Source organism: Rutidosis leptorrhynchoides, chromosome 8, assembly GCF_046630445.1.
Source record: "Rutidosis leptorrhynchoides isolate AG116_Rl617_1_P2 chromosome 8, CSIRO_AGI_Rlap_v1, whole genome shotgun sequence".
NCBI classification, from domain to species: Eukaryota; Viridiplantae; Streptophyta; class Magnoliopsida; order Asterales; family Asteraceae; genus Rutidosis; species Rutidosis leptorrhynchoides.
In genome coordinates this window covers 122,519,785-122,663,963 of record NC_092340.1, presented here as the reverse complement: position 1 = coordinate 122,663,963, position 144,179 = coordinate 122,519,785, and positions in this window count along the sequence as shown.

Genomic DNA, 144,179 nt, shown 5'->3' with positions numbered 1-144,179 from the left:
ATAACAAATTTTCGGGTTATCAATACTGCAATCAAGGCCTTTCTTGTACCGTATCTGGGCTACGTGGTTATTCCTTCCCTACCTTTAACAGACTATAATGCGTATGCTCAAGTGATCCCTGCAAAGTTTCCCCTGGATCACCACATATTCCTCATGTAGTAACATTGGAACTTCTACATGATTTACTTCAATATAATCACGCTGGCCTGGCGTCATTATATTGTACTAAATCGTACGTTCATTCCAATATCATGCCATATGGTCTATGTAATGTGATCACTTCCAATTATACACAATTTCATCTAACGGTGCTTTATCTATGCCATCTCGAAACAGAATCTACATAACTAATCTCACAGTTTCTCGATGTGGGTGCGTAGGTTCCGTAGATCATGCATTAATGCCTAAATGTCCCGAAGTTTCTTCAAAGGTTCGGATTCAGGTAACGTTGTTAGGTTCCTTCTAAATATTCAATCCGGGTCTCGCGTCGGGTTGTACGTGTAGCAAGTAGTAATACGATGTGTTTGAGCATCAGTAGAAGATACTATGACCTTGTGAAAGGAGATGTCCCCCCGATTTATCCAATGTCTAGGAGTGTTAGGGACTTAAGTCCAAAAGTGTCGTTAGATCGTCGAACAGTGGTAAAGAATGAAAGAGTTAAGTGACGGTCATGAAAGCGTACAGGATATGTGTCAACTGAACAATCTTCTAGATTGCGTGAAGTAATGGTTCGATCTCTGGAACGGTGGAGCAGTAGTAACAGGTGGATTACACTACTAGTTCTTAGGGTTAGACGAGCAGGAAAGTAGTTCAGGAAAACATCTGAACCGGGGAGGATAGGTTCTCCAAATCGGTATAGCGAATAGTAGACATGTAGTGTGACGATCGCTCCAAATCCATATGGACGAACACGTCATTCATTGATTTCATTGCGAGGTATTTGACCTCTATGTGATACATTTTGTAACATTGTATTCGTTTGAAAAGGTATTTCATAAATGAATATATAAATTCCAGGTTTTTAACATCTGATGATTCCTACGTATAGACAATCACCATTTAAATGGTTTACAATAATACATCTGTTGAAAATACAGTCAAAATAAGATACATGGTAATGGTTTGGTGAATGCAAGTTTCTTGTATATAGCATGTATGACTCCAAGCACATATCTTGTATCACGTATAAGCAAACAGCGGAAGACTTCTAGAAACCTGAGAATAAACATGCTTCAAGTGTCAACACAAAGGTTGGTGAGTTCATAGTTTTAATATTACACATAATCCGTATATCAATGTGGATTACAAAAGTTCAGTTGTTTTATTCAAAACGTTTATCAATAGGTTTTACATAAAAGGTGGATCACAAGATTTCAGTTGTTTCATTCGAAACGTTTATCAATAGGTTTTACATAAAAGGTGGATCACAAGATTTCAGTTGTTTCATTCGAAACGTTTATCAATAGGTTTTACATAAAAGGTGGATCACAAGATTTCAGTTGTTTCATTCGAAACGTTTATCAATCGGTTCTACAAAATTGAGCACCCTGGTAACTAAACTTTAATGTTTATATAATTTGTACCCTTTGTATAATCATCTTAATAATACACGCAAACCAACGTGTACGCTTCTCAAATAGCATACGTCCGTTAAAAGGCTAGCGCTCTAGCTCGGACGGGGATATCAAGCCCTATGGATCCATATACTACTACTCGCGCCCACCAGTTCTTATAACTGGCAGTTAACAGTTACCAAAGCTAAGGGATTTTCGGTTCAAACTCAGTGTAGAATTTAGTATGTACTTGTATCCATTGCGTTTAAAATAAAGTGCATGTATTCTCAGCCCAAAAATATAGATTGCAAAAGCAATTAAAAAGGGAGCAAATGAAACTCACGCATATAAATATTGTATATCGGTTAATAAAGCATTTACATGTATTCTCAGCCCATAATATGTAGAGAGTAAAAGGGATCTTATGAAACTCACACAAAATCAGTTTTAGTATTTGTATCCATTTAGTAAAACAGTTTATAAAACTGCGCATGTATTCTCAGCCCAAAAATGTAAAGAGAAAAAGGGATCATATGAAACTCACAGTTTAATATTGATATACAATATTGCAGGAAAGCACGTAGACGCATCGGAGATGATAAACACGAGGTTTGATTCACAAAAATACCCCCGAACATTACCCATAATTTCCTTGGCAATAACTCATATTTTCCTTAGCTCTTTCCCGCTCGAAAACATATTTTGAAAATTACTTGGACAGCACTCCGTCGTAATATTTTTTTGTACATTATTATTTTTGTATCGCAAAAATAATAACACTAATAATAATAAAAAAAATAATAAGATTAATAATAATCTTATTAATAATAATAATAATAATAATAATAATAATAATAATAAATAATAAATAATATTACGGAGTATATATATATTTGTGTATGTGTGTGATTTAAATCGAGCGAAAACACTGAAATTTATAGATGTGGCCTGAAATCTGGAGTCATGCGACTCGCATGGAAATGGCCTTCTGGCCATGCGACTCGCATGAGGACCAGGGACAGCTCACATAGTTTTGGCTCCTAGCTTGTCGACATAATTAAATATTAATATAATATATATAATTTAAATAATTAATTATATATTATATTAAATTCACGTGCATAGTTGACTTGTAATTTTTGTTCCGATAAGTCGTACGTCATCACTCGACTTATGTCCCGGTTCTGGTTTTTCGAATGTCCTTTCGTACGCTGAGAAAACTTGCATTTTACGTTTCGTGACACGTACCTTTGTCAAGATATAGCCTTAAGTTATCCATAAACTATACCACTCATAGTATATCTTAAACTTTCGAGTATTTTGGTCATTTACTTCTATAAATCATCGTCTCGTTATTTGTTAAAAATACATTTTAAAATAGTGTTTTACTGTAGCAAAGTTACTGTAGCAAGTCAAATTTACTGTAGCAATTCACTGTAGCAAAGTCAATTTCACTGTAGCAAATAGTGATTTTCGAAAACACTGTAGCATTTTGAGTAATGTGGCAATTTGAAAACACTGTAGCAAATTAGTGTTTAACTGGTTCATCTTAAACGCTTTAGTTAACTTATCTAAATATCAATTGAATCAATAAACGAATGTTACTATCGTTTATTATATATATGTATATATCTTTTTAATATACATAAATCAGTTTTTAAATACACATTGGACGTTATTTATAAATAAATTTTAATAATAAATATTTCAACTTATCATATACATTCAAATAGACATTTAAACCAATAAGTTTAATGTACGGTATCAAACAATTAATACATTGTTACCTTTTCATGTTATAGTATATATGTATCTTTTTACATATAATTGTTCGCGAATCGTTGAAAACAACCGAAGGTATTTAAATATATAAAAGTAATTCAAAAATTTTGAGATTCAGTTTTACAGACTTTGCTTATCGTGTCGGAAATGTTAATCATACAAAGATTAAGTTTAAATTTAGTCGAAATTTCTGGGTCATCACATGTAGCAAGAGTGTAATCAGGCATATCAACTACAGCAGCCTAGATCGTTTACAGCAGCACGTAGTATGGCAATAGTAACAGTATCATACCGAAGTAACATGCTAAAAGCAGATAGTAGCATGCAGTAGCGAGAGTAAGCAAAAGCATACAGCGAGTTTACATAGTAGTAAAAGGAAGCGGTAGCATGCAGTAAGTTCATACAGCAGTAGAAGTAAGCAGGGGCATGCAGTAGTATAACATAGTAGCATGCAGCAGGTTCCGCAGAAGCAAGTAAACTAGCAAGTTGTAGATTAGTCCTATTAGTGAATCCTACTTGGGTCGGTCCAGACTCACTAATGCATCCTAATTCCCTACAACCAATGCTCTGATACCAAATGTGACGCCCCATACTAAATCAACATGTACGGACCATCAACAACAGGATCATTACAAGGTCAAACACTATATGCATTTTCAAAATAAGTTTGCATTCATGATAAAAGGTGACGTCATAACTAACGTTAAATGTTTTACATCAAAAGTATGCTTCACTGAACAGAAGCAAGTGGTAATAGTACGTGACCCTTAGGTCGTTACAAGTTATAGTTCAAAAGTAATTAAGTTTGAATGCAAGATAAAGTAGTTCATGCGGAGATAACTCTAGAACAGCGGGTGTCTACAGCAAGACTAGTACACAGCGAAAGCAAGCAAACCTTAAGCACCTGAGAAAAACATGCTTAAAAACATCAACACGAATATTGGTGAGCTATAGTTTAAGTGTGACAGTAATGTAAGGTAGGCAACGAGATTTCAGTGCTACAAAGAGCGTTTCAAAACAGTAATCCAAATCCGTATGTTTAAGTATATGTTTAACCGTGGGCACTTGGTAACTAACTTAACGTTTATACCCCCTGAAAGTACACTTGGCAAGTGCGTATGTTTACGAAGTATTAAACACTCGTTAAATGCTAGCACGACTAGCTCAAGTGGGGATGTCAAACCCTATGGATCCATATCTAAGATTCGCGTTCACGGTTCAAAAACCAATGATTAAACGTTACCGAGCTAAAGGGAATGTTTATGCCATTGTATAACCCACACATATATAAAGTTTAAGTACTCGTGCCTAGTATGTAAAACATAAATTGCGCATGTATTCTCAGTTCCCAAAATAGTTAAAGTAAAAAGGGAATGCTATAACTCACAATGATCAAGTAGCGGTAAAGTATGACTCGGGAAATAAGCAAGTATGTAGGTTGTCCGAATGGGTCCTCAACCTAAGTCAAATATCACTAAGTCAGTAAATCGTCCCAATAGGTTTAAATGTACGTAAATAAGGTCTTAAAGGTCATCATCATTCATCATCAAATGAAAGGTATAAAGTAAGTTTTGTTCAAGGAAAGAGTTTAAAACAAGGGCTGACTTCGGTCAGTCACCACGGCCTCAATACCTACTGAAATAAGGTGAGACCAGTGGCCATGGATCCATATATGAGTCCTTTAAGTGTGGTAAAAATTACAGAAGCAAACTCGTCTTCGTTTGACCGTGGCGATGGTCTAAGTGCGAGTAGGTCAGAATTTTCAGCACAACGTTAAATGGACATAGTGACGATCGGAGGGCCATAAATCCTAAACCGTAACTCGGATTAAGATGAGTCCTATATGAAAGGTTATCTACTCGAACAGAGCTATCTGAAAATCATAGTTACAGCAGCCCAGGTCTTACTGATCAGACCCAGAAACAGTGCAACATTAGGTTCTGGTGGGTTTTGGTGCTTGATGTTCATCACGGTTCTCATCCTTGATGCATATAGCTTCAAGTGTATAATGCGTTGATGGGCTTACATCATCTTTACCAAGTTTTGACCATCATAACCCAAGTGCAAGTCTAAGATGTGTAGCACAACATAATCAAGTGTTGCAAGTGTTTTGATGAACCAAAGTTACATCAAAGTCTTAGATTTAACACATACATGAATATAAAAGAAATGTAGAACTTCAAACTTGAAAATAAACTAACTAATCAAGATCTTAAGATGTAGAACATAGTTCTTAGTTTGATCTTGAAGATCCAAGACTCAAAAGTCTAGATCTAACATAAGTGTACAAAGTTATAATTAAAGAAAGCTTACTTACATGTTCTTGAACTTTTAAAGTTAACTTTAGTTCAAGAAAAGTATGAGATCAAGACTAACTTGTAATACTTGACCATTTAGACCAACAAACATGAAATCAAAGTGCATAATATAAAGAAGTAAACTAAATAAACAAGTAACAAGTCATAGTTGTTCATACTTTAAAGATTCAAACCAAAGTTTGATCGTTAAGAATGTAAACTTTTAAGTTTACAAACATGATTCACAAGTATGATTTTACAACGATGAACTTACAATCTTTTAACATTAAATGTAGAGCATAATTAGGAAGTTTAAGCTCTTGTATGTTCTTGTAAATACAAGATAAATGAAGAACAAACTAGTAAGTTTAATCCTTGATAACATGTAAGTAAATAACAACAACTAACAACTACAAGTAATTAACAACAAAGAACAAAAGATGATGATGATTAAGGTGTTTGGTTGCTACAGTTATGACAAAGAGAAAAGGGAGAAAAAGAAGTTCTTGTTACTTAAAAGTATGGAGAGAAAAGAGAGAAAGTTTGAGAGAAAGTTGAGAGGTATTTTGTGTGTGTGAAAATGAGAGGAATTCAAGTGAGTAAGTAATCAAGTTTTGAAAACAAAAACACTCCCCAAGGAGCTCTAAACCGTCGGCCATCACAAGGAAAAGGGAGGAGGAAATGGTCCATTAGTCACTAGTATGTAAGGCTTAAAAGGTTGGTTAATAAGGGTGCATGCATGGGGATTATCTTGTAACAAGATTCCTTATGTAAATAACTAACTAGTTACATCTTTAAGTAATACTTACACATGAAAGACATGGGCTAATAAATCCATTTAAGATGTAGGGTGGGCTCTTTAAGTCCATGTACAAATATAAAGCCCAAGTTCAAAGTTTGTAGCAATTAAACAAATAAAGCCCATGTAATTAACCATTAATACTAATAAAGGCCCAAGTAATCAACTAATAACCTTAGTTAATTAAAATGATTAATAAACTTAATCATGAATGTAAATAATATTCTAAAAATATTATTCGTGAAAGTTTCGTGTGTCACAAAGACGTTTCGGGCAATTAAAGTCAAGTACGGGCAATCATGGCAACATGTAAATGTAATAACATACATTTGTTTAATCCCAAGTATTAATAATAATAATTATTAATAATTAACATTGGAAAATCCAGGGTCGTTACAGGTTGTCCCTAGGAGCAGATTTCATCCTTTGTTTGTCAATTGACTTGGGTTTAGCTGATGGTTCTTGTGTTGATACTGGTTCTTGTGGTGGTAGATAGGGAACAATAGCAAGATGCTCCCCCTGAACATCAACATCTGCTAGCTGTTGTTGTGTAGCTGACTGAGTAGACGATACTGTGATGACCCGGGAATTTCCGACCAAATTTAAAACTTAATCTTACTATGATTTCGACACGATAAACAAGGTTTGAAAAGTTGAGTCTTAAGAATTTTTGAAATGTTTACATAGATTCATTTGACTTCGACCAATTTCAACTATTAACGAACCATTGTGTGTAAATAAATATAGAAATATATAGATATAAATATAAATATAAGTGTATATATAATATTTTGAATTAATAAAATACACTTTAACCAATTGAAATTAAAAACGTAAAATAAGATACAAAATAAGTAAACTTTTATGAAACTATATAAAATATATATATATGACTAATGTACATAATTAATGATATATGAATATTGTAATATATATAAAATGATATTAAATATTCTGTATATGTTATATTATATATATAAACATCATTTAAATAATAATAGGTGAAATTAAATTATTAAATTTAATTACAAAGTAAAACAAAGTTGTTATTATTACTTTACTATTAATATTAATATTATTAATTGTATTATTATTATTAAGAAGTTCATTATTAACATTTTTATTAATAGTATTTAAATTTTTATTTTTATAGGTATTACTATAAAAACTAACATTAATTAGTAATATTGTTATTTCTATTATTGTTAATATTATAATTATGATGTTAGTTATTAATATAATTATTATTACTATATTAGTATTAGTATAATCATAATTATAAGAATTACTACTATTAATACCAACAAGTATTATTACTAATATATTTAGTAATTAATTATATAAGATAATAGATATAAAAACAGATTATATATACATACATATGTGTTTTCAGATTTATAGATATATGGATATATAATCGAAGATATAAGCAGATATATTTATAAATACATATAAATATATATAATACAGATTTATAAAATTGGATATAGATATTTATATAAATATAAATATATTTACGGTTATACATAACATAATAACTGGATACGTTTTCTATTTTCTGTGGCCTATCTCGATCAATACTCTATTTGATTCTTATTCATGCCACTAATTGAGATTATAGAATGAATTTAATTACAGTGCAAAAACAAAAGTGGTTGTGTGTCACCATCACCAATCAAGTGTACATGAATTATTCAATCTTTATATCGTCAATTATTAATTATTTCAGTGTTCTCTTAGTCGATTTTTATTAAAAAGAAAAGGATACTGAAAACCGTATCCTCTGTCATCAACCAAAAACATAAAAACTCGATTTTGAATCGTTTTAAAAAATCTAAAAGTGCATAAGTGTTAGGAATGTTGTATTCAAACTATCTGCAAATTTATAGATTTCAGTTCATCATATCCATCACGAATTTGTCGAGTCAAAGTTAAGATTGAAAAGTTAAAGAAATTGTTCATGGGAAAATTCGAATTCCGTGTTTTGATTCAAGATAAATTAAAGATTTCAGAAGTTTATAGAAGTGATTTAGAACGTATTTCCATTAGGAATTTTTGGCTGAAATGAGCTCAATATTGAAATCAAATTTTGTTCTTCGGTTGTTATACAGCGACGGTATGTATTTATTTATATATATATATATATTTTTTTACCAAACCAAACAATCATGGATAGATAACTGATTCTGTTTTGGTTATTAAAGTCTAAAACCAATTTAATATTTGTTATTGAGATTGAATGGTGGATCGAAGGGATTTTGTGAAGAAGGAGAAGAAAAAGAAACACAACTAGTTTTAAGTTAAATATAATAAGGATCTGATATATTTAAGAAATACAAAGGCAGACGAGTGGTCAAGGGTGTTAGCGGGTTAGAGTGTGGTCACGGGTTCGAGTCCAGGGGCTGTCATTCTTTTTGGAACTCATTTCAATTGAGGTAGTTTTCTAATTTTATTATTATTATTATTATTATTATTATTATTATTATTATTATTATTATTATTATTATTATTATTATTATTATTATTATTATTATTATTATTATTATTATTATTATCATCATTATTATTATTATTTACTAATTACTAATTATTATTATTAGGATTATTATTAGTATTGTTATCATGATTATTGTTATTGTTATTGCTATTATTATTTGTATCATTATTAAGTATTAGTGTTATTATTGATATTATTATTGTATCACTAATGTTATTGTTAATTATTATGATTATGTTTATGAGTATATTAATTATTGTTAATGTTAACATTAATATTATGAATATTATTATTATTAAAATGAGCAAAATTATTATTATCCTTATTATTAAGACTAGTATTAACGATAAGCATTACTTGTATTATTATACTTTCTTTATGAATATAGGAATTAGTATTAAAGCCATTATTATTATTATATCATTATTAATTATTAATAATATAACTATCATTATTACTATCAATAATATTATCAGTATCATTATTGTTAAAAGCATTATTATCATTATTAGCAACATAAGTTTTAATATAAATATTATCATTATTATTCTTATTACTATCACTACTATTATTATTGGTATTACCATTATTATTATTAGCGTTAACATCAAAATGATTAATGAAAATCAATGTTATTATAACTAACATTAGAATATGATTATTAGAATAATTAGTATTATTATTTTTATTATTATTATTATTATTATTATTATTATTGTTATCACTAAGTATTAACATTAAGTATTACTAGCTTTATTATTACTACCAAAATACAATTTATTATCTGTATCACCAAAATTAATATCATTATCATATTTATAATTATTGAAATCATTGATATTATTAATATAAATATTATTATTAACATTAACAGTATTATAATTATCGTATTTAGTGTTATTATAATAACTATCTTTCCAAACAACTAATATATAAAAATATATTAACACATATAACATAACAAAAGTTAATATTTTTATATACAAAATGATCATTTAAAATATATATATATTATTAACATAAAAATAATATAACTAATACATATATATATATATGTTCAATTACAGCTATGAATATTAATGAATACAAATGATATAGGTTCGTGAATCCAAGGCCAATCCTGCATTTGATTAGTTGTTTAATGTCGTTATATGTATTTTTACTACAAAATACATAAGGTGAGTTTCATTACTCCCTTTTTAAATGCTTTTGCAATATATATTTTTGGGACTGAGAATACATGCGCTGCTTTTATAACTGTTTTACGAAATAGACACAAGTACTTGAAACTACATTCTATGGTTGAATTATTAAACCGAATATGCCCCTTTTTATTAAGTCTGGTAATCTAAGAATTAGGGAACAGACACCCTAATTGACGCGAACTCTAAAGATAGATCTATCGGGCCCAACAAGCCCCATCCAAAGTACCGGATGCTTTAGTACTTCGAAATTTATATCATGTCCGAAGGTGGATCCCGGAATGATGGGGATATTCTTATATGTATATTGTGAATGTCGGTTACCAGGTGTTCAATCCATATGAATGATATTTTTGTCTCTATGCATGGGACGTATGTTTATGAGAAATGGAAATATGAAATCTTGTGGTCTATTAAAATTATGAAATGATTATTTATGTTAAACTAATGAACTCACCAACCTTTTGGTTGACACTTTAAAGCATGTTTATTCTCAGGTACGAAAGAAATCTTCCGCTGTGCATTTGCTCATTATAAGGACATTACTTGGAGTCATTCATGGCATATTTCAAAAAACGTTGCATTCGAGTCGTCGAGTTCATCAAGATTATTATTAAATCAATTATAGTTGAATATATTATGAAATGGTATGCATGTCATCAACTTTCATTGTAATGAAAGATTGTCTTTTCAAAAACGAATGCAATGTTTGTAAAATGTATCATATAGAGGTCAAGTACCTCGCGATGTAATCAACTGTTGTGAATCATTTATAATCGATATGGACTTCGTCCGGATGGATTAGGACGGGTCTTCACAGTTGGTATCAGAGCGGTGGTCATAGCGAACCAGGTCTTGCATTAGTGTGTCTAACTAGGAGTTGTTAGGATGCATTAATGAGTCTGGACTTCGAATTAATAGTTGGAAGGTTACTTTAAGGAGTCTGGACTTGAACCTGGTCTGCATGTCAAAAGTTTTGCTTATTATTTCGTGTCAAAAATTACCTGCTTATCATTCTTAGAGAATCACTTGCTTATCATTCTTATTCTAGACACGTTTTACTGCATTGACTGCATGAATAGTGTATAGACAAAAATCATATCTTAGCGTATCTGCTACTTCATATCTTAGCGTATCTGTTACTATAACTTTGTCTGACAGATTCCGTAGATTCCTCCGTAACTTATGGGATTTTAGTATTATATATGCATATGTAAATTATGTATTGCAAGGTACTAATTTACATCCTATAATCTATTCGTATCGAAAATTCTTCATCTGATTGTACAAAATAAATCCATAAACTAGTTCGAGTCCCTCAGATTCGATAGCTATTCCGATAGTTATTCCGACAGCTATTCCGACATGGATATTCACCTAAGCTCTGAAAGCGATGTCACCAGAATGAATCAATCAATCAGCCATTCCCAATTCATCTTATGCATTCGTAGTCGACTTAATCAATGGAGACGCGAAGAAGGCGATCCTTTTCACTAACCGAATTTATCTCTTGGCAATGAACCTGAGGCACTTATCAGCGAACCAGTTCGAAACACCATATTTACCCTCAATTCCTAGATACCTCGTAATGATTATATGATATCCCAAAATCCCCAACCTTATTCATCCGCTTGTTCCAACCGACAATCATCCCGGAGTAATAAAAGAAGCCAAGGAGCTTCGCGCTTGAGTAATCAATCTAGAAAATATGGTGCAAAATGTATCAGCTTCAGCAACATCACCGACACCCATAGTACCACCAACATCAATACCAGTACCATCAATGATCCATGCCTTAACATCTCATTCTGTACTTTGAGTATGATCTTCGTTCTACGTATCGTTCTACCTCATTTATCTTCGTTCGACATGGCGAATATGTAATCTCTAAAGTTTTAGAGATTATTTATTCTAGTTCCAACCGAAAAGCAAATGAGTTTAATATCATATTAACTCATTAAATCCATGAATACATCTGAATAAAATATATATGTATATATGTTTTCATAAAGTTTGTAATTAAAAATTCTCTTGTACAAACTGTTAATGGTGAAAATATTTTAACGGGTAGGTAATACCCGGAGAATATTTAGATGTCGCATTAATAAGTTACACTGTATATTCTTCGAATCTGATTCAACAGTCATTTACTATCCTACTTGCAACGACAGCTATACGAATCCGTTCATCACATAATAACCATTTTCATTCAATTTCATATTTGGATTTTGACCTATCCGAATCCGACAAGTGGCATAATGAAGAAAAGATTGGACAAAATAAAATTTGTTAGAAACAAACAAATTAACTATGAGAAATTTTGTTAAGAATCCACGCTAACTGTTCCTAGCTAATTGTTCCCAGCTAAATGATTACACTTTATATATCGCAATTTAATTATCGCAATTTACATTCTCGCAATTTTTTTTATCGTCATTTAATTTCTGTTATTTACTTTACGCATTTTATTTATCGTTATTTAATTTCTGTTATTTATTTTACGCACTTTAACTATCGGCACACGTATACAAGGTTTTGACATATCATATCGACGCATCTATATATATTATTTGGAATCACCATAGACACTCTATATGCAGTAATGATCGAGTTCTCTATACAGGGTTGAGGTTGATTCTACAATAATATATATAGTTTGAGTTGTGATCGAGTCTGAGACGTATACGGGTCACGACACGTATTAATTAATTCGAATATTATATATTAAACTATACGTAAATTATTAAATTTCTAATTGTGGACTATCAACTGTGGACTACCAACATTGGACAATTAAGATGAATTAAAATATTGACTATAACATATGAAACTAAACAATTCTTCAAGTTTGTCACTTGATTTCATTGTAAACTTCATTTGTATCTTGACAATTCTAATCTGCATTCAAAACTTTCATGATTCATGAAAACACCTCAATTGAGAAGATGAATCAATCGCACTTCATTTACGGAAGAAAAGATTGATGCGTATAATTATGCACCTGAAAACTCTCGGAAACTGAGTAAACGTGTAACATGTAGCTGTGAAAATTCCTTTAACGTTATTATTACCAAAAATAACTTTGCATCTGCTGTTCGAGATAGCCAGTTTTGTCACAGCTCTAGCAAGACAACTTCGACTTTTCGTACGAAACAACCTTATTATAATATTGATATATACGCGTGCTCTTTTATTGTTACCGGGGAATCTTTTATATTCTACCATATTACCAGCAGACGTAACAGCAACCTCGTTGCTTCTTGGCTTAAATCTCTCTGATAAATCATTATATTTATTCATAGGAACCCTATCATATGCTCATCCGCATCTTGTAACGAGAACTGCCATACCAATTACCGGGAATCAGCAATCAGTACTTTGAAAACTCACAGCATATCTACATCAACAGTTATATGTAAAACATTTATTCCCTTAGAATTATGATCTTTCATTCTGAAATTCTGAAAAGCACTCAGTCTACGAATCAATATTCTAAATATTGAAAAGTTGAGTGAAGTAACAGAAACTATAAACAACCGTAAAATGACCATAACAGTAAGAAGTTTGATGGTAAAGAAGGATACGTTGGAAAAGCTCAGAAAAGTTGGAACGGGAAAATGGATAGAGCTAACTATGAAGGAGATCAAGGACAAATACAAGGACCGTACCCTATATTCAAAGAATCCAGATAATTCTAGATCCGATGAAACCTTCAACGAATATCTTGCTCCGTACTCATGTTAAAATCTTGCGGAAAAATCTTCCTCATCAACCATCGAACTTAGAAATTCCAAAATATCGTCATCAATATCTTCGATATTTCTGAGGATATTTTCAAAAATATTCTCGTCCGAAATTATATACTTCTTCGTGCTTCTTGTGTATCATTATATTGGAAACATTCAAGAGAAAATTTAGTACCGAAAAGCGGATTATGCGAAACTATGAAAAAAGCCGTGGATAAATCACAAAGAATAAGTTTGACTTCAAAGAATCTAAATGATTCAATGTCTGTTGAAGTCTTTAGTGAATATCTTGCTCCTTACACTAAACCCTTGCAGACAATAGTTTCTATCATTCTCTGATCTTAGATATTTCGAGATATTATCGTATCTTTCATTATAAATATCCTCGATATTTCTGAATATATTTTTATAACTAATCTTATTTGAAATCATTAATCTTTTCGTGCTATCAGTGTTACATCATATAGAAACTGTTAGTTTATATATTCTGTAAACTTTCGAGCTTAATGATGTTTAAAGATAAGGGGTATAAAATACTATTAAATTTTACAAGAAAATACTATTAAATACGATACAATTTTACACAAGATATTTATTTATTTATAGAATGGATATACTTAAACCTTGCTACAACACTTATAGGCAGTGTACCTAATCGTATAGTAGTGTAGATTTTAGTAAGTCCGGTTCGTTCCACAGGGAAAATCTTTAAACAAATCTTAACGCTATATTAGTTTACTTTTATAAAAATACAAATGTATATATAAGTAATATTATTATTATAAAGGGGGGTTTTTACCGTTTAATGACCGGTTTGTCGATTTTAAAACTTTAGTCACAGTTAAAACCAAATGTAAAATAATAAATAAATACAAGACTTAATTTAAAGCGTAAAGTAAATAACGATAATGAAATTGCGAATAATAAAAGTGCGATAAAATAAACTTGCGATAATTAAAAAGTACGATAATTAAAAGTGCAATTAAATATAATAACAATAAAAATGCGATAATTAGAAGTGCAATTAAATATAAAATAAAAGAAATTAAATATGAAATAAAAGAATTATGCTTATTTAAACTTCCGTAATCATGATGTTTGACGTGTTGATTTTAGTTTTATGCCCATGGGTTAATTGTCCTTTGTCATGGATTATTTAATATGTCCGTCTGGTTTTTGTCCATAACAGTCCATCAGTCATAAATATAAAGTGCGAGTGTCCTCGTCAAATTATCCTTATACCCGAAGTTAAATATTCCAACTAATTGGGGACTTAAACTGTAACAAGATTTTAATACTTTGTTTAATAATTACACCAGGATGTCGACTGAGTGTAACCCAAGGTTTTAATATTTTGTTATCAATTATACCAAGTGTCCTTGTACATAATTTCACCCCTGTTTTAATTATTCTAGTGGCTATTAATCCATTCCCGTGTCCGGTTAAATAAACAATTATTCGTACATATAAATACCCCGCCCATCGTATCCGATCGAGTGTATATGGTAATTTATAGGGACGCCCAATTGTAAATCTTTATATTAACATTAACAAACTATCATTTAGTTAAACAAATATAAATCCCATTAATAGCCCAAAGTCTAATTTCCACAAGTGTCGTTCTTTTGTCCAAACCCCAATTATGGTACAAAGCCCAATTAACCAATTTTAGTAATTAGCCCAACATCATGATTACTTCGGATTAAATAAGCATAATAATAACTTAGCTACGAGACATTAAATTAAAAAGGTTGAACATAACTTACAATGATTAAAAATAGCGTAGCGTTACACGGACAGAATTTCGACTTACACCCTTACAACATTTGCTAACATACCCTTATTATTAGGATTTAAAATTAAAATTAAAATTAAAATATAAATTATATATATTTTTACGTATATATTGAGAGAGAGATAGATTATGGATTGTGAAAATGATCAGAATTCGATTGGCTTTATAGGGAATTGAGTTCAGGGATACTCCGTGACTCGCGGCAATTTTTGCCTTCAAACTCAGCGAGTCGCGGAGTTTGAAAATACAGCTCACCAACTTTGGAGTCTTTCTTGCGGACGGATTTTTATTATTTATATAATATATAAATAATTATAAGAATTATTTAAATATTATATTATATTTATGTGCATAGTTGACTTGTAATTTTTAGTCCGTTACGTCGAGCATTGAGAGTTGACTCTGGTCCCGGTTCCGGATTTTCGAACGTCCTTGCGTACAATTTAATATCTTGTACTTTGCGTTTTGAATCTAGTACTCTTGTAATTTCGAGACGTTTCTTATCAATAATTTGAACCTCTTTGATTGTATTTTGTACTTTTGAGCTTTTTGGTCGTTTGCGTCTTCAATTCATCGAATCTGTCTTTTGTCTTCACCTTTTATTATTTAAACGAATATCACTTGTAAATAGAACAATTGCAACTAAAAGCTTGTCTTTCTTACGGAATAATGCTATGAAATATATGTTCGTTTTTAGCATTATCAAATATTCCCACACTTGAGCGTTGCTTGTCCTCAAGCAATATCGTCTTGAAATACTAGAATCACTTCTTTATTCTTCACACTTTGTACATCAGTAATTTCTATACGGCGGTATAAACAATGGTAGTAACGATATGGTTTACAGTCCCACATGACTATAAAAATTTAGATCCATTAAGGAAATTGGATCTTTATGAAAACATTTGATCTTTTGAAAATTAAATCTAGTTTTTACCCTAGATAAGTTTTCCGGAATAACCCTTCACCGGTGTTTGCAAAATATTTTTGTGGGTTTGGTGGGTTTCAGATTTGAAAATTTTAGCTCAAACTTATGGTTTTGTGTCACCCACTTGCTAACCTTGTATTTGGAAAGCAACACGTCCAGTTTACTTGTCCCGTATATTACCTTTCGGTAAACTACCGTCCGGTTGTAAAGGAAAGCGTTGAACAAGCAACTGTTAAGGTAATGTCCCCTGACATGCTTTTAATTATGGTCTATAACGTGTCGGACGCAATTACTATCCTTTGTAGGAGTAATAGTGTAACATCCCAGGTAAAACGTTCCCCGTAGCATGATATTGTCCGCTTTGCAGAGATAGGGGCGTACCCTTGTCTCCCCCGTAGGTTGCTCACGGATTTTTCTTGGCGATCACACACGACGAACACTTTCCCAGGAGGTCACCCATCCTGGTAGTGCCCTCGCCTGAGCACGCTTAACTGCAGAGTTCTCATGAGATCTGCTGCGCTTGTGGTCCCAAAACGCGTTATGCTAGGAAAGGTCTCCACACCCTTATAAGGCATGTTTCGTTCCCCTCTCCAACCGATTTGGGACGGATGTAACACGAAATCCTTCCCCCTAATGGGACACAGCGTCCTCGCTGTGCACGTTTGGTCCGGGGACTGGCTCTGATACCATTTGTAACATCCCAGGTAAAACGTTCCCCGTAGCATGATATTGTCCGCTTTGCAGAGATAGGGGCGTACCCTTGTCTCCCTCGTAGGTTGCTCACGGATTTTTCTTGGCGATCACACACGACGAACACTTTCCCAGGAGGTCACCCATCCTGGTAGTGCCCTCGCCTGAGCACGCTTAACTGCAGAGTTCTCATGAGATCTGCTGCGCTTGTGGTCCCAAAACGCGTCATGCTAGGAAAGGTCTCTACACCCTTATAAGGCATGCTTCGTTCCCCTCTCCAACCGATGTGAGACGGATGTAACACGGATGTTACAAATAGTAAAGCTCACCCTTATAATTTGTCGGTCTGGCACAAGGTCTTGTCTTTAACCATGCTATGCAACCACCGTTCTTACGGTTGACACCCGAATTTGTTCAGATGACCTAATGAATTCTAGGTGAATTGATAGGATTTTACGTTCAATGGTAATGAACGCATTGAAAATGGGTTTTTAAAAAACAAATCGGTTTGTAATTTTGATCAAAATATTTTCTCGTTCAGGCTCGAGTTTAGATATCATTGAATTCCATGAGTTTGTAATTCTCAATCTTTAAGGTCAATCTCAAGGATTGAGTAATATCAGGCTTAAAAGCTGATTTTTGATCTTTTAAGGAGATTATCCTTTCTGGGGATCTGATTCATTAGTCTTATCCAGCTAATTTGCATGGTGCCCCCCCCATTGTACGAGATAAATCCTTCTCATGGTTAGGATAAATCTGACCACTTGGTGACCCTGTTTAATGCTGAGGTCCGTAGATTTCCTGCTGATTTTAGTGATGACTTTTCTAGGTTTTTCGTCAACCTACAGCTGGTCTGGACGACAACTTCCTGACCTAAATCAAGAAGCGCGTTTCTTTTTCGGAAGACTTTACTTCCTTTTAATGATGGAATTGATTCATCGTGTAGATCCATCTTTCTTACAGTAAATCAGGTAAAAAAAATTTTTTTTTTTTTTTAGTTTAGTTCAAAGCAAAAGTATTTTCAGTTATTTGTACAAAAATATGTGACATATGTTTTGAATAACTTGGAGAATTTTCCCACACTTGGCTTTTATTTTCCTTTTTATTGTCCTCTATTCCATTTTAAATGAATTTTAACATTTTGGTTTGTTTCTCAATTTATGTCCTTTTCGAGGTAACAATAATTTCGGTGTTAACACCTAGTTTTATCGTTCATAAATATGTATAAACATGATTTTGAGTTCGTTTACTTGAAAATTTTGAAAAATTTTACTAGAATTGGGTAGTCAGTATATAAGACTAGGGCTGTTCTTTATTATTAGAGAGCACTAGATTCTAATACAACTACTACTTTACTAGTATTTTTAATGGTAACCAAGTGTTTATGATAAAAATTTTTAAAAATCCGAAAGAATTTAACCCCTTCCCACACTTAAGATCTTGCAATGCCCTCATTTGCAAGAAATCAGTAACAATTTAAATTATTGAGGGTGATTTGTGTGAAAATGATTAAATTTTACCAAAGTTTCCAAACATATTTGTGTTTGCTTGCTGAATGATAAATGGTGCATATCATTTGTTCATTCCGTCTTGTTGTTATTTCACATATATTTTGCATGTTGTCGTCAAAATTAGTTGCTTTTGCTGAACTTAATGCCAGTCTTTGAAAATGCGTTGTTTTACCCTGTTGTGTACATAAGATAAACTGCAAACATATATACATATTTTTGAAGTTTGGTATATTACCCCACATTCAAAAATTATTAAAATCTAAGAATAAAAGTTAGAAAATTATAAAAACTATTACAATATTAACATAAGTATTAAACGTATCAACATTACAAATTACAAAATAAATAAAACTAAGTAGACTAGGGATGATACTGATACCAGTAGGGGTTCCATGCATAACCATAGGTGCTATAAAATGCTTCGGCAGGGTTATACGTAGGATACGGTGGTTGCATCTCTATAGACCAGGGAGGGAATATGGGCTTTGGAGTAGGAATATAGTTTCTACCTATATGTTGGCAATAAGCTATGATTTTGTTTTGATGAACTTGCCAATCTTCAAATGCTCTTTGTCTAGCATTTTCGTACTCCTGTGAAGCTATAAACCTTTGCATTTCTTGCATTTCATTTCCCCCTCCTACATTACCTTGCTGTTGGTTTCTCTCAACCTGTGGATGTCTACCATGGTATTGTACTGCGGCGTTATTTCGCCTCTTCAAAACTTTCGCACCATGGTATACATTTAAACCTATTGTATCGCGGGGTTCTGGTTCTTCGACTAATAATCCCCCTCGACTTATATCCACACCGAGATATTCAGCAATCAAAGTAATAAATATACCACCTCCTATTATGCTATGCGGTCTCATCCCCCTAACCATAGCTGATAATTAATAACCCACACAATAAGGTATACTTACAGCGCTTTGTGGGTCTCGAATACACATATGGTAAAACAAATCCTGTTCATTTACCTTTTCCTTGTTCTTACCTCTTTGTGTAATCGAATTAGCTAAAAACCTATGAATTACTCTTAATTCAGCTCTATCTATATCCAAATAAGAGTAATTTCCCCCTTTGAATCGGTGATGGCTTGTCATTTGACTCCATACACCATGTGTATCAAAATTTTCATCTATCTTTCTACCATTTAGTATCAACCCTCTACAATCGGCAGATGCTAACTCCTCAGGCGTATATATACGTAAAGCCTGAGCCATGTCTAGTAAAGACATGTGGCGCATCGAACCTCCTAACAAAAATCTAATAAAAGATCGATCGGTTAAACTAGCTACCCGATCATTTAATTTTATACTACACAACAATTCTTCACACCATACTTTATATACAGGTCTACGCATGGTGAATAAACGTACCCAGTCGTTAAAAGTAGAATTACCATACCTCTGTGCAAGTAATTCCCTAATTGGCCCGGCCAATTCTACAGCTTTTAATGGTCCCCATTCTATGACCCTAGGTACCTCAACAACTTTAGAATGAAGAGTATGCAAACCCCTTTGGTATTTTGGATAATCTATCCAAAGTCTGTCAAATCTCAGGTTCGCGTGCAAATCTTCCAAGTGCATATCTGAAAATGTCATGACTGGATGAGGTATATCTTGTTTGTAGTAGTTATCCACATCCTGTTGTTCCGCATTCTCAGCAGGAGCATTGCGAGCTTGGGATGAAGATTCACCCCTTTTAGTCTGCAAAACACATCAAACACAATTTTTGTGCATCCAAATATGCATTAGTGTCAGCAAAATCATCAATCAAAATAATTACAATGACATGATCAATTTATATCAAACTTAAGCTCATTTTCATATTTTCATCAAATCTACACTTTTTCAAATAAGCATATACGAAAATGTTCGCCAAGTTCATAAGCATTTAACTCAAATAACATGTCAAAATAATCATTACTAGCAATTAAACAAGTTTCAAATGGCATTATCTCTCAAAAATCAAGTTCATGAATTTTAGACTTGAAAAAGTCCACTTTAATTCTCAAAATCATGTTTAGGCTCAAAGTTTGGATCATTTAACTACCTAAACATGTTACACTACTTAATTTAGCAACAATTCATGACAAAAATCGGCCATAACCTGTTTATATCAAAAAGCCCCAAATTGCTCAAGAACACAAACCCTAGATTACTCAAAATTTGAAGTTTAAGGCTTCTAATCATGTTAAATAGCATCAATCTAGGTTATACAAGCATAATACATAAACAATTTAAGCATAATTACACTAAAAAGCATCAAAATCAAATTGGGGAAAAAATTGCTCAAGAACACTAATTTTCGGATTAAATGGTGTTTAGGTGTAGAAATTTACCGTTTTTCTTGAGTAATTCCTTGATAGCATCCTTCTCAACATGATTTTAGTAAAAGATTTGATGATTAACGGTTAAAAATTGTGATTTTGGGGGTGTTTTTCGGGTTTTTTCGGGTATTATTTTCGCAGTATTTTCTGTGTTGTGGGTTGGGGACTGATCAGTTCTGCGTTTTTATTTTTTTCTGATTTTTGGTCCTCCCGCGAGTCGCGGTGTTTGGACCTTCAAACTCCGCGACTCACGGAGTTTGTTTTTTTTTTTTTTTACAATCTTTAACTTATAAAACAATTAAGTAATTAATTTTTAAAATTTTGTTTCCCTTGTTATTTAGGACGAGGTCATTTTGGATTGATGTCCTAGTCCGTCCCTCGACAAAATTTTAAAATTTGTCTTTTTGTAGCGATTGTTTTAAAAGCTAAGATTTTTGGGTTTTTTTTAATGTTTTTGGCATACTTTAATTCAGTAAGATTAAAAATAATGATAATAAAAGTTCTCGTCCCTCCCTCGGGTAAAGCAATTTCGGTTCAACGACCTAGTCTTCAACTTACGACGAATTTTAAAAATCATATTTTTAACTTAATGAGATAAAGTAAATTTTTGTTTTTAAATTCACACAACTTAAATATAAAATTCAAAATTAATATTAAAAATTCACACCAAACTTAAAATTTGAAATGCATAAAATTAAAAATTCATATTTTAAAATTTAAAAATTCACACCAAACTTAATTTAAAAATTCATATTATAAATTCACACCAAACTTATATTAATTTTTCAAATATTTACAATTTTAAATATATTGTTTTTACAAAGTTTACAATATTAATTTAAGATTTATATATTAATTTTAAAAACATGGTAAAAATAAAATTAAAAATCTTTTTGGCTTTTTATCCCACTTTAATCAATCAAATATTATCAAAAATATGCGCCCCACTTTTCGGTAAAGTAATTTCGGTTCTAAGACCTAATTTAACTCATGACGAATTTTTAAATATTTTGGGTTGATTGATTAAAGATATTTATACCTTAAGAATAAACGTTAAATTTCGCAGTGATGTAATAAATTTTTGAATGATATCAATAATTTCGGCCGCCAAACCTAATTTTATTCAATACCAATTTAATACTTTATAGCGAATAAATTAGCGTTTATTATCAAAAGGTTAAAAATAAAAATAAAAACTGCACAAACATACCTGTGAAATAGATTTCTTAGTTATATGATCTATCTCATTCATAAGATAGTCGGTTTAATTGGTTTTCCATGGCTACATAGGCGTAACCTCGAGCATTCAGTGTCTTTTCTTCTAAACATATGAACGGTCCGTCTCTGCATAAAGTAACAAATTCGGTGTTTGAATAGGTTTGATTATTTGAACATTTACCTCCATGTGACCATTTTCCGCATTTGTGACATCTTTCTAGGTGTCGTGCTCTTCTTTTTGCTGCGAATTTTGATTTTTCTTTACCAAATTGTAACTTATTATCTTCGCATCTGGATTCTTTTCTAACTCCGTCCAATCTTTCTCTGATTACTGATACTATTTCACTCGGAAGTGTGTCATTATTACGTTTAGTGATCAAAGCGTGTAGCATTAGACCATGGTTTAGTTCACAGGCAGTCTTCATTTTGTAAAAACCTAAAAAAAATAAAAATTCTGAATGGGGGGAGAAGACTAGTTCTTTAGGGTCTGCTAGGGAAAGACCATTCGGGTTCCATTTTCGAGAACTACACGAAAATAGACAATCTAGCTCTAACAGAAATACATAAACCCCTTTAAAGACTTGATTCTCCCCACACTTAGTTAGCTGTGGTATCGAAATTGTGATTAACTTCGTTGTCAACTTCCATCGGACCATCTATGTAGTGTTTAACTCTGTGACCATTAACTTTAAATTCAATCCCATTTGAATTTATTAATTCTATCGTTCCGTATGGGAAAACTCTTTTGACTATGAATGGTCCAGACCATCTTGATTTCAATTTTCCAGGAAATAGCTTGAATCGTGAATTGAAAAGAAGAACTCTGTCTCCTTCTTTAAATTCTTTTAAACTTCTGATTCTTTTATCATGCCATTTCTTCGTTCTTTCCTTATAGATTAACGAATTATCGTATGCTTCATGTCTTAATTCTTCTAATTCGTTTAGTTGACTTAACTGTAGACGTCCGGCTTCATGCAAATCAAGATTACATGTCTTCAAAGCCCAAAATGCTTTGTGTTCAATTTCTACTGGAAGATGACATGCTTTTCCATAAACAAGTCTAAAAGGTGTGGTTCCAATTGGAGTTTTGTAGGCTGTTCTAAAAGCCCAGAGTGCATCCTCCAATTTAATGGACCATTCCTTCGGATTTGATCCTACGGTTTTCTCTAGAATACGTTTTAAAGCTCGGTTGGTATTTTCAACTTGTCCACTTGTTTGTGGATGATATGCGGTGGAGATTTTATGAGGTACTCCATATCTTTTAAGAACTTTCTCAAGTTGATTATTACAGAAATGAGTACCCCGATCACTTATTAAAGCTTTCGGTGTTCCAAACCTTGCAAAAAGACGTTTTAAAAAGTTGACTACAACTCGTGCATCGTTAGTTGGGAGAGCTTGTGCTTCCGCCCATTTAGATACATAATCAATGGCTACGAGTATATATAGATTATTATGAGATTTTGGAAATGGACCCATAAAGTCAATATCCCAAATGTCAAATACTTCACATACTTGGATGACATTTTGTGGCATTTCATCACGTTGACTTATTTTTCCGGCCCTTTGACAAGCATCACAGGATTTGCAAAGAAGGTGTGCATCTTTGTAAATTGTAGGCCAATATAATCCAGCATCATAAACTTTTCTTGCTGTTAGTTGTGGCCCATAATGCCCTCCTGTTGGTCCTGTTTGACAATGGTTTAATATTTTACTGGCTTCATCTCCTAATACACATCGGCGTATTATTCCATCGGGACAACTTTTAAACAAATGTGGATCTTCCCAAAAATAGTGTTTTATATCACTGAAGAATTTCTTTCGTCTTTGGTACGATAATCCTTTTTCAAGGAATCCACAAACTAAGTAGTTTGCATAGTCTGCAAACCATGGAATTTCTTTATAATCTATCTTCAATAGATATTCATCAGGAAAGTTGTCTTGTATGGCCGATTCATTTAGAACTTCTAATTCGGGATTTTCAAGACGAGAAAGATGATCAGCGGCGAGATTTTCTGCTCCTCTTTTATCTCGGATTTCAATATCAAACTCTTGTAAGAGTAAGATCCAACGGATTAATCTTGGTTTAGCATCTTGTTTTGAAAATAGGTATCTAAGAGCAGAATGGTCGGTATAGACCACCGTTTTTGCTAGAACGAGATATGATCGAAATTTGTCAAAAGCAAAGACAATAGCAAGGAGTTCTTTTTCAGTAGTTGTATAGTTCTTTTGTGCTCCTTGTAACGTCTTACTAGCATAATATATAGGTTGAAATCGTTTTTCAATCCTTTGTCCTAAAACGGCTCCCATTGCAAAATCACTTGCATCGCACATTAGTTCAAATGGTAGATTCCAATTTGGTGTTATCATGATCGGCGCATTAGTTAGTTTCTCTTTAAGAATATTAAAAGATTTGATACACTCATCTGAAAAGATGAATGGAGCATCCTTTTCTAGGAGTTTATTCATAGGAGTGGCAATTTTAGAAAAATCTTTTATGAAACGTCGGTAAAAACCGGCATGCCCTAGAAAACTCCTAACTCCTCTAACATTGGTGGGATGTGGAAGTTTAGCAATTACATCTACTTTAGCTCTATCCACTTCAATTCCTTCTTTTGAAATTTTATGTCCAAGAACGATGCCTTCTTTAACCATGAAATAGCATTTCTCCCAATTAAGTACTAGATTTGATTGTTCGCATCTAATAAGCATTCGTTCAAGATTAGCTAGTCATGATTCAAATGTATCACCGAAGACTGAAAAGTCATCCATGAAAACTTCCATGCATTCTTCTATCATGTCATGAAAAATCGCCATCATACACCTTTGAAAGGTTGCAGGGGCGTTGCAAAGTCCAAATGGCATGCGTTTGTAAGCAAAAGTACCATAAGGGCACGTGAATGTGGTTTTCTCTTGGTCCTCGGGTGCTATTGGAATTTGAAAATATCCGGAAAATCCATCTAGAAAACAATAGTAACTATTTCCGGCTAATCTTTCCAACATTTGATCAATGAAAGGTAAGGGAAAGTGATCTTTTCTGGTGGCGTCATTTAATTTTCTATAATCAATACATACACGCCATCCTGTTACAGTCCTAGTAGGAATAAGCTCATTTTTCTCATTTGTAATAACAGTCATGCCACCCTTCTTAGGCACGCATTGAACTGGGCTTACCCATGGACTATCAGAGATTGGATAAATTAGACCTGCATCTAGCAGTTTAATAATCTCTTTCTTAACTACATCTTGCATATTAGGATTTAGTCTTCATTGGCGTTGCACATACGTTTTATGACCTTCTTCCATAAGGATTTTATGTGTGCAATACGAAGGACTTATTCCTTTAATATCATGAATCTTCCATGCCATGGCTGGTTTATGAGCTTTCAACACAGAAATGAGTTGTGATTTCTCATTTTCAGTAAGAGAAGACGATATTATTACAGGTAATTCAGATTCACCATGTAAATAAGCGTATTCCAAATGGTTTGGAAGTGGTTTTAACTCTAATTTCGGAGGTTCTTCTATCGATGATTTATATCGATATCTGTCTTCTTCTTTTAGCATTTGAATTTCTTCTGTTGTTGGTTCATATCCATTAGCTATAAGTGTAGCTAACATTTCAGCTTCATCAATTTGTTCTGTTCCTTCTCCTAAAGAACATTCTCCTGTTCCTTGTAATTCTAGAAATTCTTCTAATAATTCTGCATGTGCATCTATAGTTTGAATATAATAACATGTATCATCTGCAGATTGTGGTTGTTGCATTGCTCTATCAACTGAAAAGGTAACACTCTCATCCTCTATACTTAGGGTCAATTTCTTACCGAACACGTCTATCATTGCTTTAGCTGTGTTTAAGAATGGTCTTCCTAATATGAGAGGAACTTGAGAATCTTCTTCCATGTCCAGAACAACAAAATCTACTGGAAATACTAAAGTACCAACTTTAACTAGCATATTCTCCATTATCCCTCTAGGATATTTTATTGATCTATCGGCTAGTTGTATGCTTATTCTGGTTGGTTTCAATTCTCCAAGGTCTAGTTTAGCGTATAGTGAATACGGCATTAGATTTATACTAGCACCTAAGTCTGCCAATGCTTCTATTGAACTAAGACTTCCCAGAAAACATGGAATTGTGAAACTTCCTGGATCAGATAGTTTTTCTGGTATCTTATTCAACAGCACTGCTGAACAATTAGCATTCATAGTAACAGCCGAGAGTTCTTCCATTTTCTTTCTATTTGAGATTAGATCTTTCAAGAATTTAGCATATCTAGGCATTCCTGAAATCACATCAATGAAAGGAAGATTTACATTTATCTGTTTAAACATATCTAAGAATTTGGATTGCTCGGCTTCAAGTTTCTCTTTCTTCATTTTACTCGGGTAAGGAAGTGGTGGTTGGTATGGTTTAACATAAGGTTTAGCCTTAACTGTGTCATCTTCATTAACCTTTTCAACTACCGGTTCTTTTTCCTTATCTTGATTAGGTTGGGGTTCTTGTGGAGTAGAAATAGCTTCATCAGAAGTTACAGGTATTTCAGGTGGTTTAAGTGTTGTACCACTTCTTGTGGTAATGGCTTTAGCTGTTTCATTCCGGGGGTTAGTATTTGTATCACTAGGTAGACTTTCCGGTTTTCTTTCACCTATTAACCTTGCTAGGTTACTTACTTCTTGTTCCAGGTTTTGAATAGAAGCTTGTTGATTTCTAAATGCTTGAGCATTTTGTTCATTAGTTTGTTTCTGAGATGTGAAAAACTGCGTTTGAGTTTCAACTAGCTTCGTCATCATATCCTCTAAATTCGGCTTTTTATCATCGGTTTGTTGTGGTGGTTTGTTTTGAAAATTAGGTCTTTGATGGTTGTAAGTATTATTGGATACTTGTTGATTGCTAGGACCTTGTTGGTTGTTGTATGGAATATTTCGGTTATAATTCTGGTTTTGATTGTAAATCAGTCTTGGCGGTTGATAATTATTCTGATAATTATTTCCAGGCCTTTGGTTTATGTATGAAATATTCTCTCTTTGTTCCATTGTAAATTCAATACTGAGACAATCTTTTGTCAAATGTGGTCCTCCACACTGCTCACAACTAATTCGTATTGAGTGAATATCCTTAGTCATCTTTTCCATTCGTCTCTCGACAGCATCTATCTTTGCGGAAATGGAATCTAAGTCATGGCTAGAATCGGCTCTAGCTGCTTTAGATGATCTAACGATATCTTTTTCTTGGTGCCACTCATGTGAGTGGGAAGTAGTGTTATCAATAATTTTGTAAGCATCAGTTTCAGTTTTCTTCATAATAGAACCACCAGCTGCTATATCTATGTCTTTTCTTGTAGTGATGTCGCATCATTGGTAGAATATTTGTACTATTTGACAAGTATCTAAACCATGTTGCGGACATCCTCTTAACAACTTTCCAAATCTTGTCCACGCCTCATATAGAGTTTCATTCGGCTTCTGTGTGAATGTAACAATTTCTCCTTGAAGTCTTACGGCTTTAGATGCAGGAAAGAATTGTTTAAGAAATTTTTCAACTAATACATCCCATGTATCAATCGCCCCTTCAGGTAACGATTCCAACCAATCTTTGGCTTCTCCCTTTAAAGTCCAGGAAAATAACATGAGATATATCTGTTCATCCTCCACTTCTCAGATTTTAAATAGTGTGCAGATCCTATTAAAGGTACGAAGATGTTCATTTGGATCTTCTTTCGGCGCACCACTAAATTGGCATTGATTAGTCACCATGTGTAGAATTTGTCCTTTGATTTCATAATCTGGCGCATTAATGTCTGGATGAGTAATTGCGTGACCTTGGCCAGTGCGTTTAGCTCTCATTCGGTCTTCCGTACTTAAAGGTTCCAGATTCTCCATAATTGAATTTGTTGAATCGGAATCACTAGAGGATTCTGATTTAATGGTTCGTTCCTCAACAATCTCTGTTTGAATGATTGGTGGTTCCGGAGGAAAATTTAGTGGTTCAGGATCTACGAATTGTCCCTGAATATTCTCCGGATTCTCAATTGTGAGTTCGGGTTCAAAAAATGGATTATCGAAAATTTGAACTGGAGTACTTGGTCGACTGGATGACGATTCTAAAGAAAAATCAACGGCAGTAATATTTGCTAAATGTCTTGATCTAGTTACAGGTGGTGAACGTACAAAAGGTGATGAACGTCTTGCTCGGTGCATTCACTGAATATCCTATTAGTTTTTAAAAGGAAAGAAAAATTATAATAAGTTATCCAATCAATAGACTTTTCTGATTTTGCCCACGTTTCGAATAGCCAAAAGATGCAGCAGAGGGGCAGGATTCGTTTGGTCTCAATATAATTGAGGACTGTTTGGCTCCAATAACCCGGTCCACGTACAAATCCAACTATTACTACGAACCAGAAAATTGTGATGTCTATCAATTTAACCACTTAAAATAAATTTTCGTAATTTTAAGAAATTTAGATAAGAAGTAGAATAAAAATCTATGTCCAAAAACTAGATTAGCGAGAAATAAGAAAGAAAAAGAGTTCGTCGAAAAAGGTCGAAAAAGAAAAATGGTTGAAAAATAAAAGGTGACGGAAAAATAAAAGAAACTTATAAAACTTAAAAACACTTGACTAACCTAACCTTATTACTACAACTAACTTAAAATTATAATCGCAAATTGAGATTACTAATTGGAATGATAATTGATACATAGGTAAAAGTCGTCTAAAAATATTAAAGCTTACAGGAAAACTATATCCCAAATGGAAATAACTTAAAAAGAAACTAAAACTTAAAAAGGCGTCGTAAAGTACCTAAATCTTAATCTAAAGAAAAAGCACTTAAGGAATTCTACGGCAAAGCCTAAAAATCTAGAAGTAAAAATAACTATGGCAAAAACTAAGTTTAAAACGCAATATAAGCGAAAAATACAAATATTACGCTAAAACAATTAAAAAGGGACAAAATATAAAAATATACAAAAAGTTGTAAAAAGTTACAATTTTTATAAAAATATTATTTTTATATTATTTTATAAAAGCATTAATTTTTATATATATTAAAACTAATTATAATTAATTATACTAATTAAATTAAAACTTAAACTAATTAATATTAATTAAAAACTTAAACTAAATTATAATAATAATTAAACTAATTAGGGTTAATAATAATAATAATTAATAATTACCCGTAATAAATGCTAAATTAGGGTTCTGTCGGTGTCAGGGTAGCTTCGCGAGTTGCGGTATTCCAAGCAGCAAACTCCGCGAGTCGCGGGGTTCCAAAATTCAACTCTGGTACAGTTTTGAAATTCGACCTTTTTTTTTAATTTTTTATTTTATATTTTCTGTTTTATATTTTCTGTTTTAAAATCTAAAATTTTTATATAATAAAAACTTATATTTTTGTTTTTATTTTTATATTTTCGAATAATTAAAAACGTATTTTTACAAAAGTGAATTTTAATAAAAGTAAACTAAAAAAAATCTCTTTTTTTTATGTAGCGTTGCGCTTCCGGCTTTTAAGCTAGAATGTTATTTCCCCGGCAGCGGCGCCAAAAATACTTGATGTTTAAAGCTAAGGGGTATAAAATACTATTAAATTTTACAAGAAAATACTATTAAATACGATACAATTTTACACAAGATATTTATTTATTTATAGAATGAATATACTTAAACCTTGCTACAACACTTATAGGCAGTGTACCTAATCGTACAGTAGTGTAGTTTTTAGTAATTCCGGTTCGTTCCACAGGGAAAATCTTTAAACAAAGCTTAACGCTATATTAGTTTACTTTTATAAAAATACAAATGTGTATATAAGTAATATTATTATTATAAAGGGGGGTTTTTATCGTTAAATGACCGGTTTGTCGATTTTAAAACTTTAGTCGCAGTTAAAACCAAATGTAAAATAATAAATAAATACAAGACTTAATTTAAAGCGTAAAGTAAATAACGATAATGAAATTGCGAATAATAAAAGTGCGATAAAATAAACTTGCGATAATTAAAAAGTACGATAATTAAAAGTGCAATTAAATATAATAACAATAAAAATGCGATAATTAGAAGTGCAATTAAATATAAAATAAAAGAAATTAAATATGAAATAAAAGAATTATGCTTATTTAAACTTCCGTAATCATGATGTTTGATGTGTTGATTTTAGTTTTATGCCCATGGGTTAATTGTCCTTTGTCATGGATTATTTAATATGTCCGTCTGGTTTTTGTCCATAACAGTCCATCAGTCATAAATATAAAGTGCGAGTGTCCTCGTCAAATTATCCTTATACCCGAAGTTAAATATTCCAACTAATTGGGGACTTAAACTGTAACAAGGTTTAATACTTTGTTTAATAATTACACCAGGATGTCGACTGAGTGTAACCCAAGGTTTTAATATTTTGTTATCAATTATACCAAGTGTCCTTGTACATAATTTCACCCCTGTTTTAATTATTCTAGTGGCTATTAATCCATTCCCGTGTCCGGTTAAATGAACGATTATTCGTACATATAAATACCCCGCCCATCGTGTCCGATCGAGTGTATATGGTAATTTATAGGGACGCCCAATTGTAAATCTTTATATTAACATTAACAAACTATCATTTAGTTAAACAAATATAAAGCCCATTAATAGCCCATAGTCTAATTTCCACAAGTGTCGTTCTTTTGTCCAAACCCCAATTATGGTACAAAGCCCAATTACCCAATTTTAGTAATAAGCCCAACATCATGATTACTTCGGATTAAATAAGCATAATAATAACTTAGCTACGAGACATTAAATTAAAAAGTTTGAACATAACTTACAATGATTAAAAATAGCGTAGCGTTACACGGACAGAATTTCGACTTACACCCTTACAACATTTGCTAACATACCCTTATTATTAGGATTTAAAATTAAAATTAAAATTAAAATATAAATTATATATATATTTTTACGTATATATTGAGAGAGAGATAGATTATGGATTGTGAAAATGATCAGAATTCGGTTGGCTTTATAGGGAATTGAGTTCAGGGGTACTCCGCGACTCGTGGCAATTTTTGCCTTCAAACTCCGCGAGTCGCGGAGTTTGAAAATACAGCTCACCAACTTTGGAGTCTTTCTTGACGACGGATTTTTATTATTTATATAATATATAAATAATTATAAGAATTATTTAAATATTATATTATATTTATGTGCATAGTTGACTTGTAATTTTTAGTCCGTTGCGTCGAGCGTTGAGAGTTGACTCTGGTCCCGGTTCCGGATTTTCGAACGTCCTTGCGTACAATTTAATATCTTGTACTTTGCGTTTTGAATCTAGTACTCTTGTAATTTCGAGACGTTTCTTATCAATAATTGGAACCTCTTTGATTGTATTTTGTACTTTTGAGCTTTTTGGTCGTTTGCGTCTTCAATTCGTCGAATCTGTCTTTTGTCTTCACCTTTTATTATTTAAACGAATATCACTTGTAAATAGAACAATTGCAACTAAAAGCTTGTCTTTCTTGAGGAATAATGCTATGAAATATATGTTCGTTTTTAGCATTATCACTTAACATATGAAAGCTATTGAAATAATGTTAGGAACTGATGCATGAGTTAGTATAATATGATGACACTTGATCATTGTGATTATATTACAGTAAGTCATGCTGAGTTCTAATAGGACATGATGGTTCACAGTAGATCATACCACCATCATGTGTCATGTTACATAACTCTTTCATTCTAATTAACCTCTGAACATATCAAGAAAGTATATTCTTGATATCTCTATTCTCAATGATTCTGGTAATTTGACGAATCAAATCGTGCTATTACGTCCTTTCTTGATTATAACATTAAATTCATTCAAAACTCCATACTTACAAATTCTAGACCATTATTCGCTTGACTTGAGGACGGGAAGAGGGAACGAAAGAATGAAGCTCTGAAATAGAAATTGGAGTATAAATCGCAACAAATAGGAGAGAGCATTAACTATGGATGACAATGATTATAGAAGACGGAAGCAGGGACATCAAAGTATAAGGGAAGATATAAAACTCGACAACAATACTGTAATTACAATAATTAAAAATTAAAACATCACGTCAAAAAAAAAATTTAAAAGATTTCAATCAAACTACTCTTCGTCGTTAATTGTCCTCTGCAAACTAGTGTTCACCAGTCATTTCACCATCCGTGAGGTACTCTGGAGACATCGGTATTTCTCTTGATGCTTCAACTGCTGTTTCAGCTAATTCATCGAGGTAACGATAACCCAACGTCTCTTCATCTTCAAGAACCGCATACAAAGAAATGCGTTTACCGCGATCTTCAATGGTATCTTTTATAAAGTACCATTGATCATCGGTACATAGAAAACTTGCCCTACAATCCGCATCATAATCGTCTTTATAAAAGAACACAGACGAGAATTCACACGAAACTTTTTCCTTCAGAAAGGATAGCAAGTCTTGTAAACCAACATCACGAATGTCGATATCTTCAAACGAAATACTGTCGCCCCACTTATATTCCTTCATTTGATTACGGAAATCACCTCCGTAATGAACATCGAATGAAACAATCATTGGGGGAAGTGTTAATATTTTGCAGTTTGGGAGTGTGTGATTTTGATTTTGAGAAAGGTGGAAATATAAAAGAAATATATGTTTGAGTGTATAAAATGAAGTATATGGTTGGTGTTTTTATAGTGTAAAAGTGACCGTTGAGTTAGCCGTTGAAATTTTTTTTTATTTTACTAATGGCTAAAAATTTGGGCAAGTTTTTGGGCGAAGGTGGACGATGCCCGTTGGGACCTCTCTCATGATAGTTTCATTCGTGCTCTTCGAATAATCGAATTATTTTATCTGTATTATTCTGTAATGATGAAAACTCTATTTATCAGCTCATATTTTTCAAGAAAAACATTCTTATCATTAACCATGACGACCTCACTCAAATTTCGGGACGAAATTTCTTTAACGGGTAGGTACTGTGATGACCCGGGAATTTCCGACCAAATTTAAAACTTAATCTTACTATGATTTCGACACGATAAATAAGGTTTGAAAAGTTGAGTCTTAAGAATTTTTGAAATGTTTACATAGATTCATTTGACTTCGACCAATTTCAACTATTCACGAACCATTGTGTGTAAATAAATATAGAAATATATAGATATAAATATAAATATAAGTGTATATATAATATTTTGAATTAATAAAATACACTTTAACCAATTGAAATTAAAAACGTAAAATAAGATACAAAATAAGTAAACTTTTATGAAACTATATAAAATATATATATATGACTAATGTACATAATTAATGATATATGAATATTGTAATATATATAAAATGATATTAAATATTCTTTATATGTTATATTATATATATAAACATCATTTAAATAATAATAATAGGTGATATTAAATTATTAAATTTAATTACAAAGTAAAACAAAGTTGTTATTATTACTTTACTATTAATATTAATATTATTAATTGTATTATTATTATTAAGAAGTTCATTATTAACATTTTTATTAATAGTATTTAAATATTTATTTTCATAGGTATTACTATAAAAACTAACATTAATTAGTAATATTGTTATTTCTATTATTGTTAATATTATAATTATGATGTTAGTTATTAATATAATTATTATTACTATATTAGTATTAGTATAATTATAATTATAAGAATTACTACTATTAATACCAACAAGTATTATTACTAATATATTTAGTAATTAATTATATAAGATAATAGATATAAAAATAGATTATATATATATACATATGCGTTTTCAGATTTATAGATATATGGATATATAATCGAAGATATAAGCAGATATATTTATAAATACATATAAATATATATAATACAGATTTATAAAATTGGATATAGATATTTATATAAATATAAATATATTTACGGTTATACATAATATAATAATTGGATACGTTTTCTATTTTCTGTGGCCTATCTCGATCAATACTCTATTTGATTCTTATTCATGCCACTAATTGAGATTATAGAATGAATTTAATTACAGTGCAAAAACAAAAGTGGTTGTGTGTCACCATCTCCTTTTTAATTTCTTATCTTCTTGCTTCTGTCTGTTAATTCTGATCGAATATGTACGGGTTCCCACCTCATTTTTAATTAAATCGATCCAATCAAGTGTACATGAATTATTCAATCTTTATATCGTCAATTATTAATTATTTCAGTGTTCTCTTAGTCGATTTTTATTAAAAAGAAAAGGATACTGAAAACCGTATCCTCTGCTATCAACCAAAAACATAAAAACTCGATTTTGAATCGTTTTAAAAAATCTAAAAGTGCATAAGTGTTAGGAATGTTGTATTCAAACTATCTGCAAATTTATGGATTTCAGTTCATCATATCCATCGCGAATTTGTCGAGTCAAAGTTAAGATTGAAAAGTCAAAGAAATTGTTCATGGGAAAATTCGAATTCCGTGTTTTGATTCAAGATAAATTAAAGATTTCAGAAGTTTATAGAAGTGATTTAGAACGTATTTCCATTAGGAATTTTTGGCTGAAATGAGCTCAATATTGAAATCAAAATTTTGTTCTTCGGTTGTTATACAGCGACAGTATGTATTTATTTATATATATTTTTTTTACCAAACCAAACAATCATGGATAGATAACTGATTCTGTTTTGGTTATTAAAGTCTAAAACCAATTTAATATTTGTTATTGAGATTGAATGGTGGATCGAAGGGATTCTGTGAAGAAGGAGAAGAAAAAGAAACACAACTAGTTTTAAGTTAAATATAATAAGGATCTGATATATTTGAGAAATACAAAGGCAGACGAGTGGTCAAGGGTGTTAGCGGGTTAGAGTGTGGTCACGGGTTCGAGTCTAGGGGCTGTCATTCTTTTTGGAACTCATTTCAATTGAGGTAGTTTTCTAATTTTATTATTATTATTATAATAATTATTATTATTATTATTATTATTATTATTATTATTATTATTATTATTATCATTATTATTATTATTTACTAATTACTAATTATTATTATTAGGATTATTATTAGTATTGTTATCATGATTATTGTTATTGTTATTGCTATTATTATTTGTATCATTATTATGTATTAGTGTTATTATTGATATTATTATTGTATCACCAATGTTATTGTTAATTATTATGATTATGTTTATGAGTATATTAATTATTGTTAATGTTAACATTAATATTATGAATATTATTATTATTAAAATGAGCAAAATTATTATTATCCTTATTATTAAGACTATTATTAACGATAAGCATTACTTGTATTATTATACTTTCTTTATGAATATAGGAATTAGTATTAAAGCCATTATTATTATTATATCATTATTAATTATTAATAATATAACTATCATTATTACTATCAATAATATTATCAGTATCATTATTGTTAAAAGCATTATTAGCAACATAAGTTTTAATATAAATATTATCATTATTATTCTTATTACTATCACTACTATTATGATTGGTATTACCATTATTATTATTAGCGTTAACATCAAAATGATTAATGAAAATCAACGTTATTATAACTAACATTAGAATATGATTATTAGAATAATTAGTATTATTATTATTATTATTGTTATCACTAAGTATTAACATTAAGTATTACTAGCTTTATTATTACTACCAAAATACAATTTATTATCTGTATCACCAAAATTAATATTATTATCATTTTTATAATTATTGAAATCATTGATATTATTAATATAAATATTATTATTAACATTAACAGTATTATAATTATCGTATTTTGTGTTATTATAATAACTATCTTTCCAAACAACTAATATATAAAAATATATTAACACATATAACATAACAAAAGTTAATATTTTTATATACAAAATGAACATTTAAAATATATATATATATTATTAACATAAAAATAATATAACTAATACATATATATATATATATATATATATATATATATATATATATATATATATATATATATATATATATATATATATATATATATATATATATATATATATATATGTTCAATTACAACTATGAATATTAATGAATATAAATGATATAGGTTCGTGAATCCAAGGCCAATCCTGCATTGATCAGTTGTTTAATGTCGTTATATGTATTTTTACTACAAAATACATAAGGTGAGTTTCATTACTCCCTTTTTAAATGCTTTTGCAATATATATTTTTGGGACTGAGAATACATGCGCTGCTTTTATAACTGTTTTACGAAATAGACACAAGTACTTGAAACTACATTCTATGGTTGAATTATTAAATCGAATATGCCCCTTTTTATTAAGTATGGTAATCTAAGAATTAGGGAACAGACACCCTAATTGACGCGAACTCTAAATATAGATCTATCGGGCCCAACAAGCCCCATCCAAAGTACTGGATGCTTTAGTAATTCAAAATTTATATCATGTCCGAAGGAGGATCCCGGAATGATGGGGATATTCTTATATGTATATTGTGAATGTCGGTTACCAGGTGTTCAATCCATATGAATGATATTTTTGTCTCTATGCATGGGACGTATGTTTATGAAAAATGGAAATATGAAATCTTGTTGTCTATTAAAATTATGAAATGATTATTTATGTTAAACTAATGAACTCACCAACCTTTTGGTTGACACTTTAAAGCATGTTTATTCTCAGGTACGAAAGAAATCTTCCGCTGTTCATTTGCTCATTATAAGGACATTACTTGGAGTCATTCATGGCATATTTCAAAAAACGTTGCATTCGAGTCGTCGAGTTTATCAAGATTATTATTAAGTCAATTATAGTTGAATATATTATGAAATGGTATGCATGTCGTCAACTTTCTTTGTAATGAAAGATTGTCCTTTCAAAAACGAATGCAATGTTTGTAAAATGTATCATATAGAGGTCAAGTACCTCGCGATGTAATCAATTGTTGTGAATCGTTTATAATCGATATGGACTTCGTCCGGATAGATTAGGACGGGTCTTCACAGATACTGGTCGAGAAGATGAGATGGTTTCTAACATTACATCTAGCCATTTCATAAATACATCAGCTCTAACTCCTCCTGACTCAGTAGAAGCTAAATAGTCTTTCATCTCTTCAGGAGTCATCTTCTTTATTCTATCTGCTCACTCAGCATACAGCTTGGCTTTCTTTTTATCATACTTGATCATGAACTTAGCATTTCTTTTCATGGTAGCCCTTTTATATTCTTCAATGCTGATCAGATCATCATCAATTTCACGCTTATCAGGAGTGAGGGTTCGTCTACGCTCCATTTTAAGTCTTTTTAGAGCAGCATAGGCCCCAAACATAGCGTTGAAAGCAGCATCTAATTCCTGATGTCTCTTCTGATGTCTCTCCATTTTTCTTTTTAATTTACGTTCAATGGTTTGAGAGACAACAAAAGATTCAGCAACAGCCAAATCAGAAACGTCACTGGGCTTACTACCAGAACCAATATCATCCACTGATGTGGCAGACACACTGGGTTGAGATTCACCAGCTGCCTGTACACCAGCTTCAGTATGAGTGTCATTGGGCTTAGTGCCGGTACCATCACCACCTCTCCTTTGCTGTTTAGGAGCCTTTTCATGCTCATGCTCCCCCTCAGATTGTTTTCTCTTTTTGAACTTCTTTCTAGACTTCTTCTCCCCCTTTTTGTCATCAGCAGGGGCAGAAGGGTGAGCAGAGGAGACCTGTGCATCAAGGTCACTATCTGACTGAGGAACAGAGAAAGCAAAATTATTTCAGTCAGCATCAGCAGGAGAAAGATGGGCACCAGGATCTATGCCATATTATCTTAGGCAGAGGTTGGAAGTTCGGACTTCATTTCTAGCAACACCCATGGCCATTTGTTGGACATCAGCCCTAACATCAGCTTGAAGAGCAGCCATTCGTTGCATTACCTCCACCATTTGAACATAAGCTGAGGCAGGAATCATAGTAGCCATTTGCTATTCCTGCGAATCCAATCTCTCTGACAATACCCTATTCTCCTCAATAAGAAAGAGAATTCTGCGATTAGCATCATCCAAATCAGCTTGAAGACGGGCAATATCCTCAGTATACTCATTGTAAGAGATGATTCGCTTCTTTAAATCCTCCTCCTCTTCATGTTATTTGACAATGGCTTCCACCGCAAGATCCGCAAAGGCACATACTTGTTTGAGCTGGGCTTCAATGGATGAAGTTGTAACTTGCCCAGCTTGTTGTATGGCTTCAGTCATTCTATCAACAATGGCAAAGTGGATGGTGTTTTGTAGATCTGGTGTAACTTCAGCTAATGTCTTATAGACAGCCAAAGTGGAGATGGCAGCCACCTCATCAGCATTAAACTTAGTATAGCTGGTGGAGGGGCGATCACTAGCAGCTAACACAGGAGTACCTCCGTGGGGTGATGGAGGTGGAAGGTCAGAGTCTAACTCGTCACCATGATCACCATCATTTTTACCTTCACCCGAAGGTTTAGAACCACTGGTATCCTTGTCAGCATCATTATCAGCATCATCAGTGAGATCCACTGGTTTATCTTTGGAGCCAGTCACATTATCATGAATGACTGGCTCTTCCTTACCAGTACCTTTATCAGCATCACCATCAGATGAAGAAGATGATGAGGAAGAAGCTGATGACTCAGAAGGTACTGGCAAATCAGGAAGTTTTTGCATGATAAATTTACCAGTAGTGGGATCTCTGATGAACTTGAGAGGCCTCCATGTACCAGGCCATGGAGAAGTAGCTGGAGCTATACCAAAATAGTGATAGTATGGCTGCTCATTGATCTATTCTAAAGTGGCCAGCCTCTCATATACCTCTTCTCTTGCTGGTCAATCAAGCTGAGACAGCATTTCAGTCAGCTCTTCTCTAGGTAGTTTACTGGCTGACACCAGAGCACCTTGGGTATCAATAGTCAGCTGATCCACCAGCAAGGCCACTCTGGGAGTGATGGATGCTCCCCTATAGATGAAGTTAGGTACAACTTCATCAGGATCTGGTACCTGGCACACATATGGCTTCTGCTCAGCAGAAGCAGTAGCCTGAGGCGAATCAGTAGTGGCAGTAGCAGAGGTACCAGCATCCATAATGAGTTTCGTAGAACCAGTAGCAGCAGTAGGTGACTGTGCAGTAGGTGAAGAAGCAGCATCTGCAGCACCTCTAAAGAAAGTATCCGGTGTTGATTCAGAAACCTGTAGATTACCAGCAGGATCCACAGTAATAAATTGTCTCGATGGAAGATCAGAAACATCCAGAATACTAATAGAACCAGTGACAGGTGTAGAATAGGCAGCATTTACTGCAATAAGCTCATCAGTAAACACCACGTCATCCTAATCACCACCTGTAGTAATTTCCTCAGAAACAGCAGTTGGAGGAGTAACATTGGTAGTGCCAGGAATATCAATATCAAGAACCTCCTTAACAATATTGCCAATGACCTTTTCAAGTGCAGGAGGAGGTTCCATTATCATCTCCTCAACCACTACAGAATCAGTGGTTGAAGCAGCAATACCAGAGATAGTAGGAGGAGTAGCAGAAATATCAGCAGTAGCTAACTCCTCATTATCAGTAAGAACAGTAGAACCAGCAACCACATTGTCTCCAGTAGAGCCAGCAGCAGTAGAGTCAACAGTACTAGTATCAGCACCACCAGTAGGCAAATCAGTAGCACCAACACCAGTAGCAGAAGCAGAGAACTCATCAGTAGAAACATTAACATCCTTTTCTTGATCCCCCTCCGCCTGTTCATCTACCCTGATAAGAACTGAAACAAAAGAAAATTTTATGTTAACAACTGTAGAACCAAATAAATTTGACTCAACAATTGCATCTGTTGTTGGTCTCTGGGGACCGACTGGTGGTTTAGTCAGCCCTTTGATTGAGACAGAGTTAGGTATCTGTAAGTGCAGCTGTGACTCTACTGACTCATTGGCAACACATGTTGACCCAGATAGTGTAAGAGTTCTGGCTGGTAATGATGTAGAAGTGAGACTCTTATCATGATCCAAGTAACATATTGGCTGTGCATTATCCTGAGCTGGTTCAACACGATGAGGACCCAACTCAAGTCTGCTTTGGGGGTCAGTTATCTGCTCAGCTGGTTGTACTGTCAGCAGAGGATATAGCATTAAGTTCAATTTAGAAAAATGTGGAAGTGTCTGGTTAGAAGAGTATGAGTTGCTACTCTTCTTAACACTAGTTTTAAAACCAGTCAGCTTGGGAGCCAAGGTTATAGCTTTAACTCCACTTTCATTTTTCAAGTCAGCAGTTAAAATGTTTTTAATTAAGTTAGAATTTTCTGCTGTTTGGTCTAGAAACGCACCAGGTTCCATAGCCACATCCTTTGCATGAGCAGTAGTTGAGACTGGTGCAATCTCCCCTATGGTTTGCTTGGAGCCAGCCTTTGCACGTTTGGATTTGCCTGTTACCAAGAAATAGATGAGCAACGGATTCCAACTAGAATTTGGTAGTCAGTATATAAGACTAGGGCTGTTCTTTATTATCAGAGAGCACTAGATTCTAATACAACTACTGCTTTACCAGTATGTGAGACGGTGGCTGTTCTAGTTGAGGTAGCTGGCTGCTTCCTACGCGTAGATGGATTACGCTGAGGACCCTCCCCCTCAGCTGGTGCAACACTATAGGCAGTCGATTGGTGAGCTCCACCCCGAGTAGCAAGATACTCGAGCATGCCTGGTGTTAAACTAGTATATGGAGCAGCAGGCGCATCTTTTGGCAGACCCCCTTGTTTTACAGACAGGTCGTATGATTGATCAGCAATCTGCAGGTAAGCTTCACCCAACTCATTTTCAAAAACCAGGCTTAAGAATCTTGGAAAGGGGATTAAATATGTTCGTTTAGGTGCTTGCACCATCTCCCTTAGCCTCAAATAAATTTTCCCGGCATAATCAATGTTTCTGTTGAACAACACACCATGACCAATTTTAAGCTCAAAATCTGAGCACTGGTCAAAACTTCCTGATTTCTGGCTGATGCACTGGGTCAGCAGCCCAAAGAAGTAGTATGACCAATTTTAAGCTCAAAAGAGGTGGCATATGCTTCCTCAAAGGTGTATGAGCTATTGGTTGAGAAAACCCAATGATTTCTAGCACTTCCCGTCTGAATACATCGCTGGTTGGTGAATCGACAAACGGTCCATCTGGTAATTGAAGGGCACGGCGGATGGCCTCAACGGTGATGGAGCAAGTTAGGGTTTCGGTTACCATGCCACGAATACATGGAACATTTTGGGGAGTGGTGGCAGCATACCAAAATCGTGCCAAGCAGGCAGCATATAAGTGTGAAGGTATACCGATGATAGCACTAGCAAGAGGGGATTGCCGGATGTAGTCGATTAGCATTTCATAACCCATATTGGCTTTTGATTTGGGAATGGAGAGCGAATGAGCAGCATTGCCTCTCGATAGGCGAATAGTCGTGTGTTTAGGTGCATTAGCAGCCCTAACCAGAGTTGGGTGGAGATTGAACAGTGGTCCTTGAACAACCTGTTCCTCCGGTGCCGGTTGTGGTTATTGATCAGGTTGTTGTACTGGTTGTTGTTGCTGTTGTTCCTATGGCTGGTTTTCAACATGTGGTATACAATTTATTTTAATTAACTTAACAGTTAAACACAATTAGTATTCAAGTATGTAAATTAAATAGAGTCACAGGTAATTTTCAACGGTTATTCTTTATTGATTGAATCATAAAGAATCACAACTATCCTTGGCGGAATGATAGTTGGTTGATACAAATTACCTAGAATATAGCTAAGAGGTAAACTAAAAGATATTACACGTTTTTGACTCTAAATAAATAAACTCACACCACTAGTTGTTACAATAGTGGATACAACAATTTATAGTAGTCCTATTAACCGTGTAATGGTTCTATTATCCACTGGTACATAGGATGTCTGTACTTGTGGGGACAACTGCATCAGAGAGCATGATCTCCTCTTTACTCTTTGGTAGCTATTTACAGGAACACCCCAAATTCGGTTTGGCACCACTATTTGATTAAACAAATAGAATGTTGTGTTCCTTAGGTGTTGACAAAGTATAACCCATGTCTGCACATGCGTTAAACTTCTGCATTCCCACATGGTCTTGTAAGGTCACTTGTCAGCCGCCGACGCGTGTCCTTTTCCGTTCAACTTTGTCTTTAACATCTGTTGAATAGTACAATTGATGTAGACCACTCGAGAAACTACTATGCTTATAATGGAGCATAGCTGTCTTGTGTAGTAAGCTGCATTCCAGCTGTGCTGGTTCTTCATTGCTGAGACACTTGATATTCTTGAACTGCTGAGTACACATCCTGTGCTGATTGAAGAACACTGTCTACCCTGTGCTGGTAGACTGAGCAGCAAACTACACTCGACACAGCAATATCTGCTGTCTATACATAAACAAACTTGTGCTGGCAGCACATAACATTTTAGTGCAAATAAATTACAGTTTTGTCATAATTAAATCCTTAATTATTTTGGGGACTCAACAAAACCTAGTAGCAGTTTCAATACTATCATCATCGAAGTTAAGTGTTAAATGTACATTCAGTTTAATATATTTGCAGCTCATTTGTTGTTTGCAATCATCACTAAATACATGTCTCAGGTACCGTACATAAACATTGTACATGAATGCCCAAATTACATAGCATATACAAGATGTTATTGACTAAATTAAGCTCAAACTAAATCTTTAAGTCAAAGTTTAAGTTATTAGCTCAAGAATATATAACCTTAAAAATAATATAATAATGCCTTAAAAATTACAAGCCTTTAAAAAAAGATAACACTCTAAAAATACACTTATATACTGTAGGATCCTAGATCTCATGAATACCATGAATGTGAACAATTAACCACATGAATGTAGAGAGCATTACTTGAATACATTACATAACGGTGGCTAATGTTAGCTATTCTAGGGAGCCTTGGATCCTTTATATAGTCTCGTATAAAGGATCCTCCATAAGGCTAGGAAAACTCGTATTACTCCTTTCCCGGGGTTCTAACAATCTCCCCCTAGGAGTGAGACGGATTTCCAAAAACTAACTCCCTAGTAAACATACAACATTACAAGGAAAGAATCAACTATTGCTAACTAACTCCCCCCGAATGATGTACGGCCGTTGATGAAGATCTTGAATCTTCACTTTGAATCATCAAATGAATTCGCATCTCTAACATCGTCTTGGTCAATCATTACGCTTCAACCTCCCCCTAGATCCTCGAATTGTCACGCTAACAATCTTCTTTCAACTTTGTTTGAGCTTTGAACTTCATCGTGATATCTTTGCTCTTTCAACGGTCTTTGAGTGTGCACAGCGGAATGCGCATTGAAGAACACATCACAAACTAAAAATGTTACCATCAATCCCTCCCTTGACTTAGTTGTGATATGTCTTTAGAATTTGCTTGCATTGAGAAGTTGTTTTGAAACTTTAGAAGCTCCCCCCTCAAAGTACATGGGCTCTCATCAAAGTGTCATGACATATATACCGTCGGTTTCAATACCGAGACATGCCTCTTGAACTTTCATCATTCCAAAGAGTACTTTCGATACTAGTCATAAGAAAACTCCCCATATGATGTAGGATCTTCTTCGAGTCTCTAGCTCCCCCCCCCCCCCAAATAAACAATTCTTTCTTTGAAGTCCGAGTCCTATACCGTACATGTATAGAAGTTACACAGACATCAACCATATACATATCTCCCCCACAATGATGCTCGCATGAATATCATATGAAATAAGAGCGTCATTGTATAAAATGGTTGACGTGCTCGGCAAATCTTCAAAATATCATAGATAATGCATATAAGAAAAGCCGTGTGAATCTGTGCCTCTAATATAATTGAAAAATATGTTTTGGAGGGCTAGATTCGGTAAAGGACCATTCTTGAAAATCTGACATTCTGTAAGGGGCCAAAAGTGACAATTTTGAGTCAGATTCGGTAAAGGACTGTTCTTGCAAAAATTTGAAACTTATCAGGGACTGAATGTGAAACTTGAAACAGATATGTGCCAGATTCGGTATGTTGGTTTATGACAGATTCTGTTAGCCCAATTAAATTGAGCAGCCCAATCAGCCTTGTATCAAATAGAGCTTAGTCCAGTAAGAATCCAATTCGATTAGGCCCAAAAATATATTCAGGCCCATGAAGCAAATAAGAACCATACCGAATCTGAATCTGGTAAGAACTATTCCATGATATCAATTCTCGTCAACAACCTTTACCAACCGAATGAGTAACTCGGTTTAACATCTACCATCATTCAGATTCATATACCGAATTAGTTATCGAATCAAGCAATCTACTGAAAGATATACAGAATCAATAACTGATATACCGGACAAGAATCATAAACACAATCATCACAATCATACCGAATATGATTCAAACCAATATAGCGAATCTGTTCTTTGAAGAACAGTAACCGTCAGCTGCAAATCGAATCATCCAATAATCGATCTAATTGATGATGAAATATGATTGAAACAGATAGCATATGCAGCAACTAAGCAATCTCATGACGAATCATCAATCAAACAACAATAAATTCAAAGAACAGTAGCATCGAGTTGATGAAGATGAGGATGAACTTCAAATTTGAACTTCGGAATGAAACACTTTCACGCCACAATTCCTTCACAAATTATGTTGTGAATGATGCATGTAACACTTGACAATCACCAATTTCTCCTAAAACTAACAGAATCACTCAAATTAATTCATTGACCAAATGTTCATCACGGTTGACTTGACGAATTTGAGAACTGAGATGTTTCTCCATTCAATTCAAGGATTCACGAAGTAGAAGCAACACATGTGGATTCTTGATTCTGTGATGATGAAGCTGAATTAATTGAGTATGAAGCTTTAGTTTCAAGTGTAGATCAATGTTTTATAATCAATTTATTGTAACAAACATCATAAGATGAATTCAAATTTGTTTTTATCGTGAAGAATGTGAACTCGAGATCGAAGCACTCTGAATCTTTTGTTGTTCATTGAATCTGAAACATCACGAAGTTTAGGAATCTGATTAGGAACACGTGTGATGTACATATCAGAAAAAAAATGAAAATGTATTTTGTGAAATAAGGATTCGGTATTCTGAAATGTATAGTGTTTGATATTTGTTGTTTTGTGTAATTGATTTGTGATTTTAAAATTTGAGATTCGGTAAAATGAGATTCGGTATTTAATGAATCTCATTTAGTTGTGTATGTGTGTTGGTGAGATTCGGTATCGAAATTTTTTTCGAAAATTTTTCGAAATTTTTTTGAAGATCTTCATATCTTCATGAAGAAGATGATGAAGGTTTGAAGGTTTGAAGGTTTGAAGATTTGGATGAAGGTTTGAAGATTTGGATATATATGTGTTTGTGTTTGAAGGTTTGAAGGTGGAGGGAAAACATTCATCAATATTCATAAAGATCTCCTTCATGTGATGAAGGCCTAAGCTCTAATACCAATTGTAGGATCCTAGATCTCATGAATACCATGAATGTGAACAATTAACCACATGAATGTAGAGAGCATTAGTCAAACTAGTCAACTATATTCCACGGCTCTCTTGAATACATTATATAACGGTGGCTAATGTTAGCTATTCTAAGGAGCCTTGGATCCTTTATATAGCCTCGTATAAAGGATCCTCCATAAGACTAGAGAAACTCGTATTACTCCTTTCACGGGGTTCTAACATATACCAAACTAAAAAACACCGACTGACCTACAACAACAGGTAAAAAAATCAAAAAAAAAAAAAAAAGTGGAATCATACAAAATCTTAAAATAGCTCATACGTGATTGATGTTGAACCAAACTCAATACTGTTGAAATTTAGTGTAATTGTGGGATTTAGTCTACACTTGTAAATGGATTAGGATGTACGGAGCGTACACCCATTAAGTGATAGATTACCCGGACCCAAGTAGTTTTCTTTTAATCACTTTAATGACTTTGTCAGCTCGAAATTTGACTACGTTTTTTCGTACTTAGTTTTCTTAGTAAGCACGAGTTGTGGTGCTTAGTCTTCTTAGTAAGCATGAAATGTTTTCGTGCTAAGTATTATTAGTCAGCACGAAATTTGACTAAGTGTTTTCGTGCTTGGTCTTCTTAGTAAGCACGAAAATGACTAAGTGTTTTCGTGCTTGGTCTTCTTATTAAGCACGGAATGTTGACTAAGTGTTTTCATGCTAAGTTTTCTTAGTAAGCCCGAAATCTGACTAAAGGATTGTGGTTAAAAATCAATAATGATCTAATCATGAGTTAGTATCATTATGATGAGACTTTTAACCTTCTTGAAGATCAAAGGTCGTTGTAACTCTTGAGATGGATATACTTATGGAGGATTAATTGGCCATTAATTCACATAATGTCTTCCATGTTTCGGGTGCCTATATAAGGAGGAGATGAAAATGATAGAGTTTGAGGAGTTGTATGCAGTTTGTGTGGATGCGGAGTCAAGTGTGCGAGATGTCATGAATGCTTCTGTTTGAAGCTGATGTTTGTAATAATTATGTTTGAAACAATTATATTTGATTTTTTTTAGGATAATAACTTTAAATTTGTTTGTAGTCTTGCTATTTTGATTTTGTGATGACTTGCATAGTTTCAAGACTATGAATTTGGTCGGCAATGTGCGGTTTGCGAACCGCTGCCTTATGCTTTTGGTTGCTCCCCATATATTTGCTTTTATTCAGGTATTGGGAGAACCTCTGCCATCGGGAGCTAGAAAACATCCTTTATGTGGGCAAGTTTGAATTGTTCACATAGATAATGCTTATTGCAATATCTTCTTCAAAATGAAAAAAACTTTATTTAAATGCAGTCAATATTCGTAAACAAAAGAAATCCGAAATAGAGTGATCAATTCTATTCGGAGTTTGAACATTTTGCAATATTTTGTCTATCATGTTCATAGCGACATGTCCTATTTTGTTGGAGGATATCCCATGATATATTCCTCCATCCTTTGTTGCAAGGTTGTAAAACTCGCGACTCGGGGAGTTCTCGGTCGGAGGTTTTTGAGGAGTTCTCGGCGACTCGGGGAGAACTCGGGGGAGAACTCGGATGTTAACTATTGTTGAATTTTTAGTTTTTAATATATATATATATATATATATATATATATATATATATATATATATATATATATATATATATATATATATATATATATATATATATATATATTCCAAAAGTGTAAAATATTATAAGTCTCCATCACAATTTATGATTTTTAATTTAAATACAGTACTAAAATTAAATAATAAAATTATTATACTAGTACATACTTTCTAATTCTAATATACATATATATATATATATATATATATATATATATATATATATATATATATATATATATATATATATATATATATACACACACACACACTCCATAAGTAGCAGCCTGTCACTTTATCAAATGGACAAAATTAAAAATAAATATTGGAGTAATATTACTACATCCCATAAAGAATCCATTAAGTCCACACGTTTTCTCTCTAGGCTGTCACTTTTTTTCTCATTCCAATAATGCAATGTCTATTAGTGTGGTTACCTAGAAATCTTTTTCATATCTATTCATCTTTTTGTTTTTAAATCTTCACCGGAGCTATCATCTTCTTATCTTCCACATTTAAATTTCTCAACCACCAGCATCTTGTTTACATATCTATCAGTTACCTGGACTTAGCCGCCGCTGACCTGAGTTTGACCGTCGTTGAACGGCGGTTGACCGAGTAACTGGCCGAGTTTACTATCGATTTTTCGCTGAAACAATTTTGCCAACTGATCGCCGAAAAATCGGCCGAGTAGGCCGAGTTTTACAACCTTGCTTTGTTGTGCTTCTTCATGTTTCATCTTTTCAAAATATATCAACTTCTTTGATGTTGTGCGTGCTTGCTCTTCAGATCCCTCTTAGAAATGGTTACGCTCCTTGTTCCCTTGTGAAAATCCCTGCCTTGCTTCCTCTATGCTATTGTCTCTTGGTATCGCTGACCGCATCATTCTTGGCTTAGCATGCTCTATCTTGATAGTGGCTACCCCTTTAGGTGTTGGAAACTTCATTTCACCATGACTATTTGAAGTGACTGCTCCAAATTTGCGTATCGCTCGTCGCCCCAAAAGAGCATTATACCTTGAATTTCCTCTTATAACAACAAAATCAATCATTTCTGTTTGAACCATCCAACGTTCCTCCAATGTTACCTCTAGTTGTATACGTCCCAACAGCGTAATACGCTCTCGACTAATTCCCGCAATCACGACATTAGTTGGTCGAATCCGCTCCCTTACATTCCTTGGCATTCTCTGATAACATGCTTCATATAAGATGTCCGCTTTGCTTCCCGTATCAGTGTAAATTCTATTAACGAAACAATTCGCAAATGTTCCTTTTACAACTACTGCCTCCTCCACTGGTATTCCTGACTTGATCGGATAGAAGATTATGGGTGCATTCTGCCATGCTTCTTGATCTCATATTGCCATTCTTCTTCATCGCATGCCTCATATTCTTCTTCAATCATGTGGATCCTCAATTCTGGTGTTCGCTCTTTTTGATCTCTTCGCTCCCCTCTTCTTGAATTATAATCTTTTCGTTTTCCCTCTTGTCTTCTTTCTGCATCATAGTCTTTCCATGCATACCTCTTATTTGGATCTGGCTTTTTGAAACCTCTCCCTTGAAGCAAATGATTTAACGCGTCTGCTTTGATTAGTGCAATTATTTATCTCATATGCGACTTTCACTCATCTGTAACATGTCCGTAATCCTCGTGAAATTCACACCATAAAGTGTTCTTTGGCCCTTCCCTTTTGTCCATGGGTGCTGGTGGATTGAACTTTTGTTTGATTGGTTCATTTAACAATATCTCTCGCGGAGTTTTTGTTAAAGACCCGATTAGCGAATGTCTTTCATACGGTCTTCCTCGATAATATTAGCCATCATTTCTTTGTTGATCATTTCTATTTTTGTGATCATTCCTTCTAGAGTTATAGCCTCGTGATCCATTATCATCTCGTGACCGATACTGTTCTCCTTGGTGACTTTTGGTATCATCTACTGATCGCAAATATGCCCTTGAAATTTCCATAGCTTGCGAATACGTCTTTGGAATCGTCCATCGTAACTGTCTTACAAGTGACATGTGTCTTCGCTGGTCCAAACATAAAATGAAACCGAAAATTTGTTGACTCTCTGGTAAGTCTGGAATCTTTCGACTCCAAGGTGCATCGATTCATAGAATCTTTGAGTGGTTTTGTTGGATGTTGTTTTATTTCATGCGCATCCAAATGAGTCAGTGTGTATCTCCTTAAGTTTTGATATTGCAACAAGAATTTTGATCTTAGATCTTGAAAACTTGTGATGCTCCTCGGCTGTAAACCTGCAAAACATTCTCGTGCCATTTTCCGCAGCACCATAGGAAACATATGACATGAGACTTCATCTTCCCAGTGCTGAGTTTGAACGGCTCCTTCAAATAACTACAAAAAATCTTCTGGATTCGATGACCCATCATATGTTCCTAATGTTGATGGGATGTTTAGATTTTTTAGCAACTGGTAATTCGCTATTCGCTCACAAAATCTTTGTGTTGTAGTAGACATGGCCATTGATTTTTTCGCCTCCTCTCCTGTGATTAGTGCGAACAAATTATCGACGACTGTTTCTCTTGTTTCTGGGTTGTGCTAAAGAATGTCTATACTTTTCTGGTGCGGCTCGTGAAAGAATATTGGCTAATAATTTATTAGCTGACTCTTCAATTATTTCTCCTTCATTTCCAAGAAATTCTGCTATCACTTTTCCTTTCAATCCATCACCTGCTTCTCCTGATTTCCTTGGCCTTTCTTCATCTTCATCTTGCTCTTTTCTTATTTTATCCATGATTACTTCCAATAATTGCATTGCCTGATTTTTTAAGATTTCTTGCTCATCATTTTTTGCTATTTCGTCAAATGTTTCACTTTAATCTTTTCTTTGTGAACTGCCAAATAGCTGCAAGGGTTGTACTGGTGAAAATTTTACTTTTTGTATACTTCTATTTGTCCCTCTTGTAGTCTCATTGCTATTTTCTTCTTGTATTCTCTTTGAAGATTCTTGGGGTATTGTATTTGCCTTGATCTCCTACAGTCTTTGTATTCTTTTTTGTATAAGAAAGCTCAGAATTAAAACACGGATGGCGTTAAATGATCGTACTAAATCCGGATAGCGGATAAGATACGAGTGCAAATCTCAATCACGTTAACAGTGAGCGGTTTAAGTCCTTGAAAGCTCTCCGAATCAACGATGATTACCGGATCCAAAGTCAAACTGCGAATCCAGTCAAGGTCAAACTCGGTCAAACACTTAGAGAGAGAAAGTTCTTCTGTAGAGAGAGAGAGTTCTGCTCTGACAAAGTGATTTCCACTGCCTATCAATGTAATCCAGGTGGCCTATTTATAGACAAAAAAGGTCAAAGGTTCTTAAACGTGTCATATTCTGATTGGTGGGTCAAACCTTATTCTTTGAAATTTTGACCAGTCAACCTGTATTTTCTGGCATATAGATTTCATCTTTATTCGCTGTCCGTTACTTCTGCTATCTGCAATCCGCTGATGTGTTTATACTTTGTTAATTTTTATGCTTTTATTCACGTTTATCGTGTTCGATCTGTCTTTAAAAATACGTTTTTTATATGCTAACCGAATAACGTATCATTACTGGTAAAGAGGCAGAATGGCTTAGAAACTTAATCTATGAGATACCATTATGGCCTAAACCTATTGCACCCATGTCTATCCATTGTGATACATTGTGATAGTGCTGCTACATTGGCAAAGGCTTATAGCCATATGTATAATGGGAAGTCTAGACACTTAGGTGTCAGACATAGCATGATTCGTGAACTCATTATGAATGGAGTAATTTCTATAGTGTTTGTGAGGTCGCAACAAAATTTAACCGACCACTTGATGAAGGGATTGGCAAGAGACTTTGTTGACAAGTCTGCTGTGGGATGGGTTTAAAGTCTACATAAATTTTTGATAATAAGATACCCAATTCCCTTCTGATGAAAATCAGAAGCTGAATTCAATGGGAAAGGCTTATACTTAGAAATTTGGAGTATATAAATATTGTATCATCCCAAGGTAAGGTACATACTCGGACCTGCTGAAGGTGAGGTTGAAGTCTAGCTTCTTAATAGTTCATTTGAAAAAGTGCAAGAGTAGGTGCATGACTGAAATGAACTACCTATGTGAATGTGAAGTTTTGTCGCTTCAAGAAAGCTCTGGACTTTTAGCTTTGGATACATTCATGAAAGGATATGGACACATGGCTTGTAAAGTGTTAGGATAGCTTTAGAGTATTTGAAAACTTATGTGTATGTTATTTTCAGGTATTCAAATGGGTTGAAGGGTTCAATTCTTAGAACACTCTGATTCTCGAATATTTGAAATGTGTAATGTACTAAGGTAGAAATTCAATCTTCAAGATATTTTCATTTATGCATGAGTTTTGTTTTATTTGTTTGTTTCTCATGAAACGAATTGCACTAAATTGGGGAGGATTGTTGAAAATTTAGTGTAATTGAGGGATTTAGTCTACACTTGTAAATGAGTTAGGAGGTAAGGAGTGTACACCCATTAAGTGATAGATTTTCCGGACCCAAGTGGTTTTCTTTTAGTCACTTTAATGACTTAGTCAGCTCGAAATTTGACTAAGTGTTTTCGTGCTTAGTCTTCTTAGTAAGCACGAAATGTCGTGCTTAGTCTTCTTAGTAAGCACGAGTTGTGGTACTTAGTCTTCTTAGTAAGCACGAAATATTTTCGTGCTAGGTATTCTTAGTCAGCACGAAATTTGACTAAGTGTTTTCGTGCTTGGTCTTCTTAATAAGCACGAAAATGACTAAGTGTTTAGGTGCTTGGTCTTCTTAGTAACCACGAAATGTTGACTAAGTGTTTTCATGTTAAGTTTTCTTAGTAAGCACGAAATCTGACTAAATGATTGTGGTTAATAAGCAATAATGATCTAATCATGAGTTTGTATCATTATGATGAGACTTTTAACCTTTTTGAAGATCAAAGGTCTTTGTGAGTCATGGATATACTTATGAAGGATTAATTGGCCATTAATTCACATAATGTATTCCATGTTTTGAGTGCCTATATAAGAATGAAAAATTATTCATGAGATACAACAAACAAATCACCTAAAACTCTCTCGCACACGGGTTCTTAATTTGTGCCAAAAGTTATAACATAATCGTTGTCTTATCCCAAAGTGATATTTGTGTAATCCGGACAATAAGGGTCGAATAGTTATTTTCGAAAAGTGATACCACGATTTAGTGATTTATCCGGTCATCGATTATTTTACCCTACCCGAAAACTCCAAAACATCCAACAAATACTAACAAAATCAGTTTATATTGAAGTATTTCATCAAATAGTTTATATGCATGAGGCACATATTCATAACAAATGATTAAAACTAAAATAAATCTAATGTTAAAAGTACCGTTAGATACCTTTGATTCTTGAAGTAACGATACTTGCTCAGGGAACGCAGACATGTGATCATTTTGCGTCATCATGTTGGATACTTGGATAGCAAGAGTCGTAATTGGGTGAATAGAGAGAACCCTCAAAATTACACATGGAAGAAGCAAGAAGATGGATAAATTCGCAATAAAGATGAGAAATATGAAATGACCATACTCTGTGGCATAATGAAGATCAGGATAACTATCAAAAGGAGCTACGACCATGTACATAAGCCTAGAGGCAAGCCTGCCATTTTTCTGTAACAGATGTAAAGCAAGTTACCTTCCCAATAAGACCATTCGTAACGGGGCAAAGTGATGGGGTCACTTGCCCCGCTAACAGCCAAGAAACGGGAAAAAAGCTGGTATCGACGCGTTAGTTGCCGGTTTCAGTTTGGCGTCGGAGAAGAAACAGGAGAAGAAGGGAGGTGATACTTACACACCAGTTTTTGATCCATATACACTTAATTGACTAATATTCCTTACTTACAATTATAGTGGTTCAACTCCTAGATGAATTTAAGGATATAATTGTAAGTTTTATGGTAAAAAGTATGTATGGATCACAAACTAGTGTGTGAGTATCACCTCCCGGAGAAGAAACGTGTGTCATTGACACGTGGCCAAATCTAATTGGGTGGTGTTTTTTGACCGTTGCTGTTTTTGACCGTTTATTTTATTTTATTTTTTTTCATTTCAATTTCCCTATATATATTTACATATACACTTCAACTTAAACACATCCACTTCAACTTACACATCCAACTTAAACACTTTCATTTTTTTACACACACTCAACCAAAAAAGTATGTTCGTAGCCAAATGGGTGAATACAACTTCCCGTCGAATGCCGATCAGTAGTTTATGTTTGTACGTCTTTTTTATGAATTTTAATAAATGTAATTTTTCTTTTTTAGGAATTTTAATTATGTACTTTTTCTTTTATTAGTAATGGTATTAATAAAATGTGTTTTTTTATCTAATAATATAAATACAATTAAAAAAAACCGAAAAAAGAAAAATAAAATCTCACCTCAGCATTCCACTAAAAGTAACACCAAAAAAGGAACACCACCACTACTTCACTCAGAAAAATAACACGTCATACTCATCAAAAAAGTGCAAAAAGACAAATGACACCAAAAGTGACACCGCTCGCCATTACGAATGGTCTAATATGAGGTGTATTTTTCTAATATACATGGTCTGTTCTACAAAACGTACACGATACACCCTACACATAGACCATGATTATGTTGTGCCGTGTCATAAAAAAGAAGTATTTTTCTTTTTTTGGGCTATAATAATAGTAACTAACATTAAATCGTGTCTTTTTCATCGGTCCATGAAAAACACTAGCAAATTACAACCGATCAAACGCGAACTAAAGTTCGGGAACAGTAAATATACTCTAAAACCAACCAAAAAGTCTAAGCTAACTATGCACGAACCTTGAAAAACCGAACCACAAAAAAGCGAACACGAGAAATAAACAACATACCATAACCAATCCAAAAGCTAAAAGATACCAAATATTAAGAACATAGAAAAGAACCAACCCACGCTAAAACTACCCGACTACTGCCTTACATTTACCTTTACTTTTTCGAGTCTTTATAATCAGTTTAACAACCACACCATCACTAGTGGCGGAATATAGAGTACTCCGGAGGGGGTACCCGCCCCACCTGGATTTAACGGGAAAAAAAAATTTACACTAAAAATTGAAAATTTTACGAAAAAATAAGGTTTTTTTTTTTTAGTGTTTACCCCTGCTGAGAATGAAAAATTTATTAAATTTTTACACCCGCCCCATATGTACTCGGGTTCAAGTTCCGCCACTGACCATCACCTTCAAACTATTAAACTTCTTGCCACCCCGATTCTCAATTGCATAAAATGATACCTTAAACGACGCGATACAATCCTAACACCGGGCACCGGGAAGCGAACCTTCCTTCTTGAGACCTTAAAAAAACCAAGATGTCGATCCTCTTCAATTAACTCGGTACCATTTACTGTCGGACACTCCAAGTTCTTCATCTTCCCGAAGCGCGAGCTCGTTATCACCATCAAACGGCTTTTCCGACTTTTCTTCATCTCTAAGCTTCAGGGCCGGCCCGAGGAGGAGGAGGAGGGGGGGGGGGGGGGGGGGGGGGTGCAAGGTGCACATTTGCTTAGGCCCAATATTTTTTAAATAACACACATATTAATAAGCCGATATGTAAGAGAGAAGAGATATCAAGCACAACTTTTCTTACTTTTTGATTTCAACCAACCACCTTTGATTATATATACAACAACAACAACAACAACAATAATACCCAATTCCACACTTGCAGGGTATGTGGGAGGTGAGACGTAAACAATCCTTCCTTTACTCTAGGACAAAGAGAAGTCATTTCATCACTCCGAGTGAAACACTCACAAGAGTAGAGAAAGTCCTCCCTCTCAGTGTTCGACGGATAAAGAAATTGCTTCAAACGGACCTCCGGCCAAAAAGATGAAAAAAAAAAAAAAATAATACATAAATCGTAAAAAGTAAATGCCGACGCCATGAAAATGGTGGAACAAATTTCCATGGGTTTTAAATGTTGCATGGGATTCGATTTAGGCTCTAAGCGAAAGTCAAGTCGCCAATAAGTAGACGCTTGCTGATGGCTCCCGAAACAGAGCCGTATTAACAAAAAAAAAATGTACCTTCGATGTGGGATGCAAACGTTAGCTTCGAAATTATTCTTGATACTAGTGATCATTAGTCGTTTATGGTTCATTCGGCCAGCTATCTTAAAGGTTTTTTTTTTTTTTTTACTGAAGTGGGGATGTGAGGTTTAATTTAAACTCACCTCACGTGAGAATTCATGATTTCCAAATTCGTATGGTTTTCAAACAAATTCTTACGTGTACTTCTATATACTTTTTATATTAATAAAATAATAATTTTTACTATACGATTAAAATGAATATTTACACGTACATATGTATGATATTTTCTTTTGTCTAAACGTTGAGTTTTTATTTTTTTCTTAAAAATCGGTGGTCATGAAACTTTTTTTCAACTTTTTTCTTAAAGATCGCGTGAATCTTCATGTTTAGGACATGATAATTATACACCTGACTGAAGATGGATAATCTTCAAGTTATGACTGTAGAGTCCTTAAAACATTGAAACCCTCACAATCCCCATTCTTTTGCACTCGAGTATATCTAAATCCGCTAAGGACCAAAATAGGCCCGATCAAGTAATTAAAGCAATAATACCACATTTGTACGTATGAAACAAATTTTTTTGTACGAATGAACCAAATTTGTAACTGACGCTATAACTGCGTACGAACATTAAATATTGATTACGCCCTAAAAAGTAATCTCCAGTGGGAAACTTTGAATGATTTTTATTTATAAGGGGCCTTTTTACCCGACTCGCTCAGGGCACTAAAAATATCAGGACCGGCCCTGCTAAGCTTGAACGCGCATTCAGAAGGACCGTCTAAATTGATAGGATCATTAAACGCTGATCCCAAGGAAAGAGCAACCGAAGAATCTTGAACCAAACCACCAGACTTAGCCGATTTCACATCCAGGTTTTCATCACGAACGACAACCACATATGTTCCCTTCTTTGAACTCGACATCTTCACACTCTTCTTTGACCCCTCGATGGAATCAGAAGAACCATCCATCGTACCCTGTGATCCGGAACCAACAGTAATCGGACCCGAAATCCTAAACTCCGATTCCACACCAACCGTGGCCACATTAGAATGCGAAACAGAATGTTTCACACCATGAACTAAAACATTCGAATAACCACCAACATAACCAAACTGTGAGTCTGAACTTGAGTTGCCACTAACCTTCGATCTTCCATGCGAATTCGCCTCTGAATGACAACCGATGAGCACCTTATCAACTGGATTACTTGAAAGCACAAACCGATTGGTAGACTCTATTAACCGTTAATCAAATGCCTCTGTGGTTGAATGTTGGTTAATGGAATAACCGACAAAGTATGATGCTTAACCAAAGAATATGTTTTGATGATGACACATACATATGCATAAGTAATGATAGACATCTTAACATAAAACACGCAAGTTCACTAATCCATACTTGATCTTGCAAATGACCAAATCAAACAAAACTAGATCATTAAAGTACACGGTCAAAGTACGGTCGACCGTATACTTAACTGTAAAAGCCCAGACTGAATCTGCAACGTAGTTTTGTGAAAACAAGTTGCACGGTCGCCACCACGGTCAACCGCAGTGCGATCGTAGAATTCTCTGTCACCATTTTTGATCAAATTTTTTTTGACCACTTCCCGACATCTATAATTCATGAAACCTTTCTCAACACGCTTAGAATAGATGCCCCCTCAATACTCAATTGAGTTTTGGTCATAAAATACTAATATTGGTTAATTACGCTTAATTACATCTTAATGACAAATTAACCATGATTAGGCATAACACATAAGTGATAATCAATAACTTGTGATCTTAAAACTTGTCTAGACATTCTAAGGATGATCACCAAGTACCAACACACATAAGCTAATGTCACTAGAACACTAATTGCAATTAAAGATTACTTAGTGACAAATTAAGGCTAAATAAAGAACACATTTTGAAGTGTAACTAGTTAAGACTTATGATCCTAAAATACACTTGGATACATTTAGGATGATCACCAAGTCCCAACTAGAGATTTCTCTTCCCTTGTGCATGTGTTGGACATTAATGTGTGCTTACACATTAATCATGCAATATGTTATATTGCAAGTAAGCTTGCTAAAGCTTAAACCATAGTGTTATGCAAATATACATATGATTGATTTTAGAATAACTATCTCTTGCTATGTGTGAATATTACTTGCTACTTACTAATATGTTTAATACTCATTAATTTGCCAACTTGATTAACATGCTTGCTATGATAATTACAGTTTGCAAAACTTGTTGCCTACAATTGAACTATACGTATACCTTGAATTAATTTAAAGTAACATTGTGTAAGAAATAGCAAGAACTAAGGATGGTCAATCAAGAGGTGGTGAAGAAAGATATAATCCACCTGCTGATGCAAGAAAACGTACAATTTATAACAAAAAGTGGCTCAAAACTAGAACAATTGCAGAAGGAAGAATTGTAAACATTGAAGCATTTCCTGAAATAGTCGACAAGTTATTCCAAAGAGATCTTTCATCATTCGTGCTAATCAATGGACCCGTGTATCATGAACTAATAAGAGAGTTCTATGCTAACTTCAGCGCGAACTCAGAGACAAAGGTCATGAAGTTCCATCTCAACAAAAATGGTGGGAATACCTTCTCGAAGCCTTTGGTGAAATCCTAGGTGTACCTACCGGGGGAAGGAAGTTTTATAGTAGAAGACACAAGCTAGAACACCTATCTGAATTCATTCAAGCCACTGATGTATTAACTCGGTTCTGCAAACTGGAAGCCAATCACTCTGAAATTCTTTTCAAGGGATTGACAAGAAAGGATCTTTGTTCAGATCTTGATATCCTAAACAAAATCATTGATCATAACATCTACTGCAGGCTAGGAAATAACTCTCACATTCACGTTACTCAAATCTATGTTATGTGGGCAATTGAACTCAATGAAGAAATCAATATGGCTTTTCTAATGGCATCTCGAATGAGCAACTTAATGACTGAATTAACTAGGTCTCTTCCTTATGCCATGCATCTGAACAATTTGTTCACCCATCTCAAACTCTCTCACTCTGTCGTTCAACAACCTTCATTTGAACCAATCGATAGGTTGACCATCATTCGAAGTGGCCATCTACCAGAAAATTCTCATGGAAGAAGATCAAGTCTTTAAGATGACCTAGATGAAATTGAAAACTATCAACCAAATGAAGAATCAGATGAAGAAGAAATGGAAGATGAGGTAGCAAACTTGCAGGAGTATCAAGAAATCGTGAACTCAAACTTTGAAACCAAAGTTGACAGAATTCTTAATCGAGAAGAGGAAATTAGTGAGAATCACTCCAAGATCAAAAAGGCATTGAAGGAATTTGTGAAAACAATCTCGTACAGGAGGATATAATCTGTGTGTTGAGGATGGTGTAATAAAACTTGTTTAAATGCTTATGTTTGAATATTTTCTGCTTGAATGTTGGTCTAAAACAATGATGCATTTGTAGAATAATGTAATAACTCAATAATGTATGTTTACTATGTGCTCACAACTGATTATTCTTGCATGGACAAGTCAAGAACACATGAAAAAAATAACTCAGCTCCTTCACGGCTGTCATCACGGTCGACCGTGGGATCGACTGCAGAGTGTCGGACAAACTTACTAGAATTAATTATTCTACCTACCTTACCAAACCTGCTAGTATTTAATAAAGGACTACAATATTCATTGAATCCCTATAAAAGACAAACACAATCAACCAAACTCATAACTCTCACTACTTATCCAAAAGTCTTCTGTAAACAAAGCTTAATCCCAACATGAGATCCATTGTTGAAGGTAGAGATGTACTCACACATCATCTATCTATCTATTCTCTTGAAAATCTCTCGAACATCAAATGCGATGCTTTTCTCAATCTAAGAGGACCGCATTACCCTCTTCATATCAAAGAATTCTACGAAAATCTTCAATTTTCACAAAATAATGAGAAAATTTTATTTTCTATTTATGGAAAGAATTATTCTTGGACTCTTGAAGAATTTGAAAATATAATGGATGTTCCGAATGAAGGTCGAACATTGTTTCTAAACCCAAATTCATTTGTTGAATTCCCTAAATGGGTAAAGAGAGATAATGTTCTTGACATATTGTGCAATGGAACACTTCAACCCCAGTTCATCAACAAATATGGATTTCTTTGCCGTCGTCTTGCTTCAACATATGATCTTTGGCAACAGATCATCAATGCAAATGTTTATGGAAAGGGTGAACTATATGAACGACTTGATGCGAATGAAATTACGCTTCTATGGTGTCTCTTGAACGCATCAAAAGTAAATGTTGCATACTTCATGGCATCTAGAATGCAACATGCAAGTCAAAACTCTCATATGTCTCTTCCATATGCTCTCCACCTGACCAAAATTTTCGCATATGTTAGGATGACATCTCCTTTTCACCATTCCACTCAAGTATCTTTATACCCAATATGCAGAACATCGACCAAACAGGTCCATGAACCTTTTCTTGAAAACCCACCCAACTTTTGTTTCCTCTCCTCACAGGGACAAAATAGTGTGATTCATGGAGACACCCTAAAAATTGGTCGAAGATTGTCCCGCCGTGAAGACAAGGACAAGGGTCACTCCTTTCATCATGATGACTGAACTTAACTGACATTCATGTAAAAATCTCACTAGAGAAATGTACAACATGAATTATCTATGGTTATTATTTCTTGAATAAAATTTGTGTGCTTGTTATGCTTTTAATAATTATCTTCCATCGTGCACAATTTAAGGGGGAGCTTTGCTTTACGGGGGAGCTTTACTCTAGGGGGAGCTAACCTTTTTGCTTCGACAAAAGGGGAGAAATATGGATACAAGTGATGTTAACACTTGCGTATTTATAGCAAAATGTCCCTCATCACGTGTATGTTTGTCCTCATCAAAAAAGGGGGAGAATGTTGGTTGAATGTTGGTTAATGGACTAACCGATAAAGTTAAGTATGATGCTTAACCAAAGAATATGTTTTGATGATGACACATACATATGCACAAGTAATGATCGACATGTTAACATAAAACACACAAGTTCACTAATCCATACTTGATCTTGCAAATGACCAAATCAAACAAAACTAGATCACTAACGTACACGGTCAAAGTACGGTCGACCGTATACTTAACCGTAGAAGCCCAGACTGAATCTGCAATGTTGTTTTGTGAAAACAAGTTGCACGATCGCCACCACGGTCAACCGCAGTGCGACTGATATGGCCAAAACGGACGGTTTTATATATGCGGTGCCATTAGGTCGCAACACGTCAGAATCAGCCACCAAGAGGGGGTACCGTTTTAAATTTATATTTAGCGGGGCCTAAATCGTACTATTCCTTATTATGAGTAAGGGAAGTATGACCTAGAGTCGTATTTTTAAGATATCAGTAGAATCGAACCTATATTTAAAGCTTAAGATAGTTATGAAGGAGTAGTTGTTACCTAATTTTGGGTTTTTCTAGTTTATAAGACAGATAAAGTAAATGCAATAAAATTCGTAATTCAGATAAGGTTAAAACAAGTGCATACTATGATTTCATCAGTTATTCTGCCAAGATTATAGAATGCTGGCTCATGAATAGGTAGAGGCCTTGTATTCATTACACTCATCCTAAACGCCCCTGTCGTAAGACATGTCACTGGGTAATGCGATAGGCTTGAAGATTCTGAATAGACAGCAACGTCCCTTACCCCCGACGCCCGTGCAGTCTAACTATAGGCATACACGTTCAGACAGCTCATCCAATTGAGCAACTCGGTTGGGTGATATATTAACATTTCACAAAGGTCTAAACATTCTTAAGCATAATAGAGTACATGGTTTACCATATCCGAGAGACGTGATGTGTTTCAATGCTTTCGTTAATGATTGGTTCTAAAAGATAGTTGGGCCCTTAAAAATAGTTCAACCATAAAGAACACCATGGCCAAGTCAGGTTGACTTCCATGAACACGTTCGGTTATCCTAACGGTCCAATCCTTTATGTGTTTAAACAAATAGTTCCTTAATTAACTAAGAATCCCTCAAGCGAGGTGCACTGCTTGAGACCGCGTTATGGTGCAGTGTACTAATCAACACTAACCTTGTTCCATGGCCATACTTAGCAGAGGTACAGCTTATAACAACCTTTTTGCTTCAGCATGCACGTACGAAGTTTATATGCTTGGTGACTACACTAGCATTGTCTGAGACTGAAAATGTACTAAGGGTCTAGTCAGATGTTTCACTATGAAAGAGTCCTCAGTCGGAATCCAAAGCTTGATAGACTTACTACAACCGGTGTGCCTCAGTCGATCTTACATTGTATCCGATAGACTTCTCTTACAAAGGGGTGACACAGATAGTGTACTTTGAATCGGAGTTCGCGACTTCTAAATAAGAGAGCCAATAACTACGTTCTATTAGTTGGAAAATCGATTGAGTTTAAAGCATAATCGGAAAGCATTTTGACAACATACACAAACCATAACATTATTTCGGCATTATAACTGGTTATATCATAGCATACGCTAAAGATAACTACTCGCTAATCATGGCAACAACATCACAGAACATAATGATAGAAGACATTTTATAAAGATAAAGGATAGAAGTACCAGTAGATTAAACGAGTTCCGAATACAAAAGTGACAACTTCAAACTCCAGACCGCTCCTAATACAATCTTCGATGTTCTTCTCCGGGTACTAGATTTCCTGCACGGAGTCGAAGACCTTGAAAGTATGACTAATATTGTACAACAGAGAGAAAGAAGTGAATTGAAGTGTGTGTTGGAATGAATGACAAAGACCCTTTAAATAAGCTTGAAATTTTCCTGCAAACGGCTGGCAGGCAGTTTGGCAGCCCGTTTGCAGGGGCCATTTGCCAGGCCAACCCGTTTATAGGGGCCTGATGTGTAATTTCGTACTCTAAATTATTAGCTAAATACCTATCGATTATCACACAATACAGGCAACTATAACCAGTTCGTGTAGCAATTAAACAAGTATTTGACCAATTCGTTCCACAGAGAGCAGGTAATTGAAAACTTGAACTATTAATTATTCTAAGATTTAAAAGGGGGTTTTGTTGTAAAACTGATTAAACGCGGAAGTAAATTAAACTTAACTCAATAAGAAACAAAGGTATCCACTTAGCTACAATTCCCTAGGCTAGGATTGCTCGTTTAAAACCCTTTAATTAAACAATTACAATGATGTGACACTGTATTTATCTATCGATTCCTACAGTTTAAGACTGATAACCTAAGTATAACTGTCGTTAACCTAGAGTTACTAACCAATTCACAATGGTATTACTCAAGATTATAATCTAACTTAGGTTGGTTTGGTGTCCCTTACAACCTCACAATTATTGCAACTAATTTCAAGCTCAACCACTATACGATTAATTTTATTATCGGTGTCCCTCATAAAATCTCACATATTCCTAAATTATTCACGTTCAATAATCTAGTAAAAGCTATTAATCAATTTAACTGTCGTTAGTTAATCAATAACTTCCGTGATCTAACAATCAATAAGCTTTAATAATGGTGGATCTTAGCTAGACATAAACTTGTGTAATTTTAATTAATTGTTATTAACTAAAAGATCGTAATCCATCACCTAGGTTCATGCATCTAAGCGAATACTGAATATTTAGCTACTCATGGTAAAGTAAAGAACAAATAAATAAGAAGAACAATTAAACATAATCATTGAATTGAATGAAGAACAAATTAATAAAAGTAATTAAACTAACCAAGAATGATATTGTAGCTTAAACCCTTGTAAAATAATGAAGAAAGACAAAGAAATTCGTAACTAAAGTTGCTGTAGGCTAAAGTTCGGAATAAAAACTGCATACACTAAATTGGGGTAAAATTCGTCTATTTATAGAAGCTGAGAAAACAGCTGAAACCGACCTATGTCGCGTTCCGCGACACACCATCGCGATCCGCGACAAACTCATCGCGTTACGTGATAAACAGGACGCGACAAAGGTGCTTAGTACGCGACAGAATGGTCAGAACGGCCCCTTTTCCATGTCGTGTTCTGATGCACTTCATCACGTATCATGATGACCAAAACGCGATAAAACTCATCCTGAAGCGAAGGAAACTGACTTTTTTCACCCGAGGCACGTTTATCTTCAACTCTAACTTCGTTTTGGCTATATCTTCAATAAAATCAACAATAATGGGCCAACGAACCATATCTTGACACTTTTCTTCATTTTAACTCAAATAACTCGATATCTCCATTAAAGTCTTCAAAATACTAGCAAATGGAACAAGATAACGCCCAAAATATATGTATGAAAATGGCGTTATCAAAATCCCCCACACTTGAACCTTGCTTGTCCTCAAGCAAGTCGATCTCGAAACAATAACTATACGTATAATCTTCAACAAAATTTCACAAGATTCAAGCCAATCCTCCACAAGCTCTCGTACTCTTCATCTTTTCACGAATAAGCTTATTTCATCACAAAACAATTCCTCACATTCCTGTCACTTACAAAACAACATACAAACCATCAAACGCACCCCCCTTCTTCCCCCCATTTTCATTCAAACACATTTCAAAAATAATATCCTAAGTGGCCATTATCGCAAACAATTCCTCAATAATATCCTAAGGTTTGATGGTATCAATAAACATTTTTTCTAGGTCATGAATTGAGATGTAAAGACAATTTGGGTTGAAAACTCATACTTCAAAAATTTCCATAACTTTACTTCTTAACACAAACCTTTTCATCTCAAAGCCTAAACTCTTTTTCACTTAACTTTCCCTAAAAATCACATTGCTAGTCTTTCAATATCCTTCTTTTCTTTGCATCAATCAACCCTTAAGACCTAACTTTCCAACCTCAATAACTAATCACCAATAAACATTCAAATACAATTGGTGTAAAATGATTACAAATGATAAAAACAATCTTACGTTATAAGGTTTAGTATTTGTAATCATGACCCTTATTCGCATCAAGATAGCCTACTAACAATATTTAAGGCGCTATTGCAAATACCAATACTTCACAATTTAATCAAAGATCCAATTATAAATAGATTCATACCTGTGTTTATGTAGGAAAATCCGTTTAACTTTTTAACTCTCTTGATTCCATTTCATGCTGATAATTTCTAAATATGCAAGCTATCCACATACTGGTCACATCTCCCTTATCCAACGTACCCCGCAAAGGTAACTCTTCCCAAGGTCTAGTCTTACTGGGTATTTCCCACATCATGAGCCAAAGAAGATCACTGCTGCATAAGTATGAGACGAGTACCTAAAGATGATCACCTTGCCTTGAGATAGTAACGTCCTTGACCCGTGTAGCGAACCTTCAACCAACCGATCCCAAACCGGAAAAAGGTCTTAGGTGGTTAGGTGATCTAGCACCCCAAAGGATCTATCGGCTCGAGTCTTAGAAACTACTACTTAAGCTCGGATCTCATAAGCATTCTTTTTTTTTATATTGTTTTTTTAACTGCAATAGTACTCTCCTTGAATGTCTTCCTCGTCTTCAATTTGTGACTTTGTAGAACCCACAATGTATGATGTAGCGGATGGATATATGATGTGATCGATGATGATGAATGATTGGTTGTAGGAAATCTTTAACTCATGACATAAACCAATACTATTCACACCATAGTTGGTAACAGCCACCCTTTAAAGGGTCCATTGGAGTCAGAGATTTATGATTTTTCCTCTTCAAGCTTACATACCTAGCACTTATGAGTATAACACTTCTTTAAGAGAGTCAAAATCCATAAACACAAAATATGAAGCCATTTATATCCTAATCTCTAATTAAACCATTTTTCTCGCATTTTACCCTAAAGCCCTAAATACCGTTATTCTTCATTTCTTGACACAAATAAGTTGCATTGTCATCTTTGAAACAAATACTAAACTAGATAAAATAAGATTAAATTTTTAACATTTTTAACCAAATTTATCCAACATTTATCCCTTTTTAACGTTCACCTTTCATCAATTGTCTTTCCTCAAGCACTTATATACTCAAAATTCCTAAGTCATGGTCAAAAAGGTCCTTAATAAATAACAAACCACTAACAATTTGCTTAAAACTAATAAACCTCACCGGCCAAAACCAAAAATTCCAAGTCAATCCCTAATCACTACGGGTGCTCTCATGGGTAAACATCTCAATCATAACCTTAAAAAGTTTAAAAATTCCAAAAATTTTGACCACTAGGAAATTAAAACATGCAAAAAATTTCAAAAATCCGCGAGAATTTATCTCTCCCCCCACACTTATGATCATGTAATGCCCTCATTTACATGAAATTAGAAAATCAAAAATAAATTCGAGAGGACAAAATAGTGAAAAAGGGAAAAGAAAAACCCGGATTTTTAGATCCGTAGATCGCGGAAAGACGGTGCACGATGGCACTAAACTTACTGCCAGCATAAGAACATCGGCATCCACTCGATCACCAAAACATCATAATCAAGTAAGGTGCTGAACTTAATGCCATACTTTAAAAAATTAAAGCATAACCACCGTGGAACCTGAAACGAAACATACATACCATAAACCATAACTAATGGGGTGGTACCACCACGGTACCGAAACGCCCCATTAAAAATCCAAAGTATTAAGTTTAACGACTAACAACTACCATCATCCTAATTAAGATTACAGTCATCCAAAATAAAAACTAATAAACGAAATTAAAAAGTTTTGTTTTTGTTTGTCACCACACGATCACCACCGCATCCAATCACCAAGGGTTATACCCACCATAAGATCCATCATACTGCCCACCATAAGGACCTCCACCACCTGACTGACCTCCCTGGTTACCTTCATCATACTGAGAACTAGAACCTGCTCCTCTTCGTCGGACCATATCCTCCCAAACTTCCTGAGCTGCTGTGCAATCATACACCCGATAAGGAGCTGTCAACTCCGGAGTCCATGGAACACGAGTGCCATAACGAGTAAAGATGGTATTTGGAGAAACAAGCTCCATGTTGTGTCGATGCCAATCGTGATGATACGTAACCTCACTAATGCCATATGCAATCTGACTTTCCGAGCGTGCTCGGGTTTCCTCATTATAAAGCTGCATATTACGCATCTGTTCCATTAAATCCCGGTTTGTAAAACGTTGACCCCCGACACCTTGACCCGCATCTTGACCACCCTCGACCATCTCTTCATCCTCCTCCTGTGCCCCCTGCGCATCTCGGGGACGACGACGACGACGAACTCTATATGGAATAACCTGACCATGCTCAATAGATATTACTCTTGCTCCTCGAAAAACATTTTCTCCTAACACAACCGCCTCAGTAATAATTCGCTCCATATTCGATCTATCAATCTCAAAAACCGATGCAATCCTCGTGATAAAATGACCACCTCGAATCAGACTTCCCGCAGAACGAAGTCCACTACCCTGATGTTTAAGAAAATAAGCCACTCCATAAGCAACCGAAGTAGGTGTTTTGGTTCGGAATTGGTTCACATACCAAAGGTTCGGTAAAGAGACCTTCTCGTTCCCACTTCTTCGATGTGTAATAGTATGCACAACCATTCGTTGAATTGCACGAAGAGCGAGATCCATGATATGAACACAAGGACAGTTACTCGGGCTCCATTCAGAATCAGAAGCAATATCCCCCCAAACTCTAGCTGCATCAAATTCACGAGGATCAATCATATCAATTACCCTTTCAGCACCCCAAAGATAATCTCGAAAACTAACTCGTGTGCGTTCTTCATCGGTATAAATTCCCAAACAAGTAGCCAACTGAAATAATGACATAGAGCGGTTAACCCCACCCAAACGAAAAGTCATAAACGTTGGATCATTAACGTTTTCAGGGTGAATGTTCATCACATATGTAGCGTAAAATTCAATAACCAACTCCCGGTAAACTACTTCATGAATCCCAAAGAAAGCAACCCAATCATTATACACATTACTGCGCCATTCCAACTGCAAATACTCCATAACCGTAGCATGTAAACCACCTCTTTGTAAAACATTCCAATCAACCACCCGATGCGGTTCAAATTCTTTCCGAATCAATTCTTGAACATCCGCCTTTCTTTGCTTAATAACCTCCGATCGACCATTAAACCGTAAATTAACATGTAACTCTGTTTGAGGAATTGGAGGTTGCGGTTGAACCTCCTCAGCTGCACCGGCTGCAGTACCGGAACTTGAAGCACCCCTAGCATTACCACGTCCTCCTGTCTGAAAAACACATACAATGACAAACAAAAAGATATATCCCAAAGGACATGTTAGCGTTAGCGATAACCTGCATTCTTTCAAAACTATACCTAAGGCACATAATGTCAATGATCACTTAAAAACATTCCAAAAGCATAAATCATATAAGACTCCAACAATTATCATGCACTTAGAACAAATTTCCCAACTTTCATAAATACAAAACCATGTAACATCATTAATCATCATGACAATCCTCATAGTAATTATGTAACTTCAACCAAATAAATCAAGTTAAAATAACTCAATTCAAAAACTTCTTCTTCTCAACAATATATGTAACTTTAACCAATTAATTCAACAATCAAAACATGTAGTTAAAGCATACATATCATCAACACATGATAAACACAATCCCAAAAGTCAACTGAGTCAAACCTAGTCAATCAGGTCAAAATCCGCAATTACACATGAACCCTAGAATTCAAAATCAAAATCTAGACAATTTAAACATGAATTCATGGTAATCATACCCAGCTAACAATCATACAACATTCAAAACATATCAATTTAACTCACAAATTCGAAACTCCCAATTAATCATACTTAAGAACCCTAGAAATCAAAGAATGAAATTATAGAATAATGGGCATGAAAAATCGAAGCAATAACATGTTAAGCATACATAATTTCCAATAAAAATCGAGCAATAACACATAAACACACCCCCACACTTGTTTTTCACAAAAACCCTAGTTAAATTCGAAATTAATCATGAAAAAGAAAGAAAAACAAGCAAGAAGAGGTTAAATCATACCCTAGCCATGATGTTAGCGTTGATTAAATGAAGATTCGTGAGTAAATTACTAGCTTAATGGATGGGTTATGGTGTATTGGGAGCAGAAAATACGAGATAGATAAAAAAAATATAAGAGTGGTGGTGATGAATCAGGCGGGAAACAATTAAAATACCCCGACCTGCTGCAACTATCGCGTTTCGCTACAAGGTGTCGCGTTACGCGACACGCTGTATTCAAACGCGATAAGGTAGACCCAAACGCGACAACATATGGGGTCCAGACTGTGAAGACCCGTCCTTATCCACCTGGACGAAGTCATCAACATCTGGTCCCATTGCGAGGTACTGATCTTAAATATGCAGGAATGACTCCAAGTAATATGAGCAAATGCACAGCGGAAGACTTCTTATATACCTGAGAATAAACATGCTTAAAAGTGTCAACCAAAAGGTTGGTGAGTTCATAGGTTTATCATAACAATCATTTCAATATCTTAATAGACCACAAGATTTCATATACACAAACGTTTTAATAAAAATATTCTAAGTGGTTGAGCACTTGGTAACCATACTTAACATTTAATCAACGTCGCATATTCCCTTTATTATGAAATCTCACTACACTGTACCAAGAGTAGTCACCGAAACGAAGTACTGTGCAACCGTTGAATACTGGTCGTCCAGTCCGGTTGGGGTTGTCAGGCCCGATAGATCTATCAACAGGATTCGCGTTTACAATACCGCATGTAAATGGTAGTTACCAAGCTATTAGGGAAAAATATGCAAAGTGGTACAACTCAACGTAGAATATGTTTTTAGTACTTGTGTCCATTTTGTAAAACAGTTATAAAACAGTGCATGTATTCTCAGCCCAAAAATATATATAAAAAGGGAGTAATGAAACTCACCTAATGTATTTTGTAGTAAAAATACATAGAACAACATTGAATAAGTATAGGGTTGACCTCGGATTCACGAACCTATAACAATTATTTATATCAAATAATATCAACACATAATAACAATTACTAAGTTTATATATATTTATTAGTAATATTCTTGTTATATTAATAATTTAATTTATTCATTTTCATATTCGTATTTATAATCATTATATTTATAATTATAATCTTAACTATATTTTTAACTAAATCATAATAATTATCATATTAATAATCATAATAATCTTAATAATAATACAATAATAATAATTACAATAACAATAAAAATAATAATACCTCTTAACAATTTAAAAGATGGCCCAAAACAACAAGTCCAAAGTTCTAAGTCCATTCAATATAGTAGCCAAAGTGTGTTGTGATCCAAGTTGCAAGTCCATGTTGGCCCAACAGTAGTCCGATCCAGAATTGACCCAAAACATTAAACAACAAAAAGGGCTTATGTTTAAAGGGCTTATGTTTAAATAAATCACGAAGTAGGACAGTAATTAACTTCGATGGTATACGTGTTGGAGTTCGACTGGAAACAGAAGCATCATCCATGGTTCATCAACATCGTCATCATCCAATCTTCGTTCATCATCATTATCATCATTCATCTTCTTCATTTATCTTTGTTTTCACGGCAACAATAACAATTGCAGGTTTCTGAATAGTAGTAGCAGATGATCGAATAGGAAGTGGAACGAAAACAAATAGAAGAAAAACAAGTGATGTTTGTTTGTGTGTGGGTTTTGTGGCTGATCGAAAAAGAAAAAAAAATATAAGTTTCGTTGGTGTGTTTGAACAGAAAGAATTCGCACAGCAGTAGCTGATCAAAAGGATTTGAAGTGGTAATCGAATAGGAGCTAACAATGAACCATGGGTTACGGTTTGTAAATGGTGAGGGTGTCGAGATCAACAAACAAGTGGGTTTCGATGGTTGTGTAGTTGTGTTGATCGAAGTAAACGGAACAAAAGTGGTTAGTTTTCGATAGTGATGAAGTGGGTCTTCGAACATCAACAAGCAACATAAGACAAATGGCAGTAACAATTATAGAAACATAAAGCAATTAGTAGCAGCGTCATCTGTTGGGTTTGCTTCGAACGGAAAAAAACAATAAGTAGTAACAGTGATCGAGTTTGGGGTGATAGTAGTGTTCGATGGTATGGAGAAGATGATGGTGATCGTTTAACAGCAACACTAAAACAGCAGCTGCAATAGTAATTAATAAGTGTTCGATAGTGGTTTCATGGTGTTGGTTCGTTTGATGAAGATGGTGCATGTGAAGAAGATGATGAATAGTAGGGTGGAGGTTTTAATGGGGTTTCATCCAAACAACAAGCAGGTTCAGGGATTTATGGTGGCGGTTTAGAGCTTCGTTGAGTTGCAGTAGGTACAGAAGCTCAAGTGTTTCAGTTTTTGGTTGTTAGTCTAACAGAAAACAGTAACATTAGAGGATGTTGGGTCTGATCACGACAGCAAGATAAACATTGCAGGTTTGTGGGTTTGATGGTGGTATCTAACGAAGATGATGAAGGTGATAGTGACTCTCGGTTAAGAGTGATGGTGGTTCACTACATATGGGTTTGTGGTTATGGCGATACACGCCAAAGTCAGAGGTAGATAAAACAAGAAACGATTTAGTTTAGTGGTGACCGATTTTAATGACGTGGTGACGGTGGAGGATGGTGGCCGGTGATGTGTTGTGGTGTTGTATGATGATGAATATCTTGAACACACATTTCAATCGAGTAGTGAAGATGGCGATTGTTTAGTGGTGGTGTTTTGTAGGTGGTAGTCTTGGTTTAATGTTGAGGCGGTTTTCGGGTGGTCGACGGTTGGTGATGATGGAACCTTGGTGGTTTACAAAAGAAACAAGAAACAATAAAAGATCAAGTGGTGAAGGCTCTTGGGTGATGATGGTTCAGTGGTTACATATCTATATATCTATATATATAACTTTTATGCAATTTTGTATACTTATAAAATATATGAAGTGGAGAAATAGGAAACAACACAAACACAGCTGTAAAACTTTTAATAATTAATAATAATAATAATAATAAATTAACACCCTTTAATCAATGGGAGAATGAAACAAAAATAATAACAGTAATATTGACATAAATTCAATTCACGGATTTAATACTATTTCCCAGTCGACATATAATATGGAGATAATAATTCGGGCTCCGTTGTTACTCAGTGGCGAATTAAAGTGTTCTGAAAAAAAATCCCATATTTTAAATTAACTATATTTATTTATTTTGGTCATTACGGTATAACATTTGATCCTTAATTTATTGAATAAAAATTACATCAACTGTCCCTCTCATTTAGGGGTGAAATATGAAAAGTGTTGAAATTAAATAATTAGATCCTAAATATACTTTTAATAAGCCTATAACTTATATAACTTATTTTCGGATCACCTTTTATTTTAAAAATTACATAAGTTCAAATTTAACTTTCTTAATATCAATCGGAACATCAAACGAGTATTACAAACATTTAATATTTATTTTTAATATACTTTTATTTATATATATATATACACACATATCTATTTACAATTAGTGGTTCGTGAATTGTCGGGTTTGGTCGAAAGTCATTTGAATAAATGAAACAGTTCAAAATCTTTGAGATCCAACCTAACAGACTTTGCTTATCGTGTCAAAAATACAATATCGTATCGAGAGTTTGCTTTAAAATTAGTTGAAATTTTCTGGGTCGTTACAGTACCCACCCGTTAAAGAAATTTCGTCCCGAAATTTGATCGAGGTCGTCATGGCTAACAATAAGAATGTTTTTCATGACGAATATGAATAGTGTTTTATCATTTTCGATTAATATGGATAAAACGATTCGATCATGCGAAGCGTACAAGTGAAGCTATCACCAAAGAGTGAGATGAAGTGATTAGAGGTTCGTCTTAACTTCTGACATAGTCAAGGTTGATATTCAAAATTCAAGGAATTTTAAAGAAATCTTCTATTCAGCAAGAAAATGTGATAGCACGATTTTTTAGCAACTGTTTGAATTACGGAAGAACAGAAATATCAAGAAAATATTTCCGTGATATGCTTAGAGATTAAGTAGAATGAAAGAGTTATGTAACATGGCACATGATAAGGGTGTGATCTGTGAACCATCATCACGTTCCATTAGAAATTTAGCATGACTTACTGTAATATAACCACGTTGGCCCGGCGTCATTATTTTATATTAACTCATGCTTCAATTCCCAACACTTCTCTAGAAAATCATTCATAATTTAACTTGAATTTTAAAGAATATAGAAACTAAAATAGTTTCTTTTAGGATGTAACACAGATAGCACAAATAGATAGATAATTTCAGACAAGAATATTTATGGATATATCTTCATAAATATCGAAGATATTTATGACGATATTTTGGAATTTCTAAGATCGAAAGTTGATGAAGAAAATCCTTCCACATGGATTTAGAATAAGTAGGAGCAAGATATTCATTTAAAGGTTTCAGCAGATACTGAATCATCTGGATTCGTTAAGTACAGGCTTAGTCTTTGTGATTTGTTCACAATCTCCTTCATGGTGTGCTCAATCCGATTTTTAGTATCAAATTTCTATCGAGCGTTCCTAACACTTCTTTTTTTATCATCAACTTTTGTCCATTAAGACCATCTACAACATGCTGCTTCGTTAGCATTTTCAAAGTTAACGGATCTGGGTCATCGGTTATCAAACCGAGGTGGTTTCAGGAGGATTGTGTTTTTAAATGATTAAACGCTGATGGTAATATGGTGGGATATAAGAGGTTTCTCCGGTAACAATAAAAAGGCACGCATATATATCAAAGTTACAATATGGTTGTTTCGAATGAAAGTCGAAGTTGACTTGCTGGAGCTGTGACAAAATTTGCTACTTTGAAAGGGATTACCAAATTATTTTGGGTAATAATAACACTAAAGGAATTAGCATAGCTACGTGTTAAACGTTTACTCAGTTTCCGAGGGTTTTCAGGTGCATAACTATATGCATCAATCTTTTCTTCCGTAGATGAAGTGCGGCTGGTTCATCCTCTCGATCGAGGTGGTTTCTGGAATCATGAAAGATTTGAACACAGATTATAATTGTCAAGGTACAAATGAGGTTTAAGATGAAATCAAGTGGCAAACTTGAAGAATTGTTTAGTTTCATATGTTATAATCAATATTTTAATTCATTTTTAACTGTCCAATCTTGATAGTCCACAATCGATAGTCCACAGTTAACAGTCCAATAATTCATATATAATTTAATTTCTAATATTTGAATTAATTAATACGTGTCGTGACCCGTGTACATGTCTCAGACTCGATCACAACTCAAATTATATATATTATTGTAGAATCAACCTCAACCCTGTATAGAGAACTCGATCATTACTGCATATAGAGTGTCTATGGTTATTCCAAATAATATATATAAATGCGTCGATATGATATGTCAAAACCTTGTATACGTGTCCCGATATTTAAAGTGCGTAAAATAAATAACAGATATTAAATAACGATAAATAAAGTGCGTAAAGTAAATAACAGAAATTAAATGACGATAAATAAAATTGCGAGAATGTAAATTGCGATAATTAAATTGCGATAAATAAAATATAATCAGTTAGCTAGGAACAATTAGTTAGGAACAGTTAGCGTGGATTCTTAACAAAATTTTTCATAGTTAATTTGTTTGTTTCTAACAGATTTTATTTTGTCATATGTTTTCTTCATTATGCCACTTGTTGGATTCTGGGAAGTCAAAATTCAAATATGAAATTGAATGAAAATGGTTATTCTGCGGTGAACGGATACGTATATCGGTGATTGTAAGTAGGATAGTAAACGACTGTTGAATCAGCTTCGAAGAATGTACATTGTGACTTATTAACGTGAAATCTGAATATTCCTCGGGTATTACCTACCCGTTAAAATATTTTCACCATTAACAGTTTGTACGAAAGAATTTTTAATTACAATCTTTATGAAAATATACTTTCATATATATTTTCTTCAGATGTAATCATAGATTCAATGAGTTAATATAATATTAATCTCATTTGATTTACCGTTATAACTAGAATACATAATCTCTAAAACATTAGAGATTACATAATCGCCATGAAGAACGAAGATAATTGATGTAGAACGATACGTAGAACGATGATTGTACTCGAGGTACTGAATGTGATATTGAGGCAAGGATTTTTGATGATACAGGTGCTGTTACTGATGGTACTGTTGGTGTCGGTGATGTTGCTGAAGCTGGTAAGTTTTGCACCATGTTCTCCAAATTGATTACTCGAGCGTGAAGCTCGTTGACTTTTTCCATTATTCCGGAATGATTGTCGGTTGGAATGAGCGGATGAATAAGGTTTTGAATCTGACTTGTGATATAGTCGTGGCGAGATACTCTGGAAATGAGAGAGAAAATGGTGTTACGAACAGGTCCGCCGGTAAGTGCTTCAGGTTCTTCATCAAGAGTGCAGGTTGGTGAGTGGAAAGGATCGCCTTCTTCTCGTCTCTATTAGTTAAGTCAACTACGAACCCATCAGATGAATTGGGGATGGATGATTGGTTGATTCATTCCGATGACGCTGATAGGTGAAACTCCATATCGGAATAGCTGTCGAAATCCGAGGAATTCGAACTGGTTGAGGAATTCATCTCGTACGATTAGATGAAAGATTTTCGATAAGAAATAGATTTTAGGATGTAGATTAGTACCCTGCAATACATAATTTACATATGCATATATAATACTAAAATTCCATAAGTTACGGAGGAATCTACGGGAGCTGTCAGGTAAAGGTAACAATAACAGATACGCTAAGATATGAATTTATCTATACACTGTCTATGCAATATTGGCAGTAAGACGATTCTAGACTTTAAGGATGATAAGCAAATAATTTTTCGACACTAAATGATAAGCAAAACTTTTGACATGCAGACACGGTCGAAGTCCAGACTCACTAATGCATCTAAACAACTATAAGTTAGACACTTCTATGCAAGACCTGGTTCGCTAAGACCACCGCTCTGATACCACATGTGAAGACCCGTCCTTATCCACCTGGACGAAGTCATCAACATCTGGTCCCATTGCGAGGTACTGATCTTAAATATGCAGGAATGACTCCAAGTAATATGAGCAAATGCACAGCGGAAGACTTCTTATATACCTGAGAATAAACATGCTTAAAAGTGTTAACCAAAAGGTTGGTTAGTTCATAGGTTTATCATAACAATCATTTCAATATCTTAATAGACCACAAGATTTCATATACACAAACGTTTTAATAAAAATATTCTAAGTGGTTGAGCACTTGGTAACCATACTTAACATTTAATCAACGTCGCATATTCCCTTTATTATGAAATCTCACTACACTGTACCAAGAGTAGTCACCGAAACGAAGTACTGTGCAACCGTTGAATACTGGTCGTCCAGTCCGGTTGGGGTTGTCAGGCCCGATAGATCTATCAACATGATTCGCGTTTACAATACCGCATGTAAATGGTAGTTACCAAGCTATTAGGGAAAAATATGCAAAGTGGTACAACTCAACGTAGAATATGTTTTTAGTACTTGTGTCCATTTTGTAAAACAGTTATAAAACAGTGCATGTATTCTCAGCCCAAAAATATATATAAAAAGGGAGTAATGAAACTCACCTAATGTATTTTGTAGTAAAAATACATAGAACAACATTGAATAAGTATAGGGTTGACCTCGGATTCACGAACCTATAACAATTATTTATATCAAATAATATCAACACATAATAACAATTACTAAGTTTATATATATTTATTAGTAATATACTTGTTATATTAATAATTTAATTTATTCATTTTCATATTCGTATTTATAATCATTATATTTATAATTATAATCTTAACTATATTTTTAACTAAATCATAATAATTATCATATTAATAATCATAATAATCTTAATAATAATACAATAATAATAATTACAATAACAATAAAAATAATAATACCTCTTAACAATTTAAAAGATGGCCCAAAACAACAAGTCCAAAGTTCTAAGTCCATTCAATATAGTAGCCAAAGTGTGTTGTGATCCAAGTTGCAAGTCCATGTTGGCCCAACAGTAGTCCGATCCAGAATTGACCCAAAACATTAAACAACCAAAAGGGCTTATGTTTAAAGGGCTTATGTTTAAATAAATCACGAAGTAGGACAGTAATTAACTTTGATGGTATACGTGTTGGAGTTCGACTGGAAACAGAATCATCATCCATGGTTCATCAACATCGTCATCATCCAATCTTCGTTCATCATCATTATCATCATTCATCTTCTTCATTTATCTTTTTTTCACGGCAACAATAACAATTACAGGTTTCCGAATAGTAGTAGCAGATGATCGAATAGGAAGTGGAACGAAAACAAATAGAAGAAAAACAAGTGATGTTTGTTTGTGTGTGGGTTTTGTGGCTGATCGAAAAAGAAAAAAAAATATAAGTTTCGTTGGTGTGTTTGAACAGAAAGAATTCGCACAGCAGTAGCTGATCAAAAGGATTTGAAGTGGTAATCGAATAGGAGCTAACAATGAACCATGGGTTACGGTTTGTAAATGGTGAGGGTGTCGAGATCAATAAACAAGTGGGTTTCGATGGTTGTGTAGTTGTGTTGATCGAAGTAAACGGAACAAAAGTGGTTAGTTTTCGATAGTGATGAAGTGGGTCTTCGAACATCAACAAGCAACATAAGACAAATGGCAGTAACAATTATAGAAACATAAAGCAATTAGTAGCAGCGTCATCTGTTGGGTTTGCTTCAAACGGAAAAAAACAATAAGTAGTAACAGTGATCGAGTTTGGGGTGATAGTAGTGTTCGATGGTATGGAGAAGATGATGGTGATCGTTTAACAGCAACACTAAAACAGCAGCTGCAATAGTAATTAATAAGTGTTCGGTAGTGGTTTCATGGTGTTGGTTCGTTTGATGAAGATGGTGCATGTGAAGAAGATGATGAATAGTAGGGTGGAGGTTTTAATGGGGTTTCATCCAAACAACAAGCAGGTTCAGGGATTTATGGTGGCGGTTTAGAGCTTCGTTGAGTTGCAGTAGGTACAGAAGCTCAAGTGTTTCAGTTTTTGGTTGTTAGTCTAACAAAAAACAGTAACATTAGAGGATGTTGGGTCTGATCACGACAGCAAGATAAACATTGCAGGTTTGTGGGTTTGATGGTGGTATCTAACGAAGATGATGAAGGGGATAGTGACTCTCGGTTAAGAGTGATGGTGGTTCACTGCATATGGGTTTGTGGTTATGGCGATACACGCCAAAATCAGAGGTAGATACAACAAGAAACGATTTAGTTTAGTGGTGACCGGTTTTAATGACGTGGTGACGGTGGAGGAAGGTGGCCGGTGATGTTTTGTGGTGTTGTATGATGATGAATATCTTGAACACACATTTCAATCGAGTAGTGAAGATGGCTATTGTTTAGTGGTGGTGTTTTGTAGGTGGTAGTCTTGGTTTAATGTTGAGACGGTTTCCGGGTAGTCGACGGTTGGTGATGATGGAACCTTGGTGGTTTACAAAAGAAACAAGAAACAATAAAAGATCAAGTGGTGAAGGCTATTGGGTGATGATGGTTCAGTGGTTACATATCTATATATCTATATATATAACTTGTATGCAATTTTGTGTACTTATAAAATATATGAAGTGGAGAAATAGGAAACAACACAAACACAGCTGTAAAACTTTTAATAATTAATAATAATAATAATAAATTAACACCCTTTAATCAATGGGAGAATGAAACAAAAATAATAACAGTAATATTGACATAAATTCAATTCATGGATTTAATACTATTTCCCAGTCGACATATAATATGGAGATAATAATTTGGGCTCCGTTGTTACTCAGTGGCGAATTAAAGTGTTCTGAAAAAAAATCCCATATTTTAAGTTAACTATATTTATTTATTTTGGTCATTACGGTATAACATTTGATCCTTAATTTATTGAATAAAAATTACATCAACTGTCCCTCTCATTTAGGGGTGAAATATGAAAAGTGTTGAAATTAAATAATTAGATCCTAAATATACTTTTAATAAGCCTATAACTTATATAACTCATTTTCGGATCACCTTTTATTTTAAAAATTACATAAGTTCAAATTTAACTTTCTTAATATCAATCGGAACATCAAACGAGTATTACAAACATTTAATATTTATTTTTAATATACTTTTATTTATATATATACACACATATCTATTTACAATTAGTGGTTCGTGAATCGTCGGGTTTGGTCGAAAGTCATTTGAATAAATGAAACAGTTCAAAATCTTTGAGATCCAACCTAACAGACTTTGCTTATCGTGTCAAAAATACAATATCGTATCGAGAGTTTGCTTTAAAATTAGTTGAAATTTTCTGGGTCGTCACACGGACTGATCAATCTGTCGCGTTTTGGTGGTGTTTGTCGCGTTTTGGTGACTTTTTTTTTTTCCAGATTTTATATTGTTTTTGGAGTTTTCACGGTTTACCAAATACACAAAAATTACCTAATAAAGAAAAAATAAAAATACAAAACTCTACACGAATTGATTTTTTAACGAGTCGTTTTCTCGACTCATGGCCACGCCTCATGCGTCTTTCGGGTAGAGGGTGAGGTCCTCCCTCTCGGTGTTATCGAATGTCTCGTGATACAATTTTAACCTATGACCATTCACCTTAAAGCTTCTACCCTCGTTATCTAACAATTCCACGTGCCCGGCCGGAAAAGCTTTCTTTACCACGAATGGACCGGACCATCGTGACCTAAGCTTTCCGGCGGAGAATTTGAACTTAGATTGAAATAACAAAACTTTATCGCCCGTTTCAAATTCTTTTCTCAACTTCAAACGCGCATCATGCCATAACTTCGTTTTCTCCTTATAAATGCGCGAATTCTCATAAGCATGGTTTCGCAATTCCTCAAGTTCATGAATTTGCAAAAACCGATGTTCTCCCGCTTCCTTAAGGTCCGTATTACACTGTTTAAGTGCCCAATACGCCTTATGCTCTACTTCAACCGGAAAATGACACGCTTTTCCATAAATGAGACGGAATGTGTAGTACCAATGGGCGTTTTATACGCAGTTCGAAATGACCATAACGCGTCATTCAACTTCCGGTTCCAAATCTTAGGATTGTTTTTCACCGTTCTTTCAAGAATGCGTTTTAGTGCGCGGTTAGTATTCTCAACTTGGCCACTCGTTTGAGGGTGGTAAGCCATGGAGAAACGGTGGGCTACTCCATACCTCTTAAGCACCTTCTCGAGTAGTTGATTTGCAAAGTGCGTACCGCGATCACTAATCAAGGCTTTTGGAAGCCCGAAACGTGAAAAGAGATTTTTAAGGAAGTCAACGACGACTCTTGCGTCATTAGTAGGCAAAGCTTTGGCCTCCGCCCACTTTGACACGTAGTCAACCGCCACAAGGATGTATTTGCATTTGTTGGATGCGGGAAAGGGTCCCATGAAGTCTATCCCCCAAATGTCAAATATCTCACAAACTTGAATACTCGTTTGAGGCATCTCATCTCTTTTGGAGATGTTTCCCGCCCTTTGGCAAGCGTCACAAGTTTTGATAAAGGCACTAGCATCTTTGAAAATGGTAGGCCAATAGAATCCCGAATCGAAGATTTTCTTAGCCGTATAATTAGCTCCAAGATGCCCACCCGTGGGTCCTTGGTGACAATGCTCAAGAATTTGTTGAGCTTCCTTCCCATAAACACAACGACGAATCACTTGATCCGCCCCAATTCGAAAAAGATGTGGGGCATCCCAAAAGTGAAACTTAATATCCGCAAAGAATTTCTTCTTTTGTTGGTAAGTTAAACCTTTGGAAAGAATGCCTGCGGCTAGATAATTAGCAATATCGGCGAACCAAGGAGTTTCGGATTCAATTTCGATACCCATAAGGGACTCATCGGGGAATGTATCATGAATATCCGATTCATTGAGTTCCTCTAGGTTTGGATTATCAAGACGAGATAAATGATCCGCGGCTAAATTTTCGGCACCCTTTTTATCCTTGATCTCAATGTCAAATTCTTGGAGAAGAAGAATCCAACGAATGAGTCTAGGCTTAGCATATTGTTTAGAGAACAAGTACTTAAGGGCCGAATGATCGGTGTAAACGACCGTTTTAGACAACACCAAATATGACCTAAATTTATCAAACGCAAAGACGACCGCAAGGAGCTCCTTTTCCGTGGTGGTATAATTTAATTGAGCCCCCGTAAGTGTCTTACTCGCGTAATAAATAGGTTTAATGTGATTAACGTGGTGTTGACCTAAAACTGCGCCTAACGCGAAATCACTAGCATCACACATAAGCTCGAAAGGTTGAGACCAATCGGGAGATACCATGATAGGAGCGTGTGTGAGCTTCTCTTTTAAGAAGTTAAAAGCGTTCTCGCATTCGATATTAAAGTCGAAAGGAACGTCCTTCTCAAGGAGTTTAGTCATTGGTCGGGCAATCTTAGAGAAGTCCTTAATGAACCGTCTATAGAATCCCGCATGACCAAGAAAACTACGAATGGCTTTAACGTTTGTAGGTTTGGGAAGGCCTGAAATAACATCAATTTTGGCCTTATCAACCTCAATACCTGCACGAGAGATTTTGTGCCCTAAGACAATGCCTTCCTTCACCATGAAGTGGCATTTTTCCCAGTTAAGAACAATGTTTGATTCCTCGCACCTTTTGAGCACTTTTTCAAGATTAACAAGACACGAATCGAAAGAGTCTCCAAAGATAGAAAAATCGACCATGAAAACTTCCATGAAGTCTTCGAACATGTCATGAAAGATGGCGACCATACACCTTTGGAAGGTGCTCGGGGCATTGCATAGCCCGAATGGCATTCGCCGATAAGCAAAGGTACCGAAAGGACAAGTAAATGTGGTTTTATCTTGGTCCTTCGGATCAATGGGGATTTGGAAGTAGCCTGAAAATCCATCTAGGAAACAATAGAACTCCCTTCCCGCTAAACGCTCAAGCATTTGATCTATAAATGGAAGCGGGAAGTGGTCCTTCCTAGTGGCGTCGTTCAAATGACGATAATCGATACAAACTCTCCATCCCGTGACGGTACGAGTAGAGTCAAGTTCGTCCTTCTCGTTGAGAACAACAGTCGTGCCTCCCTTTTTGGGCACAACTTGAACAGGGCTTACCCACAGGCTGTCCGAGATGGGATAAATTAACCCGGCATCGAGCAATTTAACCACCTCTTTTTTAACGACCTCTTTCATATTCGGGTTTAGACGACGTTGCCTTTGCACCACGGGTTTAAAATCATCTTCCATTAGGATTTGATGAGTACAAAAGGCCGGATTGATGCCCGGTATGTCTGAGGTTTTCCAAGCTATTGCCCTTTTGTAGGATTTAAGAACGGAAACCAACCGACCCTTTTGGTCGCCGGTAAGTGTCGAAGAAATAATAACCGGCAATTGGGACGTACCTTGAAGATAAGCATATTCCATGTGAGGTGGAAGCTCCTTAAGCTCCAAGGTGGGCAGTTCTTCGAGAGATGTTTTGATACGGAATTCATTTTTCAACCGGATAGTTTCAAATGATTCCGATTCTTTAAGCTCATCCTCTTTTAGCAACTCCTCTAACTCAACTTCCGGGTCAAAGTCACCGTTGACTTCACCCATCATGATTACATCCGACGTGTCTACACTTAACAATTCCTGCAAATCATGCTCAACACAATCGTCAATAACATCAATAGCAAAACATTCATCATCGATTGAAATAGGGTGTCTCATGGCTTTATTATTGTGACAAATCACCCTCTCATTCCCAACACCTAAGCTAAGTTGTTCTTTTGAACGTGGATGATAGCATCCGCGGTGTTAAGGAATGGTCGCCCTAGAATAATGGGCAGCTTAGTGTCCTCTCTCATCTCTAAGATCATGAAATCAACTGGAAATACAAGTGACTCAACCTTCACCAATATGTCGTTGGCTATTCCAATGGGGGTATCAAAAGAGTGGTTCGCTAAGCGAATCCCCATTCTTGTAGGTTTCAAGTCTCCTAGGCCGAGTTTAAGATACAACGAATATGGCATAAGGTTAACACTAGCACCTAAATCGGCAAGTGCATCGTACACTTCCGAATCACCCATAGCACAAGGGATAAGAAAACTACCCAGATCGCCCAATTTTGGAGGCATCTTGCTCTTTTTCAAGATGGCCGAACATTCCTTATGGAGGAATGCGGCGGATACCTCATGGTACTTACCTTTCTTGGAGATTAGATCTTTGAGAAACTTCCCATAATTAGGCATCCCTTGAAGCACTTCCGCTAGTGGCATGTTCACGCTAATCTGCTTAATCATGTTTGCAAATTTCTGATATTGACTAGCGAGTTTATCCTTTTTCAATGCTTTCGGGTAAGGAATTGGTGCTTTGTATTCCTTCAACGGCGATGATTTAGTTATGATCTCTAGCGGATCATATTCCTTTTTCTCTTCGTCAAGCGACTTTTCTAACTCGGGCTCTTCCTCCTTTTTCTCCTCATTAATAGGTACCTGCAAAACATTAGAAGAAACAATAGGAGAAGATTTCGGAGTCTCCTTGTTAACCACCAAACCACTTCGAGTGGTTATAGAATTCACGTGTTCATTCCTAGCCGGCATCTTGTTGTTGGGATTAGATTGCGTATTAGCTGGGAGAGCACCCGGCAGTCTCTCCGATAAAGATTGAGCAATACGCCCCACATCCCGTTCCAAGTTCTGAATCGAAGCCAGCTGATTTCTAACTTGCTGTTTTGTAGATTCCCCATCTTGCCTCAAAGCAGTGATACTCTCGTCCGTTTTCATGATAAAACCCCTTAGTAATTCTTCCAACGGAGGCATCTTATTCTCTGCCTGCTGAACTGGTGGCATAGGCTGCTGGAAATTCCTAGGTGGTGCTTGCTGATTTCTGTTATTAAACCCAGGTACCTGTACGGATATACCTTTTGATTGCCCTGATAAACTGGATTACCACTCTGATAATTGTTACCGCCCATGTTATTCGCCTGATTGAAAAACTGTCTCCCACCCGGAAATTCATTAAGGGCAAAATCACCTTTCTTAACATAACCCAGATAATCAGCCTGTTCCTCCATTGATGCTTGATCACAATCTTTGGTAAGATGCGGTCCTTGGCATAATTCACAACCCACTTTCATAGCGTGCATCTCTTTAGTCATCGATTCCATTTGTCTTTTAACAGTTGCTAGTTGTGCTTTAACCGATGCGAGCTCATCACTAGTTTCGGTACTAACGACATGAGAAGAGCGAGAAACATCTAATTCTTGATGCCAATCATACGAATACGTGACAGTATCTGAGATAATTTCGTAAGCGTCATCTGGAGTCTTTTTCATCAAAGAACCACCTGCAGCAATACCAAGTTCTTTCCTTGTTGGCACATTAACACCTTTGTAGAAAATTTGGACCTTATTGAAGTTGTTCAACCCGTGTTGAGGACAATTACGTAACATTTTTCTGAATCGTGTCCAAGCATCATAAAGTGTCTCATTTGGCTTCTGAACAAAGTGATTAATTTCGCTCTGCAGTTGAGCGGCCTTTGCAGCTGGAAAGAAACGTTGCAGAAACTTATCTTCCATTGTAGCCCAACTATCAATTTCACCTTCAGGCAATGAGTCTAACCAATCCTTGGCGTCATCTTTCAAAGACCAAGGAAAAACCCTCAAATAGATAACTGTCTCCGCGATATTTGCAATCTTGAACAAGTTGCAAATGCTTTTAAAGTTCCGAAGATGCTCAAATGCATCCTCTTTCGGTGTACCCCTGAACTAACATTGATGAGTTATCATATTAAGAATCTATCCCTTGACTTCAAAATCTGTAGTGACTGGTGGTTGTCTGATGGCGTGTCCGTTACCAGCCCTTGTGGCTTTCATCAATGCTTCCATAGTCTGTCCTGCTGCTCCTTCAGCCATGTTAACTTCCTCCGTAATATACTCAAAATCCGGAATATAAAAAGGTAACTCAGCGAAATCCTCGGCGATTTCCTGTTCTTCTTTAGCTTTGCTGCGTGTGTAGTAAACTCTAGACGGTTCCAGAGTTATTTGTACCTAACTTGCGATCACACCACAACAAAACCGCGCGTAAATCTAAACAAAAATAGTAAAACAGAAAAAATAACTTTTGCAAGAATTGCTTCTCACAAAAGGATCGAATAATCAAAAGCTTAACCAAATTCCCAATAATTACACCGCTCCCCGGCAGCGGCGCCAAAAAGTTGATGTGTAATTTCGTACTCTAAATTATTAGCTAAATACCTATCGATTATCACACAATACATGCAACTATAACCAGTTCGTGTAGCAATTAAACAAGTATTTGACCAATTCATTCCACAGAGAGCAGGTAATTGAAAACTTGAACTATTAATTATTCTAAGATTTAAAAGGGGGTTTTGTTGTAAAACTGATTAAACGCGGAAGTAAATTAAACTTAAATCAATAAGAAACAAAGGTATCCACTTAGCTACAATTCCCTAGGCTAGGATTGCTCGTTTAAAACCCGTTAATTAAACAATTACAATGATGTGACACTGTATTTATCTGTCGATTCCTACAGTTTAAGACTAATAACCTAAGTATAACTGTCGTTAACCTAGAGTTACTAACCAATTCACAATGGTATTACTCAAGATTATAATCTAACTTAGGTTGGTTTGGTGTCCCTTACAACCTCACAATTATTGTAACTAATTTCAAGCTCAACCACTATACGATTAATTTTATTATCGATGTCCCTCATAAAATCTCACGTATTCCTAAATTATTCACGTTCAATAATCTAGTAAAAGCTATTAATCAATTTAACTGTCGTTAGTTAATCAATAACTTCCGTGATCTAACAATCAATAAGCTTTAATAACGGTGGATCTTAGCTAGACATAAACTTGTGTAATTTTAATTAATTGTTATTAACCAAAAGATCGCAATCCATCACCTAGGTTCATGCATCTAAGCGAATACTAAATATTTAGCTACTCATGGTAAAGTAAAGAACAAATAAATAAGAAGAACAATTAAACATAATCATTGAATTAAATGAAGAACAAATTAATAAAAGTAATTAAACTAACCAAGAATGATATTGTAGCTTAAACCCTTGTAAAATAATGAAGAAAGACAAAGAAATTCGTAACTAAAGTTGATGTAGGCTAAAGTTCGGAATAAAAACTGCATACCCTAAATTGGGGTAAAATTCGTCTATTTATAGAAGCTGAGAAAACAGCTGAAACCGACCTATGTCGCGTTCCGCGAAACACCATCGCGATCCGCGACAAACTCATCGCGTTACGGTATAAACAGGACGCGACAAAGGTGCTTAGTAAGCGACATAATGGTGATAATGCTAAAAACGAACATATATTTCATAGCATTATTCCTCAAGAAAGACAAGCTTTTAGTTGCAATTGTTCTATTTACAAGTGATATTCGTTTAAATAATAAAAGGTGAAGACAAAAGATAGATTCGACGAATTTTAGACGCAAACGACAAAAAAGCTCAAAAGTACAAAATACAATCAAAGAGGTTCCAATTATTGATAAGAAACGTCTTAGAATTACAAGAGTACAAGATTCAAAACGCAAAGTACAAGATATTAAATTGTACGCAAGGACGTTCGAAAATCCGAAACCGGGACCTAAGCCAACTCTCAACGCTCGATGCAACGGACTAAAAATTACAAGTCAACTATGCACATGAATATAATATAATATATAATTAATTCTTAAAATTAATATATATATTATAATATATTTAAAAATCGTCGGCAAGAAAGGTTCCAAATTAGTGTGAGCTGGAAAAACGAACTTCGCGAGTTGCGGAGTTTGCAGTGCAAAAATTACGCGAGTCGCGGAGCTTCCCTGGACTCAAATCCCTATAAAAGGCAACGCAGTTTGATCGTTTTTAATATCCAAAAATCAATCTCTCTCTATATCTATACGTAATATTTATATTTATAATTTATATTTTAATTTTAGTTTTAATTTTAATAATAAGGGTATGTTAGCAAATGTTGTAAGGGTGTAAGTCGAATTTCTGTCCGTGTAACGCTACGCTATTTTTAATCATTGTAAGTTATGTTCAACCTTTTTAATTTAATGTCTCGTAGCTAAGTTATTATTATGCTTATTTAAAACGAAGTAATCATGATGTTGGGCTAATTACTAAAATTGGGTAATTGGGCTTTGTACCATAATTGGGGTTTGGACAAAAGAACGATACTTGTAGAAATTAGACTATGGGCTATTAATGGGCTTTATATTTGTTTAACTAAATGATAGTTTGTTAATTTTAATATAAATATTTACAATTGGACGTTCCTATAAATAACCATATACACTCAATCGGACACGATGGGCGGGATATTTATATGTACGAATAATCGTTCATTTAACCGGACACGGGAATGGATTAATAGTCACTAGAATTATTAAAACAGGGGTGAAATTATGTACAAGGACACTTGACATAATTGATAACAAAGTATTAAAACCTTGGGTTACACACAGTCGATATCCTGGTGTAATTATTAAACAAAGTAATAAAACCTTGTTACAGTTTAAGTCCCTAATTAGTTGGAATATTTAACTTCGGGTATAAGGATAATTTGACGAGGACACTCGCACTTTATATTTATGACTGATTGACTGTTATGGACAAAAACCAGACGGACATATTAAATAATCCAGGACAAAGGACAATTAACCCATGGGCATAAAACTAAAATCAACACGTCAAACATCATGATTACGGAAGTTTAAATAAGCATAATTCTTTTATTTCATATTTAATTTCCTTTATTTTATATTTAATTGCACTTCTAATTATCGCACTTTTATTTATTGTTATTGTATTTAATTGCACTTTTAATTAACGTACTTTTTAATTATCGCAATTTTATTTTATCGCACTTTTATTTATCGCAATTTCTTTATCGTTATTTACTTTACGCTTTAAATTAAGTCTTGTATTTATTTTTGATATTTTACATTAGGTTTTAACTGCGACTAAAGTTTTAAAATCGACAAACCGGTCATTAAACGGTAAAAACCCCCCTTTTATAATAATTATATTACTTATTTATATATTTGTATTTTTATAATTTAAAACTAATATAGCGTTAAGCTTTGATTAAAAGATTCCCCGTGGAACGAACCGGACTTACTAAAAACTACACTACTGTACAATTAGGTACACTGCCTATAAGTGTTGTAGCAAGGTTTAAGTATATCCATTCTATAAATAAATAAATATCTTGTGTAAAAATTGTATCATATTTAATAGTATTTCCTTATAAAATTTAATAGTATTTTATACCCCTTAGCGAAAACATCAAGTATTTTCGGCGCCGCTGCCGGGGAACTTAAAATCTAGCTTAAAAGCCGGAAGCGCAACGCTAAATATATAAAAAAAAAATTATTTTTAGTTTACTTTTATAAAAATACGCTTTTTGTAAAAATACGTTTAAAATATTCGAAAACATAAAAAGAAAACAAAAATATAAATATTTTTAAGAGTTTGTTAAATATTTAAGTTTTATAAAGTTTCTTTATTTTTATTTTATAAAAATATAAGTTTTATTTAAATATTTTGTTTTTATTTAAAACATAAAAATTAAAAAACCGAAAAAAATATAAATATATATAAATCTATTTTTTTTTAGATTATTATAAAGTATTTTATTTCTATCTTAGTTTTTAAAGATAAGTTTTATTTAAATTATATAAATATTTTAATTAAATTAAAAACATAAAAATAAAAAATATATATATATAAAAATATAAATAAAAAACAGAAACCGAACGATTTTAGCCTGGTACACGTTTGAAAATACAAACCCCGCAACTTGCTGGGGTTTTTAACTGGAAACACCGCGACTCGCGGAGCCGTCTGACACGGGCACACAGAAGCCCTAATCAGGCATTAATTACGGTGTAATTATTATTATTTAATTAAAAACCCTAAATAGGTTTTATTTATTTATTAATTAGTTTAGTTTATTTATTTAATTTGTTTTATTTAGTTTTAATTAGTTTAATTAGTTTATAAAATTAATACTTTTATAAAATAAATAATATAAAAATAATATTTTTTTATAAAAATTGTACTTTTTACAACTTTTAGTTTATTTTTATATTTTGTTCCTTTTTATTTGTTTTAGCGTAATTTTTATATTTTTTCGCTCGTATTTAGTTTTAAGATATAATTTTTGCCATAGTTATTTTTATATCTAGAATTTTAGGCTTTGCCGTAAAATCCCTTAAGTACTTTTTCTTTAGACCAAGATTTAGGTGCTTTAGAAATTTGCGACGCCTTTTTAAGTTTTAGTTCCATTTTAAGATATTGCCATTTGGGATATAGTTTTACTTGTAAGATTTAATATTTTTAGACGCAACTTTTAGTTTTTAATTTTTAGTTCCTTTTTAAGTTTCAACGCGCTACTTTCTTATTTTTATTTTTCGACGCCTTTTACCTATGTATCAATTATCACTCCAATTAGTAATCTCAATTTGTAATTTTAATTTTAAGTTAGTGATAGTAATAAGGTTGGGTTAGTCGAGTGTTTTTAAAATTTTATAAGTCGCTCTTTTTCTTTTCTTTTTCGACCTTTTTCGACGCGCTCTTTTTCTTTTTTATTTCTCGCTATTCTAGTTTTTAGGACTTAGAATTTTCTCTACTTCTTATCAAAATATCTTAAAATTACGAAAATTTATTTAAGTGGTTAAATTGATAGACATCAAAATTTTCTGGTTCGTAGTAATAGTTGGATTTGTACGTGGACCGGGTTATTGGAGCCAAACAGTACTCAATTATATTGAGACCAAACGAATCATGCTCCTCTGCTGCATCTTTTGGCTATTCGAAATGTGGGCAAAATCAGAAAAGTCTATTAATTGGATAACTTATATAATTTTTCTTTCCTTTTAAAAACTAATAGGATATTTAGTGAATGCACCGAGCAAGACGTTCACCACCTTTTGTACGTTCACCACCTGTAACTAGATCAAAACATCTAGCTAATATTACCACCGTTAATTTTTCTTTAGAATCGTCATCCAGTCGACCAAGTACTCCAGTTCAAATTTCCGATAATCCATTTTTTGAACCCGACCTCACAATTGAGAATCCGGAGAATATTCAGGGACAATTCATAGATCCTGAACCATTAATTTTTCCTCCGGAACCACCAATCATTCAAACAGAGATTGTTGAGGAACGAACCATTAAATCAGAATCCTCTAGTGATTCCGATTCAACAAATTCAATTATTGAAAATCTGGAACCTTTAAGTATGGAAGACCGAATGAGAGCTAAACGCACTGGCCAAGGTCACGCAATTACTCATCCTGACATTAATGCGCCAGATTATGAAATCAAAGGACAAATTCTACACATGGTGACTAATCAATGCCAATTTAGTGGTGCGCCGAAGGAAGATCCAAACGAGCATCTTCGTACCTTTAATAGGATCTGCACACTATTTAAAATCCGAGAAGTGGAGGATGAACAAATATATCTCATGTTATTTCCCTGGACTTTAAAGGGAGAAGCCAAAGATTGGTTGGAATCATTACCTGAAAGGGCGATTGATACATGGGATGTTTTAGTTGAAAAATTTCTTAAACAATTCTTTCCGGCATCTAAAGCCGTAAGACTTCAAGGAGAAATTGGTATGTTCACACAGAAACCAAATGAAACTCTATATGAGGCATGGACAAGATTTGGAAAGTTATTAAGAGGATGTCCGCAACATGGTTTAGACACCTGTCAAATAGTACAAATATTCTACCAAGGATGCGACGTCACTACAAGGAAAGACATCGATATAGCAGCTGGTGGTTCCATTATGAAGAAAACAGAAACTGATGCTTACAAAATTATTGATAGCACTGCTTCCCACTCACATGAGTGGCACCAAGAAAAAGATATTGTTAGATCATCTAAAGCAGCTAGAGCCGATTCTAGCCATGACTTAAATTCCATTTCCGCAAAGATAGATGCTGTCGAGAGACGAATGGAAAAGATGACTAAAGATATACACTCAATACGAATTAGTTGTGAGCAGTGTGGAGGATCACATTTGACAAAAGATTGTCTCAGTATTGAGCTAACAATGGAACAAAGAGAAAATATTTCATACTTAAACCAAAGGCCTGAAAATAATTATCAGAATAATTATCAACCGCCAAGACTGATTTATAATCAAAATCAGGATTATAACCGAAATATTCCATACAACAACCAACAAGGTCCTAGCAATCAACAAGTATCCAATAATACTTACAACCAGCAAAGACCTAATTTTCAAAACAAACCACCACAAACCGATGATAAAAAGCCGAATTTAGAAGATATGATGACAAAGCTAGTTGAAACTCAAACGCAGTTTTTCACATCTCAGAAACAAACTAATGAACAAAATGCTCAAGCATTTAGAAATCAACAAGCTTCTATTCAAAATTTAGAACAAGAAGTAAGTAACCTAGCAAGGTTAATAGGTGAAAGAAAACCGGGAAGTCTACCTAGTGATACAAATGCTAACCCCCGAAATGAAACAGCTAAAGCTATTACCACAAGAAGTGGTACAACACTTAAACCACCTGAAAAACCTGTAACTTCTGATGAAGCTATTCCTACTCCACAAGAACCACAACCTGAGCAAGATAAGGAAAAAGAACCGGTAGTTGAAAAGGTTAATGAAGATAACACAGTTAAGGCTAAACCTTATGTTAAACCATACCAACCACCACTTCCTTACCTGAGTAAAATGAAAAAAGAGAAACTTGAAGCCGAGCAATCCAAATTCTTGGATATGTTTAAACAAATAAATGTAAATCTTCCTTTCATTGATGTGATTTCAAGAATGCCTAGATATGCTAAATTCTTGAAAGATCTGATCACAAATAGAAAGAAAATGGAAGAACTCTCGGCTGTTACTATGAATGCTAATTGTTCAGCAGTGCTGTTGAATAAGATACCAGAAAAACTATCTGATCCAGGAAGTTTCACAATTCCATGTTTTCTGGGTAGTCTTAGTTCAATAGAAGCATTAGCAGACTTAGGTGCTAGTATAAATTTAATGCCGTATTCACTATACACTAAACTAGACCTTGGAGAATTGAAACCAACAAGAATAAGTATACAACTAGCCGATAGATCAATAAAATATCCTAGAGGGATAATGGAGAACATGCTAGTTAAAGTTGGTACTTTAGTATTTCCAGTAGATTTTGTTGTTCTGGACATGGAAGAAGATTCTCAAGTTCCTCTCATATTAGGAAGACCATTCTTAAACACGGCTAAAGCAATGATAGACGTGTTTGGTAAGAAACTGACCCTAAGTATAGAGGATGAGAGTGTTACCTTTTCAGTTGATAGAGCAATGCAACAACCGCAATCTGCAGATGATACATGTTATTATATTCAAACTATAGATTCACATGCAAAATTATTAGAAGAATTTCCAGAATTACAAGGAACAGGAGAATGTTCTTTAGGAGAAGGAACTGAACCAATTGATGAACTTGAAATGTTAGCTACACTAATGGCTAATGGATATGAACTAACAACAGAAAAAATTCAAATGCTAAAAGAAGAAGACAGATATCGATATAAATCATCGATAGAAGAACCTCCGACATTAGAGTTAAAGCCACTTCCAAACCATTTGGAATACGCTTATTTACATGGTGAATCTGAATTACCTGTAATAATATCGTCTTCTCTTACTAAAAATGAAAAATCTCAACTCATTTCTGTGTTGAAAACTCATAAACCAGCCATTGCATGGAAGATTCATGATATTAAAGGAATAAGTCCTTCGTATTGCACACATAAAATCCTTATGGAAGAAGGTCATAAAACGTATGTGCAACGCCAACGAAGACTAAATCCTAATATGCAAGATGTAGCTAAAAAAGAAATTATTAAACTACTAGATGCAGGTTTAATTTATCCAGTTTCTGATAGTCCATGGGTAAGCCCAGTTCAATGCGTGCCTAAGAAGGGTGGCATGTGTAGTGACCCGAACTTTTCCATGTTTATATATATTAATTGAGATTGATATTTACATGATTAAATGTTTCCAACATGTTAAGAAATCAAACTTGTTAAGACTTGATTAATTGAAATATGTTTCATATAGACAATTGACCACCCAAGTTGACCGGCGATTCACGAACGTTAAAACTTGTAAAAACGACATGACGATATATATATGGATATACATATGGTTAACATGAGATTATGATAAGTAAGTATCTCCATAAGTATATTAACAATGAGTTATATACATATAAACAAGACTACTAACTTAAGGATTTCGAAACGAGACATATATGTAACGATTATCGTTGTAACGACATTTAAATGTATATATATCATATTAAGATATATTAATATATCATAATATCATGATAATATAATAATTTAACATCTCATTAGATATAATAATCAATGGGTTAACAACATTAATTGAGATCGTTAACTTAAAGGTTTCAAAACAACACTTACATGTAACGACTAACGATGACTTAACGACTCAGTTAAAATGTATATACATGTAGCGTATTTAGATGTATTAAAATACTTTTGGAAGACCTTAAGACATATATCAAAACACTCATACTTAACGAAAATGGTTACAGTTACTTTCCCATTCTTTTCTTTCATCAAGAATTCTAGTCGTATTCTTACCCGTATTATACACAGCTTCAAAACGTACTTACTATAGGTATATACCAATAGGAACTAGCATGGGATTCCACTCTTGATTATGTCATGCATGACTAATCAATTTTAACTTCTGCCATGAGCTAGTCAACTAACTAGAACTCCTTTTAACCCCACTCACCACTCACCAATTACCACTCATCATTCACTCCATTTCACTTCCAATTCTCTTTCTAATTCTCTCTCAACACACACACACACTATTATGAACGTATTTTTCCAGTATTTAATCATCATCTTCATCAAAAATCACTTCAAGAATCAATCTATAATCATCATAGGAAGAACACTTCAAGAACACTTCAAAAATCCCTTCAAGTTTACTAATTTACTTCCAAGCTTTCTAATCCATTCCAAGTAATCATATAAGATCAAGAAACCTTTGTTATATACAGTAGGTTATCTTTCTTATTCAAGGTAATATTCATATTCAAACTTTGATTCAATTTCTATAACTATAAACTATCTTAATTCGAGTAAAAATCTTACTTGAACTTGTTTTTGTGTCATGATCCTACTTCAAGAACTTTCAAGCCATCCAAGATCCTTTGAAGCTAGATCATTTTTTGTCACTTCCAGTAGGTTTACCTACTAAACTTGAGGTAGTAATGATGTTCATAACATCATTCGATTCATATATATAAAACTATCTTATTCGAAGGTTTAAACTCGTATTCACTAGAACATAGTTTAGTTAATTCTAAACTTGTTCGCAAACAAAAGTTAATCCTTCTAACTTGACTTTTAAAATTAACTACACACATGTTCTATATCTATATGATATGCTAACTTAATGATTTAAAACCTGGAAACACGAAAAACACCGTAAAACCGAATTTACGCCTAACACCGCGGGCTGTTTTGGGTTAGTTAATTGAAAACTATGATAAACTTTGATTTAAAAGTTGTTATTCTGAGAAAATGATTTTTATTATGAACTTGAAACTATATCCAAAAATTATGGTTAAACTCAAAGTGGAAGTATGTTTTCTAAAATGGTCATCTAGACGTCGTTCTTTCGACTGAAATGACTACCTTTACACAAATGACTTGTAATTTATTTTTCCGACTATAAACCTATACTTTTTATGTTTAGATTCATAAAATAGAGTTCAATATGAAACCATAACAATTTGATTCACTCAAAACGGATTTAAAATGAAGAAGTTATGGGTAAAACAAGATTGGATAATTTTTCTCATTTTAGCTACGTGAAAATTGGTAACAAATCTATTCCAACCATAACTTAATCAACTTGTATTGTATATTATGTAATCTTGAGATACCATAGACACGTATACAATGTTTCGACCTATCATGTCGACACATCTATATATATTTCGGAACAACCATAGACACTCTATATGTGAATGTTGGAGTTAGCTATACAGGGTTGAGGTTGATTCCAAAATATATATAGTTTGAGTTGTGATCAATACTGAGATACGTATACACTGGGTCGTGGATTGATTCAAGATAATATTTATCGAATTATTTCTGTACATCTAACTGTGGACAACTAGTTGTAGGTTACTAACGAGGACAGCTGACTTAATAAACTTAAAACATCAAAATATATTAAAAGTGTTGTAAATATATTTTGAACATACTTTGATATATATGTATATATTGTTATAGGTTCGTGAATCAACCAGTGGCCAAGTCTTACTTCCCGACGAAGAAAAAATATGTGAAAGTGAGTTATAGTCCCACTTTTTAAAATCTAATAATTTTGAGATGAGAATACATGCAGGTTTTATAAATGATTTACAAAATAGACACAAGTACGTGAAACTACATTCTATGGTTGAATTATCAAAATCGAATATGCCCCTTTTTATTAAGTCTGGTAATCTAAGAATTAGGGAACAGACACCCTAATTGACGCGAATCCTAAAGATAGATCTATCGGGCCCAACAAGCCCCATCCAAAGTACCAGATGCTTTAGTACTTCAAAATTTATATCATATCCGAAGGGTGTCCCGGAATGATGGGGATATTCTTATATATGCATCTTGTTAATGTCGGTTACCAGGTGTTCACCATATGAATGATTTTTATCTCTATGTATGGGATGTGTATTGAAATATGAAATCTTGTGGTCTATTATTATGATTTGATATATATAGGTTAAACCTATAACTCGCCAACATTTTTGTTGACGTTTTAAGCATGTTTATTCTCAGGTGATTATTAAGAGCTTCCGCTGTCGCATACTTAAATAAGGACGAGATTTGGAGTCCATGCTTGTATGATATTATGTAAAAACTGCATTCAAGAAACTTATTTTATTGTAACATATTTGTATTGTAAACCATTATGTAATGGTCGTGTGTAAACAGGATATTTTAGATTATCATTATTTGATAATCTACGTAAAGCTTTTTAAACCTTTATTGATGAAATAAAGGTTATGGTTTGTTTTAAAATGAATGCAGTCTTTGAAAAACGTCTCATATAGAGGTCAAAACCTCGCAACGAAATCAATTAATATGGAACGTTTTTAATCAATAAGAACGGGACATTTCAGTTGGTATCCGAGCGTTGGTCTTAGAGAACCAGAATTTTGCATTAGTGTGTCTTATCGAGTTTGTTAGGATGCATTAGTGAGTCTGGACTTCGACCGTGTTTACTTGAAAAATGATTGCTTAACAAATTTTGTTGGAAACTATATATTTTTAACATGTGAATATTATGTGATATATTAATCTCTTAACGCGTTTGATATTATGTGATAGATGTCTACCTCTAGAACAAGTCCCATTGACTCACCTAATAATAATGAAGAGTCAAATGTAAATTGGAATGATTCGTGGACTGATTCACAAGTTCCCGAAGAGGAAACGGAAGAAGAGTCGGAACCGGAAGAAGAATCAGAACCGGAAGAGGAGGAACCGGATGAAGAAATAGAACCGGTGGGGGAAATAATAAAACGGTTAAGTAAAAGAAAATCCTCAACCAACCGACCAAGGTTAATTATGGTCAATGGTGTTTCCGCCAAGGAAGCAAAATATTGGGAGGATTACCAATTCTCCGATGAATCGGATTCCGACGAGAATTCCGATGATGTTATAGAAATTACCCCAACTGAATTTAAAAAGGCAAAAGAAAATAATAAGGGAAAGGGCATAAAAATAGAGAAATCTAATTCCAACCCCGATGAACTTTATATGTATCGTCAAACCCCGAAGTCCTTAAGTTGTAACAATGACCCGGGAACCTCTAAACCACCAGGTTTTTCTAAACCAATGTGGAAAATTACGGCTCGTATTAGGGGAACATCATATATCCCTAGAAACTTGGCAAAACGAACCAAAACCGAAGAAGAAGAAACAAGCGAGTCGGAATAAGATAGTTGTATTCGTGTGGTGTAATATATGTAATATAGTATGCTTATGCTTTATGATATATGTAAAAATTGCTTGTATTAATAAGTATTTTTTTTATGAATCTAACTCTTGTCTATTTTACAGTATAAAAACACAAAATGGATAGACAACCCAATATTTTAAGAGACCTACCCGGAGACATGATTGATGAAATCTTGTCTAGAGTCGGTCAGAATTCTTCGGCACAACTATTTAAGGCGAGATCAGTTTGTAAGACATTCGAAGAACGTTCCAAGAATGCCTTGGTTTATAAAAGGCTTTCGTTTGAAAGATGGGGGAAATCACATTGGGAAATCTATAAGTTACGATGTGTTTACTTTGACGCATATATTGCGGGGAACCCAAATGCTATTTTACGCAATGGGTTAAGAAATTATTTTGACTCAATATATCCGAATATTGGACTTCGTGATTTAGAAAAAGCGGCTAACATGCAACATAAAGAAGCATGTTATGCTTACGGATTAGTAATGTTCGCTTCTCACCAAAGTGAGAACAAGAACATCGGGCTACAACTATTAAACAAAACGTTCCCACAAGTGACGGAGTCGGTAATTGGGGTAAGAAATGAGGTTTTTAGATTGTTACGGGACTGTTGGACATTACGTAACCCTCGTCCCTTTGACGACGCTACAACACGCTGTCTTATCAACGGCCATAATGGTTATGTTCTACAAGACCAAGGATGGGAAGTAGTCCTAGTAAAACCAGAATGCATGACTTGTTTCTGGACGTATGAATTACGTGTCTTTATTGCCTTTGCTGAACGACTTGTGTACTAGCTAGAATTATCTTCATAACTATCTTGTATCAAAGTTATTGTGTGCTATATTTCATGCTATATGTAAAATAAGCGGTATTGTAAGTTTGTAAAATATTGTGTAAAAGTTTGAACGCGAAATATTATTATAATCAGTTTTTCATATAGAATTGTAGTAGTTGAATTGTATATTAGCTACTAAGTATGAACTTAACGGGTAGGTACTACCCGAATTTAAACTTATAAAACGCTAATATGAAGAAAAAGCTTTTATAAATGAGTTCATATTATGCTACGAAATACTATTAACTACTCTTAATATTCTGTATGATTAACTTGTTCCATTTGACTATTTTGAAGGAAATGGCACCGACTACTCGACACACTGTGAATATGAATGAAGAGGAATTCCGTACTTTTCTAGCTTCAAACATAGCCGCAGTACAAGCTGCGCTACATACCAACAATAACCTTGGATCTAGCAGTACAGGAAATCGTGTAGGATGCACCTACAAAGAATTCACTGCCTGCAAACCTTTGGAATTTGATGGAACCGAAGGACCGATCGGATTGAAACGGTGGACCGAGAAGGTCGAATCGGTGTTTGCCATAAGTAAGTGTACTGAAGAGGACAAAGTAAAGTACGCTACACATACCTTCACAGGTTCTGCATTAACATGGTGGAATACCTATCTAGAGCAAGTGGGACAAGACGATGCGTATGCACTACCGTGGTCAGCATTCAAGCACTTGATGAACGAGAAGTACCGTCCCAGAACCGAGGTCAATAAGCTCAAGACAGAACTTAGAGGGTTACGAACCCAAGGATTTGATATTACCACGTACGAAAGACGATTCACAGAATTGTGCCTATTGTGTCCGGGAGCATTCGAAGATGAGGAAGAGAAGATCGACGCGTTTGTGAAAGGATTACCGGAAAGAATCCAAGAAGATATAAGTTCACACGAGCCCGCCTCCATACAACAGGCATGTAGAATGGCTCATAAACTAGTGAACCAGATTGAAGAAAGAATTAAAGAACAGACTGCTGAAGAGGCCAATGTGAAGCAAGTCAAAAGAAAGTGGGAGGAAAACGGTGATAAGAATCACCAATACAACAACAACAGCAATTACAACAATAATCGCAACAATTATCCCAACAATCGCAACATCAATCGCAACTACAACAAACGGCCCAACAACAACAACAACAACAACAACAGCAACAACAACAACAACAACAGCAACTACAACAATCATCCCAACAACAATAATAACCGCAACAACAACAACAATCAGAAGCAGCTATGCCAAAGGTGTGAAAAGTATCACTCGGGGTTCTGCACCAAATTTTTCAACAAGTGTAAAAGAAATGGTCATAGCACGGCGAAGTGTGAGGTCTACGGACCAGGGGTTAATAGAACGAAAGGAACGAATGGTGGCAGAACGAGTAATGGCGGAGCAAGTAGTGTCGGAGCAAGTTATGCCAATGTAGTTTGTTATAAATGTGGAAAACCGGGCCACATTATTAGAAATTTCCCGAACCAGGAGAACACGAATGGACAAGGCCGCGGAAGAGTTTTCAATATTAATGCGGCAGAGGCACAGGAAGACCCGGAGCTTGTTACGGGTACGTTTCTTATTGATAATAAATCTGCTTACATTTTATTTGATTCGGGTGCGGATAGAAGCTATATGAGTAGAGATTTTTGTGCTAAATTAAGTTGTCCATTGACGCCTTTGGATAGTAAATTTTTACTCGAATTAGGAAATGGTAAATTAATTTCAGCAGATAATATATGTCGGAATCGAGAAATTAAACTGGTTAGCGAAACATTTAAGATTGACTTGATACCAGTAGAGTTAGGGAGTTTTGATATGATAATCAGTATGGACTGGTTGAAAGAAGTGAAAGCAAAGATCGTTTGTTACAAAAATACAATTCGCATTATACGAGAAAAAGGAAAACCCTTAATGGTGTACGGAGAAAAGGGCAACACGAAGCTACATCTTATTAGTAATTTGAAGGCACAAAAACTAATAAGAAAAGGTTGCTATGCTGTTCTAGCACACGTCGAGAAAGTACAAACTGAAGAAAAGAGCATCAATGATGTTCCCATTGCAAAAGAATTTCCCGATGTATTTCCGAAAGAATTACCGGGATTACCCCCTGAAATGTCCCGTTCTTATTGATTAAAAACATTCCATATTAATTGATTTCGTTGCGAGGTTTTGACCTCTATATGAGACGTTTTTCAAAGACTGCATTCATTTTAAAACAAAACATAACCTTTATTTCATCAATAAAGGTTTAAAAAGCTTTACGTAGATTATCAAATAATGATAATCTAAAATATCCTGTTTACACACGACCATTACATAATGGTTTACAATACAAATATGTTACAACAAAATAAGTTTCTTGAATGCAGTTTTTACACAATATCATACAAGCATGGACTCCAAATCTCGTCCTTATTTAAGTATGCGACAGCGGAAGCTCTTAATAATCACCTGAGAATAAACATGCTTAAAACATCAACAAAAATGTTGGTGAGTTATAGGTTTAACCTATATATATCAAATCATAATAATAGACCACAAGATTTCATATTTCAATACACATCCCATACATAGAGATAAAAATCATTCATATGGTGAACACCTGGTAACCGACATTAACAAGATGCATATATAAGAATATCCCCATCATTCCGGGACACCCTTCGGATATGATATAAATTTCTAAGTACTAAAGCATCCGGTACTTTGGATGGGGTTTGTTAAGCCCAATAGATCTATCTTTAGGATTCGCGTCAATTAGGGTGTCTGTTCCCTAATTCTTAGATTACCAGACTTAATAACAAGGGGCATATTCGATTTCGATAATTCAACCATAGAATGTAGTTTCACGTACTTGTGTCTATTTTGTAAATCATTTATAAAACCTGCATGTATTCTCATCCCAAAAATATTAGATTTTAAAAGTGGGACTATAACTCACTTTCACAGATTTTTACTTCGTCGGGAAGTAAGACTTGGCCACTGGTTGATTCACGAACCTATAACAATATATACATATATATCAAAGTATGTTCAAAATATATTTACAACACTTTTAATATATTTTGATGTTTTAAGTTTATTAAGTCAGCTGTCCTCGTTAGTAACCTACAACTAGTTGTCCACAGTTAGATGTACAGAAATAAATCGATAAATATTATCTTGAATCAATCCACGACCCAGTGTATACGTATCTCAGTATTGATCACAACTCAAACTAAATATATTTTGGAATCAACCTCAACCCTGTATAGCTAACTCCAACATTCACATATAGAGTGTCTATGGTTGTTCCGAAATATATATAGATGTGTCGACATGATAGGTCGAAACATTGTATACGTGTCTATGGTATCTCAAGATTACATAATATACAATACAAGTTGATTAAGTTATGGTTGGAATAGATTTGTTACCAATTTTCACGTAGCTAAAATGAGAAAAATTATCCAATCTTGTTTTACCCATAACTTCTTCATTTTAAATCCGATTTGAGTGAATCAAATTGCTATAGTTTCATATTGAACTCTATTTTATGAATCTAAACAGAAAAATAATAGGTTTATAGTCGGAAAAATAAGTTACAAGTCGTTTTTGTAAAGGTAGTCATTTCAGTCGAAAGAACGACGTCTAGATGACCATTTTAGAAAACATACTTCCACTTTGAGTTTAACCATAATTTTTGGATATAGTTTCATGTTCATAATAAAAATAATTTTCTCAGAATAACAACTTTTAAATCAAAGTTTATCATAGTTTTTAATTAACTAACCCAAAACAGCCCGCGGTGTTACTACGACGGCGTAAATCCGGTTTTACGGTGTTTTTCATGTTTCCAGGTTTTAAATCATTAAGTTAGCATATCATATAGATATAGAACATGTGTTTAGTTGATTTTAAAAGTCAAGTTAGAAGGATTAATTTTTGTTTGCGAACAAGTTTAGAATTAACTAAACTATGTTCTAGTGATTACAAGTTTAAACCTTCGAATAAGATAGCTTTATATGTATGAATTGAATGATGTTATGAACATCATTACTACCTTAAGTTCCTTGGATAAACCTACTGGAAATGAGAAAAATGGATCTAGCTTCAATGGATCCTTGGATGGCTCGAAGTTCTTGAAGCAGAATCATGACACGAAAACAAGTTCAAGTAAGATCATCACTTGAAATAAGATTGTTATAGTTATAGAAATTGAACCAAAGTTTGAATATGATTATTACCTTGTATTAGAATGATAACCTACTGTAAGAAACAAAGATTTCTTGAGGTTGGATGATCACCTTACAAGATTGGAAGTGAGCTAGCAAACTTGAAAGTATTCTTGATTTTATGAAACTAGAACTTTTGGAATTTATGAAGAACACTTAGAACTTGAAGATAGAACTTGAGAGAGATCAATTAGATGAAGAAAATTGAAGAATGAAAGTGTTTGTAGGTGTTTTTGGTCGTTGGTGTATGGATTAGATATAAAGGATATGTAATTTTGTTTTCATGTAAATAAGTCATGAATGATTACTCATATTTTTGTAATTTTATGAGATATTTCATGCTAGTTGCCAAATGATGGTTCCCACATGTGTTAGGTGACTCACATGGGCTGCTAAGAGCTGATCATTGGAGTGTATATACCAATAGTACATACATCTAAAAGCTGTGTATTGTACGAGTACGAATACGGGTGCATACGAGTAGAATTGTTGATGAAACTGAACGAGGATGTAATTGTAAGCATTTTTGTTAAGTAGAAGTATTTTGATAAGTGTATTGAAGTCTTTAAAAAGTGTATAAATACATATTAAAACACTACATGTATATACATTTTAACTGAGTCGTTAAGTCATCGTTAGTCGTTACATGTAAGTGTTGTTTTTAAACCTTTAGGTTAACGGTCTTGTTAAATGTTGTTAACCCAATGTTTATAATATCAAATGAGATTTTAAATTATTATATTATCATGATATTATCATGTATGAATATCTCTTAATATGATATATATACATTAAATGTCTTTACAACGATAATCGTTACATATATGTCTCGTTTAAAAATCATTAAGTTAGTAGTCTTGTTTTTACATATGTAGTTCATTGTTAATATACTTAATGATATGTTTACTTATCATAGTATCATGTTAACTATATATATATATCCATATATATGTCATCATATAGTTTTTACAAGTTTTAATGTTCGTGAATCACCGGTCAACTTGGGTGGTCAATTGTCTATATGAAACCTATTTCAATTAATCAAGTCTTAACAAGTTTGATTGCTTAACATGTTGAAAACATTTAATCATATAAATATCAATCTCAGTTAATATATATAAACATGGAAAAGTTCGGGTCACTACACCCCCACATCGATCCGTTGAATTTCAAATAGATCTTGTACTAGGAGCTGCACCAATAGCTCGTGCTCCTTACAGACTCGCACCCAGCGAGATGAAAGAACTGCAAAGCCAATTACAAGAACTTTTAGAGCGTGGTTTCATTCGACCAAGCACGTCACCGTGGGGAGCTCCTGTTTTGTTTGTCAAGAAGAAAGATGGTACATTCTGGTTGTGTATCGACTACCGAGAGTTGAACAAACTTACCATCAAGAACCGCTACCCACTACCGAGAATCGATGACTTATTTGATCAACTACAAGGCTCGTCTGTTTATTCAAAGATTGACTTACGTTCCGGGTATCATCAAATGCGGGTGAAAGAAGATGATATTCCAAAGACTGCTTTCAGAACACGTTACGGTCATTATGAGTTTATGGTCATGCCGTTTGGTTTAACTAATGCACCAGCTGTGTTCATGGACCTTATGAACCGAGTGTGTGGACCATACCTTGACAAGTTTGTCATTGTTTTCATTGATGACATACTTATTTACTCAAAGAATGACCAAGAACACGGTGAACATTTGAGAAAGGTGTTAGAAGTATTGAGGAAGGAAGAATTGTACGCTAAGTTTTCAAAGTGTGCATTTTGGTTGGAAGAAGTTCAATTCCTCGGTCACATAGTGAACAAAGAAGGTATTAAGGTGGATCCGGCAAAGATAGAAACTGTTGAAAAGTGGGAAACCCCGAAAACTCCGAAACACATACGCCAGTTTTTTAGGACTAGCTGGTTACTACAGAAGGTTCATCCAAGACTTTTCCAGAATAGCAAAACCCTTGACTGCATTAATGCATAAAGGGAGGAAATTTGAATGGAAGGATGAACAAGAGAAAGCGTTTCAGTTATTGAAGAAAAAGCTAACTACGGCACCTATATTGTCATTGCCTGAAGGGAATGATGATTTTGTGATTTATTGTGACGCATCAAAACAAGGTCTCGGTTGTGTATTAATGCAATGAACGAAGGTGATTGCTAATGCGTCTAGACAATTGAAGATTCACGAGCAAAATTATACGACGCATGATTTGGAATTAGGCGCGGTTGTTTTTGCATTAAAGACTTGGAGGCACTACTTATATGGGGTCAAAAGTATTATATATACCGACCACAAAAGTCTTCAACACATATTTAATCAGAAACAACTGAATATGAGGCAGCGTAGGTGGATTGAATTATTGAATGATTACGACTTTGAGATTCGTTACCACTCGGGGAAGGCAAATGTGGTAGCCGATGCCTTGAGCAGGAAGGATAGAGAACCCATTAGAGTAAAATCTATGAATATAATGATTCATAATAACCTTACTACTCAAATAAAGGAGGCGCAACAAGGAGTTTTAAAAGAGGGAAATTTAAAGGATGAAATACCCAAAGGATCGGAGAAGCATCTTAATATTCGGGAAGACGGAACCCGGTATAGGGCTGAAAGGATTTGGGTACCAAAATTTGGAGATATGAGAGAAATGGTACTTAGAGAAGCTCATAAAACCAGATACTCAATACATCCTCGAACGGGGAAGATGTACAAGGATCTCAAGAAACATTTTTGGTGGCCGGGTATGAAAGCTGATGTTACTAAATACGTAGGAGAATGTTTGACGTGTTCTAAGGTCAAAGCTGAGCATCAGAAACCATCAGGCCTACTTCAACAACCCGAAATCCCAGAATGGAAATGGGAAAACATTACCATGGATTTCATCACTAAATTGCCAAGGACTGCAAGTGGTTTTGATACTATTTGGGTAATAGTTGATCGTCTCACCAAATCAGCACACTTCCTGCCAATAAGAGAAGATGACAAGATGGAGAAGTTAGCACGACTGTATTTGAAGGAAGTCGTCTCCAGACATGGAATACCAATCTCTATTATCTCTGATAGGGATGGCAGATTTATTTCAAGATTCTAGCAGACATTACAGCAAGCATTAGGAACTCGTCTAGACATGAGTACTGCCTATCATCCACAAACTGATGGGCAGAGCGAAAGGACGATACAAACGCTTGAAGACATGCTACGAGCATGTGTTATTGATTTCGGAAACACTTTATGGTAGAAAGTGCAGGTCTCCGATTTGTTGACATCTACCGTTAGCAGAATTTTCCTACAACAACAGCTACCATTCAAGCATTAAGATGGCGCCGTTTGAAGCACTTTATGGTAGAAAGTGCAGGTCTCCGATTTGTTGGAGTGAAGTGGGGGATAGACAGATTACGGGTCTGGAGATTATACAAGAAACTACCGAGAAGATCATCTAAATTCAACAACGGTTGAAAACCGCCCAAAGTCGACAAAAGAGCTACGCTGACATTAAAAGAAAAGATATAGAATTTGAAATTGGAGAGATGGTCATGCTTAAAGTTGCACCTTGGAAAGGCGTTGTTCGATTTGGTAAACGAGGGAAATTAAATCCAAGGTATATTGGACCATTCAAGATTATTGATCGTGTCGGACCAGTAGCTTACCGACTTGAGTTACCTCAACAACTCGCGGCTGTACATAACACTTTCCACGTCTCGAATTTGAAGAAATGTTTTGCTAAAGAAGATCTCACTATTCCGTTAGATGAAATCCAAATCAACGAAAAACTCCAATTCATCGAAGAACCCGTCGAAATAATGGATCGTGAGGTTAAAAGACTTAAGCAAAACAAGATACCAATTGTTAAGGTTCGATGGAATGCTTGTAGAGGACCCGAGTTCACCTGGGAGCGTGAAGATCAGATGAAGAAGAAATACCCGCATCTATTTCCAGAAGATTCGTCAACACCTTCAACAGCTTAAAATTTCGGGACGAAATTTATTTAACGGGTAGGTACTGTAGTGACCCGAACTTTTCCATGTTTATATATATTAATTGAGATTGATATTTACATGATTAAATGTTTCCAACATGTTAAGCAATCAAACTTGTTATGACTTGATTAATTGAAATATGTTTCATATAGACAATTGACCACCCAAGTTGACCGGCGATTCACGAACGTTAAAACTTGTAAAAATGACATGACGATATATATATGGATATACATATGGTTAACATGAGATTATGATAAGTAAGTATCTCCATAAGTATATTAACAATGAGTTATATACATATAAACATGACTACTAACTTAAGGATTTCGAAACGAGACATATATGTAACGATTATCGTTGTAATGACATTTAAATGTATATATATCATATTAAGATATATTAATATATCATAATATCATGATAATATAATAATTTAACATCTCATTAGATATAATAAACAATGGGTTAACAACATTTATTGAGATCGTTAACTTAAAGGTTTCAAAACAACACTTACATGTAACGACTAACGATGACTTAACGACTCAGTTAAAATGTATATACATGTAGTGTATTTAGATGTATTAAAATACTTTTGGAAGACCTTAAGACATATATCAAAACACTCATACTTAACGAAAATGGTTACAGTTACTTTCCCATTCTTTTCTTTCATCAAGAATTCTAGTCGTATTCTTACCCGTATTATACACAGCTTCAAAACGTACTTACTATGGGTATATACCAATAGGAACTAGCATGGGATTCCAATATTGATTATGTCATATATGACTAATCAATTTTAACTTCTACCATGAGCTAGTCAACTAACTAGAACTCCTTTTAACCCCACTCACCACTCACCAATTACCACTCATCATTCACTCCATTTCACTTCCAATTCTCTTTCTAATTCTCGCTCAACACACATACACTATTATGAACGTATTTTTCCAGTAGTTAATCATCATCTTCATCAAAAAATCACTTCAAGAATCAAGCTATAATCATCATAGGAAGAACACTTCAAGAACACTTCAAAAATCCCTTCAAGTTTACTAATTTACTTCCAAGCTTTCTAATCCATTCCAAGTAATCATCTAAGATCAAGAAACCTTTGTTATATACAGTAGGTTATCTTTCTTATTCAAGGTAATATTCATATTCAAACTTTGATTCAATTTCTATAACTATAAACTATCTTAATTCGAGTAAAAATCTTACTTGAACTTGTTTTTGTGTCATGATCCTACTTCAAGAACTTTCAAGCCATCCAAGATCCTTTGAAGCTAGATCATTTCTTGTCACTTCCAGTAGGTTTACCTACTAAACTTGAGGTAGTAATGATGTTCATAACATCATTCGATTCATATATATAAAACTATCTTATTCGAAGGTTTAAACTCGTAATCACTAGAACATAGTTTAGTTAATTCTAAACTTGTTCGCAAACAAAAGTTAATCCTTCTAACTTGACTTTTAAAATTAACTACACACATGTTCTATATCTATATGATATGCTAACTTAATGATTTAAAACCTGGAAATACGAAAAACACCGTAAAACCGGATTTACGCCTAACACCGCGGGCTGTTTTGGGTTAGTTAATTGAAAACTATGATAAACTTTGATTTAAAAGTTGTTATTCTGAGAAAATGATTTTTATTATGAACATGAAACTATATCCAAAAATTATGGTTAAACTCAAAGTGGAAGTATGTTTTCTAAAATGGTCATCTAGACGTCGTTCTTTCGACTGAAATGACTACCTTTACAAAAACGACTTGTAACTTATTTTTCCGACTATAAACCTATACTTTTTCTGTTTAGATTCATAAAATAGAGTTCAATATGAAACCATAGCAATTTGATTCACTCAAAACGGATTTAAAATGAAGAAGTTATGGGTAAAACAAGATTGGATAATTTTTCTCATTTTAGCTACGTGAAAATTGGTAACAAATCTATTCCAACCATAACTTAATCAACTTGTATTGTATATTATGTAATCTTGAGATACCATAGACACGTATACAATATTTTGACCTATCATGTCGACACATCTATATATATTTCGGAACAACCATAGACACTCTATATGTGAATGTTGGAGTTAGCTATACAGGGTTGAGGTTGATTCCAAAATATATATAGTTTGAGTTGTGATCAATACTGAGATACGTATACACTGGGTCGTGGATTGATTCAAGATAATATTTATCGATTTATTTCTGTACATCTAACTGTGGACAACTAGTTGTAGGTTACTAACGAGGACAGCTGACTTAATAAACTTAAAACATCAAAATATATTAAAAGTGTTGTAAATATATTTTGAACATACTTTGATATATATGTATATATTGTTATAGGTTCGTGAATCAACCAGTGGCCAAGTCTTACTTCCCGATGAAGTAAAAATCTGTGAAAGTGAGTTATAGTCCCACTTTTTAAAATCTAATATTTTTGGGATGAGAATACATGCAGGTTTTATAAATGATTTACAAAATAGACACAAGTACGTGAAACTACATTCTATGGTTGAATTATCAAAATCGAATATGCCCCTTTTTATTAAGTCTGGTAATCTAAGAATTAGGGAACAGACACCCTAATTGACGCGAATCCTAAAGATAGATCTATCGGGCCCAACAAACCCCATCCAAAGTACCGGATGCTTTAGTACTTCGAAATTTATATCATATCCGAAGGGTGTCCCGGAATGATGGGGATATTCTTATATATGCATCTTGTTAATGTCGGTTACCAGGTGTTCACCATATGAATGATTTTTATCTCTATGTATGGGATGTGTATTGAAATATGAAATCTTGTGGTCTATTATTATGATTTGATATATATAGGTTAAACCTATAACTCACCAACATTTTTGTTGACGTTTTAAGCATGTTTATTCTCAGGTGATTATTAAGAGCTTCCGCTGTCGCATACTTAAATAAGGATGAGATTTGGAGTCCATGCTTGTATGATATTGTGTAAAAACTGCATTCAAGAAACTTATTTTGTTGTAACATATTTGTATTGTAAACCATTATGTAATGGTCGTGTGTAAACAGGATATTTTAGATTATCATTATTTGATAACCTACGTAAAGCTTTTTAAACCTTTATTGATGAAATAAAGGTTATGGTTTGTTTTAAAATGAATGCAGTCTTTGAAAAACGTCTCATATAGAGGTCAAAACCTCGCAACGAAATCAATTAATATGGAACGTTTTTAATCAATAAGAACGGGACATTTCAGCATGACTGTCATCACAAATGAGAAAAATGAGTTTATTCCTACTAGGACTGTAACAGGATGGCGTGTGTGTATTGATTATAGAAAATTAAATGACGCCACCAGAAAAGATCACTTTCCCTTACCTTTCATTGATCAAATATTGGAAAGATTAGCCGGAAACAGTTACTATTGTTTTCTTGATGGATTTTCCGGATATTTTCAAATTCCAATAGCACCCGAGGACCAAGAGAAAACCACATTCACGTGCCCTTATGGTACTTTTGCTTACAAACGCATGCCATTTGGACTTTGAAACGCCCCTGCAACCTTTCAAAGGTGCATGATGGCGATTTTTCACGACATGATAGACGAATGCATGGAACTTTTCATGGATGACTTTTCAGTCTTCGGTGATACATTTGAATCATGTCTAGCTAATCTTGAACGAATCCTGATTAGATGCGAACAATCAAATCTAGTTCTTAATTGGGAGAAATGTCATTTCATGGTTAAAGAAGGCATCGTTCTTGGACATAAAATTTCAAAAGAAGGAATTGAAGTGGATAGAGCTAAAGTAGATGTAATTGCTAAACTTCCACATCCCACCAATGTTAGAGGAGTTAGGAGTTTTCTAGGGCATGCCGGTTTTTACCGACGTTTCATAAAAGATTTTTCTAAAATTGCCACTCCTATGAATAAACTCCTAGAAAAGGATGCTCCATTCATCTTTTCAGAGGAATGTATCAAATCTTTTAATATTCTTAAAGAGAAACTCACTAATGCGCCGATCATGATAACACCAAATTGGAATCTACCATTCGAACTTATGTGCGATGCAAGTGATTTTGCAATGGGAGCCGTTTTAGGACAAAGGATTGAAAAACAATTTCAACCTATTTATTACGCTAGTAAAACGTTACAAGGAGCACAAACGAATTACACAACTACTGAAAAAGAACTCCTTGCTATTGTCTTTCCTTTTGACAAATTTCGTTCATATCTCGTTCTAGCAAAAACGGTGGTCTATACCGACCATTATGCTCTTAGATACCTATTTTCGAAACAAGATGCTAAACCAAGAATAATCCGTTGGATCTTACTCTTACAAGAGTTCGATATTGAAATCCGAGATAAAAGAGGAGCAGAAAATCTCGCCGTTGATCATCTTTCTCGTCTTGAAAATCCCGACTTAGAAGTTCTAAATGAATCGGCCATACAAGACAACTTTCCTGATGAATATCTATTGAAGATAGATTATAATAAAATTTCATGGTTTGCAGACTATGCAAACTACTTAGTATGTGGATTCCTTGAAAAAGGATTGTCGTACCAAAAACGAAAGAAATTCTTTAGTGATATAAAACACTATTTCTGGGAAGATCCACATCTGTTTAAAAGTTGTCCAGATGGAATAATACGCCGATGTGTATTCGGAGATGAAGCTAGTAAAATCTTAAACCATTGTCACACAGGACCAACATGAAGGCATTATGGGCCTCAACTCACAGCAAGAAAAGTTTATGATGCTGGATTCTATTGGCCTACAATTTACAAAGACGCACACCTTCTTTGCAAATCCTGTGATGCTTGTCAAAGGGCCGGAAAAATAAATCAACGTGATGAAATGCCACAAAATGTCATTCAAGTATGTGAAGTATTTGACATTTGGGGTATTGACTTTATGGATCCATTTCCAAAATCTCATAATAATCTCTACATTCTCGTTGCCATTGATTATGTATCTAAATGGGCGGAAGCACAAGCTCTCCCAACTAACGATGCACGAGTTGTAGTCAACTTTTTAAAACGTCTTTTTGCAAGGTTTGGAACACCGAAAGCTTTAATAAGTGCTCGGGGCACTCATTTCTGTAATAATCAACTTGAGAAAGTTCTTAAAATATATGGAGTAACTCATAAAATCTCCACTGCTTATCATCCACAGACAAGTGGACAAGTTGAAAATACCAACCGAGCTTTAAAATGTATTCTAGAGAAAATCGTAGGATCAAATCCAAAGGAATGGTCCATTAAGTTGGAGGATGCACTCTGGGCTTTTAGAACAGCCTACAAAACTCCAATTGGAACCACACCTTTCAGACTCGTTTATGGAAAAGCATGTCATCTTCCAGTAGAAATTGAACACAAAGCATTTTGAGCTTTGAAGACATGTAATCTTGATTGATGTTATGCGAGGTGTATATAAAATAGCTATTAAATTTTACAAGGAAATACTATTAAATACGATACAATTTTACACAAGATATTTATTTATTTAGAGAATGGATATACTTAAACCTTGCTACAACACTTATAGGCAGTGTACCTAATCGTACAGTAGTGTAGTTTTTAGTAAGTCCGGTTCGTTCCACAGGGAAAATCTTCTAATCAAAGCTTAACGCTATATTAGTTTAATTTTATAAAAATACAAATATATATATAAGTAATATTATTATTATAAAGGGGGGTTTTTTACCGTTTAATGACCGGTTTGTCGATTTTAAAACTTTAGTCGCAGTTAAAACAAAATGTAAAATATTAAATAAATAAAAGACTAAATTTAAAGCATAAAGTAAATAACGATAATGAAATTGCGAATAATAAAAGTGCGATAAAATAAACTTGGGATAATTAAAAAGTACGATAATTAAAAGTGCAATTAAATACAATAACAATAAAAATGCGATAATTAGAAGTGCATTAAATATAAAATAAAGGAAATTAAATATGAAATAAAAGAATTATGCTTATTTAAACGTCCGTAATCATGATGTTTGACATGTTGATTTTAGTTTTATGCCCATGGGTTAATTGTCCTTTGTCCTGGATTATTTAATATGTCCATCTGGTTTTTGTCCATAACAGTCCATCAGTCATAAATATAAAGTGCGAGTGTCCTCGTTGAATTATTCTTATACCCGAAGTCAAATATTCCAACTAATTGGGGACTTAAACTTTAACAAGATTTTAATACTTTGTTTAATAATTACACCAGGATGTCGACTGAGTGTAACCCAAGGTTTTAATACTTTGTTATCAATTATGACAAGTGTCCTTGTACATAATTTCACCCCTGTTTTAATAATTCTAGTGACTATTAATCCATTCCTGTGTCCGATTAAATGAACGATTATTCGTACATATAAATACCCCGCCCATCGTGTTCGATCGAGTGTAAATGGTTATTTATAGGGACGCCCAATTGTAAATCTTTATATTAAAATTAACAAACTATCATTTAGTTAAACAAATATAAAGCCCATTAATAGCCCATAGTCTAATTTCCACAAGTGTCGTTTTTTTTTTGTCCAAACCCCAATTATGGTACAATGCCTAATTACCCAATTTAAGTAATTAGCCCAACATCATGATTACTTCATTTTAAATAAGCATAATAATAGTAGCTACGAGACATTAAATTAAAAAGGTTGAACATAACTTACAATGATTAAAAATAGCGTAGCGTTACACGGACAGAATTTCGACTTACACCCTTACAACATTCGCTAACATACCCTTATTATTAGGATTTAAAATTAAAATTAAAATTAAAATATAAATTATATATATATTTACGTATATATTGGGAGAGAGAGATAGATTATTGATATTTAAAATGATCAGAATTCGTTTGCTTTTATAGGGAATTGAGTTCAGGGGGTCTCCGTGACTCGCGGCCTTTTCTGCCTTCAAACTCCATGAGTCGCGGAGTTTGAAATTCCAGCTCACCAACTTTGGAGTCTTTCTTGCCGACGGATTTTTATTATTTATATAATATATAAATAATTATAAGAATTATTTAAATATTATATTATATTTATGTGCATAGTTGACTTGTAATTTTTAGTCCGTTGTGTCGAGCGTTGAGAGTTGACTCTGGTCCTAGTTCCGGATTTTCGAACGTCCTTGCGTACAATTTAATATCTTGTACTTTGCGTTTTGAATCTTGTACTCTTGTAATTTCGAGACGTTTCTTATCAATAATTGGAACCTCTTTGATTGTATTTTGTACTTTTGAGCTTTTTGGACATTTGCATTTTCAATTCGTCGAATCTGTCTTTTGTCTTCACCTTTTAATATTTAAACGAATATCACTTGTAAATAGAACAATTGCAACTAAAAGCTTGTCTTTCTTGGGGAATAATGCTATGAAATATATGTTCGTTTTTAGCATTATCAAATATTCCAACACTTGAGCGTTGCTTGTCCTCAAGCAATATAGTCTTGAAATACTAGAATCACTTCTTTATTCTTCACACTTTGTACATCAGTGATTTCTTTACGGCGGTATAAACAATGGTAGTAACGTTGTGGTTTACAGTCCCATATGACTATAAAAATTTAGATCCTTTAAGGAAATTGGATCTTTATGAAAACATTTGATCTTTTGAAAATTCAATCTAGCTTTTACCCTAGATAAGTTTTCCGAAATAACCCTTCACCGGTGTTTGCAAAATATTTTTGTGGGTTTGGTGGGTTTCAGATTTGAAAATTTTAGCTCAAAACTTATGGTTTTGTGTCACCCACTTGCTAACCTTGTATTTGGAAAGCAACACGTCCAGTTTACTTTTCCCGTATATTACCTTTCGGTAAACTACCGTCCGGTTGTAAAGGAAAGCGTTGAACAAGCAACTGTTAAGGCAATGTCCCCTGACATGCTTTTAATTTTGGTCTATAACATGTCAAACGCAATTACTATCCTTTGTAGGAGAAATAGTAAAGCTCACCCTTATAATTTTCCGGTCTGGCACAAGGTCCTGTCTTTGACCATGCTATGCAACCACCGTTCTTACGGTTGACACCCGATTTGGTTCAGGTGACCTAATGAATTCCAGGTGAATTCCTAGGATTTTACGTTCAATGGTAATGAACGCATTGAAGATGGGTTTTCAGAAAACAAATCGGTTTATAATTTGATCAAAATATTTTCTCGTTCAAGCTCGAGTTTAGATATCATCGAATTCCATGAGTTTGTAATTCTCAATCTTTAAGGTCAATCTCTAGGATTTAGTAATATCAGTCTTAAAAGCTGATTTTTGATCTTTAAGGAGATTATCCTTTCTGGGGATCTGATTCATTAGTCTTATCAAGCTAATTTGCACGGCGCCCTCCCCATTTTATGAGACAGATCCTCTCATGGTTAGGATAAGTCTGACCACATGGCGACCCTGTTTGATGCTGAGGTCCGTGGATTTCCTGCTGATTTTAGAGATGACTTTTCTAGATTTTTCGTCAACCTACAGCTGGTCTGGACGATAATTTCTTGACCTAAATCAAGAAGCGCGTTTCTTTTTCGGAAGACTTTACTTCCTTTTAATGATGGAATTGATTCATCGTGTAGATCCATCTTTCTTACAGTAAATCGGGTAAAACAGTTAATTATCGTTCAAAACAAAAGTATTTTCAATTATTTGTTACAGAAATATGTGACATATGTTTAAAATATCTTGGTAAATTTTCCCACACTTGGCTTTTATTTTCCTTTTTATTGTCCTCTATTCCATTTTAAATGAATTTTAACATTTTGGTTTGTTTCTCAATTTATGTCCTTTCCGAGGTAACAATAATTTCGGTGTTAAAACCTAGTTTTATCGTTCATAAATATGTATAAACATGATTTTGAGTTCATTTAATTGAAAATTTTGAAAAATTTTACTAGAATTGGGTAGTCAGTATATAAGACTAGGGCTGTTCTTTATTATCAGAGAGCACTAGATTCTAATACAACTACTACTTTACTAGTATTTCTAATGGTAACCAAGTGTATAAAGTAAAAATTTTAAAATCCGAAAGAATTTAACCCCTTCCCACACTTAAGATCTTGCACTGCCCTCATTTGCAAGAAATCAGTAACAATTTAAATTATTGAGGGTGATTAGCGTGGAAATGATTAAATTTTACCAAAGTTTCCAAACATATTTGTGTTTGTGTTGAATGATAAATGGTGCACATCATTTGTTCATTCCGTCTTGTTGTTATTTCACATATATTTTGCATCTTGTCGTCAAAATTAGTTGCTTTTGCTGAACTTAATGCCAGTCTTTGAAAATGCATTGTTTTACCCTGTTGTGTACCTAAGATAAACTACAAACATATATACATATTTTTGAAGTTTGGTATATTACCCCACATTTAAAAATTATTAAAATCTAATAATAAAAGTTAGAAAATTATAAAAACTATTACAATATTAACATAAGTATTAAATGTATCAACATTACAAATTATAAAATAAATAAAACTAAGTAGACTAGGGATGATACTGATACCAGTAGGGGTTCCATGCATAACCATAGGTGTTATAAAATGCTTCGGCTGGGTTATACGTAGGATACGGTGGTTGGATCTCTATAGACCAGGGAGGAAATACGGGCGATGGAGTAGGAATATAGTTTCTACCTATTTGTTGGCAATAAGCTATGATTTGGTTTTGATGAACTTGCCAATCTTCAAATGCTCGATGTCTAGCTGTATTTGATGAACTTTATTATCAGATAGCACTAGATTCAATATCAACCCTCTACAATCGGAAGATGCTAACTCCTCAGGCGTATATATACGTAAAGCCTGAGCCATGTCTAGTAAAGACATGTGGCGCATCGAACCTCCTAACAAAAATCTAATAAAAGATCGATTGGTTAAACTAGCTACCCGATCATTTAATTCTATACTACATAACAATTCTTCACACCATACTTTATATACAGGTCTACACATGTTGAATAACCGTACCCAATCGTTAAAAGTAGAATTACCATACCTCTGTGCAAGTAGTTTCCTAATTGGCCCGGCCAATTCTACAGCTTCTAATGGTCCCCATTCTATGACCCTAGGTACTTCAACAGCTTTAGAATGAAGAGTATGCAAGCCCCTTTGGTATTTTGGATAATCTATCCAAAGTCTGTCAAATCTCAGGTTCGGGTGCAAATCTTTCAAGTGCATATCAGAAAATGTCATGACTGGATGAGGTATATCTTGTTTGTAGTAGTTATCCACATCCTGTTGTTCCGCATTCTCAACAGGAGCATTGCGAGCTTGGGATGAAGATTCACCCCTTTCAGTCTGCAAAACACATCAAACACAATTTTTGTGCATCCAAATATGCATTAGTGTCAGCAAAATCATCAATCAAAATAATTACAATGACATGTTTAATTTATATCAAACTTAAGCTCATTTTCATATTTTCATCAAATCTACACTTTTTCAAATAAGCATATACGAAAATGTTCGCCAAGTTCATAAGCATTCAACTCAAATAACATTTCAAAATAATCATCACTAGCAATTAAACAAGTTTCAAATGGCATTATCTCTCAAAAATCAAGTTCATGAATTTTAGACTTGAAAAAGTCCACTTTAATTCTCAAAATCATGTTTAGGCTCAAAGTTTGGATCATTTAACTACCTAAACATGTTACACTACTTAATTTAGCAACAATTCATGACAAAAATCGGCCATAACCTGTTTATATCAAAAAGCCCCAAATTGCTCAAGAACACAAACCCTAGATTACTCAAAATTTGAAGTTTAAGGCTTCTAATCATGTTAAATAGCATCAATCTAGGTTATACAAGCATAATACATAAATAATTTAAGCATAATTACAATAAAAAGCATCAAAATCGAATTGGTTATAAAATTGCTCAAGAACACCAATTTTCAGATTAAATGGTGTTTAGGTGTAGAAATTTACCATTTTTCTTGAGTAATTCCTTGATAGCATCCTTCTTAACATGATTTTAGTAAAAGATTTGATGATTAACGGTGAAAAATTGTGAATTTGGGAGTGTTTTCTCGGGTTTTTTTGGGTTTTATTTCGCAGTATTTTTGTGGTGTGGTGTGTGGACTGATCAGTTTACGTTTTTATTTTTTTCTGGGTTTTGGTCCCTCCGCGAGTCGCGGTGTTTTTACCCTTCAAACTCCGCGAGTCGCGGAGTTTGTATTTATTTTTTTTTATTAAACATCTTATACTAATTAAAACAATTAAGTAATTAATTTTAAAATTTTGTTTCCCTTGTTATTTAGGACGAGGCCGTTTCGGATCGATGTCCTAGTCCGTCCCTCGACAAAATTTTAAAATTTGTCAATTCAAAGCGCGGTTTTAAAAGTAAAGATTTTTGGGTTTTTTTTTTTTAATGTTTTTGGCATACTTTAGTTTAATAAGATTAAAAATAATGATAATAAAAGTTCTCGTCCCTCCCTTGGATAAAGCAATTTCGGTTCAAAGACTCAGTCTTCAACTTACGACGAATTTTAAAAATCATATTTTTAACTTAACGAAATAAAGTAAATTTTTGTTTTTAAATTCACACCAACTTAAATTTAAAAATGCATAAAATTAAAAATTTACACCAAACTTAATTAAAAATGCATAATATTAAAAATTCACACCAAACTTTATATTATATTTTTGTTTTTATACATACAAACTTATATTAAAAATATTAATTTTTCAAATATTGACAAACTTAAATATATTGATTTTACAGAGTTCACAATATTAATTTAAGATTTATATATTAATTTTAAAATGGTAAAAATAAAATTAAAAATCTTTTTGGCTTTTTATCCCACTTTAATCAATCAAATATTATCAAAAATATGCGCCCCTCTTTTCGGTAAAGTAATTTCGGTTCCATAACCTAATTTAACTCATGACGAATTTTTGAAATATTTTGGGTTGATTGATTAAAGATATTTATACCTTAAGAATAAACGTTAAATTTCGCAGTGATGTAATAAATTTTTGTATGATATCAATAATTTCGGTCGCCAAACCTAATTTTATTCAATACCAATTTAATACTTTATAGCGAACAAATTAGCGTTTATTATCAAAAGGTTAAAAATAAAAATAAAAATAAAAACAAAAAAAGTGTACAGACTTACCTGTGAGATAGTATTCTTTGTTATACGATCTATCCCATTCATAAGATAGTCGGTTTAATTGGTTTTCCATGGCTACATAGGCGTAACCTCGAGCATTCAGTGTTTTTTCTTCTAAAAATATGAACGGTCCGTCTCTGCATAAAGTAATAAATTCGGTATTTGAATAGGTTTGATTATTTGAACATTTACCTCCATGTGACCATTTTCCGCATTTGTGACATCTTTCTAGGTGTTGTGCTCTTCTTTTCGCTGCGGATTTTGATTTTCCTTTACCAAATTATAACTTATTATCTTCGCATCTGGATTCTTTTCTTACTCCGTCCAATCTTTCTCTGATTACTGATACTATTTCACTCGGAAGTGTGTCATTATTACGTTTAGTGATCAAAGCTTGTAGCATTAGACCATGGTTTAGTTCACAGGCAGTCTTCATTTCCTAAAAAAAATAAAAATTCAGAATGGGGGGAGAAGACTAGTTCTTTAGGGTCTGCTAGGGAAAGACCATTCGGGTTCCATTTTCGAGAACTACACGAAAACAGACAATCTAACTCTAACAGAAATACATAAAATCCTTTAAAGACTTGATTCTCCCCACACTTAGTTAGCTGTGGTATCGAAATTGTGATTAACTTCATTGTCAACTTCCATTGGACTATCTATGTAGTGTTTAACTCTGTGACCATTAACTTTAAATTCAATCCCATTTGAATTTATTAATTCTATCATTCTGTATGGGAAAACTCTTTTGACTATGAATGGTCCAGACCATCTTGATTTTAATTTTCCAGGAAATAGCTTGAATCGTGAATTGAAAAGAAGAACTCTGTCTCCTTCTTTAAATTCTTTTAAACTTCTGATTCTTTTATCATGCCATTTCTTCGTTCTTTCTTTATAGATTAATGAATTTTCGTATGCTTCATGTCTTAATTCTTCTAATTCATTTAGTTGACTTAATCGTAGACGTCCAGCTTCATGTAAATCAAGATTACATGTCTTCAAAGCCCAAAATGCTTTGTGTTCAATTTCTACTGGAAGATGACATGCTTTTCCGTAAACGAGTCTAAAAGGTGTGGTTCCAATTGGAGTTTTGTAGGCTGTTCTAAAAGCCCAGAGTGCATCCTCCAATTTAATGGACCATTCCTTCGGATTTGATCCTACGGTTTTCTCTAGAATACGTTTTAAAGCTCGGTTGGTATTTTCAACTTGTCCACTTGTTTGTGGATGATATGCGGTGGAGATTTTATGAGTTACTCCATATCTTTTAAGAACTTTCTCAAGTTGATTATTACAGAAATGAGTACCCCGATCACTTATTAAAGCTTTCGGTGTTCCAAACCTTGCAAAAAGACGTTTTAAAAAGTTGACTACAACTCGTGCATCATTAGTTGGGAGAGCTTGTGCTTCTGCCCATTTAGATACATAATCAATGGCAACGAGAATGTAGAGATTATTATGAGATTTTGGAAATGGACCCATAAAGTCAATACCCCAAATGTCAAATACTTCACATACTTGAATGACATTTTGTGGCATTTCATCACGTTGACTTATTTTTTCGGCCCTTTGACATGCATTACAGGATTTGCAAAGAAGGTGTGCGTCTTTGTAAATTGTAGGCCAATAGAATCCAGCATCGTAAACTTTTCTTGCTGTTAGTTGAGGCCCATAGTGCCCTCCTGTTGGTCCTGTGTGACAATGGTTTAAAATTTTACTAGCTTCATCTCCGAATACACATCGGCGTATTATTCCATCGGGACAACTTTTAAACAAATGTGGATCTTCCCAGAAATAGTGTTTTATATCACTGAAGAATTTCTTTCGTTTTTGGTACGATAATCCTTTTTCAAGGAATCCACATACTAAGTAGTTTGCATAGTCTGCAAACCATGGAATTTCATTATAATCTATCTTCAATAGATATTCATCAGGAAAGTTGTCTTGTATGGCCGATTCATTTAGAACTTCTAATTCGGGATTTTCAAGACGAGAAAGTTGATCAGCGGCGAGATTTTCTGCTCCTCTTTTATCTCGGATTTCAATATCGAACTCTTGTAAGAGTAAGATCCAACGGATTAATCTTGGTTTAGCATCTTGTTTTGAAAATAGGTATCTAAGAGCAGAATGGTCGGTATAGACCACCGTTTTAGCTAGAACGAGATATGATCGAAATTTGTCAAAAGCAAAGACAATAGCAAGGAGTTCTTTTTCAGTAGTTGTGTAATTTGTTGGTGCTCCTTGTAACGTCTTACTAGCGTAATAAATAGGTTGAAATCGTTTTTCAATCCTTTGTCCTAAAACGGCTCCCATTGCAAAATCACTTGCATAGCACATTAGTTCAAATGGTAGATTCCAATTTGGTGTTATCATGATCGGCGCATTAGTGAGTTTCTCTTTAAGAATATTAAAAGATTTGATGCATTCATCTGAAAAGATGAATGGAGCATCTTTTTATAGGAGTTTATTCATAGGAGTGGCAATTTTAGAAAAGTCTTTTATGAAACGTCGGTAAAAACCGGCATGCCCTAGAAAACTCCTAACTCCTCTAACATTGGTGGGATGTGGAAGTTTAGCAATTACATCTACTTTAGCTCTATCCACTTCAATTCCTTCCTTCGAAATTTTATGTCCAAGAACTAGATTTGATTGTTCGCATCTAATAAGCATTCGTTCAAGATTAGCTAGACATGTTTCAAATGTATCACCGAAGACTGAAAAGTCATCCATGAAAACTTCCATGCATTCTTCTATCATGTCGTGAAAAATCGCCATCATGCACCTTTGAAAGGTTGCAGGGGTGTTGCAAAGTCCAAATGGCATGCGTTTGTAAGCAAAAGTACCATAAGGGCACATGAATGTGGTTTTCTCTTGATCTTCGGGTGCTATTGGAATTTGAAAATATCCGGAAAATCCATCAAGAAAACAATAATAACTATTTCCGGCTAATCTTTCCAACATTTGATCAATGAAAGGTAAGGGAAAGTGATCTTTTCTGGTGGCGTCATTTAATTTTCTATAATCAATACATACACGCCATCCTGTTACAGTCCTAGTAGGAATAAGCTCATTTTTTTCATTTGTAATGACAGTCATGCCACCCTTCTTAGGCACGCGTTGAACTAGGCTTACCCATGGACTATCAGAAATTGGATATATTAAACCTGCATCTAGCAGTTTAATAATTTCTTTCTTAACTACATCTTGCATATTAGGATTTAGTCTTCGTTGGCGTTGCACATACGTTTTATGACCTTCTTCCATAAGGATTTTATGTGTGCAATACGAAGGACTTATTCCTTTAATATCATGAATCTTCCATGCAATGGCTGGTTTATGAGCTTTTAACACAGAAATGAGTTGTGATTTCTCATTTTCAGTAAGAGAAGACGATATTATTACAGGTAATTCAGATTCACCATGTAAATAAGCGTATTCCAAATGGGTTGGAAGTGGATTTAACTCTAATTTCGGAGGTTCTTCTATTGATGATTTATATCGATATCTGTCTTCTTCTTTTAGCATTTGAATTTCTTCTGTTGTTGGTTCATATCCATTAGCTATAAGTGTAGCTAATATTTCAGCTTCATCAATTGGTTCATTACCTTCTCCTAAAGAACATTCTCCTGTTCCTTGTAATTCTGGAAATTCTTCTAACAATTCTGCATGTGAGTCTATAGTTTGAATATAATAACATGTATCATCTGCAGATTGTGGTTGTTGCATTGCTCTATCAACTGAAAAGGTAACACTCTCATCCTCTATACTTAGGGTCAATTTCTTACCAAACACGTCTATCATTGCTTTAGCCGTGTTTAAGAATGGTCTTCCTAATATGAGAGGAACTTGAGAATCTTCTTCCATGTCCAGAACAACAAAATCTACTGGAAATACTAAAGTACCAACTTTAACTAGCATGTTCTCCATTATCCCTCTAGGATATTTTATTGATCTATTGGCTAGTTGTATACTTATTCTGGTTGGTTTCAATTCTCCAAGGTCTAGTTTAGCGTATAGTGAATACGACATTAGATTTATACTAGCACCTAAGTCTGCTAATGCTTCTATTGAACTAAGTCTACCCAGAAAACATGGAATTGTGAAACTTCCTGGATCAGATAATTTTTCTGGTATCTTATTCAACAGCACTGCTGAACAATTAGCATTCATAGTAACAGCCGAGAGTTCTTGCATTTTCTTTCTATTTGAGATTAGATCTTTCAAGAAATTAGCATATCTAGGCATTCCTGAAATTACATCAATGAAAGGAAGATTTACATTTATCTGTTTAAACATATCCAAGAATTTGGATTGCTCGGCTTCAAGTTTCTCTTTCTTCATTTTACGAGGGTAAGGAAGTGGTGGTTGGTATGGTTTAACATAAGGTTTATCCTTAGCTGTGTTATCTTCATTAATCTTTTTAATTACCGGTTCTTTTTCCTTATCTTGTTCAGGTTGTGGTTCTTGTGGAGTAGGAATAGCTTCATAAGAATTTACAGGTATTTCAGGTGGTTTAAGTGTTGTACCACTTCTTGTGGTAATGGCTTTAGCTGTTTCATTCCGGGGGTTTACATTTGTATCACTAGGTAAACTTCCCGGTTTTCTTTCACCTATTAATCTTGCTAGGTTACTTACTTCTTGTTCCAGATTTTGAATAGAAGCTTGTTGATTTCGAAATGCTTGAGCATTTTGTTCATTTGTTTGTTTTTGAGATGTGAAAAACTGCGTTTGAGTTTCAACTAGCTTCATCATCATATCTTCTAAATTTGGCTTTTTATCATCGGGTTGTGGTGGTTTGTTTTGAAAATTAGGTCTTTGCTGATTGTAATTATTGTTGGACACTTATTGATTGCTAGGACCTTGTTGGTTGTTGTATGGAATATTTCGGTTATAGTTTTGGTTTTGATTGTAAATCGGTCTTGGCGGTTGATAATTATTCTGATAATTATTTCCAGGCCTTTGGTTTATGTATGAAATATTCTCTCTTTGTTCCATTGTTAATTCAATACTGAGACAATCTTTTGTCAAATGTGGTCCTCCACACTGCTCACAACTAATTCGTATTGAGTGAATATCCTTAGTCATCTTTTCCATTCGTCTCTCGACAGCATCTATCTTTGCGGAAATGGAATCTAAGTCATGGCTAGAATCGGCTCTAGCTGCTTTAGATGATCTAACGATATCTTTTTCTTGGTGCCACTCATGTGAGTGGGAAGCAGTGTTATCAATAATTTTGTAAGCATCAGTTTCTGTTTTCTTCATAATAGAACCACCAGCTGCTATATCGATGTCTTTCCTTGTAGTGATGTCGCATCCTTGGTAGAATATTTGTACTATTTGACAGGTATCTAACCATGTTGCGGACATCCTCTTAATAACTTTCCAAATCTTGTCCACGCCTCATATAGAGTTTCATTTGGCTTCTGTGTGAACGTAACAATTTCTCCTTGAAGTCTTACGGCTTTAGATGCCGGAAAGAATTGTTTAAGAAATTTTTCAACTAAAACGTCCCATGTATCAATCGCCCCTTCAGGTAACGATTCCAACCAATCTTGGGCTTCTCCCTTTAAAGTACAGGGAAATAACATGAGATATATCTGTTCATCCTTCACTTCTCGGATTTTAAATAGTGTGCAGATCCTATTAAAGGTACGAAGATGTTCATTTGGATCTTCCTTCGGCGCACCACTAAATTGGCATTGATTAGTCACCATATGTAGAATTTGTCCTTTGATTTCATAATCTGGCGCATTAATGTCTGGATGAGTAATTGCGTGACCTTGGCCAGTGCGTTTAGCTCTCATTCGGTCTTCCATACTTAAAGGTTCTAGATTCTCCATAATTGAATTAGTTGAATCCAAATCACTAGAGGATTCTGATTTAATGGTTTGTTCCTCAACAATCTCTGTTTGAATGATTTGTGGTTCCGGAGGAAAGTTTAGTGGTTCAGGATCTATGAATCGTCCCTGAATATTCTGCGGATTCTCAATTGTAAGGTCGGTTTCAAAAAATGGATTATCAACGGCGACAATATTAACTAGATGTCTTGATCGAGTTACAGGTGGTGAACGTACAAAAGGTGGTGAACGTCTTGCTCGGTGCATTCACTGAATATCCTATTAGTTTTTAAAAAGGAAAGAAAAATTATATAAGTTATCCAATTAATAGACTTTTCTGATTTTGCCCACGTTTCGAATAGCCAAAAGATGCAGCAGAGGGGCAGGATTCGTTTGGTCTCAATATAATTGAGGACTGTTTGGCTACAATAACCCGGTCCACGTACAAATCCAACTATTACTACGAACCAGAAAATTTTGATGTCTATCAATTTAACCACTTAAAATAAATTTTCGTAATTTTAATAAATTTAGATAAGAAGTAGAATAAAAAAATCTATGTCTTAAAAACTAGAATAGCGAGAAATAAGAAAGAAAAAGAGCGTGTCGGAAAAAGATCGAAAAATAAAAATAAGAAAGAAAAAAAAGTGACTTATAGAACTTAAAAACACTCGACTAACCCAACCTTATTACTATCACTAACTTAAAATTATAATCGCAAATTGAGATTACTAATTGGAATGATAATTGATACATAGGTAAAAGGTGTCTAAAAATATTAAAGCTTACAAGAAAAACTATATCCCAAATGGCAATAACTTAAAAAGAAACTAAAACTTAAAAAGGCGTCGCAAAATTCTAAAGCACCTAAATCTTAGTCTAAATAAAAAGCACTTAAGGGATTTTACGGCAAAGCCTAAAAATCTAGAAATAAAAATATAACTATGGCAAAAACTAAGTTTAAAACTAAAAACTAGCTAAAAATACAAATATTACGCTAAAACAATTAAAAAGGGAGAAAATATAAAAATATACAAAAAGTTGTAAAAATTACAATTTTTATAAAAATATTATTTTTATATTATTTATTTATTAAAACTATTAATTTTACATTAATTAAACTAATTTAACTAAATATATAAATTAAATAAAAAGAAACTTAAAACTAATTATAATAATAAGTAATTTAGGGTTAATAATAATAATAATTAATAATGCTGAATAGGGTTCCTGTCACGCGTGTCAGGGCTGCTCCGCGAGTTGCGGTGCCCGAAGCAGGAAAATTCCGCGAGTCGCGGGGTTCTAAAATTCAACTCTGGTACAGTTTTTAATTCGACGCTTTTTTTATATATTTTCTGTATTATGCTTTATATTTTCTGTTTTAAATAAAAATATTTATATAATAAAAACTTATATTTAAAAACTAAAATAAAAATAGAACTACTTTATAATTTTATAAATAAAAATCTTAAAACTAGATATATATATATATATATATATATATATATATATATATATATATATATATATATATATATATATATATATATATATATATATATATATATATATATATATATATATATATATATATATATAATTTTTTTCGGTTTTTTTATATTTTAAATAAAAACAAAATTTTTAAATAAAACTTATATTTTTAAAAATAAAAATAAAGAAACTTTATAAAACTTAAATATTTAACAAAATCTTAAAAATATTTATATTTTTGGTTTTCTTTTTATATTTTCGAATAATTAAAAAAGTATTTTTACAAAAGCGTATTTTAATAAAAGTAAACTAAAAATAAATTATTTTTTTTTTAAAATTTAGCGTTACGCTTCCGGCTTTTAAGCTAGATTGTCCCCGGCAGCGGCGCCAAAAATACTTGATGTTATGCGAGGTGTATATAAAATAGCTATTAAATTTTACAAGGAAATACTATTAAATACGATACAATTTTACACAAGATATTTATTTATTTAGAGAATGGATATACTTAAACCTTGCTACAACACTTATAGGCAGTGTACCTAATCGTACAGTAGTGTAGTTTTTAGTAAGTTCGGTTCGTTCCACAGGGAAAATCTTTTAATCAAAGCTTAACGCTATATTAGTTTAATTTTATAAAAATACAAATATATATATAAGTAATATTATTATTATAAAGGGGGGTTTTTTACCGTTTAATGACCGGTTTGTCGATTTTAAAACTTTAGTCGCAGTTAAAACAAAATGTAAAATATTAAATAAATAAAAGACTTAATTTAAAGCATAAAGTAAATAACGATAATGAAATTGCGAATAATAAAAGTGCGATAAAATAAACTTGCGATAATTAAAAAGTACGATAATTAAAAGTGCAATTAAATACAATAACAATAAAAATGCGATAATTAGAAGTGCAATTAAATATAAAATAAAGGAAATTAAATATGAAATAAAAGAATTATGCTTATTTAAACTTCCGTAATCATGATGTTTGACGTGTTGATTTTAGTTTTATGCCCATGGGTTAATTTTCCTTTGTCCTGGATTATTTAATATGTCCGTCTGGTTTTTGTCCATAACAGTCCATCAGTCATAAATATAAAGTGCGAGTGTCATCGTCGAATTATTCTTATACCCGAAGTCAAATATTCTAACTAATTGGGGACTTAAACTGTAACAAGATTTTAATACTTTGTTTAATAATTACACCAGGATGTCGATTGAGTGTAACCCAAGGTTTTAATACTTTGTTATCAATTATGCCAAGTGTCCTTGTACATAATTTCACCCCTGTTTTAATAATTCTAGTGACTATTAATCCATTCCCGTGTCCAGTTAAATGAACGATTATTCGTACATATAAATACCCCGCCCATCGTGTCCGATCGAGTGTAAATGGTTATTTATAGGGACGCCCAATTGTAAATCTTTATATTAAAATTAACAAACTATCATTTAGTTAAACAAATATAAAGCCCATTAATAGCCCATAGTCTAATTTCCACAAGTGTCGTTTTTTTTTTGTCCAAACCCCAATTATAGTATAAAGCCCAATTACCCAATTTTAGTAATTAGCCCAACATCATGATTACTTCATTTTAAATAAGCATAATAATAACTTAGCTACGAGACATTAAATTAAAAAGGTTGAACATAACTTACAATGATTAAAAATAGCGTAGCGTTACACGGACAGAATTTCGACTTACACCCTTACAACATTCGCTAACATACCCTTATTATTAGGATTTAAAATTAAAATTAAAATTAAAATATAAATTATATATATATATATATATTTACGTATATATTGAGAGAGAGATAGATTATTGATATTTAAAATGATCAGAATTCGTTTGCTTTTATAGGGAATTGAGTTCAGGGGGTCTCCGCGACTCGCGGCCTTTTCTGCCTTTAAACTCCGCGAGTCGCGGAGTTTGAAATTCCAGCTCACCAACTTTGGAGTCTTTCTTGCCGACGGATTTTTATTATTTATATAATATATAAATAATTATAAGAATTATTTAAATATTATATTATATTTATGTGCATAGTTGACTTGTAATTTTTAGTCCGTTGCGTCGAGCGTTGAGAGTTGACTCTGGTCCCGGTTCCGGATTTTCGAACGTCCTTGCGTACAATTTAATATCTTGTACTTTGCGTTTTGAATCTTGTACTCTTGTAATTTCGAGACGTTTCTTATCAATAAATGGAACCTCTTTGATTGTATTTTGTACTTTTGAGCTTTTTGGTCGTTTGCGTCTTCAATTCGTCGAATCTGTCTTTTGTCTTCACCTTTTAATATTTAAACGAATATCACTTGTAAATAGAATAATTGCAACTAAAAGCTTGTCTTTCTTGGGGAATAATGCTATGAAATATATGTTCGTTTTTAGCATTATCATTGATTTACATGAAGCTGGACGTCTACGATTAAGTCAACTAAATGAATTAGAAGAATTAAGACATGAAGCATATGAAAATTCCTTAATCTATAAGGAAAGAACGAAGAAATGGCATGATAAAAGAATCAGAAGTTCAAAAGAATTCAAAGAAGGAGACAGAGTTCTTCTTTTCAATTCACGATTCAAGCTATTTCCTGAAAAATTGAAATCAAGATGGTCTGGACCATTCATAGTCAAAAGAGTTTTCCCATACGGAACGATAGAATTAATAAATTCAAATGGGATTGAATTTAAGGTTAATGGTCACAGAGTTAAACATTACATACATGGTCCGATGGAAGTTGACAATGAAGTTAATCACAATTTCGATACCACAGCTAACTAAGTGTGGGGAGAATCAAGTCTTTAAAGGATAATATGTATTTCTGTTAGAGTTAGATTTTCTGTTTTCGTGTAGTTCTCAAAAATGGAACCCGAATGGTCTTTCCCTAGCAGACCCTAAAGAACTAGTCTTCTCCCCCCATTCTGAATTTTTATTTTTTTTTATGTTTTACGAAATGAAGACTTCCTGTGAACTAAACCATGGTCTAATGCTACACGCTTTGATCACTAAACGTAATAATGACACACTTTCGAGTGAAATAGTATCAGTAATCAGAGAAAATTTGGACGGAGTAAGAAAAGAATCCAGATGCGAAGATAATAAGTTACAATTTGGTAAAGGAAAATCAAAATCCGCAGCAAAAAGAAGAGCACGACACCTTGAAAGATGTCACAAATGCGGAAAATGGTCACATGGAGGTAAATGTTCAAATAATCAAACCTATTCAAACACCGAATTTGTTACTTTAAGCAGAGACGGACTGTTCATATGTTTAGAAGAAAAAACACTGAATGCTCTAGCTTACGCCTATGTAGCTATGGAAAACCAATTAAACCGACTATCTTATGAGTGGGAAAGATCGTATCACTAAGAATACTATCTCACAGGTAATTCTGTATAGTTTTTATTTTTATTTTTATTTTTAACCTTTTGATAATAAACGCTAATTTGTTCGCTATAAAGTATTAAATTAGTATTCGATGAAATTAGGTTTGGCGACCGAAATTATTGATATCATTCAAAAATTTATTATATCACTGCGAAGTTTAACGTTTATTCTTAAGGTATAAATATCTTTAATCAATCAACACAAAATATTTCAAAAATTCGTCATGAGTTAAATTAGGTCATGGAACCGAAATTACTTTACCGAAAAGAGGGGCGTATATTTTTGATAATATTTGATTGATTAAAGTGGGATAAAAGCCAAAAAGATTTTTAATTTTATTTTTACCATGTTTTTAAAATTAATATATAAATATTAATTTAATATTGTAAACTTATTTAAAATTGTAAATATTTGAATATTTAATATAGGTTTGTATGTATAAAAACAAAAATATAAATTAAGTTTGGTGTGAATTTTTAATTTTATTCATTTTAAATTTAAGTTTGGTGTGAATTTAAAAACAAAAATTTACTTTATTTTGCTAAGTTAAAAATATGATTTTTAAAATTCGTCGTGAGTTAAAGACTAGGTCGTTGAACCGAAATTGCTTTACTCGAGGGAGGGACGAGAACTTTTATTATCATTATTTTTAATCTTATTGAATTAAAGTATGCCAAAAACATTAAAAAAACTCAAAAAAATCTAAGCTTTTAAAACAATCGCTTGAAAAAAGACAAATTTTAAAATTTTGTCGAGGAACGGACTAGGACATCGTTCCGAAACGACCTCGTCCTAAAACAAAGGAAAACAAAATTTTAAATTTATTTTAATTAATTATTTTATAAGTTAAGGTTTTTTTAAAAAAAAAAAAAAAAAAAGGCCGCGACTCGCGGAGTTTGAAAGAAGCAAACACCGCAAGTCGCGGAGGATGCAAAATACAGAAAAAAAAATAAAACGGCCAGAACAGATCAGTTGCACCCACAACCACACTCCAAACTGCGAAAAAACCCGAAAATACACACACAAACACATCTCAAATTCGCAATTTTTGGCCGTTTTTCATCAAATCTCTCACAAAATCATGTTGGGAAGAATGCTATCAAGGAATTACTCAAGAAAAACGGTAAATTTCTACACCTAAACACCATTTATCCGAAAATTAGTGTTCTTGAGCAATTTTATACCCAATTCGATTTTGATGCTTTTTAGTGTAATTATGCTTAAATTGCTTATGTTTTATGCTTGTATAACCTAGAGTGATGCTATTTAACATGATTAGAAGCCTAAAACTTCAAATTTTGAATAATCTAGGGTTTGTGTTCTTGATCAAATTTGGGGGTTTTTGATATAAACAGGTTATGGCCGATTTTTGTCATGAATTATTGCTAAATTAAGTAGTGTAACATGTTTAGGTAGTTAAATGATCCAAACTTTGAGCCTAAACATGATTTTTGAGAATTAAAGTGGACTTTTTCAAGTCTAAAATTCATGAACTTGATTTTTGAAAGATAATGCCATTTGAAACTTGTTTAATTGCTAGTAATGATTATTTTGACATGTTATTTGAGTTGAATGCTTATGAACTTGGTGAACATTTTCGTATATGCTTATTTGAAAAAGTGTAGATTTGATAAAAATATGAAAAAGAGCATAAGTTTGATATAAATTGAACATGTCATTGTAATTATTTTGATTGATGATTTTGCTGACACTAATGCATATTTAGATGCACAAAAATTGTGTTTGATGTGTTTTGCAAACTAAAAGGGGTGAATCTTCATCCCAAGCTCGCAATGCTCTTCCTGAGAATGCAGAACAACAGGAGGTGGATAATTATTACAAACAAGATATACCTCATCCAGTTATGACATTTTCAGATATGCACGTGGAGAATTTGCACCCGAACTTGAGATTAGACAGACGTTGGATAGATTATCCAAAATACCAAAGGGGCTTGCATTCTCTTCATTCTAAAGCTGTTGAAGTACCTAGGGTAATAGAATGGGAACCATTAGAAGCCGTAGAATTAGCCGAGCCAATTAGGGAATTACTTACACAGAGGTATGGTAATTCTACTTTTAACGATTGGGTACGTTTATTCAACATGCGTAGACCTGTATATAAAGTATGGTGTGAAGAATTATTGTGTAGTATAGAAATAAATGATCGGGTAGCTAGTTTAACCGATCGATCTTTTATTAGATTTTTGTTAGGAGGTTCGATGCGCCACATGTCTCTACTAGACATGGCTCAGGCCTTACGTATATATACGTCTGAGGAGCTAGCATCTGCCGATTGTAGAGGGTTGATATTAAATGGTAGGAAAATTGATGAAAATTTTGATACGCATGGTGTATGGAGTCAAATGACTAGCCATCACCGATTTAAAGGAGGAAATTACTCTTATTTGGATATAGATAGAGCTGAATTAAGAGTAATTCATAGGTTTCTAGCGAATTCGATTACACAGAGAGGTAAAAATAAGGAAAAGGTAAATGAGCAAGATTTATTTTACCACATGTGTATTCGGGACCCACAAAGCGCTGTAAGTATACTTTATTGTGTGGGTTATTATTTATCAGCTATGGTTAGGGGGATGAGACCGCACAGTATAATAGGAGGTAGTATATTTATTACATTAATTGCGGAGTATCTCGATGTGGATATAAGTCGGGGGGATTATTAGTCAAAGAACCAGAACCCCGCGATACAATAGGTTTAAATGTATATCATGGTACGAAGGTTTTTAAGAGGCAAAATAACGCCGCAGTACAATACCATGGAAGACATCCACAGGTTGAGAGAAATCAATAGCCAGGTAATGTGGGAGGGGGAAATGAAATGACAGAAATGCAAAGGTTTATAGCTTCCCAAGAGTACGAAAATGCTAGACATCGAGCATTTGAAGATTGGCAAGTTCATCAAAACCAAATCATAGCTTATTCCCAACATATAGGTAGAAACTATATTCCTACTCCAACACCCATATTTCCTCCCTGGTCTATACAGATGCAACCACCGTATCCTACTTATAACCCAGCTGAAGCATTTTATAACACATATGGTTATGCATGGAACCCCTTCTGGTATCAGTATCATCCCTAGTCTACTTAGTTTTATTTATTTTATTATTTGTAATGTTGATACATTTAATACTTATGTTGGAATTGTATTAGTTTTTATAATTTACTAACTTTTATTTTTAGATTTTAATAATTTTTGAATGTGGGGTAATATACCAAACTTCAAAAATATGTATGTATATTTGTAGTTTATCTTATGTACACAACAGGGTAAAATAACGCATTTTCAAAGACTGGCATTAAGTTCAGAAAAAGCAACTAATTTTGACGACAAGATGCAAAATATATGTGAAATAACAACAAGACGGAATGAACAAATGATGTGCACCATTTATCATTCAGCAAACAAACACAAATATGTTTGGAAACTTTGGTAAAATTTAATCATTTCTACGCTAATCACCCTCAATAATTTAAATGGTTACTGATTTCTTGCAAATGAGGGCATTGCAAGATCTTAAGTGTGGGAAGGGGTTAAATTCTTTCGGATTTTAAAATTTTTACTTTATACACTTGGTTACCATTAAAAATACTAGTAAAGCAGTAGTTGTATTAGAATCTAGTGCTCTCTGATAATAAAGAACAGCCCTAGTCTTATATACTGACTACCCAATTCTAGTAAAAATTTTAAAAATTTTCAATTAAATGAACTCAAAATCATGTTTATACATATTTATGAACGATAAAACTAGGTGTTAACACTGAAATTATTGTTACCTTGGAAAGGACATAAATTGAGAAACAAACCAAAATGTTAGAATTCATTTAAGAATGGAATAAAGGAGAACAAAAAGGAAAATAAAAGCCAAGTGTGGGAAATTTTCACCAAGTTATTCAAAATATATATCACATATTTTTGTACAAATAATTGAAAATACTTTTGTTTTGGACGATAATTAACTGTTTTACCCAATTTACTGTAAGAAAGATGGATCTACACGATGAATCAATTCCATCATTAAAAGGAAGTAAAGTCTTTCGAAAAAGACACGCGCTTCTTGATTTAGGTCATGAAATTGTCGTCCAGACCAGCTGTAGGTTGACGAAAAATCTAGAAAAGTCATCACTAAAATTAGCAGGAAATCCACGGACCTCAGCATAAAATAGGGTCGCCAAGTGGTCAGATTTATCCTAACCATGAGAAGGATTTATCTCGTACAATGGCGGGACACCGTGCAAATTAGCTGGATAAGACTAATGAATCAAATCCCCAGAAAGGATAATCTCCTTAAAGATCAAAAAAATCAGCTTTTAAGACTGATATTACTCAATCCTAGAGATTGACCTTAAAGATTGAGAATTACAAACTCATGGAATTCGATGATATCTAAACTCGAGCTTGAACGAGAAAATATTTTGATCAAATTAAAACCGATTTGTTTTCTGAAAACCCTATTTTCAATGCGTTCATTACCTTTGAACGTAAAATCCTAGGAATTCACCTGGAATTCATTAGGTCACCTGAACCAAATCGGGTGTCAACCATAAGAACGGTGGTTGCATAGTATGGTCAAAGACAGGACCTTGTGCCAGACCGAAAAATTATAAGGGTGAGCTTTACTATTGCTCCTACCAAGGGTAGTAATTGCGTCCGACACGTTATAGACCATAATTAAAAGCATGTCAGGGGACATTGCCTTAACAGTTGCTTGTTCAATGCTTTCCTTTACAACCGGACGGTAGTTTATTGAAAGGTAATATTCGGAGCAAGTATACTGGATGTGTTGCTTTCCCAATACAAGGTTAGCAAGTGGGTGACACAAAACCACAAGTTTTGAGCTAAAATTTCAAATCTGAAACCCACCAAACCCACAAAAAGAATTTGCAAACACCGGTGAAGGGTTATTCCGGAAAACTTATCTAGGGTAAAAGCTAGATTGAATTTTCAAAAAGATCAAATGTTTTCATAAAGATCCAATTTCTTAATGGATCTAAAGTTTTATAGTTATGTGGGACTGTAAACCATATCGTTACTACCATTGTTTATACCGCCATATAGAAATCACTGATGTACAAAGTGTGAAGAATAAAGAAGTGATTCTAGTATTTCAAGACTATATTGCTTGAGGACAAGCAACGCTCAAGTGTGGGAATATTTGATAATGCTAAAAACGAACATATATTTCATAGCATTATTCCTCAAGAAAGACAAGCTTTTAGTTGCAATTGTTCTATTTATAAGTGATATTTGTTTAAATAATAAAAGGTGAAGACAAAAGATAGATTCGACGAATTTTAGACGCAAACGACCCAAAAGCTCAAAAGTACAAAATACAATCAAAGAGGTTCCAATTATTGATAAGAAACGTCTTAGAATTACAAGAGTACAAGATTCAAAACGCAAAGTACAAGATATTAAATTGTACGAAAGGACGTTCGAAAATCCGGAACCAGGACCTGAGCCAACTCTCAACACTCGACGCAACGGACTAAAAAGTACAAGTCAACTATGCACATGAATATAATATAATATATAATTAATTCTTAAAATTAATATATATATTATAATATATTTAAAAATCGCCGGCAAGAAAGGTTCTAAATTAGTGTGAGCTGGAAAAACGAACTCCGCGAGTTGCGAAGTTTGCAGTGCAAAAATTACGCGAGTCGCAGAGCTTCCCTGGACTCAAATCCCTATAAAAGGCAACGCAGTTTGATCGTTTTTAATATCCAAAAATCAATCTCTCTCTATATCTATACGTAATATTTATATTTATAATTTATATTTTAATTTTAATTTTAATAATAAGGGTATGTTAGCAAATGTTGTAAGGGTGTAAGTCGAATTTCTGTCCGTGTAACGCTACGCTATTTTTAATCATTGTAAGTTATGTTCAACCTTTTTAATTTAATGTCTCGTAGCTTAGTTATTATTATGCTTATTTAAAACGAAGTAATCATGATGTTGGGCTAATTACTAAAATTGGGTAATTGGGCTTTGTACCATAATTGGGGTTTGGACAAAAGAACGACACTTGTGGAAATTAGACTATGGGCTATTAATGGGCTTTATATTTGTTTAACTAAATGATAGTTTGTTAATTTTAATATAAAGATTTACAATTAGACGTCCCTATAAATAACCATATACACTCAATCGGACACGATGGGCGGGATATTTATATGTACGAATAATCGTTCATTTAACCGGACACGGGAATGGATTAATAGTCACTAGAATTATTAAAACAGGGGTGAAATTATGTACAAGGATACTTGGCATAATTGATAACAAAGTATTAAAACATTGGGTTACACGCAGTCGATATCCTGGTGTAATTATTAAACAAAGTAATAAAACCTTGTTACAGTTTAAGTCCCCAATTAGTTGGAATATTTAACTTCGGGTATAAGGATAATTTGACGAGGACACTCGCACTTTATATTTATGACTGATGTACTGTTATGGACAAAAACCAGACGGACATATTAAATAATCCAGGACAAAGGACAATTAACCCATGGGCATAAAACTAAAATCAACACGTCAAACATCATGATTACGGAAGTTTAAATAAGCATAATTCTTTTATTTCATATTTAATTTCCTTTATTTTATATTTAATTGCACTTCTAATTATCGCACTTTTATTTATTGTTATTGTATTTAATTGTACTTTTAATTATCGTACTTTTTAATTATCGCAATTTTATTTTATCGCACTTTTATTTATCGCCATTTCTTTATCGTTATTTACTTTAAGCTTTAAATTAAGTCTTGTATTTATTTTTAATATTTTACATTAGGTTTTAACTGCGATTAAAGTTTTAAAATCGACAAACCGGTCATTAAACGGTAAAAACCCCCCTTTTATAATAATAATATTACTTATTTATATATTTGTATTTTTATAATTTAAAACTAATATAGCGTTAAGCTTTGATTAAAAGATTCCCTGTGGAACGAACCGGACTTACTAAAAACTACACTACTGTACGATTAGGTACACTGCCTATAAGTGTTGTAGCAAGGTTTAAGTATATCCAATCTATAAATAAATAAATATCTTGTGTAAAAATTGTATCATATTTAATAGTATTTCCTTATAAAATTTAATAGTATTTTATACCCCTTAGCGAAAACATCAAATGGTCAGAACGGCCCCTTTTCCATGTCGTGTTCTGATGCACTTCATCACGTATCATGATGACCAAAACGCGATAAAACTCATCCTGAAGCGATGGAAACTGACTTTTTTCACCCGAGGCACGTTTATCTTCAACTCTAACTTCATTTTGGCTATATCTTCAATAAAATCAACAATAATGGGCCAACGAACCATATCTTGACACTTTTCTTCATTTTAACTCAAATAACTCGATATCTCCATTAAAGTCTTCAAAATACTAGCAAATGGAACAAGATAACGCCCAAAATATATGTATGAAAATGGCATTATCAGGGCCGTTTAACTTGGGCGTGTGGCAGGCCATTTTCAAGCCAGGCAAGCTGTTTGGCAGGCCATTTGGCAGGCCATTTGGCTTGCTAGTTCGCTGGATCGTAACTTGATTTCTTGCCTTTCACCGTTTTTGCTCTAGAATCTTCGTTTTAGCTCCAATTTTCTTGATTCTTTTTGCACCATCTTCGTAATTACTTGATCTTCAATTCTAACCGACGAAGTGGGTATTTTGCCGATAAAGTTCGAATCTTTCTTGTTTTTGGGCCTTAATACCGGGTGAAAACGTGACTTTTTAGCCGATATCAAATATCTCACACTTAGACTTTGCTTGTCCTCAAGAAAACTCTCATTTTACTTTAAGAAATCTTTTCTGAGTTTCTTTTCTAATATCCTAACCGGTTTGCTTTTTATTATAAGAGCGAAAGATAAGGTGAGTCATCTATGTTAGCTTTGAAACTATCTCTGCAAGCATGCGAGGAGGGTACATGACTTAGGCTAGCTTTCACGGGTCACTCAAATCACACAACTGTTTAAGGTTCCCTATATATCTAAGAAATGAATTCACTCATAACCAGTCATGCTACACCCATCGTCATAGGCTTGATAAAGACTCAAATCCTTGCTACTAATGTGAGAACGGTAGTAACCATAGCTTCTAGGTCATTTGTCAATGATGGAAAGGAATTTTGGAGTGGTAGTGAATTTGTTTTTGAGGGGTGAGAAAAAGGGTAATACAGTCCTTATGCAGACTTTTATTCAGATAGATAGGAGTGCTGAAAAAAAATTTAGAAGCATTTTTAAACTTTTCTTCATTTGATAATCATTTTCGGTCAAGTCCCTCTTCGGCGTTTCTCTTTATAAGTTCTGCTCCTTTTTTCATAACTTTAAATTTATTATTTTTTTTAGAGATTTCATCTCGAGAAACTTTTAAACTTTTTCAAAACTTTTGCCATGATACTTGAGAGGTTTATAACATCGGGTTTTCGAAAGGAATCTTATTTTCTGGATTTTTTGAGTGATAGTAAAGATGATGTGAATGTGGTGGTAAGTAGAAGTAGTGGAGGTGCGAAAGGCTTATTATTGACAAATGGCTAGCTCTTCTGATTATAACCGAATCACGTTTCGCTGCTTTGGAAACGTAGATCTAAAGCAAGTTCTGATTCTGAGCACAGACATCGGCACTCTCAACGGAAAACAGTGAAGCATTAAAGATGAATGCTGGTCTTATTTGGGTGCCACACCATAATCAATTTAGGTGGATAATTCCTTAGTCATGCAATGATCTATTAGAGATTTGGTTCAACCTAACAAAATTTCCACCTTACTTAAGTCTTACTTTTATTTACAAATGTTTTAGGTTTTCAAAAATACTTTTTCGGAAAGGCTTTCTTTTGTTAAAAATTTTGAAATTTGGCTTAAGAACTTGAAATCTTCGTAATGGGTTATTTTAATACAGCATAAAAAGATTATACCAATATCCCACACTTAGACGAACAATGTCCTCAATGTTCCTAGTGTATCCGACACTTAGGAGTTTTAGGTGAAGATTTGGGAGTATTTGTCTAGTGTTTAATTGGGTTGGGATCCCACACTTAGTGATAAGCTAGGATGTGGCATAATTTAAAGTTTGAACTAGTAACGGGAAGAAAGAAGTACCCCTAGCAAATATTGCTTGTGAAGATACTCGCTAGCTTTCAAGCTTGGAAGTTACGTCCTTTATTGATCGGCTCATTTGTCATCCTTTATTCTTCTACTCTACTTTATTGCAAGGGTTGCCTCCCGAGAAGCGCTTTTGTTTAAGGTCGTTGGCTCGACCGTAGTGATTCTTAGAAAGCAAACATTGCTCGTTGGTGGTTGTAATCTTGGTCTTCTCGAGGGAATGTGAGTCTTAGTGGGTAAATCCCGAGAAAGTGTCGGACCGATAGTGGTAGTAGATCTGGTACTTCTCTTGAAGATCTTCTGAAAGATAAGTAGTGTGCAGTTTTGGCTCGTGATAAATCTTGAAGTTCGATGAGAATATGATCCACGGCTTTGCTGGTTGACCCATGAATGGCAATCATAGAGGCAGTGCTGGTGGTGATTATTTCTTTGATGGGATGCTCATTTCAGAGGTCTTCAAACAATGTTAGAAACTATATCTTTAGTATCTCGAAATCTTTGGAATGGTGATCTTCACAGTAAGAGTCTGTAGCTTTGCACAGATTGGTCAAAATGCGAAGCTGAAAGAAGTGAAAAGCAATCCTGACTCGAGCATCAACGTCACCGTTTCATAGTATGTCTTCCGACATCCGGCTTTAAATGTGAAACTTGGATCTGTGGATTCGTGGAAGATACGTGCTATCTGCTTTGTAACGTAGATGGCAATGTTGACTCGGTCTGGTTCAAGATAAGGGAACGGATTATTGCGCCTTACTTCCTCTGTAACTGCGTCTCGTAACTCTTTGATAATCAGATCAGCGTAGTGATCAATTGTTACGTAAATCACTAGCCTGTCTGGTGTGCTTTCGAAATTATTTCTTTCCAAGAGACCGCAAAAGCTGTGAATATCCTCGATCATTTGCAAATCAGAGTGATAAGTCGGGCGTCCAGTGGAAAGGTCCATGTGCTTCCGGATGAGAGTCAGTAGTGCTCGTTGGTTTGCTGAGAACGGAAGTGCAGATCCGGCTAAGACATTGTAAACATTAGAGTAAATGATCTTCTGATCTCGATAGAACCTTGTCTCAAGAATAGTGCGAAACACTGAATTGTGCTCTCGTTGCCTTTCTTCGTGGTAGATATGATCGTGAAGAGTGTTGATAAAATCTTGAATGTGTTCTTCTAGGATTTCAACATCATTGTCTTCTCTTTGGAGATACAGGTTGTATTCTTATCGGATAGCCATAATTCGTTCCATTAAGCGTAGCATGTAATCAATTGTTGATTTATGGATGGCTTCGAGAATATCTTTAATTCATCGGTATCATTGATGAAGGTTATCATGTCGGTGTGTGTAGATATGACTGGAATCCGATCTGAAGAAGAGTCCAGCTCCCCTAGATCTGGTTCGGTTAGAGAGTGTGACTTATCCAGAATGTCTTCATGTTTCTCTTCCTCGTCATCATTGGTATAATGTTCTTCTGAGGATTCGTCTGATGAACGGGTTTCTTTAGTACTCTGGTTCGCTACTTTGATACTTGCAGGGTCAATTTATATATCTTTTACCTCAACCTTGTCAGTCTTTTTCTTGAAACGAATGATTAAACTGTGATCTTTCGTCTCTAGCCTCACTAATTATTCATGATGCTTAATGCTTAGAGAGGGTATTATCGCAGTTTCTTTTACGTCTTCCATTTCCTCTTCCTCTTCAGATTCCTCCTCTTCCTCTATTCCTTCACTGGGATTCTCTTCTTCCATTTCTGGGTCGTCTGTAGACTGTGATTGACACCCATTTCGATGTCGTTAGCTGGTGGTGAAGACCCGTCATCGGAAGTGATCTGTCTGGTGGAAATAGCAAACATCTCTGCCTGTCCAGAAAGATCGGTAGGTCGGTCAATTTTGAAGGTAACGCTCTCCCCATGTGATCGCAAGATTAAGGTTTGATTGTGCACATCAATGACAGTCCTAGCCGTATTCATGAAAGGTCTCCCTAACACTACTGGTGTGTGTAGGTCTTCCTTAATGTCCATTACTACGAAATCCGTAGGATACAAGAATTTGTCGACTTTCACAAGACGTTCTCAATTATGCCCTTAGGATATCGAATTGTGTGATCGACAAGTTGGATTGTCATTTTAGTTGGTGACAAGTCTCCTAACTCTAATCTCTTGTAGAGAGAGTAGGGGATTAGATTGATACTTGCTCCTAAATCTGCTAGCGCATGAATGGTTCCAGATTAGTAGATCGAACATGAGAAAATGAATCGACCCGTGTCTCCTAGCTTTGGCGGTAGAGAGTTTCTGAGTAATGCTGAGCATTCTTCACTCAGTGGAATTTTGTTAGAATCCGGTATCCTCTCCTTTGTAGAGAGAAGCCTTCGGATGTATATCTTCTGGCTGGGAACTTTGGACATGGTGTCTAGGAATCTTCCATCTAGTTTGAAGGAATCAAGCTTGGATGGTTCCTCCTGTAGCCTTACAGGATATGGTACACGAACTGGAGTTGCAGGGGGCAGCTTCTGATTATATGTCAATTTGTTCTTGTGCCTAGCTGACCTTCTCCATGGTTCTTCCTCTGGGATTACAGAATCCATTTGCTTAGCTTCCTCTATGTGGGGATTTTGGATAGTATTACTGGGTAACCTTCCTTGTGGTCGGGTTTCAAGGCGTTGTGATAACTGTCCGAGCTGCGTCTCTAAACTTTTGAACAGAGCCAATTGATTTCTCATTAGCATCTCTGCCTGGTCTTGTCTGGATGCAGTTCTATGATTTAGCTGTTGTTTTTCTTGAATGAACTGAGTCAACTGATCATCAGCTCCTAGAGTGGGGTTGGTTACTTTTGTAATTTGGTTGGTTGGGGAATTTTCCTCGACTGGTGGACCAGTGAGTGGAAGTGGTTGATCGTAGGACAATTGAGATTGTTGGGATGGATAAGGTGGGTAGCGATAGCGAAAAGGCTGGTTACTTCGTTGAAATTGGTTAACCCTAGGTTGTTAATTGAATCCGGGATTTGGTTGACAAGCTGGGTATTGAACGTAACAGACTGAACTGTCAGGGTTTTCGTACTCAACTTGATATTCTTCAGTGGGTTGCGGGTTGGTACAATTAACACAGGCCTGAGCTTGGTTGACCTGCTGCGGCTGCGTCTTCAATTCTCTGAGTTGTTTAGCGAGAGATTCCATCTTATCCGTGAGGGATTTGATGGCCTCCATTTGATTGTTAAGTGCAGAGAGTGGGGCAGATGATGAAGTTGTTTCACCACTGTTTCAGTCATGATGATGCATTGTCATGTTATCGAGCAATTCCCATGCTTTGTCTGCGGTTTGGTTCATCAGATTTCCTTGAGCTGCTGCATCGATCGTCGTCTTATGATTTACCATAACACTATTATTGAAGGTACATATTTGAGCTGACCGTTCTAGCTGGTGATTAGGGCACTTCTTCAGCTGGGTTTTGTGTGACGACCCAGAAATTTCTGACTAAATGTAAACTTTATCTTTATATTATTCTGACACGATAAGCAATGTTTGTTAAGTTAAATGTCAAGGATTTTAAACTATGTTTATACATTCATTTAAACCTCGACCAAATTCCAATGATTCACGAACCATTAAATGAACATATATGAATATGTATGTATATGTGTATATGTTATAAATTGAAAATGTCAACAAATTATTTAAAAGTATAATGCTTTATATGAACGTATTTGTTTCAATATGATTATCGACGAAATTAAAAAAAAAATATATTAAATGATTGAATTATCAGAAACATTGAATTATGATTACAAGTCTCTGTTGAGAGGTCCACTATGATTTGAGAATTCTATTCCTCTTAACGATATTCGGAATAATTTGTAAAGCTATTTATAAATAAAAATAAAAAGTGTCATTTACGAAAGTTAGACAAAAGCTAGTGGAGAATTGGTTTCCATAATATTCTATTAATCTATTTTCAAACGTACAAAAACGTTTTCAGTTTAAAAGGAACTTTATTATTAAAACGTATATAACTTTTATAAATATCTAGAATCACTTTTGACAACTCATTACTTAACCAGTATAATAAATATAACGATATTTATATTTTATTTCATTAAATATATATAACGATTTAAATTAATATTATATATATTTATACGCGTATTATACATACATAGTTTTTATACTTTTACTATACTTTAACTTTACCTTTACTTTACTTTTACTTTACTTTAACTTTAAAAATTCACTTTAATAATTCATACTTTAATAATTCACTTTAATAATTCATACTTTAATAATTCACTTTAATAATTCATACTTTAATAATTCACTTTAATAATTCATACTTTAATAATTCACTTTAATAATTCACTTTAATAATTCATACTTTAATAATTTACTTTAATAATTCAAAAATCTATTATAAATAGAATTCAATAGGTTTCATTATTTCATAGAAACTTGAAAATATATTTCTCTAAACTCTCTCAATCGATTTACATACATATATATATATATATATATATATATATATATATATATATATATATATATATATATATATATATATATATATATATATATATATATTTGCTCTGTATTATTTCAAGATATTATTAGTATACATAAAATATTACGACGGAGTGATGTCCGAGTGATTTCAAAATAGTTTTTTTAAATGAGTCGAAGCTAAGGAAATTATAGGTTATAGCTATGGAGGTGATGGGTATAGTTCATGGGTATGCTCGTGAGGTCAATCTAGTGTTTATCATCTCCGTTGCGTCTACGTACTTTCCTGCAATATTGAATCTCAATATTGATACGTGAGCACTCATAACTTAACTTTTATATATCAATAGTGTATCCCTGAATAGTGCTCGAGTATATAGGATTATGCATGCTTATACATTCGATATTGTCCTTAGATAGGTTTGTTGAATCCTGAATTAGATACATATGCTACTGAGATAGGGTATATGATATGCATGTCATTGGAAAGCTAGCGAAAAATTAAGAACTTTTCATTTAGATATCGAATGGTTTCGATGAACGGATTTGAAGTTATAGTCAACTGAATTTTAGTATTATTGTTAAAATGATTATTATTACTATCGTCGTTAGTATTTTAATAGAAATATCATTGTTATTATAAAATATCATTATTACTATTATGTTAGTATTATCATTTTATCATAATACCATTTTTAGTAAATATAAATATTGTTATTTTTTTATAGAATAATAATAATTATTATTACAAAATAATACAGCTTTTACTTATTATTATTATGATCAATATTATTTTATCAAATAAATAGGGGATACAAATATATTTTTCACCACGCGTAATATAATTACATTAATAATACTTACCACTATAGTATTACGATATTAAGTGAACTTTATAAATTTTACTACTTAAGATATATAAAAGTATATTTTATCATATATAAACGTTAATATAAATTTTTATTAATAAATGACTTTTATTATTATAAAATCTAATAAATATATTTAAACATATAAAACGACTATAGTTAAGTTATATAATAAACACGTATAAATTTTAGAAGTCATTTTAGGTCAAGTTGACTTTTGTTGACTTTTGCATATTAGTCTCGAGCATTAGGATTGTGGTACACTATGACTTGACCAAAAATTGTTAAACAAATATTGACCAACATATAAATATATATAATTAATATAGGTTCGTGAATCCGAGGCGAACCTTGCACTTGTTAAATAACGTTATATGTATTTTTACTACGAAATACAGTATGGTGAGTTTCATTTGCTCCCTTTTATATATATTTTTGGGACCGAGAATACATGCGCTGTTTTTTATAAATGTTTTACGAAATATGCACAAGTACTAAAACTAATTCTACGTGGGTTTAAACCAGAAATATACCCTTAGCTTGGTAACATTAAACTACTTGTCTATGTACGGTAGGCGCGAATCCTAAAGATAGATCTATTGGGCCTGACAAACCCCATCCTGACTATGGGATGCTTTAGTACTTCGAGGTTATTTTAAACACACCTGATCTGGTGTACTTCAGAGGGTAAAACATGAACGTTAAGGCTTGTTACCGGGTGCCTACAACTTATAGAATACTTTTATACACTTGCGAGTGTACATATATTTATAAACGGAAATCTTGTGGTCTATTAATATATTGAAATGATTGTTATGATAAACCTATGAACTCACCAACCTTTTGGTTGACACTTTAAAGCATGTTTATTCTCAGGTATTAAAGAAATCTTCCGCTGTGCATTAACTCATTTTAAGGATATTACTTGGAGTCATTCATGACATATTTTGAAAGACGTTGCATTCGAGTCATTGAGTTCATCAAGATT